This window comes from Lolium perenne, chromosome 5, assembly GCF_019359855.2.
Source record: "Lolium perenne isolate Kyuss_39 chromosome 5, Kyuss_2.0, whole genome shotgun sequence".
Lineage (NCBI taxonomy): Eukaryota > Viridiplantae > Streptophyta > Magnoliopsida > Poales > Poaceae > Lolium > Lolium perenne.
In genome coordinates, this window is record NC_067248.2 from 128,581,374 (window position 1) to 128,725,552 (window position 144,179).

The 144,179-nt window shown below is 43.3% G+C and overlaps 9 protein-coding genes across 11 annotated transcripts; 5 read left to right on the forward strand and 4 right to left on the reverse strand.

Moving 5' to 3' along the window:
* Window positions 1-27,813: 27,813 nt before the first annotated feature.
* On the forward strand, window positions 27,814-28,901 carry LOC127319709 (uncharacterized). Its single transcript, XM_051349675.2, has one exon. It carries the CDS (start codon window positions 27,866-27,868, stop codon window positions 28,379-28,381), a length of 516 nt encoding a protein of 171 aa, XP_051205635.1. The 5' UTR covers window positions 27,814-27,865; the 3' UTR covers window positions 28,382-28,901.
* A 2,608-nt stretch (window positions 28,902-31,509) lies between these two features.
* LOC139831591 (uncharacterized) lies at window positions 31,510-44,692 on the reverse strand. The gene is made up of 2 exons (XM_071820889.1): window positions 44,098-44,692; window positions 31,510-32,450 (listed from the first exon to the last, which is right to left on the reverse strand). The coding sequence occupies exons 1-2, from the start codon at window positions 44,690-44,692 to the stop codon at window positions 31,510-31,512; spliced, it is 1,536 nt and encodes a 511-aa protein (XP_071676990.1).
* A 115-nt stretch (window positions 44,693-44,807) lies between these two features.
* LOC127319715 (3-hydroxyisobutyryl-CoA hydrolase 1) lies at window positions 44,808-53,976 on the forward strand. Of its 2 annotated transcripts, none has more exons than XM_051349685.2 (14): window positions 44,808-45,014; window positions 46,176-46,256; window positions 46,372-46,440; window positions 48,694-48,757; window positions 48,933-49,012; window positions 49,090-49,173; window positions 49,716-49,800; window positions 50,304-50,389; window positions 50,475-50,611; window positions 51,315-51,375; window positions 51,463-51,561; window positions 52,955-53,056; window positions 53,130-53,171; window positions 53,303-53,976. In XM_051349685.2, exons 1-14 carry the CDS (start codon window positions 44,982-44,984, stop codon window positions 53,438-53,440), a joined length of 1,161 nt encoding a protein of 386 aa, XP_051205645.1. In that variant the 5' UTR covers window positions 44,808-44,981; the 3' UTR covers window positions 53,441-53,976. The 2 variants fall into 2 exon arrangements, with proteins under 2 accessions (XP_051205645.1, XP_051205646.1); XM_051349686.2 differs by having other exon boundaries at window positions 44,810-45,014; window positions 50,490-50,611.
* Window positions 53,977-55,228: 1,252 nt separating this feature from the next.
* On the reverse strand, window positions 55,229-58,141 carry LOC127319714 (uncharacterized). Its single transcript, XM_051349684.2, has 7 exons — window positions 57,878-58,141; window positions 57,707-57,777; window positions 57,270-57,378; window positions 56,757-56,839; window positions 56,443-56,601; window positions 55,653-55,754; window positions 55,229-55,545 (listed from the first exon to the last, which is right to left on the reverse strand). The coding sequence occupies exons 1-7, from the start codon at window positions 57,942-57,944 to the stop codon at window positions 55,387-55,389; spliced, it is 750 nt and encodes a 249-aa protein (XP_051205644.1). The 5' UTR covers window positions 57,945-58,141; the 3' UTR covers window positions 55,229-55,386.
* A 2,496-nt stretch (window positions 58,142-60,637) lies between these two features.
* On the forward strand, window positions 60,638-72,479 carry LOC127319725 (long chain acyl-CoA synthetase 6, peroxisomal). The gene is made up of 23 exons (XM_051349695.1): window positions 60,638-60,842; window positions 62,000-62,060; window positions 62,133-62,210; window positions 62,826-62,897; window positions 62,996-63,077; window positions 63,494-63,599; window positions 63,680-63,756; window positions 64,296-64,340; window positions 64,439-64,525; window positions 65,920-66,009; window positions 66,108-66,187; window positions 66,285-66,378; window positions 67,015-67,103; window positions 67,230-67,318; window positions 69,386-69,515; window positions 69,609-69,727; window positions 69,912-70,035; window positions 70,115-70,201; window positions 70,514-70,617; window positions 70,695-70,780; window positions 71,537-71,623; window positions 71,714-71,800; window positions 71,873-72,479. The coding sequence occupies exons 1-23, from the start codon at window positions 60,695-60,697 to the stop codon at window positions 71,966-71,968; spliced, it is 2,118 nt and encodes a 705-aa protein (XP_051205655.1). The 5' UTR covers window positions 60,638-60,694; the 3' UTR covers window positions 71,969-72,479.
* Window positions 72,480-91,823: 19,344 nt separating this feature from the next.
* On the forward strand, window positions 91,824-95,901 carry LOC127319729 (meiotic recombination protein DMC1 homolog B). Of its 2 annotated transcripts, none has more exons than XM_051349697.2 (15): window positions 91,824-91,909; window positions 91,990-92,110; window positions 92,911-93,002; window positions 93,164-93,235; window positions 93,343-93,381; window positions 93,569-93,626; window positions 93,708-93,753; window positions 94,201-94,246; window positions 94,341-94,402; window positions 94,506-94,572; window positions 94,656-94,748; window positions 94,832-94,900; window positions 95,010-95,088; window positions 95,179-95,345; window positions 95,564-95,901. In XM_051349697.2, exons 2-15 carry the CDS (start codon window positions 92,011-92,013, stop codon window positions 95,606-95,608), a joined length of 1,035 nt encoding a protein of 344 aa, XP_051205657.1. In that variant the 5' UTR covers window positions 91,824-91,909; window positions 91,990-92,010; the 3' UTR covers window positions 95,609-95,901. The 2 variants fall into 2 exon arrangements, with proteins under 2 accessions (XP_051205657.1, XP_051205658.1); XM_051349698.2 differs by having other exon boundaries at window positions 93,575-93,626.
* Window positions 95,902-96,398: 497 nt separating this feature from the next.
* LOC127319732 (uncharacterized) lies at window positions 96,399-97,364 on the reverse strand. Its single transcript, XM_051349702.1, has one exon. It carries the CDS (start codon window positions 97,015-97,017, stop codon window positions 96,607-96,609), a length of 411 nt encoding a protein of 136 aa, XP_051205662.1. The 5' UTR covers window positions 97,018-97,364; the 3' UTR covers window positions 96,399-96,606.
* A 4,121-nt stretch (window positions 97,365-101,485) lies between these two features.
* On the reverse strand, window positions 101,486-101,920 carry LOC127319731 (uncharacterized). The gene has a single exon (XM_051349699.2). It carries the CDS (start codon window positions 101,918-101,920, stop codon window positions 101,486-101,488), a length of 435 nt encoding a protein of 144 aa, XP_051205659.1.
* Window positions 101,921-103,139: 1,219 nt separating this feature from the next.
* LOC139831592 (protein FAR1-RELATED SEQUENCE 5-like) lies at window positions 103,140-105,601 on the forward strand. The gene is made up of 2 exons (XM_071820890.1): window positions 103,140-104,711; window positions 104,840-105,601. The coding sequence occupies exons 1-2, from the start codon at window positions 103,140-103,142 to the stop codon at window positions 105,599-105,601; spliced, it is 2,334 nt and encodes a 777-aa protein (XP_071676991.1).
* The last annotated feature ends 38,578 nt before the right edge of the window (window positions 105,602-144,179 follow it).

Here is a 144,179-nt window from a genome sequence, read left to right on the forward strand (position 1 = left end):
ATTCCACCTTACATAGAAAACCTTATTATGTGACCAACAAATACAAGTTATGATCCACTAGCATAAAAAACCAAGTCACATGAGATTATCATTCCATGTCCCTATTCTTAATTAAAACCTATATGATCCACTAGTGCCACCTAAGTATAAACCCTAACTTGTTAATTGAACTAATACCATTGATCACCACTCCTATATACCATACCCTTAAGATCAACCTCAACCATTAAACCCTAGTAGAACCATAATGATAAACCCTAGTATCAACTTTGTGTAGCAAATCACATCACATGCTCCTATCCAACTAAACCTTACTTAGGAAATGATAAACCACTTAGCTTAGAAACTATTAGAGATTATTTGGTAAAGCAAATGTGAAGTCATAGTAAACCCTAACTCATAGCAACACCTTGATAACCATCCTTTGATATGATGCTTAGGAGAAACCATAGTGATAAACCTACTAATACTTGCTACATGTAGGTCACTTCTACTTAAGCACCAACCAGCCCTATTAGTAAACCTTAATAGCACTTAGCTCCTATTTAAAGTAGTTTATATTCTTATTTTAACCTGTTCTTCAAAAGTTATTCTTTTGAAGTATAGTATAAGTAATCATCAACCATGATCTGTAGCACTTAAAATTGACAACTGTTCTTTACATACTATTCCACCACTACTTTTTATGTGTATGATTATTATGATGTCTTATATCACTTGGATATGATGTTAATATAACCAAACCCTAATAAGAACTGTGTTTGAGAACCATTCTAAAAGTGCAACCAACCCTAAAGAAATCTTTACAACTCATACATATTAAATCATTGAGGTTAGGTTACGCTCGGGACGATTGCATCTCATACTATGCATTATAGCATCTTTGCCAGTTCTTTAAACATTGTCCTTACCGGACGATGATGGTATTTCAGAATTTGGAGTTATCACGTATCGAAGCTTTTGCCTGCATAATCTTGCAGTCAAGAAAGGCAAGTTCATCGCTTGCTCATGTCATTTGATTATTTTTATCAAACTATATGCAAAGTACTATACTTATCACTCATGCATTGAAAAGCAAAGTATTATTTTACAATTATGAATATGACTATGTGGTGGGCAATGGAACCATGGTATGTGTTGATATGGTGGAGGTTCCATTGCATGGGTTATATCACCCTAGGATTAATTACCAATGCCGTCCAGTGATTCTAGCGCCGTACATATCGCGTTGACCATAAGATCTATAATGGCTCTGGGGAAGTCAGCTGTATCTTTTCCCTTCTGCACGCCAACGGATTGGTAGAGACGGTGGGGTGTTGGAGGCACTGCCCAATAGGTTGGGATATCCTTTTAAATCCCCATCCATTAGTGATGTTAATCTCTACCATCTATGAGGGATTGTCCGGAGTACACCATGAGTAAAGCCGTATTATCGGGGGAAGTCTACTGGAGGTGTATGGTTGGACAAAAGGGTGGGTTTGCAGGGTCGCGGAGAAGGCAGTGATTGGCTTGGACCTTACACCTGGCCCCACACCAAGGAAGTGTGGACGGGAACGATCACCCGGTTGGTATCAAGGATAAGTTCTCTTATGGGAAAAGTAACGCACCTCTGCAGAGGATACTGAATTGTGACTGTCACTCCCTGTTCCGGGAAGGGAACTGCGAACGCGGCAGGAAAGGAACTCCACGAAGTTCTGGTCAACCTGTGAAGACTGACGGGCATAGTTTTCAGAATAAAATAAACCTTTTGAAGAAATGTTTATGAAAACTTGCATTGGCCTATGACTTTCTGGTCTATGGCTGTAGCTAGTGCATGATACACATATTTCCTAATATGAACTTGCTGAGTACGCTCGTACTCATTCTATCTCGTTTGAACCCCCTTCTTAGAGCAAGGCACCGAAGGAGAAACTACCGTGGAACTCGAAGACAAAGGAGTCAACTGCAACAAGGTGAAGAAGCAATCAAAGAAGCCAATGGAGTCAACTACTGTATCAGCTAGAGTGGAACTTAGACTAGTAATAGAAGGGAACATTTCCCTAATCCTAGCACCTAAGTAGCTAGTTGTCTATAGCAAGCCAAGTAGCTCTTTAGCTTGAGTTAGCAATAAGTTAGTCTACGAGTCGTTCTTCTGGAGCTTTATTTGAACTTTTACCTCACTGTAAAGTAGGAGGTTGTGTTGATCTTATGTAAACAGTTCGTGTGTACTTCTATAGACATACCTTGGACTCGCATATATTTCTGTTGTACCACTCTGAGAGATGTAATATGAGTGGAACTGTGTTTCACTTGTGTTATGTCAACGACTTGTGTACTACACCATGCAGTGGTACGCTGGGTCATCACACCATAGCATGCGAATATTTACATCATATGAACAAATGTGTTCGTGAAAGTTCTTTTATTGCTCAGTTGTTAACTGAATTGCTTGAGGACAAGCAATAAGCTAAGCTTGGGGGGAGTTGATACGTCCAAAACGTATCTACTTTCCCGAACACTTTTGCTATTGTTTTGCCTCTAATTTGTGTATTTTGGATGCAACTAACACGGACTAACGCTGTTTTCAGTAGAACTGTTCTGGTGTCTCGTTTTTGTGCAGAAATCCAACTTTCAGGAAAATCCTCGGAATTTATACAGAAGGCCCTATTTTCCCAGAATACTTACGGAGCCAGAAGGGCAAGTCAGGTGGAGGCCCGAGGGCCCCACACCCTAGGGCGACGCGGCCAAGGAGGGGGGCGCGCGGCCCTAGCGTGTGGCCCCCTCGGCTGGCCTCCGATGCCCTCCTTCGGACTACTTATCGCTTTCGACCTAAAAACGCACGGAGAGAAGTCGAAGTCGCCAGAAACCCTCCAGAACGCCGCCACATCGCGAAACTCCGTCTCGGGAGCCAGAAGTCTCCGTTCTGGCACTCCGCCGGGACGGGGAATTGGAGGAGATCATCGCCACCATCACCACCGACGCCTCTCCATCGACCAGCCATGTTTCCCCCATCCATGTGTGAGCAATTCCCCCGCTGTAGGCTGAAGGGGATGGTAGGGATTGGATGAGATTGGTCATGTAATAGTATAAGATTGTTAGGGCATAGTGCCTAGTGTCCGTAATTGGTACTTTGATGATATTGTTGCACCTTGTTATGCTTAATGCTTGTCACTAGGGCCCGAGTGCCATGATCTCAGATCTGAACATGTTATTACTTCATCATGATATTCATTGTTTATGGTCTTACACAAGTTGTATACACATGTCATTTGTCCGGAACCAATGGCCCCGAAGTGACAGAAATCGGGACAACCGGAGGGGATGGTAGTGATGTGAGGATCACATGTGTTCACGGAGTGTTAATGCTTTGCTCCGGTACTCTATTAAAAGGAGTACCTTAATATCCAGTAGATTCCCTTGAGGCCCGGCTGCCACCGGCTGGTAGGACAAAAGATGTTGTGCAAGTTTCTCATTGCGAGCACGTACGACTATAATTGGAACACATGCCTATTGATTGCTTTGTACTTAGACACCATTTTATTATTATCTGCAAATGCCCTGCTTGATTGTTACATGAGTTTCTCTCATCCATGCAACGCCCGTTATCCGTCCCCGTGCCTACAGTATTTTAATCCTGCTGTTTACTATAATCACTACTGCTGTCTCTGTTACTCTACTGCTGTTATTTTACTACTGCTACTGCTATAAAACTGTTACTACACTCTGTCACCAACAACCTTCACGTGTTCCTTGACTCCTACTGGTTCGATAACCTTGGTTTCTTACTGAGGGAAAACTTGCTACTGTATGCATCACACCTTCCACTTGGGGTTCCCAACGGGCGTGTGCTTTACGCGTATCAAACCCCAAGAGGAAGGTGTGATGCATACAGTAGCAAGTTTTCCCTCAGTAAGAAACCAAGGTTATCGAACCAGTAGGAGTCAAGGAACACGTGAAGGTTGTTGGTGACGGAGTGTAGTGCGGCGCAACACCAGGGATTCCGGCGCCAACGTGGAACCTGCACAACACAATCAAAGAACTTTGCCCCAATGTAACAGTGAGGTTGTCAATCTCACCGGCTTGCTATAAACAAAGGATTAACCGTATAGTGTGGAAGATGATGTTTGTTTGCGAAGAATAGTAAAGAACAAGTATTGCAGTAGATTGTATTTCAGATGTAAAAATGGACCGGGGTCCACAGTTCACTAGTGGTGCCTCTCCCATAAGATAAATAGCATGTTGGGTGAACGAATTACAGTTGGGCAATTGACAAATAAAGAAGGCATAACAATGCACATACATATATCATGATGAGTACTATGAGATTTAATCAGGGCATTACGACAAAGTACATAGATCGCTATCCAGCATGCATCTATGCCTAAAAAGTCCACTTTCAGGTTATCATCCGAACCCCTTCCGGGATTAAGTTGTAAACAACAGACAATTGCATTAAGTATGGTGCGTAATGTAATCAACACAAATATCCTTAGACAAAGCATCGATGTTTTATCCCTAGTAGCAACAGCACATCCACAACCTTAGAACTTTCTGTCACTGTCCCAGATTCAATGGAGGCATGAACCCACTATCGAGCATAAATACTCCCTCTTGGAGTTACAAGTATCAACTTGGCCAGAGCCTCTACTATCAACGGAGAGCATGCAAGAACATAAACAACATATATGATAGATTGATAATCAACTTGACATAGTATTCAATATTCATCGGATCCCAACAAACACAACATGTAGCATTACAAATAGATGATCTTGATCATGATAGGCAGCTCACAAGATCTAACATGATACCACAATGAGGAGAAGACAACCATCTAGCTACTGCTATGGACCCATAGTCCAGGGGTGAACTACTCACACATCGATCCGGAGGCGATCATGGCGATGAAGAGCCCTCCGGGAGATGATTCCCCTCTCCGGCAGGGTGTCGGAGGCGATCTCCTGAATCCCCCGAGATGGGATTGGCGGCGGCGGCGTCTCTGGAAGGTTTTCCGTATCGTGGCTCTCGGTACAGAGGGTTTCGCGACGAAGGCTTTAAGTAGGCGTCGGATGAGTCACGGGGGCCCCTCACGCTAGGGCCGTGCGGGCCCCCCCCTAGGCCGCGCCGCCCTAGTGTGGCGACGCCCCGTGGCCCCACTTCGTTTTTCCCTCGGTCTTCTGGAAGCTTCGTGGAAAAATAAGACCCTGGGCGTTGATTTTGTCCAATTCCGAGAATATTTCCTTTGTAGGATTTCTGAAACCAAAAACAGCAGAAAACAGCAACTGGCTCTTCGGCATCTCATCAATAGGTTAGTGCCGGAAAATGCATAATAATGACATATAATGTGTATAAAACATGTGAGTATCATCATAAAAGTAGCATGGAACATAAGAAATTATGGATACGTTTGAGACGTATCAAGCATCCCCAAGCTTAGTTCCTACTCGCCCTCGAGTAGGTAAACGATAACAAAGATAATTTCCGAAGTGACATGCTATCATAATCTTGATCAATACTATTGTAAAGCACATGAGATGAATGCCGCGATTCGAGGCAATGATGAAGACAATGAGTAAACAACTGAATCATATAGCAAAGACTTTTCATGAATAATACTTTCAAGACAAGCATCAATAAGACTTGCATAAGAGTTACTCATAAAGCAATAAATTCTTAGTAGAAAGCTTTTAAACAACACAAAGGAAGATATAAGTTTCAGCGGTTGCTTTCAACTTCAACATATATATCTCATGGATAATTGTCAACACAAAGTAATATAACAAGTGCAATAGGTAAACATGTAAGAATCAATGCACACAGTTGACACAAGTGTTTGCTTCTAAGATAGAAAGAATAGGTAAACTGACTCAACATAAAGTGAAAGAAAGGCCCTTCGCAGAGGAAAACATGGATTACTATTTTTGTGCTAGAGCTTTTATTTTGAAAACATAGAAACAATTTTTTCAACGGTAGTAATAAATCATATGTGTTATGTATAAGACATCCTATAAGTTGCAAGCCTCATGCATGGTATATCAATAGTGCTCGCACCTTGTCCTAATTAGCTTGGATTAACACGGATTATCATTGCATAGCATATGTTTCAACCAAGTGTCACAGAGGGGTACTTCTATGCCGCCTGTACATAGGTCTAAGGAGAAAGTTCGCATTGGATTTCTCGCTTTTGATTATTCTCAACTTAGACATCCATACCGGGACAACATAGACAACAGATAATGGACTCCTCTTTAATGCATAAGCATTTAACAACAGATAAAATTCTCATAAGAGATTGAGGATTTGTGTCCAAACTGAAACTTCCACCATGATTCATGGCTTTAGTTAGCGGCCCAATGTTCTTCTCTAACAATATGCATACTCAAACCATTTGATCATGAAAATCACCCTTACTTCAGACAAGACGAATATGCATAGCAACTCACATGATATTCAACAAAGGTAAAAGTTGATGGCGTCCCCAGAAACATGGTTACCGCTCAACAAGCAACTTATTAAGAAATAAGACACATAAGTACATATTCTTCACCACAATAGTTTTTAAGGCTATTTTCCCATGAGCTATGTATTGCAAAGGCAAAGAATAGAAGTTTAAAGGTAGCACTCAAGTAATTTACTTTGGAATGGCAGAGAAATACCATGTGGTAGGTAGGTATGGTGGACACAAATGGCATAGTTTTTGGCTCAAGGATTTGGATGCACGAGAAGAATCCCTCTCAATACAAGGCTAGGCTAGCAAGGCTGTTTGAAGCAAACTCAAGTATAAAATGGTGCAGAAAGACTCACATATGAACATATTGTAAGCATTATAAGACTTTACATCGTTTCCTTGTTGTTCAAACACCTTAACCAGAAAATATCTAGACTCTAGAGACCAATCATGCAAACCAAATTTTAACAAGCTCTATTGAGTTCTTCATTAATAGGTGCAAAGTACATGATGCAAGAGCTTAAACATGATCTATATGAGCACAACAATTGCCAAGTATCAAATTATTCAAGACATTATACCAATTACCACATGAAGCATTTTCCGTTTCCAACCATATATCAATGAACGAAGTAGTTCAACCTTCGCAATGAACATTAAGAATAAGCTAAGAACACATGTGTTCATATGCAACAGCGGAGCGTGTCTCTCTCCCACACAAAGAATGCTAGGATCCGATTTTATTCAAACAAAAACAAAAATAAAAATAAACAGATGCTCCAAGTAAAGCACATAAGATGTGACTGAATAAAAATATAGTTTCACTAGAGGTGACCTGATAAGTTGTCGATGAAGAAGGGGATGCCTTGGGCATCCCCAAGCTTAGATGCTTGAGTCTTCTTAAAATATGCAGGGATGGACCACGGGGGCATCCCCAAGCTTAGACTTTTCACTCTTCTTGATCATAGTATATCATCCTCCTCTCTTGACCCTTGAAAACTTCCTCCACACCAAACTCGAAACGAACTCATTAGAGGGTTAGTGCATAATTGAAAATTCATGTATTCAGAGGTGACATAATCATTCTTAACACTTCTGGACATTGCACAAAGCTACTGAAAATCAATGGAACAAAGAAATCCATCAAACATAGCAAAACACGCAATGCGAAATAAAAGGCAAAATCTGTCAAAACAGAACAGTCCGTAAAGACGAATTTTTCTGGGGCACTTAACTTGCTCAGATGAAAATTCTCAAATTGAATGAAAGTTGCGTACATATCTGTGGATCACGCACATAAATTGGCAGATTTTTCTGAGTTACCTACAAAGAATTCTATTCAAATTCGTGACAGCAAGAAATCTGTTTCTGCGCAGTAATCCAAATCTAGTATTGGCTTTACTATCAAAGACTTTACCTGGCACAGCAAAGCAATAAAATAAAGATAAGGAGAGGTTGCTACAGTAGTAACAACTTCCAAGACTCAAATATAAAACAAAGTGCAGAAGTAAAATAATGGGTTGTCTCCCATAAGCGCTTTTCTTTAACGCCTTTCAGCTAGGCGCAGAAAGTGTGAATCAAGTATTATCAAGAGATGAAGCATCGACATCATAATTTGTTCTAATAATAGAATCATAAGGTAACTTCATTTTTTTCTAGGGAAGTGTTCCATACCTTTCTTGAGAGGAAATTGATATTTAATATTACCTTCCTTCATATCAATGGTAGCACCAACAGTTCGAAGAAAAGGTCTTCCCAATATAATGGGACAAGATGCATTGCATTCAATATCCAAGACAACAAAATCAACGGGGACAAGGTTATTGTTAACCATAATACGAACAATATCAATCCTCCCCAAAGGTTTCTTTATAGCATTATCAGCAAGATTAACATCCAAATAACAATTTTTCAATGGTGGCAAGTCAAGCATATCATAGATTTTCTTACGCATAACAGAAATACTTGCACCAAGATCACATAAAGCATTACAATCAAAATCATTGACCCTCATCTTAATGATGGGCTCCCAACCATCTTCTAACTTCCTAGGAATAGAAGTTTCAAGTTTCAGTTTATCTTCTCTAGCTTTTATGAGAGCATTTGTGATATGTTTTGTAAAGGCCAAATTTATAGCACTAGCATTGGGACTTTTAGCAAGTTTTTGTAAGAACTTTATAACTTCAGAGATGTGGCAATCATCAAAATCTAAACCATTATGATCTACAGCAATGGGATCATTGTCCCCAATATTTTGAAAAATTTCAGCAGTTTTATCACAAATAGTTTGAGCAGTTTTAGCAGTTTCAGGTAATTTTGCACGCTTTGCACTAGGAGTAGAAAACATTGCCAACACCAATTATTTTACCATTGATAGTAGAAGGTTTAGCAACATGTGAAGCATTATCATTACTAGTGGTGGTAATAGTCCAAACTTTAGCTACATTATTCTCTTTAGCAAGTTTTTCGTTTTCTTCTCTTTCCCACCTAGCATGCAATTCAGCCATCAATCTAATATTTTCATTAATTCGAACTTGGATGGCGTTTGCTGTAGTAACAATCTTATTAGCATTATCCTTATTAGGCATAACTTTCAACTTTAAAAGATCAACATCAGAGGCAAGTCTATCAACCTTAGAAGCAAGAATATCAATTTTATCAAGCTTTTCCTCAACAGATTTGTTAAAAGCAGTTTGTGTACTAATAAATTCTTTAAGAATGGTTTCAATACCAGGGGGTACACTCCTATTATTGTTGTAAGAATTCCCATAAGAATTACCATAACCATTACTATTAGCAAAAGGATATGGCCTATAGTTGTTACCCAAATTATTCCTATAAGCATTGTTGTTGAAATTGTTACTTTTAATGAAGTTCACATCAACATGTTCTTCTTGGGCAACCAATGAAGCTAAAGAAACATTATTAGGATCAACATTAGATCTACCATTCACAAGCATAGACATAATAGCATCAATCTTATCATTCAAGGAAGAGGTTTCTTCAACAGAATTTACCTTCTTACCTTGTGGAGCCCTTTCAGTGTGCCATTCAGAGTAATTTATCATCATATTATCAAGAAGCTTTGTCGCCGCCCCCAAAGTGATGGACATAAAGGTACCTCCAGCAGCTGAATCCAATAGGTTCCGCGAAGAAAAATTCAATCCTGCATAGAAGGTTTCGATGATCATCCAAGTAGTTAGTCCATGGGTTGGGCAATTCTTTACCAAAGTTTTCATTCTTTCCCATGCTTGAGCAACATGTTCATTATCTAATTGCTTAAAATTCATTATGCTACTTCTCAAAGATATAATTTTAGCAGGATGATAATATCTACCAATAAAAGCATCTTTACATTTAGTCCATGAATCAATACTATTCTTAGGCAAAGATAGCAACCAATCTTTAGCTCTTCCTCTTAAGGAGAAAGGAAACAATTTCAATTTTATAATATCACCATCTACATCCTTATACTTTTGCATTTCACAAAGTTCAACAAAATTATTAAGATGGGCAGCAGCATCATCAGAACTAACACCAGAAAATTGCTCTCTCATAACAAGATTTAGTAAAGCAGGTTTAATTTCAAAGAATTCTGCTGCAGTAGCAGGTGGAGCAATAGGTGTGCATAGGAAATCATTATTATTTGTGCTAGTGAAGTCACACAACTTAGTATTCTCAGCAGTTCCCATTTTAGCAATAGTAAATAAAGTAAACTAAATAAAGTAAATGCAAGTAACTATTTTTTTTTGTGTTTTTAATATGGAGAACAAGACAGTAAATAAAGTAAAACTAGCAACTAATTTTTTGTGTTTTCGATATAAGAGCAAACAAAGCAGTATATAAAGTAAAGTAAAGCAAGACAAAAACAAAGTAAAGAGATTGGAAGTGGAGACTCCCCTTGCAGCGTGTCTTGATCTCCCCGGCAACGGCGTCAGAAAAAGAGCTTGATGCGTGCAGTTAACACACGTCCGTTGGGAACCCCAAGAGGAAGGTGTGATGCATACAGTAGCAAGTTTTCCCTCAGTAAGAAACCAAGGTTATCGAACCAGTAGGAGTCAAGGAACACGTGAAGGTTGTTGGTGACGGAGTGTAGTGCGGCGCAACACCAGGGATTCCGGCGCCAACGTGGAACCTGCACAACACAATCAAAGTACTTTGCCCCAACGTAACAGTGAGGTTGTCAATCTCACCGGCTTGCTGTAAACAAAGGATTAACCGTATAGTGTGGAAGATGATGTTTGTTTGCGAAGAACAGTAAAGAACAATTGCAGTAGATTGTATTTCAGATGTAAAGAATGGACCGGGGTCCACAGTTCACTAGTGGTGTCTCTCCCATAAGATAAATAGCATGTTGGGTGAACGAATTACAGTTGGGCAATTGACAAATAAAGAAGGCATAACAATGCACATACATATATCATGATGAGTACTATGAGATTTAATCAGGGCATTATGACAAAGTACATAGACCGCTATCCAGCATGCATCTATGCCTAAAAAGTCCACTTTCAGGTTATCATCCGAACCTCTTCCGGTATTAAGTTGTAAACAACAGACAATTGCATTAAGTATGGTGCGTAATGTAATCAACACAAATATCCTTAGACAAAGCATCGATGTTTTATACCTAGTGGCAACAGCACATCCATAACCTTAGAACTTTCTGTCACTATCCCAGATTCAATGGAGGCATGAACCCAGTATCGAGCATAAATACTCCCTCTTGGAGTTACAAGTATCAACTTGGCCAGAGCCTCTACTAGCAACGGAGAGCATGCAAGAACATAAACAACATGTATGATAGATTGATAATCAACTTGACATAGTATTCAATATTCATCGGATCCCAACAAACACAACATGTAGCATTACAAATAGATGATCTTGATCATGATAGGCAGCTCACAAGATCTAACATGATAGCACAATGAGGAGAAGACAACCATCTAGCTACTGCTATGGACCCATAGTCCAGGGGTGAACTACTCACACATCGATCCGGAGGCGATCATGGCGATGAAGAGCCCTTCGGGAGATGATTCCCCTCTCCGGTAGGGTGCCGGAGGCGATCTCCTGAATCCCCCGAGATGGGATTGGCGGCGGCGTCTCTGGAAGGTTTTCCGTATCGTGGCTCTCGGTACAGAGGGTTTCGCGACGAAGGCTTTAAGTAGGCGGAAGGGCGGAGTCGGAGGAGTCACGGGGGCCCCACACGCTAGGGCCGCGCGGGCCCCCCTAGGCCACGCCGCCCTAGTGTGGCGGCGCCCCGTGGCCCCACTTCGTTTTTCCCTCGGTCTTCTGGAAGCTTCGTGGAAAAATAAGACCATGGGCATTGATTTCGTCCAATTCCGAGAATATTTCCTTTGTAGGATTTCTGAAACCAAAAACAGCAGAAAACAGCAACTGGCTCTTCGGCATCTCGTCAATAGGTTAGTGCCGGAAAATGCATAATAATGACATATAATGTGTATAAAACATGTGAGTATCATCATAAAAGTAGCATGGAACATAAGAAATTATGGATACGTTTGAGACGTATCAGATTCCAGAACACCGAAGGGGAGACGAAGATGGGCCAGGGGGGCCCCACACAACAGGGCCGCGCGGGCTCCACCCTGGCCGTGCCGGCCTATGGGGAGGGAGCCCTGGCGCCCTTCCGACTCCGTCTCTTCGCCAATAAGAGCCCTTTCGACCTAAAAACGCGATACCAATTGACGAAACTCCAGAAAGACTCCAGGGGCGCCGCCGCCATCGCGAAACTCCATTTCGGGGGACAGAATCTCTGTTTCGGCACGCCGCCGGGACGGGGAAGTGCCCCCGGAAGCCATCTCCATCGACGCCACCGCCTCCATCATGCTCCGTGAGTAGTTCCCCCATGGACTACGGGTTCTAGCTGTAGCTAGTTGGTACTCTCTCCCCCATGTACTTCAATACAATGATCTCATGAGCTGCCTTACATGATTGAGATTCATCTGATGTAATCGGTGTTGTGTTTGTTGGGATCCGATGGATTATTACATTATGATTAGTCTATCTATAAAGTTTGTGAAGTTATTGTTGCTGCAATCTTGTTGTGTTTAATGCTTGTCACTAGGGCCCGAGTGGCATGATCTTAGATTTAAGCTCTATACTTATTGCTTAGATTGTATCTACAAGTTGTTTGCACATGTTTATGTCCGGAACCCGAGGCCCCAGAGTGACAAAGAATCGGGATAAGCTGGAGGGGAAGGCTTAGATATGAGGATCACATGTTTTCACGGAGTGTTAATGCTTTGCTCCGGTGCTCTATTAAAAGGAGTACCTTAATTTCCAGTAGATTCCCTAGAGGCCCGGCTGCCACCGGCTGGTAGGACAAAAGATGTTATGCAAGTTTCTCATTGCGAGCACGTATGACTATATATGGAAAACATGCCTACATGATTAATAATCTTGATGTTCTGTCTTAATGCTATTTCAATCCTATCAATTGCCCAACTGTAATTTGTTCACCCAACACTTGTTATTGGAGAGTTACCACTAGTGTAGATAGCTGGGAACCCCGGTCCATCTCTCATCATCATATACTCGGTCCTATATGTCATTGGAAGTAGTATCAACTATTTTCTGGTGCCATTGCTCTCATATTACTGCTACTGTTGTTGTGTTACTGTTACTACTGCTCTCATATTACTGTTGCTTTCACATCACCCCTGTTACTAGTGCTTTTCCAGGTGCAGCTGAATTGACAACTCAGTTGTTAAGTCTTATAAGTATTCTTTACCTCCCCTTGTGTCGAATCAATAAATTTGGGTTTTACTTCCCTCGAAGACTGTTACGATCCCCTATACTTGTGGGTTATCAGTGTGATGCATACAGTAGCAAGTTTTCCCTCAGTAAGAAACCAAGGTTATCGAACCAGTAGGAGTCAAGGAACACGTGAAGGTTGTTGGTGACGGAGTGTAGTGCGGCGCAACACCAGGGATTCCGGCGCCAACGTGGAACCTGCACAACACAATCAAAGTACTTTGCCCCAATGTAACAGTGAGGTTGTCAATCTCACCGGCTTGCTGAAAACAAAGGATTAACCGTATAGTGTGGAAGATGATGTTTGTTTGCGAAGAACAGTAAAGAACAAGTATTGCAGTAGATTGTATTTCAGATGTAAAGAATGGACCGGGGTCCACAGTTCACTAGTGGTGTCTCTCCCATAAGATAAATAGCATGTTGGGTGAACAAATTACAGTTTGGCAATTGACAAATAGAGAGGGCATAACAATGCACATACATGTCACGATGACTACTATGAGATTTAAGCAGGGCATTACGACAAAGTACATAGACCGCTATCCAGCATGCATCTATGCCTAAAAAGTCCACTTTCAGGTTATCATCCGAACCCCTTCCAGTATTAAGTTGCAAACAACAGACAATTGCATTAAGTATGGTGCGTAATGTAATCAACACAAATATCCTTAGACAAAGCATTGATGTTTTATCCCTAGTGGCAACAGCACATCCACAACCTTAGAACTTTCTGTCACTATCCCAGATTCAATGGAGGCATGAACCCACTATCGAGCATAAATACTCCCTTTTGGAGTCACAAGTATCAACTTGGCCAGAGCCTCTACTAGCAACGGAGAGCATGCAAGAACATAAACAACATATATGATAGATTGATAATCAACTTGACATAGTATTCCATATTCATCGGATCCCAACAAACACAACATGTAGCATTACAAATAGATGATCTTGATCATGATAGGCAGCTCACAAGATCTAACATGATAGCACAATGAGGAGAAGACAACCATCTAGCTACTGCTATGGACCCATAGTCCAGGGGTGAACTACTCACACATCAATCCGGAGGGGATCATGGCGATGAAGAGCCCTCCGGGAGATGATTCCCCTCTCCGGCAGGGTGTCGGAGGCGATCTCCTGAATCCCCCGAGATGGGATTGGCGGCGGCTGCGTCTCTAGAAGGTTTTCCGTGTCGTGGCTCTCGGTACAGGGGGTTTCGCGACGAAGACTTTAAGTAGGCGGAAGGGTAGGGTTGGAGGCGGCGTGAGGGGCCCACGCCATAGGGCGGCGCGGGCCCCCCTCTGGCCGCGCGACCCTATGGTGGCGGCGCCTCGTCGCCCCACTTCGTAACCCTTTCGTTCTTCTGGAAGCTTCGTGGAAATATAAGACCCTGGGCGTTGATTTCGTCCAATTCCGAAAATATTTCCTTTGTAGGATTTCTGAAACCAAAAACTGTAGAAAACATCAACTGGTTCTTCGGCATCTCGTCAATAGGTTAGTGCTGGAAAATGCATAATAATGACATAAAGTGTGTATAAAACATGTGAGTATCATCATAAAAGTAGCATGGAACATAAGAAATTATGGATACGTTTGAGACGTATCAGTTTGCGTCTCCGCGGTCGCGCCGAGTGTTCGCCGAAAAAGACGTAGGACCCGCCCGTCAGTAGCAAGGAGGCCGATATTATTCCCGCCAGTGACCATTCCCCGTGCGAAATATCAAACTAGACCGGCGCGAGCAGTCCAGAAACGATGTACGTCCTCGCCGCCGCAGCCACCACCATGGATGCCGAGCAAACCCTCGCACCTGTCGCCGCCCCACACTCCCCCGTAGCCACGACCATAGCCACAATGGAGGCTGCAGCTCCGGCGGACGCAAAGCGGGCCGCCACCGGCGGCCAGGAGGCAAAGCCGAAGGCGGCAAAGAAGGTGCTCTCCAAGGAGGAGAAATGCGTCGAGGCCACGAAGCGTCGCGGCTGGCGCAAGAACTTGAAGGACAAGACTGTTGCGGCCGCCAACCAGCAGGCGTGGCAGATGCAGATGAAAGCCGGCGTCGCGCAAGTATCCCTCCATCCGACCATAGCGGAGGGCTACATGCTCGTCAAGCGAGAGGGGATTGCCGGCGTCGCTCCTCCGGCCTCGTCGGTGAGCTCGGTAAGTTCGCAGCTGCGTCCTGGAACTCCCGCTCCCTAGCAGGGCCACCCGGTGTCGCGGTTCGGCTCCGGCGTGACGCCGGTGCAGTTCAACGGCGCGCCGCTACAGTTCAACGGGGCGCTGGTTCCCGACCTCAACCGGACGCCTAGAAGCGGTGACTCATGCCCGGGCGCGACACACAAGACGTGCCAGCTGCCGGAGGAGAGGATGCCGGAGCCCCGTAACCTGTTCGACGATATGACAGCGCCTGCCCCAACGATGGACGACCCGGTACGTGAGCTCTCTCAATGTGTGCGATTGTCGTGTATCATCCGTCTGCCGTGCGGTCATTCGTAGGACTATTGGAAGGACCGCCATGATACAGGCATCTAGGCCATGATCTTTGGCGGCGGCTTCGTTGGCGACGATCGGGTCGGGACATGCCCGCTGCATGAATGGCACCGACGCAAGATGCGGAGGACATCGCTAACACGCACGGCTGTTCGGCATCCAGGGCACTGAAACGCAGCCAATACCCGTGTGCGTTGACGACTTTGACGACGCGCCAACAGAGCCTGTCCTCGCCACGGATTCTGGCCTGCGCCGAAAATGCGTCGCCCCGCTGGAGCCAGCCTCAGACGCAAACGGACCCGCACGACCATTTCCGCGTCCGCCAGGTGACGCAAACAGACGCCCGCGGACAATTTAGATGCTCGAAATTCGTCGCGCCCCCGGTGGAGATGCCCTAATGTACCACGAGCACGCATAGCCTGTAGGACGCGCTTGGCCTGGCGCGGTGGTGCAGTAACTGTCCGTACGCAAGTTCGTCGGCTCCGGTGGAGGCGCATCGGAATGCTGGCCGTCACAGGACAGGCAATGTCTGCCCAGAGCGCAGCGTGGACAGCGGCATCAATTAGCGCCGGCAGACGGTGAGCTAGCCAGGCTCGCTTGAAGATGACTCTGTGCCCGTCCGTACGATCCCACGTCGCATCACGCGTGCTCCAGCGTGCATCGGTAAAACGGCGCCGATCCCTGACGCATCATTCTTCCACCCGAGGGCCCATCTGGAATTCAACTAGACCTAAATAACGCGACCGATCGTACGCAGCGCACGAGTTCGAGCGTGCAGCAGTGCTTTGCATCTAACTCAGCCATGCATGCAGTTGGAGATGCAGTCATCACACGCGGTGGCAGCAACGAGCTAGAAGCCGTATCGTGCATTCGCGCAACAGCAAAGAAATTATACGCATCTCGTGTCGTCCGTCCAATGTAGTAAGGGCATCTCCAGCAGTCCGTTTGCGTCGCGCGACGGACGCTCGACAGACCGTTTTTGTTCGCGCGTTCGTTTGCATTTAAGGGTGGCTCCAGCGGGTCGACGCATTTTCGCGTTTGCAATCAATTTATGAAGTTTCCAAACAACAAAATAAGAAAATCAACAAAGTCATAGTTATTACATTTAAAAGTCGAAAGTCGACATGAAAATAAGATAGTATTTCTCTAGGCATGATCTTCATGGCAAACCAATATCCATTGATGCTCAATCAGATCCGTTTGCAGCTGTTTGGAGATGTTCTCGGCAGTGACTTCTACATTCCTACGTAGATAGTCCTGCCAAGATGAAGCTCCAGGAAGTGACGCAACCAGCTTACCTTGGAAATCCCATTGGCTCTCATTGCGGCCATCAGGACGATCGTTCTCAACGACCATGTTGTGCATAATCACGCAGCATGTCATCATCTCATGCATGGTCTTTAGCGACCATGTTCTTGCCGGGTGACGGATAATTGCCCACCGAGTTTGGAGCACACCAAATCCGCGCTCCACATCTTTCCTGCAAGCCTCTTGCATCTTGGCAAACCTCCTCGTCTTCTCGGAGTTCGGATTACGGACAGTCTTCACTAATGTGGCCCAGTCAGGGTAGATGCCATCAACAAGATAATATGGCTTGTCATATGCATTTTCATTGATCTCATAGCTCACCCGGGGAGCTTTGCCTTGCATGAGCCGGTTGAAAACCGGTGATCGGTGCAACACATTGATGTCATTGTTGGAACCGGCCATGCCAAAGAATGAATGCCAAATCCATAAATCTTGAGATATGACATTCAACAATGATAGTTCTTCCCTCCTCATGCCCGCTGTACGCACCCTGCCATCCAAATGGACAGTTTTTCCACTGCCAGTGCATGCAATCTATGTTGCCAATCATTCCTGGGAAGCCTCTAGACTCGTTGATAGACAGGAGGCGCCTTGTATCCTCAACAGTTGGCTCCCTACAGTAATACTCTCCGAACACGGCAATCACGGCTCGGCAAAACCTGTACATGGCCTCAAGACAGGTGCTCTCACCCATTCAAAGATACTCATCGAATATATCCACAGCCATTCCATATGAGAGCATGCGAATAGCCGCGGAGCATTTTTGGTAGCAGGTGAAGCCTAACGCACATGTTGCATCGCGCCTACATTGGAAGTAGGGGTCGTAGTTTCTGACGCCCCGTAGAATGACCAAGAACAGGTCCCTTGACATCCTATATCGGCGCCGGAACATTTTTTCCGGGAAGATCGGATCGGTGAGGTGGAAGTAGTCCTTGTGGAGGCGGGTCTGCCCTTCCACTCTGTTGCGCGGCAGGTTTTTGGAGCGCCCCTTCACAGAGCCCCGGTGTTGCGGCCCCGGGTTAGAGGTGAACTCGTGGATCATGGAGGCCGCAGTTGTTGCCAAAGTCTGCGTCGACTGATCGGACTCCTCGTCGGAAGAGGAGTCGACGACCTCCGCGCGGAACTTGTCCAACATCTGCCACATGTCCATCTGCGTGGGTACAAACTGCGGATCAATGACCGCGCACGATAGCGCCGAAAACACGAGTAAGAAACCTACCGACGCAATTGACCGAACAGGTCGTGGGCGGCGCGGAAGGGCGGCGCAACCGGGAGCGTTTCGCCCGAAAACAGCCGGCAGGTACGCGGCGGAGCATGCTCCTGCTCTCCCGCGTGGCAAGAACGGAGCCGACGGCGACTACTGCGGCGCTGCGGTCGGACGGCGGCGGGTGGAGTTTGGGTGGTGGCGTCGCACTAGGGCAGGAAAGTAGGGGAACAAGAAGCAAATCGAAGCGGTCGATTTCGCTGTCCCTGACATGCGGGATCGGGTAAGAAATGAAGGACGCTCCAAGCGACCGCCGAGCGCCCGCGGAGACGCAAACCTGGCGCATATTTGGGCCAGGTTTGCGTTTTCACGGACGGCCCGGTCACTTTGAGTCGCCCCGCTGGAGCAGGCCCCAGACGCATTTCCGATCACGGCGGAAGAAAACGGTCGCTCAACGTTCGTTTGCGTCGCGTCGCTGGAGATACCCTAATATAGTTGTTGCACTCAAAATTCAAAAGTCAAAGTATACAATAGTACGCCTGACACGAGGTTGTTGTAAATTTGAAGAAGGGAAGCCCTCCATAGATTCTCTCCACGCTTGCCTTTTGACGGGTTTGACCACCGTGGCATCATCAGTGAAAAGGTCGATGACATTTGTACAATTGTACTCCTAGTACCCACTACGCATCCATATGGCAAAGGCATCTTCGTCGGCGACTATCTGAGGCGATTTTGATAAAAATAATCTAAAAATGAAAGAAAAATATAGATTGACCCTCTAGTTAAATTATTTCACCGGACTAATCTTTTTGTGTGGCACCCTCTCCATCGGCGGCACACCTCACTGTGCGGCAGCCATATGAGCGGCGCCACACATCCATGCCGACATGGCGTGATCGACGCTGCGCGCCGTTGACCAGCCGACGTGGCAGGGATGTGTGGCGCCGCTCGCATGAGCGCCACACATATGTGCGCCGTTCCGAAGGGCGTCACACATCCACTTATGTGTGGCGCACGAGCCGCCCCCAGCCCGACCCAACCCTTCCTCTCTCTCTCTTTGTTTCCCGTGAAGAACAGGGCGCCGGCGGTTTATCCTCTCCCCCCTTCTCCCCCCCAAATCCACCACTAAATCCTCAAATCTGGCCGGCCATTTCGTTCCCCATCTATTCCTGAAGGTATTCTCCCTCGATCCTCTTCGTTTCATCCACTAATTTCATTGGTTTTGTTACATTTGCACATGAACCCTAGATGTGAAATTCTTGATGTTGTTGTTTATTTTTTGTGGATTTGGAATTGCTTTAGACATGGAACAGTAGATATGAAGCCCTACATGTGATTGTTTTTTATTTAAATAACTTGTGTATGTGTAATGTATGTGTGATGGCTTATTTGGATATGAATTCTCATGAACCCTAGATTTGGATATGAATTGTAATGTATGTGTGATGGCTTATTTGGATATGAATTCTCATGTATGTGTGATGTGTATGTGATAGAAATGCTAGATATATTCTCATGTATGTGTTACTCATATTTGTTTGTGGAACCAAAATTTATAACATTTATGGTTACAAATAATGGTAGTTCTTATTGTGTGTATTTGTGTAAACATGTAGGATAGTGTGGCTCATTGATCATGAGTATGACAAAGATCACCGGGCATATCATATGACGGAAAAGGGAAAGGTACTAATATTTTTTTTGTTAACACCTCTTGTTTTATTCCATTGGATATGGCATAATATTATGTGTCTGGATGTGCTTGTAGGTTCTTCATCCCTTGAAGATTCGTTACCACGGTACAATAAGTGACATGTTGTATGACGAGCGGTACATGGAGTTCATCCAGTCTACCGGTCTTCTCCCGTTCATCACGCTTGTAAGCCGGGGGCGCCGAACATGAACGACGCGGCACTCACCGCTCTTGTCGACCGGTGGAGGCCGGAGACGCACACCTTCTAATTGAGGGCCGGCGAGATGACCCCTACTCTTCAGGATGTTTCCATGATCCTTGGTCTTCCTATTCAGGGCGAGCCACTGTGTATGAACACAGCTTCTGATAGGTGGTGCCAGCAGATGGAGGCGCTTATTGGCATGGCTCCTCCGGAGCCAGGAGATAAAAAGGATAGAGCTCGCGCCGGCGCAAATTTTCTTTGGACCAGGACTAACTTTGGTACATGCCCTGAAGGGGCCAACCGTGACACTATCAAGACATACACCCGAGTGTACTTGTGGTATATGCTTTCGAGGACTCACTTTGCTGATAGTGGTGGGAAGGTTGCCCATTGGTGTTGGCTCAAGGCGCTTACTGTGTTGGAGGACCAGTGGAGTTGGGGAAGCGCGGCACTTGCCTATTTCTACCGACAGGTGATAATTTGCTATCTTTACTATTCTTCTATAGTAGTCTGATAGATAAAGTACTAACCAAATGTCATATGTATGCAGTTGGACGAAGGTTATCGCAAGATTGGGAGCGGCGGTATTGGTCGATGCTTGCTCCTACTTTCCGTATAGAGCTGGGACCGCCTATCAGTTGGGCGGCCCAAGAGACTCAACCGGAGGCCTTGGGGGAGCCCACTTGGGCATACTTGTGGGACAATGTCTCGGGGATGACGAATGTACACGCAGTACACTGAGGAGTTGGACACTGTTACCTCTGAGCAGGTAACCTTTCTGAAGCCATCACTCTTTTGCTATCCTATTTTATAAATTTCATTGAATTTTGAAATATTTGTATGCTGCAGATGAATTGGGAGCCATATGGTAGCTTTTAGCGTATTGGAGCAGCGATGACTGACCTCAACCCCAATTGCACGGAGGAGTCAGATTTCTGGCGTATGCGTTGTTGATATGAATCTGGCAGTTTGCAACCATGCCAAGGCAATTCTATGATTTTTATACACAAGTCAATGTGTGGCGCCCTTGCCATGGGCGCCACACTTCACAGTGTGGCGCCGATATCATGGACGCCACACAATACAACATTTTGGCTGGAGACCTACTGTAAGCAAGTTCGCCAGGGACTTATCCATTTCGGCGAGGCTGCTCATGTGGTGCCCTTCCGCACTTCGCAGTGTGGCGCCCATGGGAAGGGCGCCACCGGAGCAGCCTCGCTGAAACGGCTAAGGACCAGAAATTTTGGCACGTGGATAGTTTGAGTTCTATATTTTGACTGTGTGGCGCCCTTCCCATCGGCACCACACTTTCAATGTGTGGCGCCCATGGGAACGGCGCCACACGTCCTGCCACGTCGGCTGGTCAACGGCGCGCAGCGTCGACCGCGCCACGTCGGCATGGACGTGTGGCACCGATTACATGTGCACCACACAGTGAGGTAGCGCCGATGGGAAGGGCGCCAGAAAAAAGGGTTAGTTGGGTGAAATAGTTCGGCCAGATGGTCAGTATGTGCTTTTCTTTCACTTTTAGGTTATTTTTGTCAAAATCGCCCTATCTAAGCACATAGTGGGCGCGTTTGGTTGCCTAGGCCGATTTCCTACATCCTGACGCAGCAGCGGGAAGGAAACTCACCTTGTTCTCACCCATGGACACGCCAGACGCACTGCCGAACTCCTGGTGGGTGCTCCTGCCCTCGTCGGGGAAGAGGCCGCGGGGAAGGCCGGTGCCGTCTGTCATGTGGTCGTCGGTGCGGCGCAGGTCAGGCGACGAGTTCAAGTCGACGGGGAAGCGAAAGGCGCCGCTGCCCCTCGGCGCAGAATCCGGCGAGAATGACGCGTTGGGATTGAAGGTCATGGTGTTGTCCGCGTACTCGGGGGAGTAGCGGGCGCGGCCGTCCATCTGCGACAGCCGCATCTGCGAGAGCGACGGCACCTCCACGTAATACCCTGCGTAGTACCCCGACGACGACGGTGAGCTCGAGAAGTTGCGGCTAGCGGGATGCTGGCGCCATTCGGGCTGGCCGCCGCCCGAGCTAAGGCACGCTTCCGCAGCGGATGCCGCTTTCGCTGCGTCGAAGCGGCGACATGGCGCCTTTTGCGGTCGGCCGTCGCAAAGGAGAATTTGATCCTCCCACTCCTCCTGCGACATGTTCGTCGGCTTCTCCTTCAGCGTCACTGTGCGCGGCTTCGGCGGTGCCTTCGTTGGAGCCTTCACTGCCTTCGCCAGAGCCTTTCTCTTCGGCGGCATGGCGGTGGCGAGGGTTTTTCGGGTTGGGCTGGATGGGAGATGGAGCGGCGGGCGGAAGAAATGAGCGGTGGAGGAGGCGGGATTTTGGTGGAAAAGATGTTTAATTTTGGGATGTGTGGCTGACAGAAGCTCCCACGCCCCAAAAAATCGGCTCGCGAGACACCGGCGCCACCCGATTCCCACCCTTCGTCAAGGGGCCAGCACGGGGTTGCCAGCGCTTTTATTGGGCTCGAAAAAGCACCGACGCTATTTGGAGTGCGTTGGTGTGAGTCCATTTTCACTGCCGACCTCTAAAACGCTATCAGGACCGCTTATAGACACCAACGCATTCACCCATGCATCAAACATGCACCACGAAAGAAAAATGAGACCATGAAATGCTCCGTACTTCAGATGAGATGGAGTAAAGTCACAAGATCGATCCAAGAAGTCCCAAACCTTCGGCGCATTACTCTTTAAGACTGCATGCAAGCTTAATTTGTGAGCTCGACGTAGTAGTATACTCTTATAGGACAGGGAAACTCAAAGTGTAGCCCTACCTACACATTTCCTGCTTTTTACAAAATTTGAATTCAACATATAAAGTTTCAAAAAAAAATTGAATGTAGTTAATGATGTACTCTACCTCTGTGTAAAATTTCAGGATGAAATATGTTATATTAGAGGCTACATGAAAATGATAAATTCTGAGAAATGTTGGGACGCGGATTTTGCCAGGACCTTATGGCGCCCGGCCCTTATCCCGCACCGTCTAATCCATCAGAGTGCATCAAGATTGGTGACTCGTTTTCGCAAAAAAGACCCTAGCTTTTATCAGATTCATATCAGGAAGTTCTTTTTGTTTATAAAGTTCTTCGCAAATTCCAAGGATCCATTGTTGCCATATAAGTTCTTCCAAATTTGACATGAATATCTAACAAATTGGAGTGTGTATCCATAGATTCATGTGTAAGTAGTATTTATTTGGACATAAAAAGTTCCATGGAAAATTTTAAGAAACCTTTGGATACATTGATTTCAACCACAGATCTTCATAAGAAATTGGATTTGGGCATAAATATCTACCACAGTCAAATATGTATCTTTGAAAAAATCTTCAAAAGATCCATGAGAAATAGCCACTGGATCCTGGAAATTCGACAAAATATCCTAACAAGATCCTAATAAAGAAAAAGAAGAAGAAAATAAAATAAAAACCGATCCAATCGTCGGCGTCCACCCACGGCTTTCCGACGAGGCGGCGGCTAGTTGGCTGGAGCTCCCACCTGGGACAACCGGGGAGTGCGACGAGCCAACGGCTCCCTCACCGAAGCGGCGCAGCGAGGCCGTGCACCAGGAAGGGTGCAACGGGACGACCGGGGAGGCGGCCACAGGGCGATGAGGCGGCGTCTCCCGCGCCGAAGATCCCGCGCGAGGGTCGACGTCGAGGCGGCGCGTCGCCGGCGCGAGGGACGGCTATGAGGCGAAGGCGACCGTGGCAGCTGAACATGCTCAATTTAGGGTTGGGCTAGGGTTTGAACCCAATTTGGGACATAAATACTGAGATCTTTCAGGACCACATCTTAATTATAAAAAGTGCAGGGTTCTTTTTGCAAAATAGCGAGCGCGAATCTCCAACTGCTTCAAACGGGCAGGAGATGGTGTTTGCACAGCCCAAAATACTGAGTCTTTCGTATTGCTTTTTTTTCGCAGTAATAGAGTAATCATTGTCTACCTATGGAATTTTAGTTTTTAATTTTTTTAACTATGAAATACTGTTTTTGATTTTTTTTTAAACGAGCTCCATATAGCCTGAGCTACAAAGTGCCACACTCGATTGAAAGTGGCCGATACATCTGTCATGCTTGCCTTGCGTGCATGACGGTGAATAAGATTATTTATCCTGGTCGCTTTACCCTTTAAGACTATTTACATCTTAGTTTTGTCTTTTCATACTATTCACACTCTAGTTTTATTTTTTAAATCTCTAAGTGTAGGTCACTAGGTCTAACTAGAAGCTGCGATTTTTAGGAAAGCAAATTTAGTGCACATGAGCACTACTGCTCCCGAGTGTTCAAAATATTTAAAATTCGTACTTGTACGTTTCAAAATACGTCAAATTTATTTCGTGAATACATACACATGTTCGGAATACTTGTGCGAAATTTCAGTTGAAACTGCATTGTATTTCGAGCTATAGAAAAAAAATGTGGCTTTATAGAGGTAGATATTTCTCAGAAATTGTCTTTTTGTATAGCACAAAATACAACATACTTTTCTCCAAAAAAAATTACCGTACCTTCGGAATATTTATATGTATGTGGGTTTTTTATTTTAAAATTTTCAGAATCCAAGAAATATGATTTTAAAAAAAATCAGGAGCACTTGTGCTCATGTGCCGAAGGCATTTTTCGGATTTTAGGGGTTACATACATAACACATATGTTTGTTGTCAGTTTTCTAAAAATATTTGAACATATTTTGTCTGTTCAAAGAAAATTGATCTCATAGATCCTATATAAAGTTAGGGAAAATTTGTTATAGAACACCGTTATTTTTTGGTCTTTGCCAAAATACACCGTTGGTTACCGAAAGCTTCTGCTTAGATCCCTTCAGTTGAATGTGAACTAACCATAGTGGGGCAAAAAAAACCGTCATATGTATACGTGCAGACTACCTAGGCCAAAATTTGAATTAAAGAAAAAACCTGTTCAAAACCTGAGGCATCCTAAGCAAAAAGATCAAACTTTCCGTTTTGGATCATACAATGTGTTATGGCAAATGTGCCTCAAAATTGTAATGGTACTGAGCAAAGACAAATTCCGACGGTGTATTTTGGCAAAGACCAAAAAATAACGGTGTCCTACAACAAATTTTTCCTTAAATCAAATATAGGGAAATGATGTTGCTCGGAGTATTTTTAGGGAAACTTCATAAAGAACCGTCACACACAAGTGTCAGGAACAACGAAATCATACTTTATGGTTGGGTTGGGTTTGATTTAAGAGAAATTCTCTCTCAGAACAACTAATCGAGTAACATGGACACTAAATGTGTATACTACCATCAAAATTATCATCAACTCTCATTCTGAGATTCGAACACAATGGAAGTATCATCGCTATGGTCCCTCGAGGAGAAAGCATGCAGATAAGTAACCCTGCCAATGGATTTATAACCAAACTGAAACTTTTGCACAGATCACACACAAAATCATTGTACCATCATCATTTATACTCAGAATTATAATCAGCCCAGAGCTGGCTGCTCACACCACAAACAACAACGAACACACACGCAAATCATCACCATCATCATTTACGCTCACATTATTACAATCAGACACCGCCACAGACAGAGACAAGTGTTTACCTGGGTGATGGTAGAACACCACCATGTGTGTGATTCCCTTCGCGAGCCAGGGCATGCTCTTGGAGGGACCCCGGACGGAATTGACGAACGCTTGACGCTTGGCCTCCTATCGCGGGTGCTTGAGGGCAACGGAGGAGCAAAACAACGCGGCGACATGGCACAACTTGTCGGTGGCGGAAGGACTACGCCGAGGTGGCGCATATGGCGGAGGGCAGCGAGGACATGTGGAGGATGTGCATAAGGCCGGGGAGGGCCGGGGGCGTGCCGAGCAGCGAGGACCTCGCGCCATCGGGCGAGCAAAGCAATGACATGGACGTGTTGGTCACGAGAATCTCGCGGCTCGGGCAGAGCGTCACCACATGGTCTAGCACCGGTGCAAGCACGTCAAGCGCCACTGGGATCCAGTGCTGGCGCATAAAAAAGAGACCTTTGGCCTCGCTAGCACAAACCGAGGGGCGAGAGGAGGATAAATTCATGCAGGAGCAAGGCGGCGGTGGGGAGTGAGATGAATATTCTTATGGAAAGAGGGAGGGGAAGGGAGGGAAGAGGAGGGGTGGCGGCGAAGCGAAGGAGATGAAGATGCTGGCTGTTGGGGACACTGTGCGAGGAGAAGAGAGGGAGATGAATGAGTTGGACGAGACGCGACACTGAGCGAAGCATGCGGGATCTAGAGCATTTTCGAAAACACATAAATTTCATGACCATGACCGAATAAATTATTTTTCCGGACTTGATAAAGATGAATGGGGGAGTTTTTTTTTGCGAAACACGGTATATATCGCTCACATGTCATCTGCCTCGGGTAGCTCCATGTTGTCGGTACTCCCGCATGGAGGTGCGCACCGCTGTGCGTGTCGAGTCCTACGCTAATTTGTTTTTTTTTTTGAGGGTAGAGTCCTACGCTAATGTATATATGGGATGAACCACTCACAGAAAGCCGTGCACAAACGGATTATCCACTACCAGTTTCCGCCACTATGGACCAGCATATCGACACTCGCCTATTGGCCCAATAGAAATATACGGGCTATGTTCAAGCGAGCCATATTGGTGGGTAGCGTAACATTTTACGGATTTCCTATACACCGACCAGGTCGGCGCGTACCGCGCGCCGCACACCCCCCGCGCGGTACGGGCCGGCCCAGTTCGGGTGTTGGGCCAGTTGGCCGTTTTTTTCTGAGTCATTTTTCTGTTCTGTTTTTTTTATTTGTGTTTCTTTTTTTTTCTGTTTTTTTTTCTGTTTCTTTTTTTCGTTTTTAATATTTAATTTTTTAAATTTACATATATATTTTAATGTAAAATGTTCTAACTAAAAAATTTCGAGAAAATTTTAAATTCGAAAATTGTTCAAGTATAAAATTGTTCACATGCGAAAATTGTTCAAGTATAAAAATTGTACAAATTCGAAAATTGTTCAAGTATAAAAATTGTTCAAATTCGAAAATTGTTCATATATAAAAAATAATATTTTTTTGAAAAATATTTGTTCCAATTTAAAATTTGTTCCAATTTAAAAATTATTCCAACTTAAAATTTGTTCCAATTTGAAAATTGTTCCAATCTGAAAAATGTTCAAATTTTGAAAATATTTAAATTTCTGAAAAAACTAAAATAATTTTAAAAAATCGCGTCTAAAAAGAACCAGCTTTTAAAAAACGTAAAAAGAAAAATTAAACAGAAAAAACGAAAAAGCAAAAAAAAAAACAAGAGTTGGAATTTATTGGGCCGGCCCAACAACCCGCCTTGGGGGGTGTGCGGCGCTGGTCCGCGCCGACCTGGTCGGCGTACAGCACCCCCTAACATTTTAGGCCTCCCTCCTTGTATTGTACACTATAGCCTTGCAAAAAAGGACATATATGGGCCTGTTCTCTCCCTCGCTCATACTCTGGACCATCCCATGGAGGCCCTGTGTCATTCAGGCCGAGAGTTTGTTTCGCCTTGTTTTTTCCCGTTCATGTCACGAGGGAACCACGAGGAGAAGACGACAGCAGTCCGAGTGCCAGTCCCACGCAGTAATGCGCTGGAAACCGAAACTGATTCCAACTTTAGCTTGCGTCTGGCCATATATCACCAACAATATGCGCTGTCCTGTTCACGAATCGGCCCTGAGTCCAGCAATCCACCCATCGTCCTCTCGGTGCACGAGAGAGAGAGAGAGTACAATGGACACGCCCCGGCCGGACCACTTGCGCGGCGCGGACGACGTCGCCCCATGGGTCACCGGCAGCCAGATAGCCCGGGACCTCATGGCGCGCCGGCACGAGCCGTTCAACGCGCCGCGCCAGGACGATGAGGACGGCAACCCTTTCGCGCTGCTGAGGGAGCTCCTCGACCGGATGCGTGCAGCAGAAGCGCAAGCCGGCGACGCGTCGGGCGCCGTCGCCGTGAACGGTGCCACCCGAGAAGCAGCGTACGTCGTCGACGACGCGTACAGGAACGGCGGGTTCGGCGCCGTCCCGGCGTCGGGCGACGCGATCGCGGGCCTGCAGGAGACGAGCGCCGGCGAGGCGAGGGAGCGAGCTTGCGCGGTGTGCATGCAAGATTTCGAGGAAGGGGGGGACAGGCTCAGGAGGCTGCCGTGCTCCCACTCGTTCCATGAGCGCTGCATCTTCGACTGGCTCCGGGTCAGCCGTGTCTGCCCGTTCTGCCGCCACCGGCTGCCCATGGAACGGGAGTAGAGGCATCCATGGTAAGATCAGCGATGAGCGAGTAGTTTCTGCCGGAATTGCGAGAAACGTTGGCTGAAGTGCTACTGTTTCTCAATTTGCCCCTTTATTTTCTGAACCTGGTTAATATAATAATGTCATGTACTGCTAAAAATATATTCCTTCCATTTTTGCAAAATTGTACATGGACGACTTTTGTTCCTGCCTATTTCAGACCATGGAGTATTCTTATGGGCACCTGCATATATTGATCTGGATGGGATCCCCACAGAGCCATACCTTTGAGTCGCTGACACATGAGGCCCATGAGTGCGAGGCGGGAAGCCGCGATATTCAAACAAGCTGTTGTCGGTTGTGGAAAAGATGTAACATGCAAAACACCGATATATCGTGCAAATAAGTTTGCCTATTACTATGTCCTGATCCGAAAATCCAACAAGCAACCGATGGCTAGGATTAGCTGATTAGGGTTCCCCTCAATCTTTTCACTATAATTTCTCTTTTGATCTATTTTTACCAATCCGTTATACGCAACAAGAAGAAAATACAGCAAAGTGATGGGAAGTTAAGTATTGCGAGGAAAACGTCAACCAATTATTTTGTCAACATTTTGTACTGCGACGGATTTCAAGTTGCAGTATTCTTTCGTACTGAGCTTTTCCAAGAAGTTAAACTGAACCCGCACCATTTTCTGAAGTATGTTGATGTGTGGGTTTACATGGGTTGAATCTTGTTTGTTAAAGAGACGAACAAAGTGCAAATAAATGGTTTTGCTAATTTTTAGTCGATGACAATTTGATTATCAATTGATTACTATGGAAATTGCATTGTAATTTGTACTAGTCATTAGCTGCAACCTAAGTTTCTACTAAGATTTTTCTAATTGCACATGTTGCAACTGAGAAAAATATCTTGATCCATTGGATCGTTACGTGATTCGTGTTGGATGCAACTGAATAAAAGAAACCAAATCGTTGGATTGACTGTGATTCGTGTCAATCATGAGTTAGCACATACAGTAGGTTGCAATTTGCAAGTGAGAATTAATAGCATTGCCTTTGATAAAGGGAATATATTAATATCAAAAGATACCAATTACACCCAGCCTCTGCAACAACGCCACACCCTAATGGCAGTACGGATGCACACAGCCAAAAAAAGAAAAGAAAACTAAAAAATAAAAGTCCCGCTACAGCATTCTAGACCTAGCAACAGCAATACAACCACCACCGTGACAACACCTGAAGTACAGACTCTCCAAAAGCGACGCCTCCAAGAAGGAAACAGTGCACCAGCGCCGTCGTCGCCCGACCAAAGGTCTTAGGATTTCTCCCTGAAGATAGTCCCCACTCTCAAAACAATGCCTCCAACAAGAACATTGCCATGCACAACCAGTTAAGGTCAGACCTTGGGTTTTCACCCTGAGAGGTAAGACTCCGAACTTTCCCCTGTGTTGCCGCCCCCACATGCATACCACTGCTGCAAGCCCGGAACGCCAAGCAGATCCCTCAGCATCACGTTGACTCGAACCTCCTTTAGTCAGTTCACCAATCCGGCCTTCATGATATTCCTTCTTCTGACTTCACCATGGACCAAAAAGTCACCAGATGTCAACACAGAATATAGCTTCGCTGCGCTCCCTCCGGAACCAAACGGTCGGAATAAAAACATGGGTGCGCGCGACCAAACTGCAAGCAAAATATGCACTGTTCCATTCGCCAGCGGAGCTTTTCGGAACTCATCTCTCTAGCCAGATCAAAGCAAACTGACCTCCGGTAGATCCTCATCTTCGCTTGCGAGAAACTCGAGGACCGCCACCAAAAACAAAGCAAGACCAGCAGCCCCCACGCCGCCAGTCCCTCCTGCCGGATCACCAGGGAAGAAGACGGCGGCGCGGATCATGCGTACCACCGCTGAACCGTCACCGGGGGCGGAGGCCGCCACCGCTCCACCGAATCCTCCATGGCTACCGACGGAGAGCATCAGGCCCCGGCCAAATAGCCGTGCCGCCCGGCTTCCTCCACCGGCGCTTCATCACCTCCCATGGAACGCCATCGTGGAAACCCTCTCCTCCCCCTCGTCGTTCGACGGAAGGGGCGCCACCACCGCCGCCGTGGCCGAGGCCGGGGCCGTGGCTGTGGCCGGGGCCAAGGCCAAGGCCGGGGCCGGGGCCGAGGCCGGCAGCAGCGGCGGCTGAGGTGCGGCGATCCGGGGGCGGCTGCTCGGAGCGGGGCGGGTAGATCCTCCGCCGCCGCCCGGGAGGGGGGCGGGAGAGGAGGAGGCGGCGGCTAGGTAGAGGAGGAGGCGGCTAGGTTGGGGAGGGGTCCTAATAGCATTGCCTAGCTGAGAATTAAGTTCTATTACTAAGAATTAAGTTCTAGAGTCTAGCTGTTGGGTGGTCAACTGGTCAACCTCATCTATACTGCTTAAGGTGCAGTTGCAACCTGATCCCTGTCCGTGTTCGTGGTCCTGGCGAGATATTGCTCGTCACACCAGCTCGTCGGCGTCGTCGTTCTCCTCATGTCTCCTTCCGGCCTTCCGCTTAGTCTCTCTATTCATCCATGTCAGCATGTGTTTCTTCTTTCGTTTTACTCGAACCTTCCCCGATCCTTGACGCTCCACACATTTTTTTCGCGAAAACGCAAAAGTCTTGCGTTTCGATGCATTGATAGATAAAGAAGAGTTTATGTACAAGTCCGAGGATGGACACACCATGCAGTACAACTCGACCCAAGAAAAAGGAAAAAACCTAGACTAGGGGAGTAACTGGCGCACACCCTGGGCTCCCGCGTCCGCCCAAAGCCGCGCGTCGGCGGCGATGTTTCCAAATCCACCATGTCGTGAGCATGATAACCGACGAAATGCCCTTGCGCAGCTGGCGAGGGGCGGTCCGCACCACCAGCGACCACCACTCCGCGAAGTCACCCTCATCCGTGGGTGGGCCTGAGGTGGATCGGATCCACGACAGGACCTCAAACCACACCGTCCTAGAGAAGGAACAACCTGTAAGGAGGTGCCTCATGGTTTCAGCAGACTGATCACATAATGGGCATCTCGGCGCATGTGGCAGCCCCCGCCGTGCCAGTCTCTCACCCGTCTAACACCTGTCGAGGCAGGCCAAGCAGATAAAGAACTTCACCCTAGGTGGCGCCAGTTGAGCTTCCAAGACCTTGAGATGATTGCCCCTGGAAAAGGGTGTCATAACAGGATCCAGCTGAATACTGACCATCCGTCGTCCACCGCCAAACCAACCTGTCCGGATCCCACGATAGTTGAGTGTCCCTGAGTCGGCCCCACAACTGGACGTACTGCCACATTGCCAGGGCGCTCGGTGCACCTGCAATATCGGGAATCCAGGTGCGTTCAACCAGCGCTTCACGGACTATGCGCACCTTCCGCCGGCGCTTTGGAACCAAAGCGTATACCTCCGGCGCCATCACCTTGATGGACCTGCCATCCAGCCATCTGTCCTCCCAGAAGAGGGCGGATTCCCCGTTGCCGACTACCATGTAGGTAGAGGCTGCAAAGACATCCAGCTCCGTCTTCGAGAAATGCATGTCCAACCCGCGCCAAGGTCGCAGGTGGTCGGTGTGCAACCTCCAGATCCAACGCACCCTGAGGCTGATGGCCGTGCGTGCGAGATCTGGAATCCCCAGCCCCCCTAGCCGCAGCGGCCTACACACCCTCGCCCAGTTGACGTGACAATGTCCGCCATTGGCGTCAGCCCTACCAGCCCATAGAAATCCTCGCAAGATTTTGTTGACCTGCTTGAGTGCTTTCTTATCAAGACTCAGCACCATCAGCTGGTGCAACGGTATCGCTTCGAGAACCGAGCGGATTAGCGCCAAGCGTCCTGCCCGAGGCATCATCGATGCCCGCCAGGTAGGTAGCTTGTCGGCTAGACGGTCTAAGAGTGGCTGGAATGCTGCAGTCGTCAGCCTCCTGATAGACAGCGGGATGCCGAGGTATCTCACCGGGAACGGCGCTAGCTGGCACTCCATGAGTTCAGCAGCGCCCGCGTCCTCAGCCTCGGAACAGGCGATGGGGGAAACCGAGCACTTGGCGAAGTTGGTGCGCAGCCCTGATGCATGGCCGAAGAGCTCCAGGATCTCACGAGCTCCAGGATCCCACGTACAGCGCGTAGATCCGTCTCATCGGCGTGGCAGAAAATCACTACATCATCCGCATAGAGCGACACCGTCGTCGCTAAGTCCCGTCGAGCTAAGCGCCGTAGCACCCCAAGCTCGATTGCCTTAGCCAGCAGCCTATTCAGCGTGTTCATCATCAAAACAAACAGCGCTGGCGACAGGGGGTCTCCCTGTCTCAGGCCCCTCCGATGCCAAATCGGGGGGCCTGGCTCGCCATTGAGCATCACCCTGGTACTCGCAGTGGAGAGGAGGATGGACACCAGTTCGCGGAACCTCGGTGAAAGGACACGGATGTCGCCTAGAGGGGGGTGAATAGGCGGTTTAAAACTTTTACGAGATGGGCTTAACAAATGCGGAATAAAACTAGCGTTTACTTTGTCAAGCCCAAAGCCTATATACTATGGTTCACCTATGTGCACCAACAACTTATTCTAAGCAAAGGTTCACCTATGTGCACCAACAACTTAAGCTAAGCAATACAAGCAAGTATGTGATAGCAAGATATATATAACTTCAAGCACGATGGCTATCACAAGGTAAAGTGCATAAGTAAAGAGCTCGGGTATAGAGATAACCGAGGCACGCGGGAGACGATGATTTATCCCGGAGTTCACACTCTTGCGAGTGCTAATCTCCGGTGGAGAGGTGCGGTTGCTTAGTGCTCCCGAACGCCACAAGAGGCTCACCTTGAGGTGTGGTTGCTCGATGCACACCAACGCCACAAAGGCCTCACCCCAAGATGCGGTACTCACACCACACACCGAACGCCACGAAGGCGCCTCACCTAAATCTCCGGTGACCCTCGCCACAAAGGCCTAGGTCACGGTTCCACTAAGGAATTTCCTTCGAGGCGGAAATCGGGCCTTACACAAAGATTGGGGCACACATCCACAACTTAATTGGAGGCTCCCAACAAACCGCCACAAAGGCCTAGAATCCGTCTAGGGTTCCAAGAACCCAAGAGTAACAACTTTCTTGCTTTCACCTCCACGAATCACCGTGGAGAACTCAAACCGATGCACCAAATGCAATGGCAAGAACACCACAAAGATGCTCAAGTCCTTCTCTCTCAAATTCCAACAAAGCTACAAAAGCTATTGGGGGAATAAGAGAGGAAGAACAAAGGAATTCACAAAGAACACCAAGATCAAGATCTAGAGAGTTCCACTCACAAAGAGATGGATTTGATTGGTAGAAATGTAGATCTAGATCTCCTCTCTCTTTTCCCTCAAATGGGGGCAAGAATCATGGAGGGATTGAGAGATAGTGCAAGCTTCTCTAGTTCAACAATGGAGGAGAGAGAGAGAGTGAGAGAAGCACCAGCCCAAGGAGGAAGAAGGGGGGTATTTATACCCCCAAGAAAATCGAGCCGTTGGGCAAAACCAGGGCCGGATAATCCGGCCTAAGTAAGGGCCGGATAATCCCCCCCCCCCCCGATAATCCGGCCACAGGGACAAAACCTGGTCAAAATCCGGCCAAAAGTCCGGCCTCACATCAGACTTGCTTTTCTTCAGGTCCTTAGCCATTTTTCGAGGGGCCGGATATTTCCGAAATGTCCGGCCCGGATAATCCGGCCCTGGGACAAAACCGGGACAATATCCGGGCAAATGTCCGGCCCCTATACTGAGCAGCAATTCCTCAGGTCCTTAGCCGATTTCGAGGATCCGGCCCGGATAATCCGGCCCGGATATTTCCGAAATATCCGGCCTAAGCAAACTGCAGAAACACCAAAACTAAAACGGGCATAACTTTTGCATCCGGACTCCGATTTCGATGATCTTGGGCTCGTTGAAATCACAACAACGAGCTCTACAACAATATGCATAGAAACATCATAGTCCAACAAAGGAGGATAGAAACAAATGATGAAAGGTTTGACCTATCTCAAAAAGACATACCGGTAAAACCTCCAATCTTGAAAATGCAACAAGTTGCCCATGGAAAAACCATTCTCAATGAACTAGAGATTGTCATGAGAATAAGCACAAGCTCTAAATCATCACATGGATAAGATTCAAATAACAACCAAGAAACATGATGAACCAAACTCGAAAACGCAACAAGTGATCTATGCGAAATCCGTTTTCGATGAACTAGAGCTTGTCATGAGAATAAGCACAAGCTCTAAAACATCACATGGATAAGGTCCAAATAACAACCAAGAAAGATGATGCAAGGATGCAAAGGTTTGAGCTCTCTCCGAACGATACGATCGAGTTACTCACTCGAGAGCCCTCTTGATAGTACGGCAACTAAACTATAAACCGGTCTCCAACTACACTATGAGACCGGTGAGAAAGAAACCCTATCAAGAGCAAACCTTATACTTGCGCATTCCACTTGAGCTCGATGACGACGATCTTGACCTCAACAAGATGGAACGCCTTTCTTGCTTGTGCTTGCTTGATGAAGTCTTGTGGATTGCTCCCCCATAATCCACCATGGGAGAGCTTCTTCTTTGGCGCATCTTCACATAACCATGACCAACATGTGGATGTGGATTGCTCCCCCATAATCCACCATGGGAGAGCTTCCTCTTCGGCGCATCTTCACATATCCATGATCACCATATGGATGGCAAGACTCAAGCAAAGGATCTCTTCGAGATGGCTCATCTTGAACTTGCACTTCATTCTTCATTCTTCATCATATTGATGTCTTGAAGTAACTTGAGGGCTCACTTCATCTTCATCTTCAAGACATACTTGACACTTGATATCCTTCATCAATTTCTTCTTATTGCAACCTTGAAGCCAACAAATGGTTCAAGAATTGCCTATGGACAACTCCTACAAATATAACTCAATGCAAACATTAGTCCATATGGATTGTCATTAATTACCAAAACCACACATGGGGGCTCCATGCACTTTCAATCTCCCCCATTTTGGTAATTGATGACAATCTCTTTGAGAGGGTTTATATAAGGAATTTAAGTAACAAATAAGTTGAATATATAGAGCAAACTCCCCCATAATATATGCATGTGTGAATGATCTTGACTTTCATTGCATATATTGGCATTCAAAGCCTAGTTGAGTTTCCTCTAAATATTCAACTATGCAAAGCAACAAGATGCAATGCAATAAAGGCACATGCTTAAGAACAAAGCAAAGACATAACCAAATTCCCTTAAACCCTCCAAACTTCTCCCCCATTGGCACCAATTGCCGAAATGGGTGAAAAATTTAGAAGGCCAATATAGTGAGAGTTCCTCCATAGCGTGTGCATTTCTCATAATTTGAGTGGAATCAAATGCACATATCCAATGACGAATATTCGGAAGGAATCACACTATAGATAGGATCAAAGATTGCAAAAAGATAACAAAGTCAAGAAGCTTCAACAAATGAAGCAAGCAACCAAATGAACCACAAGGAAGATACCAAAAGAAAGATAGATATTATGATAAGATCAAGAAGATTGCTCTAAATAATATGAGGAAGCTCCCCAAGGTTTGTGCACAAAACTAGACAATTTGCATTGGAGTATAAAGTGCACAAACATGGAATCATCACTCCCATAATATCATTCAAAAACAAAAGATACCAAGTGAATCAAACTCTAATGATCACCACAAGATAGTGTTCTAAATCAAATGAGGAAGCTCCCCAAGGTACATGCATAAAATAAAATGTTGCATTTGAATACAATATGCATAACATGGAATCCTCACTTCCTCATTTAAAACACAAACATTTGTAATAGATCATAGATAGAAAAGTAAGCTAAACACTTGCAACAAACAAATAGTTGAGCAACAAGTAAGAGGCACCATAATAAAAAGGCTCAACCAAGAGGATATGTGAAAGGCATGATAAAGCATATTATAAGACTATTACAAGGATGAGCAAAAAGCATCATCATAGTCTTCAATGAATTATATTGCTTAGCAGGACCAATCAACACGCAATAAATAAATAAGATATCAAAAGGAGATGTATCATCTCTTATGTGTATAAGTTTCTCTAAGTGGGCAATATCACAAAGATATTTATCCACAAAGAAACATGCACACATAAAATAGATACGCAAGAAAAATAGTATGATATCCAAGACGAAGTCATGCAATATACCAATAAGAATTTTTGCTTAATAGCATGGCCAAAGGCTCAATTTTATCTTATTGTACATTCATGAACTTCAACCACAAACAACTAAAATACATCACAAATATCAACAAGGGATAGAAGATAGTTGGGATGCATTGAGAAAGGCAACAAGTATCACAAACGAGGATATAAAAAAAATAACTCAATTTGCACTTTCATCGATATTGCACATGTGAGAGGCTTGAGGAATTGATATGCAATAAAATTGCTAGATAGGCATAGATGGGATGGGTGAATCATGATCATGATTTTATATACTTCCCAACATATGTGCTCATCTCAAACTACTCACATTCGCAATAAAGAGGTTTCGTTAAGATTTTAGCAATAAGCACAACATTTGCAAATCAAGAGATTCATGCCAAGATGCAACCACATGGTTGGATGCTAGAAAAATATGCATGAGAAGCTACTTGTTACCGAGATAGCATTGGTGAGGATGTAGTAGATATGTGTTCGTTGACCATCCTAGCTTGCCTCAAGTTACCATTGAGTCACCACTTCTCCCCAAGAGTGAGACAAGCATCCAATGCATATCCATTGTACCTAACACAAAGGTAAGTACAAAAAGGTCCCCAAACTAATTGGGTTCAAAGTAGTTAGACACACTACAACATATAGGACAAACTCCACAATACTATGTGCATATAGATATGAAATTGAATTTCATGCACATCTTAGCCAAATTAGGATTTGATGGAGTTTACCCTATATATTGGATCAAAGAAAGTAACACATGCCATAAGATAGACATATATTGAAGATGCATGCACAATACTTTCAAGAACCAAAGGAAGATACAATTTGGACAAAACACCAAATAAACCAAGAGACAATGGTTGTCTAAATTATATCAAAGAATCAAATCAACACAAGATTGACTTCAAAGACTTATCTCATTATAAGAAGCTAATTAAACCTAAACACAAAGGAATGAGATAACCAACTCCCAAGAGAGCAAGGTTCCAACAAATAAACCAAACCCTCGAAACTTTTTATGATGGCACAAAGTACCCAAAAAAAATTATGTCTCCCAAAACCAAATTTTTGATAATGATCAAGAGAAGTTTAAGCATTATAACAAATATAGGAGAGCTCCCCCAAGATTAGTGCATTATCTAGGATTTTGCATATGAATACAAAATGCACAAAACTAGGATCATCACGCTACCTATATTCTAAGAAAGTTTGAATAGACAAATTAGATCCATAAGATGCAAGGAAGACACATGGGAGTAAAAGCACAACACATTCATGGCAATAAATAATGCAATTTAAACACAAGAGCCAATGTATATATGATCAATAAATATCTACCTCATAATTTATTACCACTTGTCCTAGGACAAGAGGTATTAGGAAATATTTCCCGGTGGTAGTTGGTAAGTATACATAAGATCATATTTACACCAAATAAAGCATATGGTAAAAGATAAGAGTTAACCATCATGCAAAGAGAGTTTCTTGATAGCTTCAATTAGTCATACCAACATGCAAAGCAATTAATAGTATTCATACCAACATGCAAAGCAATTAGTAGCATTCATACCAACATGAAAAGCAATTAATAGCATGACTTGAAGCACATGGTTTTCCAAAAAATGTATTGAGGGACACATTGTGAAAAACCATGCCAAGAAAAACTTTCACAAATAAGATCCACAAAGATATTAGCAATGAAGCCATTTAAGCAAATTGAAGCTTGTTTGAGAAAACATGTCACATATGAGAGATAATTTACAATATCAATTCTATGTGACACAACCTCAAATGTTCACATTTCCTAGGCTTGTAATATTCACAAAGCTTATTACTCCCCCATAATGTGATAAAGAATATATTTTCACAAGAGGCAAATAAGATCCAACTAGAGATATTAATGGACATTGGAATTTGAATTTCTCATGAAGATGACATACCACATAGAGACTAGATAATCTTGCAATATCAATTCTAAGTGATATTCCTCATGTACACACATTGTTAGGATCATGAAATTCCAAAAGGAATATCACTCCCCCAAAACGGGATAGTCCATTAATCTCTCATAAGAGCCATATAAGATACAACAAGATGCAAAGAGGCTCCAACACAAACACAAGTACACGGTGTGCAACCCAACATACATAGACTTGATTTCTCAAGAAAAGCAAGTAGGAAGCACAACATATACAAACATATGCTAGGAACAAAACTAACACATGCAAAGGGGCGAGTAACATTCAATATAAGTGAGTTGAGAACATGTTACCGCAAGGAGGAACATTGAATATATGATAGAAGCAAGATAACCAAAAGACTTGGCTTGAGATAATATAAATGATGAAGATCCCTTAATTCTTCATGATGTAGCCAAGTCTCCAATGTCCTCCAACAAGCACCTATTGATCAAATTTTGGATTGTTGGTCCCCAACTAAGTTGGGTCCTAAGAGGTTAGTCACAATAGGCTTGGCAGCCCAAATGGTTCTTTTCTTGACACCACTTTGAGCACCAACATATTTGGCAAACACATTGCCACCCTCATCCTTACGAAGAGAATAAACATCATAAATGGTAATAGAGTTGGATGAGGTACCAATAGTGCACAAGGAGGAGATGTGGCCCTTCTCACGGCATATGTTGCAAGTTCTTTTCTTCTCCTTCTTCTCACTAGGTTTCTCCACAATGGGAGCATTGGCTTGTTTCTTCTTGGGAAGTGGCATTTCTTCAACTTGAGGTTGAATATGAGTTTGAGCTTGAGGCCGCTTCCCTTTTTGCTTCTTCTTCAAAGGGCAAGATCTAACATGGTGCCCTTCAATATTGCACTTGAAGCAAACAATCTTGGCCGAGTCTTTGACTTGTACTTGGACCTTCTTGTTGTTGTTGTTCTTGGACTTGTTCTTGTTGTTGGATTTGAATCCAAGTCCACTCTTGTCATTGGGGGATTGTTGCATACTCAACATCGTGTCAAGTTTGCATTTCCCTTCATGACCCTTTACCAAGTCATTCTTCAAAGAAGTGACTTGGGCCTTGAGCTCTTTGATTTCCTCTACATGGTTAGTAACAACACAAGTACTAGAGGAAGTAGAATCTTCATTGTTAGAGCAACAAGGCAAGGAAGATAATTCATCACAAGATTTAGCAATATTATGAGTGGATGAATTACTAGGACTAGCACATGGCAATATAGCATTTTGAGTAGTAGTGCTAGTATCCACATGCGGCTCACAAGGTGTTTCCTTTGATATGATAGCCTCATGAGCTAACTTTAGCCTATCATGAGAGGCTAGAAGATCCTCATGGGAGCTAGAAAGCTTTCCATGATTTTCTTCCAATTTCCCATAATTGCTAGTTAGCAAATCAAGTTGAGCCCTTAGCTCAACATTCTCCTTCAAGGTAGATGCTTCACAAGAAGTAGAGTTAGTAGCACAAGCATCATTATCAATAGCAATAGGAGAAGGCAAGTTGGCATGCACTTTTAGATAAGAAGCTTTAAGTTGCTCATGCGACTCGGTGAGTTTGGTGAGCGCACTCTCAATGACCCTTGAGCCCTTTTTGAGTTGCTCAAAATCCTCAAGGAGTTTAGCATTAACAAACACAAGCTTATCATTTTTTAGCTTTAGTTCATTTGCCATCTCAAGAGCTCTATCATGGTTTTCCTTTTCTCTAGACAATTCTAGAGCAAAGGTCTCCTCAAGAGCTTCCTTGATGGTTTGTTCTTCTTCAAGTTCATTCTTTAATGATGCTACATCATCGGCATACTCTCGTTCAAGAGCACCCTTTTTATCAATGGTGTTCTCATGCATCCAAATAAGTTTTTGGCTCTCAATAGCGGTAGTCAAGATTTCAAAGAAGTGAGAGCTAGCAATTTTATCTTTGTAAAGAACCTTGAATACACTCTTACCCTTATCGCGTAGAGAGACAACCCAATCCTCTTCTTCATATTCATCCTCATCCTTATCACCACGAGAAATATTAGGTTCCATGGTAGGAGATACCGTGGAACCCTTGGCCATAAGGCATATATGAGGACCGTGAGATAAAGATGAGGAGTTACTTGAGGCTCCTTTCAAGATCTTTTCTTGACCAATAGAATCTTTGGTTTCCTTTACATTGTTAGCCACACAACAACTAGAGGAAATAGAAGCATTTTTATCATGGCCACAAGACAAATCAAGCATATCATCATGAGATTTATTCAAGCAACTTACACATGATATGCAAGGACTATCAACACAAGCATGTAAATCATTTCTAGTGCTAGATGTGTTTAAGTCCAAAGATGAAGCATTGCAATGAGATAGAGATGAAGAATCATTAATAGTAAGCTCAATATCAACATTGCAATTTTCATCACCACTCACCATATCATTACCTTGTGTCTTACCACACTTTGGTGAAGTGGATGAAGATGAGAACTCATCACGGCCGGAAGTGGAAGCAAAACAATCATCCTCAATGATATTGGACACATCATATTTATCTTGAAGCTTTGTCCATAATTCATGAGCGCTCCCAAAAGGCATGATTGAAGAAGTAACTACATTGCTCACAACAATGGAAAACACATGAGAAGCAAGAGCATCGAGGAAAGAGTTTTTCTCCTCCTCAAGAGATAAATTTTGAGGATCCTTAGGAGAAGAAGAACCCATGTCAAGAAATCGCTCCATGTCCGGGGACATACGCCGCAAAATATTAAGCACATAAATTTTCCATAGATCATAATTTGTGCCATCAAATATAAACAAGTTATTGTGCGCTAATCCCCTAACCGACATCTTTACTCTCAAGGCGGTGAAGCCTAAGAATGAGAGATCTGGCTCTGATACCAATTGAAAGGACACGGATGTCGCCTAGAGGGGGGGGGGGTGAATAGGCGGTTTAAAACTTTTACGAGATGGGCTTAACAAATGCGGAATAAAACTAGCGTTTACTTTGTCAAGCCCAAAGCCTATATACTATGGTTCACCTATGTGCACCAACAACTTATTCTAAGCAAAGGTTCACCTATGTGCACCAACAACTTAAGCTAAGCAATACAAGCAAGTATGTGATAGCAAGATATATATAACTTCAAGCACGATGGCTATCACAAGGTAAAGTGCATAAGTAAAGAGCTCAGGTATAGAGATAACCGAGGCACGCGGGAGACGATGATTTATCCCGGAGTTCACACTCTTGCGAGTGCTAATCTCCGGTGGAGAGGTGCGGTTGCTTAGTGCTCCCGAACGCCACAAGAGGCTCACCTTGAGGTGTGGTTGCTCGATGCACACCAACGCCACAAAGGCCTCACCCCAAGATGCGGTACTCACACCACACACCGAACGCCACGAAGGCGCCTCACCTAAATCTCCGGTGACCCTCGCCACAAAGGCCTAGGTCACGGTTCCACTAAGGGATTTCCTTCGAGGCGGAAACCGGGCCTTACACAAAGATTGGGGCACACATCCACAACTTAATTGGAGGCTCCCAACAAACCGCCACAAAGGCCTAGAATCCGTCTAGGGTTCCAAGAACCCAAGAGTAACAACTTTCTTGCTTTCACCTCCACGAATCACCGTGGAGAACTCAAACCGATGCACCAAATGAATGGCAAGAACACCACAAAGATGCTCAAGTCCTTATCTCTCAAATTCCAACAAAGCTACAAAAGCTATTGGGGGAATAAGAGAGGAAGAACAAAGGAATTCACAAAGAACACCAAGATCAAGATCTAGAGATTTCCACTCACAAAGAGATGGATTTGATTGGTAGAAATGTAGATCTAGATCTCCTCTCTCTTTTCCCTCAAATGGGGGCAAGAATCATGGAGGGATTGAGAGATAGTGAAAGCTTCTCTAGTTCAACAATGGAGGAGAGAGAGAGTGAGAGAAGCACCAGCCCAAGGAGGAAGAAGGGGGGTATTTATACCCCCCAAGAAAATCGAGCCGTTGGGCAAAACCAGGGCCGGATAATCCGGCCTAAGTAAGGGCCGGATAATCCGCCCCCCCCCCCCCCCGGATAATCCGGCCACAGGGACAAAACCTGGTCAAAATCCGGCCAAAAGTCCGGCCTCACATCAGACTTGCTTTTCTTCAGGTCCTTAGCCATTTTTCGAGGGGCCGGATATTTCCGAAATGTCCGGCCCGGATAATCCGGCCCTGGGACAAAACCGGGGCAATATCCGGGAAAATGTCCGGCCCCTATACTGAGCAGCAATTCCTCAGGTCCTTAGCCGATTTCGAGGGGGCCGGATATTTCCGAAATATCCGGCCCGGATATTTCCGAAATATCCGGCCTAAGCAAACTGCGGAAACACCAAAACTAAAACGGGCATAACTTTTGCATCCGGACTCCGATTTCGATGATCTTGGGCTCGTTGAAATCACAACAACGAGCTCTACAACAATATGCATATAAACATCATAGTCCAGCAAAGGAGGATAGAAACAAATGATGAAAGGTTTGACCTATCTCAAAAAGACATACCGGTAAAACCTCCAATCTTGAAAATGCAACAAGTTGCCCATGGAAAAACCATTCTAAATGAACTAGAGATTGTCATGAGAATAAGCACAAGCTCTAAATCATCACATGGATAAGATTCAAATAACAACCAAGAAAGATGATGAACCAAACTCGAAAACGCAACAAGTGATCTATGCGAAATCCGTTTTCGATGAACTAGAGCTTGTCATGAGAATAAGCACAAGTTCTAAAACATCACATGGATAAGGTCCAAATAACAACCAAGAAAGATGATGCAAGGATGCAAATGTTTGAGCTCTCTCCGAACGATACGATCGAGTTACTCACTCGAGAACCCTCTTGATAGTACGGCAACTAAACTATAAACCGGTCTCCAACTACACTATGAAACCGGTGAGAAAGAAACCCTATCAAGAGCAAACCTTATACTTGCGCATTCCACTTGAGCTCGATGACGACGATCTTGACCTCAACAAGATGGAACGCCTTTCTTGCGTGTGCTTGCTTGATGAAGTCTTGTGGATTGCTCCCCCATAATCCACCATGGGAGAGCTTCTTCTTTGGCGCATCTTCACATAACCATGACCAACATGTGGATGTGGATTGCTCCCCCATAATTCATCATGGGAGAGCTTCTTCTTCGGCGCATCTTCACATATCCATGATCACCATATGGATGGCAAGACTCAAGCAAAGGATCTCTTCGAGATGGCTCATCTTGAACTTGCACTTCATTCTTCATTCTTCATCATATTGATGTCTTGAAGTAACTTGAGGGCTCACTTCATCTTCATATTCAAAACATACTTGACACTTGATATCCTTCATCAATTTCTTCTTATTGCAACCTTGAAGCCAACAAATGGTTCAAGAATTGCCTATGGACAACTCCTACAAATATAACTCAATGCAAACATTAGTTCATAGGGATTGTCATTAATTACCAAAACCACACATGGGGGCTCCATGCACTTTCACTCGGCCCAAATCCTAACTTGCGGAGAATCTCCAAAAGGAAACCCCAAGAGACGGAGTCAAAGGCGCGGGCAATGTCCAACTTGAGCATCACCCGCGGCTCCTTCTCCCGGTGCAAGAACCTAGCTGTCTGCTGGACCAACATAAAGTTGTCGTGGATACAACGCTTGCGAATGAACGCGCATTGGTTACGATCCACCAGCAACTCCATCCTAGGGGCCAGACGAGTGGCGAGCGCCTTCGCCACCAGCTTGGCAAAGATATGGATCAGGCTGATTGGACGGTAGTCGCCGAGGGCATCCACATCCGGGCGCTTAGGCAGCAGGATCAGCAAGGCCTGGTTAAGACCTTGGAACCCGCGCCCACACAACGTGAACAGCTTGTCGAAGGCTGCCATGAAGTCACCCTTAACCACTCCCCAGCACTTCTGAAGGAATTCAGCCGTGAACCCGTCAGGCCCCGGCGCCTTGCCCACCGGCAGTCGCCGAATCGCCTCCCAGATCTCGTCCTCCGTGAACACCGCCTCAAGCTCTGAGAGGTCCTCAGAGTGGGTATCCAGGAAGTCCAAGTCCAGTGAATGTTGCCTATCCACCGAGGTGCCGAGCAGGCCCTCGAAGTGTGTGAAAGCGGCTTCAGCCATGGCTGCCTGGTCAGAAATGACCGCACCTCCCACCTATAGGCTGTGGATCACATTCTTCTGGCGACGGTATACCGCATGTTGATGCAAGAAGGCCGTATTGAACGCTCCACACATAGGGCGACGGTATGACGCTCCACACATAGGGACGAGGAACAAAGCGAAGCCCGGTTTACCCACCAATCAGTGAGTTGGCAACCCAGCGTCGGTGTGATCCCTTTCCTGGCCAACTAGACTGACTTCACAGCTCCAGGCGCGCTTCGATCCGCTAGGAACACCAGCAACCGACGAGATGGCCTCGCCGGTGAGCGCCGACTCCCATCAGGTTCGCCGCTCCTCCTCCCCCGATTTCTCTGCCCGCCCGGTCTCAATCCGTTCGGTTCCACATGGATCACACGGTTCCACTCCCGTCCTCTGACTCGTCCGTGCTCGGTCGGGTAGCTTAGCTTCGTAATTCGTTTCCAATTTTCTATAGATGTGATTCTTTCAGTGTCTTCCCGCTACTATATGCGGTAGCTCGTAGCTGCACTTCGGTTGATTATAGTAGGACCAAAAGTTGAAAACGACCCTCGAGTCGTCTCTCCCAGGCGATGCCTAGATCGTGCCGCCCGGGCCCCTCTTTCTTCCACTCGTCCTCCCTCGCCACAGCCTGAGGAGGCCCCCGAGCGAAGCCCGGCCAACAGGTTCCTTTCTCTGTAGGCTTCGGTGGAGGAGGCTCGGACCACGCGTGGAGCGGCATAGCCGCCACGGCGAGGTCTTTCTTGTTGGTCGTTTCTTCGGGAAAATTTGAGTCGCTGAAGAGTGATACGATGACCCTGTTTCTGTGGGTAGCCATGGTGGTCAGGTGTGCAGTGTACTCTCACGACGGTTGTGTTCTATTGCGGTCAGCGAGGGTGTCTATACCGGTGTTCGGCAAGTTTGCAGCTAATAAACTGACCAAGTCTCTTCTTGAAAATGACAAGTCTTTTGTCTCGCTTCAAAAACAAAACAAAAAAGTTCGGTTGATTCCATTAGGTATTGTGTGATGTATGTCTAGTTTGTACAAGTTAACACAGGAATTAATTGTTGATTAGCTATATGGACTAAAATTTGTGCGGGGAGACTATAAACACGCTATTTTGAGTTATGATTGTTCCCTATCCCATATTTAGCTCGAAAATTCAAGGGATATTGTTTTTCTAGCCCAGTCAAGGAAATGTTTTGTCAGGACGAAGAGCTCAAATGTGGTCATAGTCACCAAATAGTGTAGCATCCTTGGGCGGGTTTGGTTCTGTTTCTGTGTCTACTTTGATTGGTCTATACTTGCGTGATATTTGCGGGAAACTATGGTGTGTTGTGTTCCTTACAATAATTCATCCCATTGTCAAATGCAGGACATGTACCCTTTTCCTTGATGATGTCTTGCACTGAACGGTTCATCTGTTAAGTATGTCTGATTGATTTCACCAGAAAATAATGAGCCGTTTTTCCGCACTCTTCTTGCCAGGTACTGGTGGAAGCAAATGGCTCTACACGGACATTGATCTTGAACAGGCCAAGGCAGTTGAATGCCCTCTCCTCTGCAATGGTATGTCTGCAAGCAAGATTTAATGAGAATTTTACTGCTACTAGATCATATGGCAATAGCAGCCACACGTGTGTTCAGAAAGGTTGAGGTGATATCTTTTGCATTCATCTTCTAGGTTACAGAACTCATGAAGTGTTTCACTTCTTACGAGGAAGACAATGCAGTTAAACTGTTGATTGTGAAGGTAATGGATAGCACTCAGTGTTTATTATCATTTAATATTTGTTTGAGTTCTTAAATATAGCCTGCGTTTCTTGTTTTTTTCGGGTGGTTACACTTCGAATATTTGCGTGCTGTCTATAAACATGTAGCTAGAAAAATAAATTACTCAGTAACATAGCAGTAACTGTGAGCATCAGTTACCAAATCATTTTTTCCCAAAATCAAGAAGTAAGTAACAATTTGCTGTACTTAGTCGGCTTTAGAGCACTCCTTGCCGGTGGCAGTACTAGACCCACATCCTTGTGATGTCAATCCAGTCAAACTCCTTGTAATTGTAACATTGCATGAAGTTTTTCATATGAATGTCAAAAGAATTAGAAGTGTCTTAAAGAAGTTGTGCTATCAATCCACTTGAACTCTTTGTAATTGTAATATTTGTATGAAACTTTTTTATGGATGCCAACCTGTGTGTAGAGCTGTCACTACTCGCTGATTTGAAATGTTTAACTCTGCTAAAACAATTATGGTGCTCCTGATGGTTGTTTGCGGCGCCTTGCACTCATTTTTCCATTCGCACTCCTTGCTGACTTGAAGCATGAATTATTGGCTTGTAACGATTTCACATTTAGTACTCCGTCCGTCCAACAAGGATGTCTATCATGTCTAGATACATCCAAATTTAGACAAAGTTAGAGCATCTCCAGCCGCGTCCCCCAAAGCGTCCCCCAAAGGGATTTGGGGCGCGCCGGACCAAAAATCCGTTCCAGCCGCGTCCCCCAAAGCTCATTTTTGTCCGGCGCGCCCCGATATGGTGTCCAGCGCCCCGAGCCCGTCCCCGTCCCACAGGGGACGCTCCGGGGACGCCGGACAAAACGAAAAGCGAGGCGGGGAGTGGCGGGGCCGACCCGTCAGCGGCACAATAAATTTTAACCTAACCGTCGCCTACCTCGCGACGGAAGTTATTGGCGCGCAGCGACGGTGCAGTTCCCGCAGAGGCGCATCGACGCGTCCCGTCGCGCCTAGCTCTGCGTGCCGGCGTTAATGAGCGCCACCGCTCCTCCGCCTCCCTCCGGCCTATAAAAGGGGCGTCTCTCATCGTCCCTCTCACACACAAACCCTAGCGCTTCTCTCCCAAACCCTAGCCGCCACCATCTCAACAAGACTCGACACTATGTCTGGTAGAGGCGGAGGCCGACCTCGCGGCCCCGGCCGTGGTCGTGGTCGTGGTCGTGGCCGCGGCATAGCTGAACGCTCGCCGTCGCCTCCCACGCCGTCGTCTTCATCGTCGGAGATGGACGTGGAGCCGGACGTGCTGTTCGAGTTCGTCCTCGTCCTCAAGGGCGATCCACGCGGCATCCAGAGGCTGCCGGACTCCTTCGCCGAGTACGTCGGCGCCGTACGCCCGCGCACGATGCATCTGCGGGAGGCTTCGTGCGGCTACTACCGGTGGATCGTCGACGCGATCTACGACGCGCGCGGCAAGATGTACCTCAACATCGGCTAGGAGAAGTTCGCGCGCCACCACAGCCTCGAAGCCGGCTTCATCCTCCTGTTATCCTACTTCGGCAACAGGGACATGAGCGTCAAGGTCTTCGACGAGAGGCGCTGCCGCCGGGACTACCACGGCGACAGCACCGACGAGGAGGACGACTGAGTGTTGTTTCTTCGCAGCGAATACGTGCACGGAGGATTCTGCCTGTTCGCCTCATCGGTAGAACCAACAAGGGCACCATCCTCCCGCTGGATTTTCCAGTTTGGGTGACTGGGTGTGCCCTCGAGTGTTCTTTCTTAGCAGCGAACACATGAAACCTTCGATGCACGACCTAGTTAGGTTTAGTTTATTTGCAATATTTTATATTTGTGTCCACCACGGTTCCAACTATGTATTAGTTTGTGGAAACCACGTACCCAATTATGTATTAGTTTGTGGAAATTGAAATAAAAATGCCAAAAAAAAATATTTTAAATGTTTGGGGGAGGCGTTTGGGGGACGCGGCTGGGGAGCGACGTCCCCCAAACGCGGCACGAACAAAACACGTCCCCCAAACGCTCAATCCGGCGCGGTTTGGGGGACGCTTTGGGGGACGCGACTGGAGATGCTCTTAAGGCATCCTTTATTGGGCGGAGGGAGATAGTACTCGGGATGTTCATTATTTGTTGTTGCTATTGGTATTTGTGCTCATTATTTTTTCTGCAATCCTTTTGTTAGCTCTCTAAGATTGATATAGTTTCCGATATCCATGTTTCACATGGGATTTAATCTTCACTTGTTCAGGGGAATGGAAGGGCATTTTGTGCTGGAGGTGATGTCGTTGAAGTTGCCCAGTCTATAAATAAGGGTACTTTCTGCTAAAGCTTGCGTCAGTGATATCAAAGTATTTCAAGATGATTACTTTGACATTTATCACCTGTATTTATCCAACACAAATTCAAACCGATAGCATGTAGCATATATATGTATTCATCGTTACTCCTGATATTTGATTAACTTTACTGCATGTTCTCTGAAATCAGGTGGCTGGAAATATGGTGCTGATTTTTTCCGTACTGAATATTTGTTAAACTATATCATTGCAACTTATAGAAAACCACAGGTGAGCTGCATCCTTTGAAATTCATTGTCCATGTAATCATTCTTGTAACTACTAAATGCTACAACATTCAATCGTAGGTTTCTCTGCTTACTGGAATCGTCATGGGCGGGGGTGCTGGTCTTTCTATACACGGAAGGTTTCGGGTTGCCACAGAGAACACGGTATATTCTATGGATCATACTCAAATTGATTTTTTTTTGCTTCGCTCGTTGCTTATATAGTTACATCTTTTAGTTGGGGATGTAGTTGGAGTGCACAAATATGTTAAAATGTCACGAGGCAGCTTAAGATCTGCTTGTTTGGGGTTCTCGCACATGCTGTGGACTCAACTGTGTAATGACGGCATATTGTGTTATTTGAGTTCACTCTCTCATTTCTTTTTATGAGGGTATTATATGCATGTACACTCATATGCATGTACTGTTGCTGGTATTGCACCACAATGCCTACATGTCAGATATTAAATTCTGAAGATTGTATTACATGTTGGCCTGCAGTAAGTACTTAATCAGAACTATTAATTCATGATGAAGAGCTCGATCTTTAATCATCTAATCAACTTGCCATTATGTGGGCTCTGTCTATGCTCGTACTAGTTTTATACTTAGGAGTATGTGATATTTTTCTTGGTGTATTTTATGGATAACAAGGAAGCTTCCATGTACCAAAAATGCCTGTTCATCTATTTTGAATACTTATGCAGGTTTTTGCAATGCCAGATACATTATTGGGACTCTTTCCAGACACAGGGGCTTCTTATTTTCTTTCTAGACTACCTGGGTTCTATGGTGACTTTTTTCTCACACTACTGTTATTCAAATGATTTTTTCACGCATAGCTGTACCAGTTTGCTCTGCAAAAACAATGTATGCTTATGTACTGTTGCATTGATTTTCCTTTACCTTGCTGAGTAATTTCATAGGTTGCACTTAAAATAACTATGTTGAGCGGCGCTATATCCACATCCATGGACAGTTATGCATCCCTGAACTCTCTAACAATTTTCAGCGAACCATGTGCTTATTTTGTTTTGAACAATGGTGTTTATTATGCAATTGACCTGTAAAATCCCAATTATGAAAGACGTATGCTTCAGGTAGTAATGGGAGTATTATCAGTTTATCAAGTGGAAAAATAAATTTAAATCTTTATGATACATGATTGTGGAAATATATGTAGCCAAAGTTCTGAATGCCTGTTCAATGTTAGGGATTGATGCCCTATTTAGTTGGTTGCAGAACTATCTTGGGAGACAACTTTTCACTAAATTGTCAATGACGTCTTTATCCAGGAGAATATGTTGGTCTTACTGGTGCAAGATTGGATGGTACGGAAATGGTTGCATGTGGCCTAGCAACTCATTTTGTCCATTTGAATGTAGGTTGGCTGATGATTTAAATTTAATGTCAGTTGACCTACATCTTTTCAGTTATGTGTGCCAGCATTACACTATAATTCCTAGTACATTTTTTTCCAGAGGATGTCGTTGCTTGAAGAATCACTTAAAAGGGTGGACACTTCTGATCCGTTTTCTATATGTGGAATTATCGATCAATTTTCACATCAGCCATCCCTGAAAGGAAGTAGTGCTCTGAATAGGTGAGAGGCAAGTGTACTTTATACTATTGATGAGGTAAAGAGAAACTGTTTTACTCCTGCTCTTTCCTGTGCATACATGAGATGTCCCCGACTTATTTTGGAAATATTCCATGAAAAGTCTCACACAAATTTCTGTGTTATCTTACTCGTATTGTCTGGCTGATTGGTCAAAACATATGAGATAGCTGCTTCTATCTCTAGCAGCTCTATGGCTTTGCAATCTGTTGGCTTGTATGTCCATGATGTTCCTTAACATCCCGTTCCAATCAAGGTTTTTGAGTCGCCAAGCCAAGTCGAGTCGCCAACCCTGCTACTCGGCGATTAGTCGACAAAAGTCGCTAAATAGTCGTGAGTCGCCCTGATTTTTTGAGAAAATGACTTGACAATTAATCGGCAACTATACAAAGACTCAAAAACCTTGGTTCCAATTGATGTAAGATAACGTTGCATGAATAACCCAGATAGATCGTTTAAGCTTTGCTTCTGTTATTGTTTTTTTTAATTTGGTCCTAAAGCCCGTAGTAGATACCAGCCGAAGTCCATGTTTGTGTGCAATTAAAAGCCATATATAGTCCACGGAATCATCTGATTTCTCAGATTGACTATTTTTGCAATGAGCTGCATGATCCATTGATGCTCCGACCAATTATGTCCTGATTCATCTTTGTTATTTCCTTTCTTTTTTTCCTTTTTGTGCTCCAAGGCTGGAAATCGTCAACAAATGCTTCTCCAAAAGAACAGTGGAAGAAATCATATCCGCTCTTGTGAGTTTCCATGGAGTTAGTTGTGGGCTTGTGGCTTTTCTGGGATTATCTGTTTTGTCCTGCTAAATTTGGTACCTATCATGTCAGGAACAAGAAGTTCCAAGTCTGGCTGATGAGTGGGTTACTGTCGCAGTTCAATCATTGCGGAAGGCTTCTCCCACTAGTCTGAAAATCTCTCTCGCATCGGTATCTTTCAAGCACTTCCTAAACATTATCCTTGTAATGCAAATCGGTTGTTTAATTGTTTTGGCATGCTATGCTATTCGCTAGTAATAAATGCTTGTTTAGATCATTTGACCCTTGAATAGTTCCGTATATACTGAATATCTCTACTGCTGTTAGGACTATCGATGTAGTTATTTTAGTCTCATGGACCAATTATGAGTTTAGGCATTTGAGCTTCAAAAGTCTACTTGAAATTGTGTGGGGTCGCACCATCTGTGTAGTATATATGTGGTTCTCTGCAATCTGCACAACTATCTTTATATAGCAACTAGATGGTGGGTAACTCAAATGCGGCAGCGTATTACATGTGAAACCCATATTGCATGCTGCAATTCCAAATTTTGAAAAAATACTGCTTTCTTGGATGATACAAAAATACAAGAGATAACTGAAGAGTATTTGATACGATTCACCACTCTTTTTTGCACACGGCACAAATGGTCATATTTTTGTTAAATTTTGCAGGTTAACAAGATATGACATAGCTTCATCCAAGAATTTTTTACATTTTTTCGCTCTAAATATTCAGTATTGGTTGTGCATAAACTGTTTTTGTACTCCGTATATGGGTTTTGAGAGTGGATTTTGTACACCCACGCATAGGTGTGGGTTTTTTGTAACTATACTCAACACCAATATTATTTTTTGGTGTTATGGCATTGTGTGTCAAAATTTCAAGTGTGGCCAGCTTACCCTTAACTGGGTCTATTCTTATCCCTCCTTCCATCTGCTTTGTCACCTACCCCATCTCCACTTCCTTGTCTTGCATTCGTTCCTGTTAAAACAAACTCTTGCCAACTTATTGACAGTAACCATCAGCTGGTGCCTGTTTCTCAGGTAGTGTCTGGACAGACTGTTACAGATATTCCCATCCACATAGACTTTGTCAACCTTATGATCTTGGATATTAATGTTCGAGTTGGTTGGAGTTTTTTTTTTTTTTTTTTGCGGGTGAGTTGATTGGAGTTAGATCGAAGGGTTTCACAGTGATGAAAATATTGCCATCTTCTAGCCTGTTCCAGTGACAATCTCTGGGTATTAGGTCTCGTCGGTCTGTCTCGGACCAGTACAATGGTGGAGGTTTCAACCCAATCGCAAGCAGAATCGGGATGTCAAACCATCAGCTATCACTATCATTCCATATTATGAATCATTAGCTATGGGCATGGAAAAGTAATTGGGTTGCACCAAACACGGAAACACCAGTACCGAAAGTCTTAGTTTACATTAGAATTCATGAGTTAGGAGGAACTTCTTTGATGTCTTACTTTAGAAATGAAGAAAGTTTTCTGTCTTATCACGCAGATTACAAGCTAACTGATGTATTACTTATTTTATCTGCTTGTGATTTCAGATAAGAGAAGGGAGACTGCAAACTGTCGGCCAATGCTTGCGTCAAGAATACAGAATGATTTGCCATGTGATACGTGGTGACTTCAGCAGAGACGGCTTTGAGGTAACGTCAACATCTTCAGCAGTGGTCTTGTTCATTCGAGATCAATACATCTAAAATCATGTTACAATTGCAGGGAGGCAGGGCTATACTGATAGATAAAGATCGAAACCCAAAGGTCATGCTACTTCATATTTACACTCAAACTCAGTAAATTCATTACACCTTATTTCATCTGGGAACTGGATCTTTTTTTTTGTTTTTATTATACCTTGAATTGAACCGTGTTGGTGTTTCTGTTAACTGCAGTGGATGCCACCAAGTCTTGGTCAAGTGCACGATGGGGTCGTTAAAAAGTATTTCTCCAAGGTTGATGATCCACTTTGGAAAGATTTGAGCCTGCCCGCTAGACTTTCCCACGGAAGAAGAATTGTTCCCAGGCTTTGATTGAAGTGATGAAGTCTCGTGTGGATGTGGAGGCTTCAGATGCAAGGTGCACAGTTGTCGGAGTAAACATGTATCCATGGAGATAGCTGATGAAATAAATCAAAGGAAAATGCTTGAAATCGGGCGACCGATTGGAGGCAGGCGATCGGTCGCCGCGACGCAGCGCGCAACCTTCTTTTCCCGAGCGGTCGCTAGCCTCGGCCGACCCGCGCCTGATACCTTTCTCGTGTCTGTCCTGTTGTCTTTCTCCCGCATGTCCCTGATGCCTTTCTCTCGCACGTCGGCATGTTTCCTGCACACCTAGGCCTAGTCTATCACCTAGAGTCATACACAGCCTGAGAGGTGGCGTGTGAACTAGTATTACTTTGTCTCGTGTGAACATAATCACCTCACAAGTTAATTGCGAGGCTCATTTAGTAGATCACGTTTAATATGTTTTCTTGCACGGTAGTATGGTTAAGAATATATTTTTATTGTACATGGCGAGATCTAGCTGCCATGGACCATGTTATAAATAAAATGTTTTCTTAATTTTATTAATAGTGCATACGTGCATTATAATTGTAACATACTAACAAAAAATTTGTTGTGAAGGCAGACGTGAGATGTCGTAACATTTTATAGGCTTTTAGTACAAGTTGTGTTTTTCTCATATTTTTTGATGTTCCATAATTGATTTTAAATGTAACGAACTCGCACAAATTTTATTGAGAGATCACACATGAGATGTTGTAAAGGTTTTCTTGCGTTTTTTACAAGTTTGTGTTTCTTACGACTTTTATGTTGTATATATGTGCTTGTAAATTGTAATAAACTTGTATGACTTTTGTTACAAATGTTGTATTTTTGGATATTTCAATAATGTTTACTTACTTTTCAAATTTTTTAAACACATGCTTTTGTTGTAATCATTTATTTTTTGTTGTTGTAATAGTTTTTGATTTTTGTCACAAATGAACATTTAGAAAATATGTCGCATAACATATTTTTTTGTTGTATTCCTTTTAAATGTTGTGAAATTTTTTTAATACGATTGCCACATCTTTTCTGGAAAAAATGTTAGGACAATATGTTGTAATAGTCTACTCATTTTGAAGGGGAGGAGAATTTTTATTGGAAATATAAGCCACCATATTTTGGTGGGAGCCACCCGTGTGATCAAGAGAGAGCTGCCTCCATCCACCGTAAAAGTGACATGGCTCAGCCCCATGTGCACACAGGACGATGGAGATCCCTGGCCAACAGTAGCACTCCCTCGACGCATGCAGTGCGGCAGCGCGCTGAAAGCGACGTGACAACGAGCCTGACACAGCGCTGTAGCAGAAAGGGACGCCGGGATGACCATGCGATGCAAATCGGACGAACGCGGGAGCAACCGATTTCTGACCCGCACATCGGGCGACCGACGCCTAGCACGCGCCTTTACACGTTATGTACACCCAAGATCTTACAAAATGTAAAAGCAATGCTTGTACAAGAACACAGTATTTCCCTTTTTTTCTCATCAGAGAGCATCCAGAGAAACTAGGTTCATGGTGCAGCAGTAAAAATCCTCGCAGTTTTGAGTATTCTCATGTTGTAAATATATCTTTCTTATTTCCGGATCAGAACTAAGAAGGGTTAGCAAAGCTTTAGCCTAGAGCCATAAAATGTTACGTAAGAGTACATATAAGATTGACGAATGATGCTATCTATTTTGGAATCGGATGAATAATGTCAAAAAATGTTGTTACACCACCAGTAAGCTGACGGTAAGATGTAAGCGATGTCAGCAACACGCAAAAGAGGTACTTGACTGAAGTGCTTTAATGCCTTGTCATGTTTTAAGTTATAAGTTGAAACATGGTGGTAATTTACATTTGTGTACATATCCTAAAGAAAAGCCAAAGAGGCAAGTTTGCCTTCTTGATGGAGCATTGGCCAAGGAATCGGAAGGCTTCTGGTCCTCACGCATCCATATGTGACCCGTTCTTCTTTGCTCTCAGGAACCCGACCAATGTGATACTGGGAGCAACACCTGTGCCGGAACGCTTCTTGATAGTCGTTGTCTTCCAGGGCTTTCCATCTTTTACAGTGGCCGTGGTAATGGATGTCACATTATAGAACTGCGGATAAAGACCTCGTTATTAAACCGGGGAACCTTGCCCAAGATTTTCCCATTTCATAAGGAAAATTGATGAGTCTCGTAACACAGCTTGCGATAAATATTTACCTCACACACACCGTGTAGAAGCAACCTCTGAAACGGATCCTGGACACTGAGCACAAGCACATCTTTATCAACAGTATCTTCAATGAAGGCCCTGACTCGTTCCTGGAAAAGTGAAACACAGAGTTTGCAATCTTAAACAATCATTGAATAATACAAATATGGACAAGTATATACTTCTTAAACAACGTCTATAATTGCTGCAACACTTGAAGCCAACAAGGTATCAAACAGTATATACAACTAATGAGCAGTTTGTGGACTCCACACAGAAGATCCACAACGGATTGAGCACTTCCTATATTTTTTTTTTTTTTGCTTATCAACCCTATGTAGGATCAAACTAATGAAGAGAAGCATGTTTCTTGTTTTATACAAGAAATAATGCTAAAACTGCTATAAGTGTTGTCAGTATATATCCATTACTCATACACCAAGCCCATCAACACTATATAGCTTGAACTTATCAATATATCACTAGAATTAAATAAGTCGAAGTAAGTACACGTTGCATGAATTAATCTTTATTAATGAACTCAACAGTTCGATAAACAATTATCAGATTGAGTTTCTTTCAGTTTGTATGCTTCATTTGATCTACATGTACTCAGACTTCTGAAACTACAAACAATATAGTTGCGGTTAAATGACTTATCTACAGTGTGCTAGATAGCATACACTTTGAGCGAATCAGATAGTCATCATTTATTTTATATTCTAAGCATTTTGACAACAGAACTTAAAGCATAACTGACTAGGTTTAAAGAAAGTAGAAACAGAAGATAAGTCATACTTCATATATTTCAAGCAGTTCAGGTAGGAAGTTTCTCTTCATAGCATCTCTTGTTTGGCAATCTATACGACGCCAGGCATTCAGCACAATTAACTCATCTTCATTCAAACGATTCTTCTGTTTGTCTGATGGTTGTTTCATGCGTTGCATCAATCTTACCTACAAATAAAAAACTTACAGGGTATCAAGGATCTAGAAACAATTGCATATATAGTGTCAGTAAAATAAGCACATTCTATTACTCTCTGCCATTTGTACATTTGGGTTTAATATAGTGCAGATTAATGATAGACAAGCACATGTCCCCAACATACCTCAACGTCCATGTCAATGCTCCTGAAGGCATCCCACTCACCAGCACCTGTCCTGCAAAATGCTGACAGGGGCGCTTCCTCGCCTGCATGCAGAGAACATATCAGTATAAAAAAAACAGCTGACATGTTCCAACATAAGAAATACATAGAAATAATGTGTCTGATGCCGCTAAAAATGGCAGCACAATTATTAAAACGAGATACTTCGTATAAGCACTTCAAGGAAACATGACATAAAGGAAACAGCATGGCACAGAGCAGTCAGATGGTGACGAATGCATACAAGTTCAGTCAATGCCGTAATACTGCCAACAAAAGTTAAGAAGTGAGCATGTGGTGAAGAGAAGATGATTTCCTAGCGCTGACATAATAATCCAAAGTGCCCAAGCCTAACTCACGTAGGTTTAAATGGAAAAAACTAGAGCACTCAGTGGCCATTTACTTAGAACAGCACACATTCTTTGGCCTGGTTGCAAAATGGTGATAACAAACTTGAGCAGCATTAGAGCTCACCAAATGGAGGAGGGGCAAAGAGGCCTTTGATTTCTTCAACATGAAGCCGAGGGACGAGCTCAATCAGCAGGCGGTCATTCAGCCATCTGCGAGATCTCCGGTTACTGACCTGTGTAACAATGCAAAACCATCAATGTGTGGAGAATTAATAAACAAGCTAACATTCTTCATCTTGATCGTAGATAGTCGCATCCAACCACATACACATGTATCATGTCACGTAAAAGGATAAATTTTTGTTCCCAATTGAGCCTTTCCCCTTACAAGACCAATATGGTGAGTTCGCGTTAATTCTAATTGCGTCTCACAAGAATCCCACGAGGGAGCATTGTTCTACATGTCATTTTTCTCAACCTAGAAGAGCCAGAACTCGCCCGCTATCTGCCATAACGAGAACAATCGAACAAAGTAACATTATCTACGGACAGGCTCCTCACCCTGGTTGCCATGTCCTCGAGGGTTTCAATCTTCTTCTCAATCATCTGCCCACGCGCCTTGCCGGACCCGCCTGCGTCAGCAACACATAAATTCCAGGAAAAGAAAAACGCCGCATTAGGCAACAAACTCTGGACAAAACTAGCGCCGAGATCCAGCGAATTTGAGACAACCTTTGGCGGAATCGAAGAGGGACTCGTAGAACTCCTCCTCCCTCCGCAGCAGATCCGCGCTCGCCATGGCTGGATCCTCCGCGCAAAAGCTTCTCGCGCGCCCTCGCCGGTGCTCCGCCGCGGCGATCGAGGGTTCGTGGCGGGGCGGGGCGGGGATGGTATGCGCTTTTTTGTTCCGGTTGCGGCTGTGGCCCTCCGGAGTTCGGTTCTAGGGTTAAAAGTTGGGGGAATCGTGTGCTCCTGATTCGTCTTCCTGGGAAGGGAGACGGGATTGGGCGAGTAGCGTTAACGCGCGCGTGGGTTGCTGGATGAAAGTGGGACCGTTCATGTGTCGGGCCCGCTTGTAAGTTGCGGTGGCGTGCTTGGGATATGGTTCGATTTGGGACGGGCACGGAAGGGAGGAGGGGATATGCGGGTGGGCGCTACGGAATCTCGAGGTGGTTGGTTTGCAATCTTCCTCGCATTTTTGGCCGTCTTTCAAATTTCATGCTCATTGTTTTGAAAAATGAATTTGTTGTGGAATCTCTGTGACCATATTAGCTCAGTAAATTTTTTTTGAGAGAACGCGTGGGCTTTATTAATCATCGAAACATAGAGTCGGTACAAATTGTCTCCCGAATACACTCCGGAGGCACACCACGCCACACAGACTTACAAATTAGCTCAGACAATCGAGCTAAAAAGTGTGCAGCAAAGTTTTACACACGATTAACAAACATAACCTTACAATTATTAAAACTAGCACACAGTTTCTTGAGAAGGCTAGCCCGGTTTACTCGAAGTACCGGCCATTATATGGTTGTTTCAGGCAATCACGGGGCGGACATAGGGCATAATTCTGCTTGGGGGCAAGGTTTTGAAGTGGGAGCATTTCATTTGAATATTCAAGAAAATTCACATTCTACTCGTAAGGATACTAAATTATTTTAATAATTTTCACTCAGCCTTAAGGGGGTATGCCCTTGTTGATTCTCGCCCGAGTAATGCTATGGTGGCTTCAACTAACCGACACAAATGGTATGCCCTCCGTCCAACGAATAAAAAGGTATGTGAAACGTATGCTAAGGCACAAAAACTAAGCGCATTTGTGACCAAACGCTTAGCTTTGGGCCTAAACATCCCATTAAGCAATGAGCAGACAAAAGCAGGTGCACACCAACCCGTCCTTTCTAGACGCGATCTGAATCAGAGAGGTGGTGCCATCCATTGCATCTCTCCACTGCCACCACTCACCTATCTCCCGCTGCTTGTGAAGCCCCTCCCGTGCCGCCACCCACCTCTTCCCTCCAGGCGGTCGTGACCTTGTCCTCTTCCTCTATGTAGAAACTCGTTTGCCTCGTCTCCTCTCTCTACCCAAATCGAGGTGGGCCATGAAGATTCTACTTATACCCAATGATGGAACATTTTAAAAGTATGTTCAGCCGGGATGGTAGTCTTAAGAAAGGGAAATTTAATGCATGTAGTTTTCAAGATCATCTCGCTAATCGAAAGATGAAGGATAGCGAATTCCTCTAGCAGCTGGCTCATTCCACTCGTCCCCTCTCCATATAGATCAAGGTCAATGTACTATGTTACTAGGGGACCAGAGAGGATATGTGAGGGCAAGTGAGAGAGGCTACCTACATGTTGCTGGCTATGACCTGGGAAGATAATAGATGGATTGGTAGAAGTGCCTACATGACACTAGGTTTTCTTGATGGGCCTCTTGTTGAGCCAGAAATAAGAGTGGGGGGATTTTACTATTTCTTGCTTATAGATGCCTAGACTGTTTTCATTGTTTCCTCTCTGAGAGTCCGTAGAACGTCCGCATGATTCTGTACGGAACGCTTAAGCGGCAATTCCTCTGAGCGAGGCCTAATCGCTCGTTTACCGTTTTTTTTTGGAACCTTGCCTATGTCAGGTAAGTTTGTGTCACCTACACAAGCGGTACCAACAAATATATATGGTTGTTTCACGGATACGTTCTATCCATAAAAGGATGTCGAAGAGCTGATTATTTATTATACAGTAAAGTAAATTTAGACAAACTTACACAATCCTTCATAGTCAGAGGTACTAATAAGAAATGTTTGTAGACAGGCATGAACGGTGTTGGTTTGGGCACCAGGACAACAACCACAATTGCCGTATGAGCAACAAAGATGAGATTCATGACACTTCAGCCTTTGAAGCTCTATAAATTCCTAACAGGTACTCCTTCGAACCATCACATACTTAGGAAAAACCTATAAAGTATAAACTGTACAGGAAAGAAGAAAAAATGATACGAATGTAAAACTGCTCACTCGGACACCTTGAAAAAGTAAAAGATGGTGGTGGACTCCTCGTGGCAACTTGTATTCACAGTTCCACACGTCGAATCTTCCAAAAGGTACCCAACGAAGCTCGACGTCGACACTCACACCACCGCTGCAGGACTCTACACCCGAACCGGCGGATGCTTCCACTCCAAAGTCCCAACCATTCTGTTGGGCGGGCACGGCCAGACTCGGGCGCCGTGCCGTGCCGTGCCATGCCACGCCGCCGGCCGACGCCGACGCCGACGCGCGCACGCAACCGAACAACCCTATCCGCGCCGCTCCAAATCGCGCCGGAGATATCTATGCGTCCGTCCCATCACTCACTCCAAATCGACCACCACGATCTCGGCCCGCTCGCTTCGCGTCAGGCCACGCGATTATTAAAGTCCAATAAACTTTTTCCCCGTTTGTCGCCGCCCCCACCTTGCCAGCACCCAACGCTATCGACGGAGACTGGCGTAGCGTAGCGCAGCAGAGCAGAGCACTGCAGCAGCGTCCCATCCAACGGAAGCCAGCCATGTCACGGCAACAGGAGGAGGAGCGATCCCCGGCACCAATGGACGCCGCGCGGCGCCGCCTCCGCGTCGTCTCCGGCCACTTCCAGCCGCACGCGGACGCCACCGGCGGCCTCGACGCCAATCCCACCGCCGGCGAGTACGCCCACGGTAACGTCTCTCCTCTCCTCTCCTCTCCTCTCCTCTCCCCTCCCCCCGCTGCTTTTTGACCTGGATATCCCGGCTGAACCTTCCGAGTGATGCTCCACGATTCGGATTTCGCGTTCGATTCGTCAATACTACAGTACTAGTAACGCTTTAACGGGGATAACGATGGGCGTGGCCGGAATCAGTCTGTGATTGGCTAGCGAATCTGGGGCAGGCCTTCGCTCGCTTTTCCTTTGTTTGTTTATTTATACGGATTCCACTTTACTGGAAAAGCGATATAGTGGAAGAGAGTGTTTGTTTCCGCACCGGATTGGGGATTTTGCTTTTCTACAGTCCCTAGTTTGACTTTTTCAGTGTGTCGGCACCAAGGGTTGGGACGGAATACCCCGACAGTCCGACCATATGCAGTAGTCTGAATCTTGAATATCTAATCGGGATACTTTTTCCTGTAATGCTCAAGTGAGGAAGCATGTAGCACCGGTCTGTGGCTTAAGCTGGGTTCACGCCAGCTCCAAAAAGCAACCGAATAAATAAATTGGTTAAATTTCCTTTCTACTTTTTGGCCTGTCGGTGATTACTGGGAACAGCCTATATGCCCCCTTTTCTGTATTGTGATGTGATTGATGCCTTCGTCGAGGTTTCCAAGGACCCCCACTCGACTTGGACTTTTTTTTTTTGTTTCACAAGTTCTACTGACACAATGTAGTTCCTGAGACAGTTCCACGTTTCATTTCAGCCTAATCGGTCTAAATTCGTATCCATATGCTTCTTCTGAAATATGGACACGCAGTCTTTTGTTACTAAATTTCTGTACCCATTTTGACCCTAAGATCCTAACAGCGTTTGTCATATTTGATGGCCAGTTGCTAAGCATATGGGTTCTCATTTGCAGCTGTGTATATATATTTTTAGTTTAAATGACATGTACTTGTGGGCAGCAATGCACATGTTTTTCTTTTCCCGAGAAATAGTTAGCTGGAAACAAACCATCACTGATGTTTCTTCAGCGCTCAGTCTATGGATTCACGATATCACCTGTACATGCCTGAGTCCACTTAGCATTTTCCCTGGAGACACCTAGTGCAGAACTTTTTAGTTTGAGAAATAGCTTATCAAAAATAAAACTATTATCCTAAATTCAACGTGCATACTTTCTTCAGCGCAGGGGTACGGGGTTGTTCTTCCTGAGAAGTTGCAAACTGGAAAGTGGAACGTGTACCGGTAGGTTATTTATATGTTATAAGCTGCATTTCTGTTATACTGTTGCTCACAGTTGCTGTTCCGATCTTGCAGATCTTCTCGGTCACCTCTGCGTCTAGTTAATAGGTTTCCTGCTACTCCAGACATTGGAACGCTGCATGAAAATTTTGTGTAAGAATGCTCACAATCTCTTGAACATGTGAACTTGATGAAATATTTAAGTTACTGCTGATGTTCGCAAACTCTCGTTTTGAGTTATGAGTAAATAAACGTGGTCAATATCATGCTGCAATAGCCTTTCAGATTATTTTGGAATTATTTATATTGAAGTATGTTAGAAAGATACAATTTTCTAGAGAATGTAAAGAGTAAAGCCAAATAATATCATTCTTTGTTTCCTTAGAAAGCTCTCATTAGTTTTTTTCCCTTTAAGCTGCAGCAAAGCCTAGCTAAAGACAGAATAACTTCTGCAAATAAAACTGTTTTAATTATTGTTTTAGAGAAAGCCTTGGTGCTGGAAAGTGCATCTTTGTTAAACATGGGTTAAAATTTTCAGAGTGAGTTATTAATCTTTCATCTGAGGGTACATTGGGTCATGAATAGTATCTAATTGTATATTAAGAGCTGAAATGCTTGAATGCAGAAGTTTGATCTGCTGATATTATGAATGCTGGTAAATTTATGTCTTTTGTACACAATATGCTTGAGGAGAAAACAGTTACTCAAACATCATTACTGTAACCCACATTTCCCTCACCACTTTATATGCTATCCCAAATTATGCAGGTATGCAGTTGAGACTTTCACGGATTGTAGATATCTGGGTACAAGAGTGTCCACTGATGGAACAGTTGGAGAGTAAGGATTGATTATTTGACGTGTTCCTTATCATTTCCTCTGTTGCCCTTTTTATTCTTGACTTGTTTGATTCTCCTAAATGACATATAACAATGCAGCTACAAATGGATGACATATGGAGAAGCTAGTACGAGCAGGACTGCAATAGGTTCTGGTCTTATCTATCATGGAATACCAGAAGTGAGTCATCCATAATCTCAAAGAGCACCTATTCTTTTGTTTTTAACTACTCCATCCGTTCCGAAATAGAAGGCGTATGAATTTAGTGAGAAGTCAACTTTTTCTAAGTTTGACCTAGTTTATAGAAATAATATATAAACATTTACAGTACCAAATCAATATCAATAGATCCGACATGAAATATATTTCCATAGTGTATTTATTCGATATTCAGATGTTGATATTTTCTTCTCTATTGTTGGTCAAACTTGATACCTTTGACTTTTGACTAAATTATACGTCTTATATTCGGAAGAGGGAGTAGTAACTAGCAGATAGTCAGATACCTTGTCAGATATTGCTATCTTGATATAGTACCTCTAGTATCCTAGGATATTTATTTGTACTTACTTCAAATATATTTTTATCTGAATCAGGGTGCACGCATTGGTCTGTATTTTATAAACAGACCTGAGTGGATCATAGTTGATCATGCTTGTGCTGCATATTCATATGTATCTGTGCCACTGTATGATACTCTAGGTATGTTACTATCAGCACATGATCCATGCTCTATTTTTCAATCATCTAGTAACATTGTTTATGCAATGTACTTTCTGCAGGTCCAGATGCAGTTCAGTTCATTGTGAACCATGCAACAGTAGAAGCTATTTTCTGTGTTCCTCAGACACTAAGCACTGTGAGCTTTAATCCCTTATCACAACCTTCAGTGATGAGTTGTTTCTAAAATCTATAAATTTGCAGTCTTCATGCTGTTGATCATACCAGTCGTACATTCCTAACTAGCAAGGCTGGCAACTGGCTACTTATTTCCAGAAATTGATGTATACTTCTAGCTGTTAATCTCATCCTGCTAAGGCCTTAATTTACGAGGGCTTTACGATGTAATGGCAGCTACTTATGTTGTGGACTGACTCACGTATATATATGGTGCATATTGGGCCCGTATCTTGAAATAGACTTTACTGTTTACTTGGTACTTTATGTTGTAGACTGACTTACATATTCAGATGAATAATGTGGTGGATATTGGGCCCATATCTCGAAATAGACTTTACTGTTTACTTGGATTCTGTTCCAAAATTTTCTTGTTTGGAATACTATGTCAGTTTATAGGCATATGTCAGCATTCAACTTTGCATTGCATCATAGTGCACTGAGAAAGAAATATATTTAATTTCCAACCAATCATTTTAGTTATATTTCTCTTGATTGCAGCTGCTAAGCTTCGTAACTCAAATGCCATGTGTTCGCCTTATAGTGGTAAGTTTTGACTCCATTTGCAACTAATTTATGAAATGTGCCCGTGATGATTTTGTGAGATCTTCTCTTCTGTATTTTTACCAACTTGTATTTTATAGGTAGTTGGTGGAGATGATGTGAATACGCCACCTTCAACTGAAACTACTGGAGTGAAAATTATAACTTACTCCAGGCTACAGAGCGAGGTGAGCGTCATAAACAATGTACACCGTATCATCTTTATGGTGAACTGTTAATGATACATAAGATGTTATGTATACAAGTCATTTCTCATAGGCTGCGTGTGGCATAGTTTTCATTTTCAAGTTTCATTGTCCACCTACTTCTAACTTCTGAGGGCATATAGTGCAAAATTTACCTGACAGTTTCTGAGATATGAACTGGTGGGCTGCACTCTATCATGTATGGTGCATTGATTAGCTCCTAAGACCATTTCCAAGATTTATCGCATACACAACACGTTGATGTGACAACTAGCTACTGCTTATGTTAGAACATGTGTTGTGACATGCTTAGCTTGGCATGTGAATGGTATATGTTGAAGTAATTCCTTCTTTTTTGTATGAAAATTGGTCTTATCTAGCATGCAAAATTCCTGTATCCAGTTGGGACTTGGGACTAAACTGTGTTTGTGTGATGTGTCATGTGTGTATGACTGTACGTGTATACAAATACAACATGTATTATTCCCATTTTTGTGCAATACACTTAAGAGATTGGAGACATATAGTGTTGTGACCTTGTATCACAGTGGGATAATAACTGTGCTAAAGATAGTTAGAAAGCATGGCTGCAAGTGATTTGGTAGACAGGTTCAGATGAGAGCATATTTGGGACAGAATATATGAGTCTTCTTGCTTTCCTAAACATAGATCCATGTCATCCCTTGACCTTTCCGGAAACAATATGGACTTCTAACTTATTAGATTCCTTTAATCCTGGTTTGCCTAAATAAAAGACCCCCCTCATCTCTCCTACTTTCTTGCTGCTACATGTCCTTGGTCAGCAGGTTTCCATGTCGTACATCCATGACCAGTGCTTTGGAACAATGTACTAACGTCTGCAACATATAACAATAAATGGTAGAACTGCCACATAGATTGATCTTTTTTTTTCTCGATGTCGTTAGAGTACAAAGCCTCAGCCAAACAAAAAGAAGAAGTGTAAAAAAACTGTACAGGGCCAGCCCACACTAGCCGAGCCTCTTTAAGTCAAGGGGGCGAGCGTGGAGACTGGAGGGGCAGACGACTAAGAGCTTTGGCACCTGCAAGCAACCACAACTTGGCTTCATCAAGAATGGAATGGACAAGCTCAAGAATGGAATGCCATGAGCACTCTTTTGTTAATCATATGTGGGCTCAGTGCTTCTGATAGTCATATGCATTCTGGATATATTGCCTTTATTTTTGTGTGTATTGACTTCATGCATGTGGGTATCCAACTGTTTTCATGCATTGCCTTTAGAACTTTGTTTTAATCTACTCCGTAGAATAATTGGTACTAGCACATCTAGTTTTCTGTTCATTCCTATTTATTGTGCTCCTCTTTTTTCTGAAGTCCTTTTGTTATATTAACTCAGGGAAAGATGAGTTCTCAAACTTACCGTCCTCCAAGACCTGAAGATGTCGCCACCATCTGCTACACTAGTGGCACTACTGGCACACCGAAGGTATATCATTCGATGTTCTTATCATTCTTTTGCTTCACCACATAACTCTTCTACTTCTAGTTTCAAACATGTGATGTTGGTTGCCAATCTTTTCACAGGGAGCTGTTCTTTCTCATCAGAACTTAATCGCAAATGTAGCAGGATCGAGCCTGGGTATTAAGTTTTACCCCTCCGATGTGTGAGGACTTGACATGCCTTTTTTATATAGCCTATTCAATGTACATAAACTCTTTATTTTGATTTTTTATGATAGTAACGTTGATATATCTCCTCAGGTATATCTCATATCTACCTTTAGCTCACATCTATGAGAGGGCCAATCAAATTGCACTGCTTCACTATGGTGTTGCCATTGGATTTTACCAAGGGGTATGCAGATAGTAATAAAAAATTATTTAGGATGAGAGTTTACAGTACTTTGCATTTATTGTTGGAGTAACTATGTATCTACAGAACATATCTTTTAACCGAACTACGGCGATGTACAGTATCCAGAAAAGTAACTGATGAAGTGATAATATGTGCTCTTGTATATGTTACACATCTTATGCAGTAGTTCACACCTGAGTTGCTTCTCGTCTGGATAACTTCTTATGAAAGCTATTGGCCATTCAAAGTTTAGTTGAAGGACAAAGGTGCATCGTATGCAAGATCATTCATCACCAAGAGTCCAAGATAGTATTTAAACCATCCAATTATAGTATTTGTCATGGTAGTAGGATAGTAGGATGGACCCATTTTGTTGACTCATGGTACATTGTTCAGTACACCTCTATCTTGCTCATCGTAACCATTTGCCCACCACTGTGCTGCTACCCCATTGTTGAATTCCCTTCTGCACAGATCCTTTTTTTATGTAGATTTGTAGGAACCAAAGTCCTTTGTTCACCATTTATCAAATGACCAAATACATGTCGTACTTTACTTCATGCACAATCGTCTTTTAATTTAACTTCAATTTCCCCAGTCATCTTCTTTTCATGAGTATATTACCGTTGTTTCCAGGATAATTTGAAGCTGATGGATGATTTGGCTGCTCTGAGACCAACCGTATTCGCAAGTGTCCCCCGGCTATATAACAGAATTTATTCTGCGTAATACAACTATACCAGTAATTAGACATTTTCATGTTCATTTTGCGTATTGCTAGCCATATCTCTCGTGAGGTTATCATTTCTTCATATTGGATACGCTTAACTGGCTCATTGCTTCCTTCATAGAATTACAAATGCTGTGAAGGAGTCTGGTGGGTTGAAGGAAAGATTATTTCGTACAGCATACAATGCCAAGAGGCAAGCAATTATTAATGGTAAGCACAACATGAAGTTCACTTAAATCTGGTGCCCCATTCTTTTTTTTGTTTTGTTTAGAAACCAATCAACAGAGTGAACATAATAATCATTGTTCACTAGTGAAGCATTAAATCAATACATGGAGGTGAACAGGAATTACACTATTCCTCATGGGCTATGCATAAATTGGCAGTTCTACATCGTCTATTCTATAGGAGAGTTGTCATTGGTGCACCAATTAGTTGCTACATAATTTACTGTATACAGCCATTTATGTTGACCATGATACAATTTACTTCTTAGGTTGATCGATTTATATAAAGCTGTCGTCTGATAAGTTCAAAAGTCATGTGCAACAAAGAATACAACCCATATTTTTTTTGTGAAACAATGGATCTGCAAAAGGTCGCAACAGATTTTATTGAGGAAAGGTTCAGTTTGCGCCCCCTCAACTATTGGCAAAGTAACACCCCCAGCCCCCCAGACTAAGCAGTTTCGATCTGATGTGGCTCTCCCATGGGTAGGTTGTTTTTGACACAAATTGTGGTGACAAGACAACAACGAAGAATTATAATTCTAGAAAATGTGAAACCAAAAAAGAAACAAATTAAAAGAAGAAATGCATGGAACGTTGGTATTGTCCCTGTTTTTGTTTTATGTGCAATCTTTTAAGGTGATGTGGTGGTGACTATAGGATGCATGGCACCATGTAGACCAAAACTGAGTTGAAATGGTCTTTGAGAAGTAATTTGTCCTGTTTTGATAGTTAAGGCCATGAGGCCATGTAATAGTTGAGAGACATTGATTGGACATTTTCATTTTGTTAGGTATCTTTAACTTGAGCTTCTACAAAGCTGTGGTTCTATTTCTGAAATAGATCACATAATGTTGAGTTGTTAACATGTTGGCCCATCACCTATCATTCATAATGGATCCATTTCTCATTGTGGTTTTGTGGTGGTAGCTGTTTTTTCTTAATTAAGGTGCAAATGGATATTTTCTTGCATCTAGTACATATGCGGTGGAATGTGAGATAACTTTTGACCATTTTCTTTCTGTAGCAGATATAGAAATAAGCATAACACATCATACTATCACAGTACAAGTGCACAACAAGCATAAACTGAATTTTAGACTTCAGTTAAACTGACTGTAGAAGGGCGGGCCTGGTGCAGCGGTAGAGCCTCACCGCCTGTGACCGAGAGGTCCCAGGTTCGAGTCGCGGTCTCCTCACATTGCACTTCGTGAGGGTAAGGCTTGCCACTAACACCTTCCCCAGACCCCGCACAGTGCGGGAGCTCTCAGCACTGGGTACGTCCTTTTTTTTTATATATAAAATCTGACATTATTCCTATGGAAGGGGCTTGTACAAAAAAAAATTTGCTATTACAAGCTACAACTTTCTTTTCATCTCTGTCCAAATTACTGCCTAGGTAACTTAGGTGTGACCAGGGTTCTGTTTTCCTTCAGAAACAGAAACAGTAACAGAAGATGGTCACTGTTGGTAAGGCAAAAACAAGCCGGTCTTGCAGTAGCTTTAGCTAGCTCAGAATACTGGGCTTGCTTTCTTGTTTTTTTCCATTCACTTATTTTAGTAATGACTTTTGCTTTCTAGAAGTACCCTAAATACCCTGATAGTCTGTTTTTCTTTGGAAAACTGAATGTTAGATGACGATATGTGGTAAACGTGTTTAACCTAGAGAGTAGAAAATAGAAATATCAAAGGTGCAAGTGAACGTCCAAATGGTATTGAACTTTTCGGGCAGGTCACTCTTAATAAGATAAAAGGGTTGATATGTGTCGCACTGGAAATATGAAGCTTATGCAGTGTCTTCATGGTTTCCTATCAAATAGCAAGTAGTCATAAATTCCAAGTTGAAAACATAAATAGTTCTCCTCTTTACTTGTTGAGTTAGCTCAATTCCTCTTTACCTATCAAATAACAAGTAGTCATAAATTCCATTACAAGATGCAAATTTCACCATTATTTTAAGTACATCACATTTTTAATTTATGTTCTGTCATTTGATCCATTTTTTTATCCCTTGCATATATGAGGAGATTCACCTACTATATTTTTTTAGGAAGAAATCCATCACCAATGTGGGATAAGTTGGTATTTAACAAAATAAAAGCTAGGCTTGGTGGACGAGTGAGGCTTATGACTTCAGGCGCATCTCCATTGTCCGCAGATGTAATGGAATTCCTAAGAATGTAAGATGATTTCTTGTGCTCTGCCTTGGTGCATGATGATTATTGAGAACTTTGTGTTGTTAACAAGTAAACATTGTTTCAACTTTCTTATAGATGCTTCGGTGGTGATGTTCTTGAAGGATATGGAATGACAGAGACATCTTGTGTCATCACTACAATGGATTTTGGTGACAAGTTAATTGGCCACGTTGGATCACCAAACCCCTCTTGTGGTAAGCTTTGTGTTTGGATTTTGAAGGATACACTTGTTAAAATCTGTGTTTAGGTTGGCAGTAATGTCTCATGAAGTCACATTTTTATATTTTTAGTGCGTAGAGAATCCACCGTAGTATTGGCAGTAATGTTAGGCATTGTCCTCTCATTCTTACATAACGCAAGTATTGTTTTGATTTTCAGAGGTTAAACTTGTGGATGTCCCAGAAATGAATTACACTTCTGAGGATCAACCATATCCTCGTGGAGAAATCTGTGTTAGAGGGCCTTCCATATTCTGTGGTTACTATAAAGACGAAGTCCAAACGTAATTTGCTATCCTCTTGCTCCTATTGAACTTTCAAATCTATTAAGTGACCTATAATAAATGCATTTGAAATCTGCAGAAGAGATGTCATTGATGATGATGGTTGGCTGCACACTGGAGACATAGGTTTGTGGCTACCTGGAGGGCGTCTGAAAATTATTGACAGGTAAAACCCCAAAACTGGATGATATTCTATTGCAATTTCCTTTTGGAGTTAGCTGGCAATTATGTGCCTCTTGCTTTCATTATTTGGTGCTCTTATATTATGGAACGTAGGGAATATTAAGTACTGTAATGAATGGAAGATTTTGAGAATCTCACAGCTCTCAGTTCGATATTATTTATTTTGATAATCACCCATTAACTTTCTGCACATTTCCCTAGATTATCTAAGTTAATATGTTCCGCTAGACTTAATTTGGTCTTGACCAGTTCTCTTCTTCAACTACTAACTGTTGTTCATTTTTCTGGCTTCCAGAAAAAAGAACATTTTCAAGTTAGCTCAAGGAGAATACATTGCTCCAGAGAAGATTGAGAATGTTTATGCTAAGTGCAAGTTCATTGCCCAATGTTTTGTTTATGGTAAGTATTCATGATTTTATTTTAGCTGTAGCTATCAATCATGGCCATGTGTTTTCTGATTCTTGATTTGGGTGCAGGTGATAGTTTCAACTCTTTTCTAGTTGCCATTGTAGCAGTTGAACCTGACGTTTTGAAGGCTTGGGCTGCATCACAAGGAATCCAGGTATATAATTTATCTTTCATTTCCCAGGGCTTATTAAACCAAATAGCAAGGGAAACTCATTGGTTCTACTCAAATTCAACTTAGGCTCTTTGATTGTAGGATTTCCATAGGAATTTTGATGGATTTTGAGTATTCAAGATTGTTTGTCTCCAATTACATAGGAAAACCAATATGAGCTCAAACCTCGTTTTATTTTTCCTTTTAAAAGTCCGATAGGACCATCTCTCTATATCTCTCCACTCGGTTTTCGTTCCTCCAAAATTCATGTCTATTCCATGTGAATGTGGGCTAATATGGCGACTATATGTGTACCAACCTCTTTTTTTTTTACTGACAGCTAATAGACATATTATTTCCACAAAAACTGCAAGTGCATATAGTATCCCTGCATGTACACCTGTTTTTTTTCTTAAGTTTTTTTGCTGGCTGGTGCAACTGTGCAACTGGATACCATAATGGAGTAGAAAACTAGGTTGCATAGTTAGAGTGGCCACATTGCTGCCTCATTATGTATTTTTTCAGGAAAACATAGAAAATGAGATGCGCCACTTCCATTTTGCCGTTCTTTTGATTAACTTTGCGCTATTCTACAAGACTTGATCTTCGTTCATGGTTTATTTCATGCTTAAAACGGTGCTGAGAAACACACCTGGATCATACTTGCGTTGTCATTTTATATATCCTCCAATGCATTTACTTGCATACAATCCAGTCATGACATGTTATGTCCTAATATAAAATTTGTCTAACCTCTAGAACGAGGATTTAAGACAGCTTTGTGCTGATCCGAGAGCAAAAGCTGCTGTCCTGGCTGATATGGATTCTATTGGAAAGGAGGCACAGGTTTCTCTCTTCACTTCTAACTTTTACATATTTCCTCCGTAAGTAATCTCTTATGGATATCATTCCTTAATAAATCTATTAATCTACCAGCTAAGAGGTTTTGAATTTGCCAAAGCTGTTAGTCTTGTTCCTGAACCATTCACAGTGGAAAATGGTCTCCTCACCCCCACGTTCAAGGTAGGCTAATTCTGTTACAGGAGATAATTAAAGGAAAGGTAATCTCTGTCTGAACTATATATTCTTTTGCAGGTCAAAAGACCACAAGCTAAGGCTTACTTCGCAAAAGAACTTGCAGATATGTATGCGCAACTGCGTGAGGCCGAATCAGCTAGACAGAAGCTGTAATTACTCACTAGACGTCCAGAATTAAATTTCAACCAAAGAAAGAACTGCTACACACAAAATAAGTGGATTTTTTGTACCAGCACAGCAAGCACTTGTGGTAGTAACTCTTGAACCGTTCGCTCCATGAGCAGGAATAACTTCCACCAGTCAACAGTCAGGAGTGGTGCTGGGTGTGGTTATCCTTATAAAGGGATAAACTGAAGGCCCCAAAATAAACATTTGTTCATTACTTTTATATAGAATACAGTACATGTCTTCCTGATGTTGCAGAGGTAAAAAGAAGGCGAAGACACCTTATACCTGTAATTTTGTCAAGAACACTCTGTAACAATCATGTTCAATGGTCATGTACTATATATGTATATTTACGGCAAAAGTTTAGCCAAATATATCTACCTCAGTTCATTAGGACTGTATACGATTGTTACTCTGTTAGGACGGTCCGGAAGCTCGACTATACATGTAAAAGGTTATACCTTATGCAAGTTTTAAAAAAGTTGTTTCTTATGCATATGTAGCTTTAATGTTAACTCAGGCTTTTATTTGTGTGTTTTATCCTGGTCGTTTTGTTTTTGGTCACGACCTTGTGAGAGAGGTAGGAAGGAGCAGACCAAGGCAGAGCGCTTTTGGCGGTGCATGGACATGGAAAAAGATATATTGTGGGGAAGAAAGAGATGTCCGAGGCGGCTTAGATGCAGGTTACTGCAGGTGAGGATGATGTATCGCAAGGTATATCGAGCTGAATCCCATTCAAATAGGCCAACTCTAGCGTTGGAGCATCTCTTCATATCATAGTATAAAACTTGGCTGATCTGTGAACTTTTTAAACGGTATCCAGAATCTATGTGCGAGATCCTCAGATTCATAGTTTTTTTTTCAACTTTTTTATAGCACCCTATACACAAGTTAACGGTTGGTGGGAGGCCCTTTCGCCGTAGAACGTGCCATAATCTGGCCAACTTCTGGCGTGCTCTCTGGAGTCTTACCCTCTGCACCACTCTCTCCTTGGCTGAGGCGAGTGCCGGAGGCTGCCTGAGGACTAGGGAGCGGGGGGGCGGAGGGCTGCAACGCTTTTCCACTATTGCAACATTATCGCACTATTTTTTATAGGAAGTACTAAAAACCGTGCAAACATATTCGCGACATTCTGAACACCCATATGCAACAAAAAAAGGTGGGTACACAAATCTTCTTTGGTCCTAGCAAAATCTAAGAGAGAGTAAAAAAAACTTATGCAACATGGGAGGCCAATGTTTGCAGCACCTTGCGCTAGCATGTGTAAAATTGAAGCAACATTTGTAGCAACACCAACAAATTGTGGCAACATCTAGTTTGTGTGTTGGCAGCAAAACAAACACGAGTTTATAACATTATAACACATATTCAACATAAAACTCTATGGAGAAAATAGCAGTCATGCAGAACCCTTGCAGCGTCTCGCTTGTGTGTTCACAAAACAAGGCATACACGTTTGTAACATTTTGAGTGCACGTATGGTGGCCCCGATCTTGCCGATTTGCCATCGTCGACCTCAAATCCGGTTTGCTATAGCCCCTTTGGCGCTAGATCCGGTGACCTCGGGCCCATTCCCATTGTTCCATCATCTCTTTGGTCCCGACATCTCTTGTCCTGGCATGACCAGCAGTTTTCAATCTGAAGCTCCAACAAGATCATCGTTGTGCTTGCGCCTTGGGGGCTTCCATGGAGGACAAGGATATCAACTAGAGGACGGCAGAAGAGCGGCAGTGGATCAACGTTGGGGTGTTAGTGGACAATAGTGTTGAAGGCAGAAGCAACACTGGAGGAGTCGTGCAAGGGAGCATGGCTATGTGAAGCATTAACGTGTGGGGCGAGCAATCGTTGCGCGTGATTGGTCGCTCGGGCCAAACAATTTTACTTTTGAATACGTTAGGATTTGATACCGGATTGGGTTAGCAAATTATAGAGCAACCATAAAACACAACTTAATGCTACATGTTACCATTTCTTAGAAAACCACTAACCAAAAAACATTTTAGGATTGGTACTTGAGAAAAATGGAAGATAGTTAGAGCATCTCCAGCCCCCATAGGCCACCCAAACTGCCTATGGGGGCGTCGGACGAGAAAATCTCACCCAACCGCCCCACATAACATAGTTCCATCCAATGTGGCCTAGTTTCCTATCTAGCACCCCCAGTCCGCACGCCACACACCCAACCCATAGGGGGGCGAACGGGGGCGTCAGATGGAGCTGAAAAACTAGTGGGTCAGCTCTATCGGCAAAACAGAGGAAAATTTTCACTTCTTTCCCAACATCCCACATTTTCACCGCCCGCCGCCACCACGTCTGCCATTTCCCTCTCACGCCGCGTAGCTTTGCCTCCGCACCGTGATGCCATCGAAGAAGTTCATCGCCCCCCCGTTTGACGGACGCACCTCCAAACAAGCCGAGGCAACAAAAGCAGCGCCCGCCCGACATGAACAATGCCGAGTGGGCAGAGGGATGCTGTGGTGACCCGGCATACCACTGCATGGTGTAGTATGCAAGTTTGATATAACACCAATGAAACACCGTTCCACTAGTATTATATCGCTCAGAGTGGTACAACAGAAACATATGCGGGTCCAAGGTATGTCTATAGAATTACAACATCGACTCTGTTACATAAGATCATCACAGCCTCCTACTTTACAATGAGGTAAAACTGCAAATAAACTCCGGAAGAATGACTCGTAGTCTAATCTTATCACGAACTCTATTTGTAGAGTATTTAACTAGCTACAGAGGCTAAGAATAGATTCTAGCTAAATAGGAGCTAGGTTTAGAAAGCTAGTTCCCTTCTATGGCTAAACTAGGTTTTCTTCTTGATGGATGTGGTATCTGATTCCTCTGACAGGGTCCTGTATCTTGAAGTAGTTGTTGACTCCTCGGTCTTCGAGTTGCACTGTAGATCCTCCTTCGATGCCTCCATATCTAAGCAGGGGATTTAAGAGTGGGATGAGTACGAGCGTACTCAACAAGTTCATTATAGGAAAGAGGTGTTTAATGCACTAGCTACGGCATTAGACCAGAAAGTCTAATACCAATGCAGGTTTTCATAATCGTTTCTTCAAAGGGTTGCTTTTATTCAGAAGAACTATGTCCGTCAGCCTTCACCGGTTTACTAGAACTTCATGGAGCTCCTTTCCGGCCGCGTTCGCAGTTCCATATCCCGGAACAGGGAGTGACAGGTCACGGTTCTTTACACTCTGCAGAGGTGTGTTGCTTTACCCATAAGAGATCTTAACCTTGGTGCCAACCGAGTCATGTTCTCGTCCACACTTCCTATGGTGTGAGGCCCGGTATAAGGTCTAGCCAATCATGTTCCTCCGCTACCTCGAACACCCACCCGTTGTTGCATGCGCCGACCCTGGGTCCACGTCGGTCCCATTATTCCTGTAGATTTCAAGGTGGACCCCGACCACGACGACAGTGCTGGGCTCTACCATACACTCCTACGCCGGTAGCTGCAACCCATCATAGACCGCAATACCGTGGGGACTTAAGGCTTCCCCAGCCTACCGCTTGTTCTTCGAGTGACAAGTGTCTACGGACTATGCCGTGGGGACTTAAGGCTTCCCCAGCCTACCGCTTGCCACCGACAGATACAAGTGTCTACGGTAAAGCGCATCCGCTGATGAACGAGAGGTGGAAACACTTTTGACTACTCCGTCCCACTCCGGATCTTATGGTTAACACGGGTATTACGGCACAAGAATCACTGGCGACATTTGTTGTTTAATCCTAGATGGATATAAACCCGTGCAATGGAACCTCCACCATATCAACACAATCCATGGTTCCATTGCCCACCACATAGTCATATTCATAGTTATGAAAGTAGTGGTTTTGGTTTTTATGCAATAGTGATAACCATAGTACTTTGCAAGTAATTTGATAGAAATAATCAAATGACATGAGCAAGTGATGAACTTGCCTTTCTTGACTGCAAGATTATGCAGGCAAGGTCTTCGGTGCGCAATAACTCCAAATTCTGAAATAGCATCATCGTCCGGTAAGGACAATGTTTAAAAGATTGGCAAGGATGCAGTAATGCATAAGTATGAGATGCAATCGCTCTAAGCGTGACCTAACCCCGATGATTTAGGATTAGTGAGTTGAAATGATTTGTTTAGAGTGTGTTGCACTTTTAGAGTGATTCACAAACAAGGTTCTTATTCAGGTTGGTTGCTTGGTATCATAAACAGGTGCTGCAATATATCATAACAATAATACTAATAGCACATAACAATAACATTTGGTATAATACTAACATGTAATGAATAATGGTTGGTTTTAGCACTATATGGCATGGTTAATGATTAATTATCATATACTTCAAAAGAATAACTTTTGAAGAACATGTTCTTTGATAAAGAATAAGTATGATAATTAGGTTGGGTTTCTATGGTTGACTATGGTTTCAGGTAGTTGCTAGAGTAAATATTCGATGGATCCTAACAAAGTTGGATTCATCACACCTAGGGCTTGTAAGGTTAGGATGAGCCTAGGTATCCTAAGCAATTCATTATACAGGGTTGTTGTCAAGGTTGGTTTATCTTGCTAGAGATAACTGGCTAGGGTTTATAGGTCCTTATAAGCAGGGTTGATGATGATTCTTTAATTACTTCAGAAGAATAACTTTTGAAGAACATACTTCTTAAATAATAAGAAGTATCTCAATTAGGGTTGAGGTGGTTTAGGTTTTACTATTGGTTCTATTTAGTAAGGAAATATTGGCTCCTAAATAGGATGATGGGTAAGTATCCAACATTAATAGGGTTTAGTGAAATATGGTTATGGAATGCTCATGATTGCTCCTAAGGTTCATCACATTGGTGTGATGATAAATATGGATATTTAAAGTTGTTGCCTCTAAGTATAGGAACTAGGGTTGGTCCTATATGATCATCTAGGTTGGATAGGTATGCCTACATGGACTACCAAATTATTGATAATAGGGCTCCTACAATTTTATGTGGCATGGCAAGTATGTAATTGCTATTATGGTTCTATGTATGAAAATTAGAACACCATGATTACATGTGAGGATCTAGGGTTTAGGTTTTAGAAGTAAATTAGGTTTCAAATGAATTATTGGACCTAGGTTTTCTAATTGGATTAGGGTTTTAGGACTACACATGAAATGATGAATTCCTGTTTTTCTACCATATGGAACTAGGGTTTTCTAATTACCCTATAATTCTTGGATTAATAACTTCATTATCAAGTTGAAGTTATTAATGAGTTTGAAATAAAAAATAATATTGGATTTGACATTTTATTATTTTTAATGAATTTAATAATTAAGGTAATTATTAATTAGGGTTTAAATCTCTCTAATAATGATTTAACAAATAATAAATAAAAAATTAGTTTAATGTTTTCTTTATTTATTTACTGGTTTTTATTTAATTTTGGAATTTTTTACTAATTATTGAATTTTAATTGAATTTAGAATTAAAATAAAAGGCTTAAATAACAAGTATTAAATAATTAAATTTTTATTAAAAATTAAAATTTCATTTTATATTTTTATTGGATAGGATTTATCTTTATAAGAATTTTGATATCTTATATTTATTTTTCTGAGCTATATTGGATTTTCTACAATTTATCAAAGTTTCAGTAATTATTGTATTTGAAATAAAACAAAGGAAATGCTAATTGTACCCGGCCAGACTACCCGCAGAGGCACTGACCTGTGGGCCAGAGGTCCACGTGGACTGCCACGCGAGCGGTGACTGGGCAATGTTGACCGGGCGTTTGACCTCAACGACGGCTAAACGACGGCGGACAAGACACGGCCGGCTGTTTCGGCGCCCAGGACGCGCGGCTAGTACTATTCGGACCCCCTCTACACGCTGAGTTGGATGGTGAGGTGTATCGCTCGAATCGACCACCGGAACATCGCCGGCGACTCCCATCTGCGGTGGCGGGCTCCGGCCAAGTGACGAAATAAAGCTAAGATGCATCACAGGAAGCGATTATGGGCTCAATCGATGCGTCTGCTCACCAGAAGGCTTCCGGGATGGTCGGCGCCCTCGATTGTGGTCGGAGACGACGGCAAGCTCCAGTTTCCCGGCGAACCCAGGCGAAAGGGAACGCCGAAATTTGTACTCCTCCAAGCTCCCCTGGATGCGTGCTTCCGCCCAGAGGCTCTACGAGTCGAGGTGCATCTGCTGGACCTAACCCTAGTTTCCGGGGTGGCTTGAATCGGCGGCTAGCCGGAGAATTCTCCGACAGTGAACCCGGTGTTTGAAGAAGAATGAGAGAGATTGAGGGCCTGAGAGAGATGGTGGTGAGTTGTCGAAGATCAAGCATTCAACGGCGCTCCTCCAGGTGGTTTTATAGCCCGCGGCGTGCTCTGTGACGATGGTACATCATCGGAGACGGCCGGGATACATGGCGATGTCGGCGAGCTTGGTTTGGGCACGAATCGTGGCGCGCGAGGGTAGTTTCGGACTCATAGGGATAAGATGGAGTCGATGGGATAGTCATCGCCGTCCAAAACGGTCCACAACGGCGGTGCGGAACGTGGCTCGCCGCGGTGTCGACCGGACAGAGGTGGACGACGACCTCGTCCCTCCTCCAAAATATCTTAGACGAAGGGGTACAGGCTGTGTTGGCTTCGGCTGCTGGACTGGGCCTGGGCTGCTTCTGGGCCTTCCTAGCTGGGCTGCTGCGGGCTGCAGACTGGGCTAGCAGGTAAGCTACTCCTCTCTCCATTTTCTGTTTTGTTTTCTATTTCTGTTTTTATTTTCTGGTTTACAATTCTGTTTTTGGTTTCTATTTGAATTCAGTTATTTTTGCAGGTTTGTCAATTGTTAATTTTATCAAGATTTAATATACTGACTATTATGTTGTTGTTCTACTTGAACAAGCATTTTATATGAGATTCTATTGCACACTTGTGATTTTTTATTCAAAATGTTAAATAGACATGAATTGATACTCTTATTTTGGTTTTCTTGTGAATTATATCTATTTGATATTATTAGAGTTGGGTATTTCTACTATGAGTGTGCTAGAAGTTATTAGTTGGGTTTGATCTCATAACTGAGGATTTAACTCTATGCATATAATTTTATGTGAGCACTTGCTTGTTAAGGTCTTGTAGTTTTTATTATAACCATTTCCCCAAAGGTAGTACTAGGGTTATAATGTTATTTACCTAATGGCATATGGTTTGGGATCTCAATTATGACCTAGGTTTATATTATGATCACCATAGTGATGCATAACTAGGGTTGAGATATACTTCTAATTTGTAGAGTTGAGGTGATATCATATTGCATTTGCTAGGGTTTAATCTCCCCTAACCAAGGTGATATGGTTACTTGCTTAATAGTTTCTGTTCTCCTTTAATTACTAAGGACTTGAGAATTGATTTTATCTTATACCAATTGACTTTTATTACTATCCTCAATTTATCATTGAAGTAACTAGAGTGGTTATGGTTCTTTTTATAGCTAACTTTGGTCATATGAATGGATGATTTCTCACCATTTAAGTATGGAGTTTTATTCTAAGGTTTTTCTTATGTTTCTTAGATGAAGAATAAGTGGAATGTATAAGTGATAGAATTCTACTTGTGATCACCAAGTTGTTCACAAGTTAAGGTTGGGATATAAGTCTAGAGTTTCTTACTAGTGATCTCCCTATAATTTCATGTGGAAATGGGATCTACTTATACTAGTAGGGTTTAACTTATCCTCACATATCTCCAAAGCATGATCATATATTATATATGATCATCTTGTTCTTAATATCTTTACTTCAAATTCTTAGGGTTTATTATCATTACACAATTTATAGTGATCAAGGTTGGACTTCCTAAGATATCTCTCCTTGAATGGGTTTCTCACTCTCAAGATCAAGTGTTGTCTTGATCAATTAAATATATACTTTCTTTTATAGTTTCTTGAATGGGCATGGTTATGGTTGTCTCAATTATCTTGAGTATAACACCATAGGTTGAGCTTTCTCATTTAAGAATGGTTATTCTAGGGTTTATGGTGTACTCCTAATATCTCCTTAGGTATCTAGGCTAAGGTTTCATCTGTCTAGCTTAATTGGGTTAGCCTCTTCCTCACCTTATCAATCCAGGGGTATGGTATTATTCCATGTGATATTAGGTTATCCCACCACTCCAAGATGAAATGGTTAATCTCCTAATACTTCAGTTCCAAGGTTGTCCTTTATTCTTAAATAGGTAAATCTAATATTGGTATGAGTGGTCTCTCTCTCATTTGGGAAGGACTTTAATTCCATCCTAAGATTAAGTTCTATAGAGAATGATGTGATCATCAATATCAATGTTTAACATAAATGGATTCTCTCTCTAGGGATTGTCTTGAATAATATCCTAGGGTTCTTTCTAAAGATGATGATTTGAATACTTGGATGTATATCCAAGGTTTAGCTCAAGGTTTGTTATTGCTTCTCTAATAATTAATAGAACTCTCACCTCTCTAGGTTTGATGTATATTAATATGGAATAGAGAAGGATATATGTTTCTTAGTTGGATCTCTTTGTCTTGTTTCCAAGATTAAAGTAGAATGAATACCATGAGGTTTCACATGTTGTGATCTTTAATAAGATCAAGTAGTTGATCCTTGATTCATATGTTCTTGTGTTGGTTTTAATTCCATTTGATCTAACCCCTTGGATCAAATCATCTCTACCCAAAACAAGGTTTTAGCAAAGTCACATTGAGGTTTATAGCGCTTGACTTGATGAGCTACTTCAATTCCACCAAGGTCAAGTGAAACTTCAGTTACTGTGACTGTTTTACTTTAAAGCGCGAAAATTCCCCAGATTTTCTATGCATGAATGCAATACACACATCTGTTTCCTCTATTTTTGTAACCCCATTACCTGGGATATTACAGTCTCTACCCCTTAAACTAAACTTCGTCCTCGAAGTTTGATCTCTCTCACGTTTCCGAAGTGTGGATCTGACTTGTGCAGACTACGACTTTTCTCGAACTCCGTAGTGATCTTACTAGATATAATTGAATATATCTCTTGTCCAGATTCTTCCTGGAATCCATTAGGGTTTGTCTCTGAACCATGGTTCTTTACTTCAATTCCATGATTTCTTTCAATATCATAATCTTGTTTCCTTTCCCATTGAAGGTTCAATGATTGGGACTTATTCTGAGGCTGCTAGTCTTAACTGATGACTAGTTTGATAACATTCTCCTAATTGGTAAATAGGTCCTTGTTTTCCCTTACTACCAAAACTGCCATAATGGTACTTGGTAAGGTACTTACTATGGAAATGGTCGTGATGGTTTATTTCCCTAAGAATGTATTAGACTCATTTAGTCCATCCAATCATGGTTTATAGTTGATACCTATAACTATTTTAGGTTATTTAGGTTCCATGAAAGGAATCTTTCAACTAGACTTTAGTTTTGGTATGGTCAATGTACTTCAGTCTTTGGCCTCCTTGAGTTGTATTTGGTCTATAGTATTTTCTTCATCCAACTTCTTTATGCTTGACTTGAGCTTTCGTACTTCTGAGTAAATACTACTCACTTTCTCAAGTTATAGTCCACTTCTTGCTTCCTCGAGGTATAAACCTTGTCTACTGGTCTGACATCCTTCTGAAAGTAGTGTTCAACAATCTTATGAAAATAAGATCGAACTTCCTCTCAGTTCAGACCTTCTGCTTCTATCTAGCTTAAAGTATTGAGTCATTTTACATCCAACTCAATCTTTACTCTACCCCTTAAAGTTTTCTTATGGTCTTTAACTCCTTTTCTTCCAACTATTGGATTTATGGTTAGAATATTGTTCTATGTCTAGCTTATGGTTTGTACTTCTTCTAAGGTCTTGCAAAGAATTTTGTGGTGTATCCACTCAGTTTGTGGACATCCAATGTGAATCCTTCGACTAAATGATTGTAGGTCATTGTTATTTGGCTAACAAAATTTTATACGTTTACAACTTCTTGGTACAGATAATCCAATTATGGACTACTTAATACCAATTGTAGCTATTTGCTATCTAAAAATGGATTCTATTATAGGTTCTTATCAACTAGACGAGACATCTTCTACTTTATCTCGCAGTATTGATCCTATACCAATTGTGGTCTTCTGATATCAACTATGGTGTTCTTATATCTGCTATGGTTTTATATATCATCTTCCTTCATTCAGGGTTTATTTTGCAAAAAAAAAAACCACTAGCTGACACTATGAATATAGTATCCTAAGTGATTTCCCATGCATTCCCTCTTCTATATTAACTATGGATCTGCTTGAGCTTCACCATAATTACCAGATTTCTCACCTTCATGCTTCTTATGTACTAAAGTACTCCTCTTTGGAGGTAAAGCATGAATTTTGATTGGTACTTCCTTCTGAATATTGTGGTTGCTTCCCACAACTTTACTCCTTTCTTCTAATGAACCTTCATCTTATCTTCAGAATCTTCAAAATTCGTCACTTCCTCACACGAATACTATTACCCTCTAGATCTATAGCATCAAGTAAGAACTTGATATTGCAACATGCATTTGCATATCAAAGTCGAACTTCATGTATGGATCTAGTCAAACAATGAAAATCCGATAAAATCCAAGAAGATTCAGCTTTGTGCTTATAATACACACCATCATAAGCCTGAATATGATAGTTGAGTAAGACGTCTCTAAACATCAGGCTGAGATGTGTAGTATGTAACACCACATAAGATAGGTTTATATCGTGATACTTAACACGAATATATGGGATTCTACTATTTGTCTTGACATTTACCTGAATTGCACAATTGCAATGAGATAAACTTGAAACAAAGTGGTCTAGGATAGTTAAAATTAACCTAATTTTCTTTGGAAGTACTAACTTAGCTTCCATTATGTTGAGGACTACTTCATATGGTATATCTAGATTCTAACATTGCTACTCTAAACACATAAATATGGAAATATAGCTCATATACTTCCATATGTTCTTACCACATAACTAGGGTTCTGATGTACTTGACACAGTTCCCATGGTTTTGGAACACAAATCTTGCACTATTATTGAACAACTGTTTTCTTATTGTTTTCCTCCTAATAATTTATGGTGTTCTAATCCTTCACATAATGATTCTCAGATGAATCTTATATGATTTGCAACTCTACCATGTAAGTAGACATATATTATTCCTATCACTCTTCCTTATTTCCCATGATTGACTCATCATGGTCTATACTAACTCATATCACTTGTTTTTATCACTAACTATTAGTTGTTTTACAAGTTTGGATAATTTACTTACTCATTACTTAACTTGTCTACATCTTCTATTAGGATATCTTAATTATCTTCATCACTTGATATTACTCCTATTACAGGTCTGGATAATTTTATTTAATCATAACATGTGTTGGTACACATCTTCCAATAGGATATCTTCCTTATGGTCGTATCCTCTCTTTGGACTACCATGTATTGTATACCAACTGTGATCTACTCATCTATTGTTTTAAAGTCTTGTTGATGTGCTACATGTTTTGGATTAGCTAACTAACTTCACTTAGGAAGGATAGGTAGAAAGGTTGACTCAAGTGTGTCAGGATTATTCTCAAGTGAATATCCGTCTCAAGTTATACGAATATTTGGTTTAACTAAGACAACTTCCTATAGACACTACCAATCCTATACGTCTCCTTTAAAGGGTTTTAATCCTAGGGTCAAAGCATTTGCTCTGATACCAACTGTGGTGACCCGGCATACCACTGCATGGTGTAGTATGCAAGTCTGATATAACACCAATGAAACACCGTTCCACTAGTATTATATCGCTCAGAGTGGTACAACAGAAACATATGCGGGTCCAAGGTATGTCTATAGAATTACAACATCGACTCTGTTACATAAGATCATCACAGCCTCCTACTTTACAATGAGGTAAAACTGCAAATAAACTCCGGAAGAACGACTCGTAGTCTAATCTTATCACGAACTCTATTTGTAGAGTATTTAACTAGCTACAGAGGCTAAGAATAGATTCTAGCTAAATAGGAGCTAGGTTTAGAAAGCTAGTTCCCTTCTATGGCTAAACTAGGTTTTCTTCTTGATGGATGTGGTATCTGATTCCTCTGACAGGGTCCTGTATCTTGAAGTAGTTGTTGACTCCTCGGTCTTCGAGTTGCACTGTAGATCCTCCTTCGATGCCTCCATATCTAAGCAGGGGATTTAAGAGTGGGATGAGTACGAGCGTACTCAACAAGTTCATTATAGGAAAGAGGTGTTTAATGCACTAGCTACGGCATTAGACCAGAAAGTCTAATACCAATGCAGGTTTTCATAATCGTTTCTTCAAAGGGTTGCTTTTATTCAGAAGAACTATGTCCGTCAGCCTTCACCGGTTTACTAGAACTTCATGGAGCTCCTTTCCGGCCGCGTTCGCGATTCCATATCCCGGAACGGGAGTGACAGTCACGGTTCTTTACACTCTGCAGAGGTGTGTTGCTTTACCCATAAGAGATCTTAACCTTGGTGCCAACCGAGTCATGTTCTCGTCCACACTTCCTATGGTGTGAGGCCCGGTATAAGGTCTAGCCAATCATGTTCCTCCGCTACCTCGAACACCCACCCGTTGTTGCATGCGCTGACCCTGGGTCCACGTCGGTCCCATTATTCCTGTAGATTTCAAGGTGGACCCCGACCACGACGACAGTGCTGGGCTCTACCATACACTCCTACGCCGGTAGCTGCAACCCATCATAGACCGCAATACCGTGGGGACTTAAGGCTTCCCCAGCCTACCGCTTGTTCTTCGAGTGACAAGTGTCTGCGGACTATGCCGTGGGGACTTAAGGCTTCCCCAGCCTACTGCTTGCCACCGACAGATACAAGTGTCTACGGTAAAGCGCATCCGTTGATGAACGAGAGGTGGAAACACTTTTGACTACTCCGTCCCACTCCGGATCTTATGGTTAACACGGGTATTACGGCACAAGAATCACTGGCGACATTTGTTGTTTAATCCTAGATGGATATAAACCCGTGCAATGGAACCTCCACCATATCAACACAATCCATGGTTCCATTGCCCACCACATAGTCATATTCATAGTTATGAAAGTAGTGGTTTTGGTTTTTATGCAATAGTGATAACCATAGTACTTTGCAAGTAATTTGATAGAAATAATCAAATGACATGAGCAAGTGATGAACTTGCCTTTCTTGACTGCAAGATTATGCAGGCAAGGTCTTCGGTGCGCAATAACTCCAAATTCTGAAATAGCATCATCGTCCGGTAAGGACAATGTTTAAAAGATTGGCAAGGATGCAGTAATGCATAAGTATGAGATGCAATCGCTCTAAGCGTGACCTAACCCCGATGATTTAGGATTAGTGAGTTGAAATGATTTGTTTAGAGTGTGTTGCACTTTTAGAGTGATTCACAAACAAGGTTCTTATTCAGGTTGGTTGCTTGGTATCATAAACGAGTCTTTAATATATAATAACAATAATACTAATAGCACATAACAATAACATTTGGTATAATACTAACATGTAATGAATAATGGTTGGTTTTAGCACTATATGGCATGGTTAATGATTAATTATCATATACTTCAAAAGAATAACTTTTGAAGAACATGTTCTTTGATAAAGAATAAGTATGATAATTAGGTTGGGTTTCTATGGTTGACTATGGTTTCAGGTAGTTGCTAGAGTAAATATTCGATGGATCCTAACAAAGTTGGATTCATCACACCTAGGGCTTGTAAGGTTAGGATGAGCCTAGGTATCCTAAGCAATTCATTATACAGGGTTGTTGTCAAGGTTGGTTTATCTTGCTAGAGATAACTGGCTAGGGTTTATAGGTCCTTATAAGCAGGGTTGATGATGATTCTTTAATTACTTCAGAAGAATAACTTTTGAAGAACATACTTCTTAAATAATAAGAAGTATCTCAATTAGGGTTGAGGTGGTTTAGGTTTTACTATTGGTTCTATTTAGTAAGGAAATATTGGCTCCTAAATAGGATGATGGATAAGTATCCAACATTAATAGGGTTTAGTGAAATATGGTTATGGAATGCTCATGATTGCTCCTAAGGTTCATCACATTGGTGTGATGATAAATATGGATATTTAAAGTTGTTGCCTCTAAGTATAGGAACTAGGGTTGGTCCTATATGATCATCTAGGTTGGATAGGTATGCCTACATGGACTACCAAATTATTGATAATAGGGCTCCTACAATTTTATGTGGCATGGCAAGTATGTAATTGCTATTATGGTTCTATGTATGAAAATTAGAACACCATGATTACATGTGAGGATCTAGGGTTTAGGTTTTAGAAGTAAATTAGGTTTCAAATGAATTATTGGACCTAGGTTTTCTAATTGGATTAGGGTTTTAGGACTACACATGAAATGATGAATTCCTGTTTTTCTACCATATGGAACTAGGGTTTTCTAATTATCCTATAATTCTTGGATTAATAACTTCATTATCAAGTTGAAGTCATTAATGAGTTTGAAATAAAAATAATATTGGATTTGACATTTTTTTTAATGAATTTAATAATTAAGGTAATTATTAATTAGGGTTTAAATCTCTCTAATAATGATTTAACAAATAATAAATAAAAAAATTAGTTTAATGTTTTCTTTATTTATTTACTGGTTTTTATTTAATTTTGGAATTTTTTTACTAATTATGGAATTTTAATTGAATTTAGAATTAAAATAAAAGGCTTAAATAACAAGTATTAAATAATTAAATTTTTATTAAAAATTAAAATTTCATTTTATATTTTTATTGGATAGGATTTATCTTTATAAGAATTTTGATATCTTATATTTATTTTTCTGAGCTATATTGGATTTTCTACAATTTATCAAAGTTTCAGTAATTATTGTATTTGAAATAAAACAAAGGAAATGCTAATTGTACCCGGCCAGACTACCCGCAGAGGCACTGACCTGTGGGCCAGAGGTCCACGTGGACTGCCACGCGAGCGGTGACTGGGCAATGTTGACCGGGCGTTTGACCTCAACGACGGCTAAACGACGGCGGGACAGCACACGGCGGCGCCGCCGGTTTCTGGCGCCCCAGGACGCGCGGCTAGTACTATTCGGACCCCCTCTACACGCTGAGTCGGATGGTGAGGTGTATCGCTCGAATCGACCACCGGAACATCGCCGGCGACCCCCATCTGCGGCGGCGGGCTCCGGCCAAGTGACGAAATAAAGCTAAGATGCATCACAGGAAGCGATTATGGGCTCAATCGATGCGTCTGCTCACCAGAAAGCTTCCGGGATGGTCGGCGCCCTCGATTGTGGTCGGAGACGACGGCAAGCTCCAGTTTCCCGGCGAACCCAGGCGAAAGGAAACACCGAAATTCGTACTCCTCCAAGCTCCTCTGGATGCGTGCTTCCGCCCAGAGGCTCTACGAGTCGAGGTGCATCTGCTGGACCTAACCCTAGTTTCCGGGGTGGCTTGAATCGGCGGCTAGCCGGAGAATTCTCCGACAGTGAACCCGGTGTTTGAAGAAGAATGAGAGAGATTGAGGGCCTGAGAGAGATGGTGGTGAGTTGTCGAAGATCAAGCATTCAACGGCGCTCCTCCAGGTGGTTTTATAGCCCGCGGCGTGCTCTGTGACGATGGTACATCATCGGAGACGGCCGGGATACATGGCGATGTCGGCGAGCTTGGTTTGGGCACGAATCGTGGCGCGCGAGGGTAGTTTCGGACTCGTAGGGATAAGATGGAGTCGATGGGCTAGTCATCGCCGTCCAAAACGGTCCACAACGGTGGCGCGGAACGTGGCTCGCCGCGGTGTCGACCGGACAGAGGTGGACGACGACCTCGTCCCTCCTCCAAAATATCTGAGACGAAGGGGTACGGGCTGTGTTGGCTTCGGCTGCTGGACTGGGCCTGGGCTGCTTCTGGGCCTTCCTAGCTGGGCTGCTGCGGGCTGCAGACTGGGCTAGCAGGTAAGCTACTCCTCTCTCCATTTTCTATTTTGTTTTCTATTTCTGTTTTTATTTTCTGGTTTACAATTCTGTTTTTGGTTTCTATTTGAATTCCATATTTGAATTCAGTTATTTTTGCAGGTTTCTCAATTGTTAATTTTATCAAGATTTAATATACTGACTATTATGTTGTTGTTCTACTTGAACAAGCATTTTATATGAGATTCTATTGCACACTTGTGATTTTTTATTCAAAATGTTAAATAGACATGAATTGATACTCTTATTTTGGTTTTCTTGTGAATTATATCTATTTGATATTATTAGAGTTGGGTATTTCTACTATGAGTGTGCTAGAAGTTATTAGTTGGGTTTGATCTCATAACTGAGGATTTAACTCTATGCATATAATTTTATGTGAGCACTTGCTTGTTAAGGTCTTGTAGTTTTTATTATAACCATTTCCCCAAAGGTAGTACTAGGGTTATAATGTTATTTACCTAATGGCATATGGTTTGGGATCTCAATTATGACCTAGGTTTATATTATGATCACCATAGTGATGCATAACTAGGGTTGAGATATACTTCTAATTTGTAGAGTTGAGGTGATATCATATTGCATTTGCTAGGGTTTAATCTCCCCTAACCAAGGTGATATGGTTACTTGCTTAATAGTTTCTGTTCTCCTTTAATTACTAAGGACTTGAGAATTGATTTTATCTTATACCAATTGACTTTTATTACTATCCTCAATTTATCATTGAAGTAACTAGAGTGGTTATGGTTCTTTTTATAGCTAACTTTGGTCATATGAATGGATGATTTCTCACCATTTAAGTATGGAGTTTTATTCTAAGGTTTTTCTTATGTTTCTTAGATGAAGAATAAGTGGAATGTATAAGTGATAGAATTCTACTTGTGATCACCAAGTTGTTCACAAGTTAAGGTTGGGATATAAGTCTAGAGTTTCTTACTAGTGATCTCCCTATAATTTCATGTGGAAATGGGATCTACTTATACTAGTAGGGTTTAACTTATCCTCACATATCTCCAAAGCATGATCATATATTATATATGATCATCTTGTTCTTAATATCTTTACTTCAAATTCTTAGGGTTTATTATCATTACACAATTTATAGTGATCAAGGTTGGACTTCCTAAGATATCTCTCCTTGAATGGGTTTCTCACTCTCAAGATCAAGTGTTGTCTTGATCAATTAAATATATACTTTCTTTTATAGTTTCTTGAATGGGCATGGTTATGGTTGTCTCAATTATCTTGAGTATAACACCATAGGTTGAGCTTTCTCATTTAAGAATGGTTATTCTAGGGTTTATGGTGTACTCCTAATATCTCCTTAGGTATCTAGGCTAAGGTTTCATCTGTCTAGCTTAATTGGGTTAGCCTCTTCCTCACCTTATCAATCCAGGGGTATGGTATTATTCCATGTGATATTAGGTTATCCCACCACTCCAAGATGAAATGGTTAATCTCCTAATACTTCAGTTCCAAGGTTGTCCTTTATTCTTAAATAGGTAAATCTAATATTGGTATGAGTGGTCTCTCTCTCATTTGGGAAGGACTTTAATTCCATCCTAAGATTAAGTTCTATAGAGAATGATGTGATCATCAATATCAATGTTTAACATAAATGGATTCTCTCTCTAGGGATTGTCTTGAATAATATCCTAGGGTTCTTTCTAAAGATGATGATTTGAATACTTGGATGTATATCCAAGGTTTAGCTCAAGGTTTGTTATTGCTTCTCTAATAATTAATAGAACTCTCACCTCTCTAGGTTTGATGTATATTAATATGGAATAGAGAAGGATATATGTTTCTTAGTTGGATCTCTTTGTCTTGTTTCCAAGATTAAAGTAGAATGAATACCATGAGGTTTCACATGTTGTGATCTTTAATAAGATCAAGTAGTTGATCCTTGATTCATATGTTCTTGTGTTGGTTTTAATTCCATTTGATCTAACCCCTTGGATCAAATCATCTCTACCCAAAACAAGGTTTTAGCAAAGTCACATTGAGGTTTATAGCGCTTGACTTGATGAGCTACTTCAATTCCACCAAGGTCAAGTGAAACTTCAGTTACTGTGACTGTTTTACTTTAAAGCGCGAAAATTCCCCAGATTTTCTATGCATGAATGCAATGCACACATCTGTTTCCTCTATTTTTGTAACCCCATTACCTGGGATATTACAGATGCTTTGTGCGAAGGACATGAAAGCCAAGTCGACGATTGAGAGGGTTGTCTGTCCAGCTCATGTTGTCTAGTCCTTCCCTTGGCATTTGGGGAGCCAAGGGAGTGTGTCATTACCGACACGAATGTCACCTTCCTCTCCATCGATGTTCACCGAGGGCCACGGGCATGCGACGCCAAGGTCGAGGTTCTCACCCTCGCCTGAGTATCCTGATAGCGACCCACTCAGCGGGTTCGATCCCAATCCCTTCTCAGCATCCATCGACAATCAGGCTCCTCGCCCCGCGCAACTCCAACCTCAACCTAGCCTACACTAGCTCGTCGGCCCTGCGACGCGAGCCTCTATCGTTTGGCCTCGCAGGGTCTCATCAGGTGCTCATTCAAGGAGCCAATTCTCAGTAGAAGTACGACGGTGGGAGCTAGGACGTATGCAGCGTGTTCGGCGGAATGATGCATGACAATTCCTTCATGCAAGACCTCATCCAAACTGGCTCGGCCACCATCGCCACGTTTACCCAGGATGACCAAGAGGAGGATGAAGTGGAGGAGCCGCCCCCACCCCCAGCTGGCGTGGCCGTCGGGAATAAGAAGGCCGTGAAGCCACGCATAAAGGGCAAAGGAAGCCGATGCCCCAAGTGGAAGTCCAAGGATGGTGCCTTCGACCCAAATACATCGACACCGGAGGCCTCAGAGGGACGCCCAATTGTTAACAAGAAGGCCAAGTTGGCAAGGGATGTGATGCCGAAATCAGAGAGGTTGCAACCATACATCGAGAAGTGCATCGCCAATGCCGCGTCAAATGCCATCTTGACGAAAAGTATGACACAAGGTGGATGTTGATGTTGGAGAAGCAAGACGTCAATATCGGGCTCCTCAACGGCAATGTTGCGGCGAAAAAGAGGAAGGCGAATTGTCTCTCATGACGGCCGACACGTCAACGATGGATGAAGAGGTGAAGGCGTGGCATAAGGAGCAACACAACATCATTTTGCAGAAATGAGAGCACCACCTACGACTTCTACACCGCTGGCGAGTTCTACACCACCGATGACTTCGTCTACCCCGAAGGCGCCTTCTACCCCATCGGAGGATGTATCTACAATTTGAGTTCCGTGGCTATGTAATATGTCGCCAAACTTGCGGCTATTTTATTTGTCGAGACATTGAACTTGCAACGAGTTGGGCGAGGCAGTGACACAAAATGGACGTTCAAATCATTTTATTTGTTGTGGGCCAAAAACACTGTTTTGGGGCAACATATAGGGGGCACGGATGGAAGCCGACGTCCTCCAATAGAACACCAAACATCGGCGCCCCCATATGGCCCATTCGAGGGCAATGCCGGGTGTCGTATTGAAAACTTAGAACTCATGGAAGGAACAAACAAGACTGTTCAGCTATCAGCATTTCATTTGCCCCCGGGATTACTTCCACACCATGGTCTCCATGAACACTTTTTTTTTGTTGAGGAAAACACCATTTCTTGATTGGCACGTCGCTGTGCCCCCCGTTCAAAATTTTGAAATTCGAACGAGCCGTACAAAGTTAACTAGCAGCAGCAGTGTTGGGCTGGATGTCACGGCCCACGAGCTCTACGCAGGTCGGCTTGGTCGAACCAGAAGGCCTTCAAATACTCCCCACCCCACAGGCTCACAGCCGCAGCGAGCGATCCCCCCACCGGCACCACCACCTCTCTCTCCCCAGTTCCGCCTCGCTTCCTTCTCCCCCAAGCCCTCCACGCGAAACCCGTCTCATCCAGGTCTCCCTCCGCCGCCTCCACTCGCCGTCCTCGGCTGCGCGTTCCGGTGCTCGTGCCTAACACCTTCTCCCCCGACGCAGGCGCGCGCGCGGCCGGGAAGGATGGCGCCGTCCAAGCAGTACGACGAGGGCGGGCAGCTCCAGCTCATGGAGGCCGACCGCGTCGAGGAGGAGGAGGAGTGCTTCGAGTCCATCGACAAGCGTACGTTCGCCGCCTCCCCTCTCCTCTCCAACCCCTCCCCGAATCCCGTCTCCGATGCTGCATTTACTTGCCTGTTCGCGCGCGTGCGTGCGTGCGTCGCGCGCTTGTGGTTGTACATGCTCAGCAATGCGCTCCGGTTGCTTCATCCTCTAACTTCGCGCGTCTAGATCGCGATTTCGTGCTGTTTCGAGGCGAATCTGACGCGGGCTTGGCCTCCGTACGTGCTTCGTTTTGCTGTGCGCAGCGCGTGGTTGTGCTGCGTCAGGCTTTCCCCCCAATTTCGTGCGCTCCGGGGCTAATCTAGCGCGCTGCGGTAGCCTAATTTTGTGCGGATTTGCTGACCTCCCGAATTTGTTTCTCTGCATCGGCTAGTTGGCAGTAGTAATCGGTGGATGGCGTCGTTTTTTCACATCGGGTTCGTCAGAATGTAGCCCCATTTCGAGCTGTTAAGCGTTTAATCCGACTTACTGGTCACTGATCTGTGGAACACTTTCGAATTTCGTAACTATAGCTAGTTCAATCGCGTGTGTTGTCTGTGGATATTGGAACTAATTATGGATTTGTTTCCGTGCACTTCGACGCGTTTGGTTTATGCCTGTGTTCCTCATCTGTTCCACAATTACTGATGCCTTGTCTACCGCGAGTTTTAGTAACCTTCAGCGCTGGTTTGGGTGTAATGCCTGCTTCTCCTTTGTTTCCGCGATCCAGTTAGCCCTCTTCATGCACTTTGTCCACTGCCATGAATTTGAATCCCGAGAGACCTTCCTAGTAAGGCTGCAACTAATCGCTCGTCCAAACAGTGATCACGCAGGGAATAAACGCAGGAGACGTGAAGAAGCTGCAGGATGCGGGGATCTACACTTGCAATGGCCTGATGATGCATACCAAGAAGGTCCCAATCTCGACAGCCTAAAATCTGCATGCCTCCTCCCTTAGATATTTTGGTTGCATACTGAAGTTGATTCCTGGTGCATGACACATGTTTTGCTTTCGGTTGTTCCATCTCTTCAACACATGGCTGATATTGTTTCTAAATATGTATTCATCTCGCAGAGCCTTACAGGGATCAAGGGCCTGTCTGAAGCAAAGGTTGATAAGATCTGTGAGGCTGCTGAAAAACTTCTGGTATGATTCAGTTATTCCGTTTGCATTGGATTCTGGTTCTGAAACGTCTGTGCCATCAGTTCTGTGTGATACAGTCTTCTGAAATCTGTATGCAATTTGGTTTCCAGACTCAGGGTTTCATGACAGGAAGTGATCTCCTTATCAAGGTAAGGAAGTAGGAGCTAAGCTACTGATGACGGATGAGCATACAGTTTAGGGCTGTTTTGTCAGTAGTGCTACTATGCTAAACCGACTGTAAATCATAGTTTGTTTCGTGAATGTGCTTGAGTGCTTTCATTACTGGACGTGTAGATGTGCTTTAGGCTGTTTGATTTACTTTTGATTATCTTGAAGCGGAAGTCTGTTGTTCGGATTACCACTGGGAGCCAAGCGCTTGATGAGCTGCTTGGAGGTAACATATGTCGTCCTTGGTTCTGTTCTGGTTATTTTGATGTTCTGCTCTAACCTGTTCACATATTTCCATAATTTGAAGGAGGGATTGAAACACTCTGTATCACAGAGGCATTTGGAGAATTCCGGTGAGTGATTCTTCCAGTTACCTTTTTTTCCTGAATTTTTTGTGCGGAGCACGTATTAGTTGTATCATTGAAATGTATGATGCGTGGCCATAGTCTGCAATAGATGTATCTAGTCCTAGCAGTTTTGTCAGTACATATTGGTAATAGTCTGACAAGCTTCTAGCGGTATTGATGGCAGTGCATACAGCAATTCCTAAGCATGCTTCATGTGCTTTTAACATTGTATACGTGTCACTTGTTACATGCCAAAATTCAAACATATCACTTCAATATTATTATCACTATTTTCGCGATGCAAGATTAATATCATGCAATATACACATGCTCTTATTAATTAATGTGGAACAGTTGTAATGCTGACTTCAGAGCCCATTTGTTACTCAATTTCTCAATTCAGTCCCAACTTTCTGACGTTGATCTCCATGTATTATTTACTTGGTCTTGCAGGTCAGGAAAGACCCAGTTGGCTCATACTCTTTGTGTCTCCACTCAGGTAAATTTCCTGCATTGGAGTATGTCTATGGAACCTTACTAGTATTACAATAGGAGCGATTTCTAACTTCCACTGTTTAACAAATGAACCACAGCTTCCACTCCACATGCATGGTGGGAATGGGAAGGTTGCCTACATTGACACTGAGGGAACATTGTATCCTTTAAATTTCCTGAGCAATAACTCTAGCTGATTTGCTCAGTGAATTTACTTACATTCCTGTATTTCTCCAAACTGTTTCCCTTAATGGAGTTTTCAGCCGCCCTGAGCGCATCGTGCCAATTGCTGAGAGATTTGGGATGGATGCCAATGCTGTTCTTGACAATGTATGGCTCGTGTTATCTCTTTTAATCCATTTAAGAACGAGTAGATCAAGACCTTTGTTTGATCCTGGTTGTTTCTGGTACAGATCATATATGCTCGCGCATACACCTATGAGCACCAGTACAACTTGCTCCTGGGCCTTGCTGCCAAGATGGCTGAAGAGCCTTTCAGGCTTCTGGTAGGCATAACCTTGCTGCAAATTTTATAAGTTGATACATCTGAACTGTGCTTATGTGTTTTTGTTTTACCTGGAAATGATAGATTGTGGATTCTGTGATTGCGCTATTCCGTGTTGATTTCAGTGGTAGGGGTGAACTTGCAGAGCGTCAGGTATTCTACTGTAACTAGCTAACTATGTCAAAAGATCAAGCAACTCATGAAATAATCGATAGCTTCCAGTTTATATACTTGCTTAACTGTATGTGCTCTGGAACTGCAGCAAAAACTGGCTCAGATGCTGTCCCGTCTTACAAAGATTGCTGAGGAGTTCAATGTTGCAGTGTACATCACCAACCAAGGTGTGTTATCCAATCTGATCTTGTCTGTTCCAAGAAAGAGTTCCTCTTAGATTCATGGATCTCAAACAATAAGTTCTGTTCTTGTTCCAGTGATCGCGGATCCAGGTGGTGGTATGTTCATAACTGACCCCAAAAAGCCGGCGGGAGGCCACGTGCTGGCGCATGCTGCCACCATCCGGTTGATGCTGCGGAAAGGCAAAGGCGAGCAGCGCGTCTGCAAGATCTTTGATGCCCCTAACCTTCCTGAGGGAGAAGCAATATCCTTTACTCTAAGCATGTTTACTGCTTGTGCTATTCATTGCTTTAACTATTACTCCATATATATAGTTGTTAAGCTCTTGATAAAAAATGCTTTGCTCAGACTTGCACATCATATATATAGTTTAATTCTAGCCGCTAACCTCCATGACTGAAAGGTTCACATAAGTTGGCAATGATCAGATGTCGAGAAGTTGTTTCCCTTGACCACCAACACGTTTTCCAGATCACAACAGGCGGGCTGATGGATGTGAAAGACTGAATGTTCATCCAGGGCGCTTCTCTGTCTTATCTGTTGATATGTCTGTTAGCAAAATCCACAGCATGTGTAGGCTTTGACAAAAGCTACTGCACAGTTACTCTGTTCTTGCCACTGCGGAGAAATTAGGAAAAACTATGTTGTTTATATACCTTCTGTTGGTTATTCTGTAAGCTCGCAAGGTCAAGCAATTGTAACGAGGACAAAGTTTTCTCCTGTTCTTTGCTTCTCTAAACAAAGGATATGAAAATCAAATAGGTTCTGTCTTATATGAAAATGAAATAGGTTCTGTCTTATATTTGCTTCTCTCAAGATTCTTGCATAGAAACTGCATCAATAGTCGTATGCTTTGTGTACTTATTACACTGCTTTATCTTCCATCATCTATGCCCATATGAGTAAAATTAGTTGCTGATTATCTTGCATGGAGCTCCAGTTTTCTTGATGTGGCTCTCCTGTACCAGGTGTACTTGTTTGTGAGGCCATAGTTTCAGCTATTTTTCTTGCATGGATGATTGCGCACAAAATTTCGTTGTCCAGGCATATTTCTTGTAGTGCCATAGTTATCTTTGAGAAATTTGTAAGGCCGTGGTTAAACCACTTCCAGTTCTTCATTGATTATGCTTTCGTCAGCCTGAACTCTGTAGAAGGCAAGATTTTTATTGCTGTCAAATATTTTTTTGTTAGTGACAAGAACAGTCATTCATCATGAACTTCCCAGTGTGCAATACAACCAGTGAGTGAGATGAGAGCATCAGGGCTCTACTGATAATGGTTACAAGAGTGGCAGGTGAAAAAGAAAACATGGCACTGGTACCACTTTTACATTGAGGAGTAGATAAACAATTTGCTGGGAAAACAGGAGCTAGTTTTGCATCATAGTTGCTCTAGGAACAGATCAAATTGTGACGCCCTGCTCCTGTCCTAGGTTTACATACATTGAGAAAGGGACAGTGCCGCCAAACACAAAAAGCTAACTGGAGCGTCGACGGTGGACGCCATCATGCAGTGGGCAGCGCCGCGTGGCGGCAGAGGGGGCAGACGCAGCTGACCCGGAGCCACTGCGAGATGCAGCAGTGATGGAAGCAGTGGTCGCACGGCATCTTGCTGACCATGTCCTCCGCCTCGAAGTCCTTGAGGCACACGGCGCACTCAGTCTGCAGCCTAGCGCCGGCCGCCGCCCAGGTTATCGCCTTCAACTCCTTGACGGCCTCGCGCGAGGCCGGGACTCTGGGACCCAGCCTGAACCGCTCCTCCTCCTCGTCTTCTTCTCTGCCTTGCTCGGAATAGTCAATCCAAGGCACACGGCGGCCAAGCGCCCAATCCAGTAAGCTGCGATGGAAATACTCTTCTTGGCTCTCTTCCACGACTTCCTCGTAGATAATTGTGGTCGACATCCTCTCTGGCTCCATCTACGACAGAAGGAGCAGGTATGGCTAGGAGAGGCGGCTAGGGGGCAAGATGCGGAGGCTGGAGCCACCAGATCTATAGATGGAACGGATCGGATGAGATTGGATTCCGAGTTGAATCGGACTCAATCCACCAGTCGACTCAATCCGTTTGCAGCGGTCGCGGCGATGGCGATCCAGGTGAACCTTGCCGGTGGATGGAAAAGCAACGGGTTGGGGCGGCGGCGCGACAGCGACAGCGCCAGACGAGGGATTCGTGTCTAGAGGAACGCTCCTCCCCTGGCTCGGCACTGGGTTCGTTGGGGAAAGAGTGGGGAAATTGAGATTTTGGGGAGCTGAAAGCGTGGTCCGAGCTTCTCAAATTAAAATCGAAGACGTCATCCCCGGCTCATTAGGGTATCTCTCCCAGGCCGAAAACCCTAGTGAGATGATCGGACCGTTCGCAGCGACTCAACCCGGAGCATATTTACGTCTGAAATGCGTCGTGCGGATGCTGCGCCAACGCGCCAAGTGACCGTTCGCATCTTCATTGGGCCCGCTTGACAGCGAGCCTGTATCGAGGGCATCGCTTCCGCGGCCATCGCTTCCGTGGTTAGCGCTTCCGCGTCCGTGCCATAGCCTTCGCCATCAATATCGCGGCTGTCTCTTCTGCGCGCGCACTGGCGGGCGGCTGCTGGGCTTCTGCGCCGCCTTCAATGACATCGTTTCCCGCGTGCGACCGACCTTAAAAGTCCACCGGTATCGTTCCTCCATCGCCCACAACTCCACTCCCGCCACCACCGCCGCAACACCATGGGGAAGAAGAAGAATAATTTCGAGGCGTCCGGCAGCGGCACCAAGAAGGAGGAGCGGTCGAACAGGGTGCCGCTGCCTGTCAGTGTGGGGAGGCTGATGCACATGAACTGGACGCCGTACGATGCCTGGGGGGACGTGCACATGTCTGGTGGCTCAGCTACCGCCGGGTGCCCGTCCCTCCCGTGCCTATGCGCGAGCCAGATAGGAGCGCCGAGATCCGTCGAAGGAGGCGGTACCTGCCGCCGGACCTCCACTCCGATCCCGCCTACGCCATCGAGTCTGACAGCTGGCGCACCTGGCTCTTGTCCGAGAGGGGTCGGAGGAGGAGGGCGGGGTTCATGGGCGACATGGACTTTCCCTTCGACCGTCCACCAGCGCCTCATCGTCGTGCGCAGCAGGCGCCGACACCTGCGCAGTACGAGGACGATGACGACGATGTCGACGACGACGACAAATACATCGAGGCGCTGACGTACCACAACGAGGAGGTGAAGGACGACAGCGACGACTACGTCGCGTGCATCTTCCAGGAATGGCAGCTGGCCATGGTGGAGGGCCGCAAGTTCGAGTACCCGGACAACATGACGGACGGCGAGGCCGCGAGGCTCGGCGTCCTCGTCTCGGAGAACGACCAACCTGTGCAGCCGCCGCTGCCCCGGTACGCCACCGGCATCATGCCACTGGGCCTGTCGGAGGATAAAGCCCTACGACTGGCGCTACAGGACTCGACCACGCCACAACCGCCACCTCCACATCCGCCTTACAACCCGTGGGGGCCCCCACATCAGCCCTGGGCTCTTCAACCTCCGCCACAGCCCTGGGCGCCTCCGCCACAGCCCTGGGCGCCCCCACCTCCGCCACAGCTACAAGACTGGGCTCCTCCACCTCCAGCACCGCCGGCGCGCCCGACGTACGTTCCGCCGGTTCCCAACTGGCCGTGGGTGGTACCGGAGCTCGTCGTGCTCGACAGCGATGAGGAGAAGTAGTAGGCGCATGCGTTTAGGGTTTTTTTCCATGTGTTCAACTATGTAAATTATGTTTTCATGTTATAAAAAATGGAAAATCAAGAAAAAAATGCGTCGTGCCACTGGAGCCACCCCCGACGCAAACGGACGCGCGGTCGATTTCGACCATTTCGGCCGACGCAAACGGATGCGCGCGGATATTTTCGGACGCTGAAATGCGTCGCCCCGTTGGAGATGCCCTTACGCTAAAACTACCACCGCGTGGCCCGAATTGTTTTCTCCTCCTCCTGGCCCAAATCGGCCTGCCACCCACCCACACGCCTCTCTCCTTTCCCTTCCGGAAATAGTCTTTCCCTACACCATATTGATATAACAACCACACGATACAACTACTAGGACATCAGCGCAATCACAAGTTCACAACTAAAAGAAAACATAAAAGAAAAAAAGAGAAAGAAAGTTGAAAAGGTCGGATCGATGAAAACGAATGTGTCCTGCAGCCGTTGCGTTCTCCGGAGTGTTCCCACCACGCTCCTAGCACTCCGAAATGTCGTATACCAAGCAACACCTTGAAGAAGAAATGTGACGATGACGACGACGCTGCTATCTGGACTGGTCGTAGGGTTTTCCCGATACACACATGGACAAGGGAGGAGGGCTTCACCCAACACCCTTCATGAAGGAAGGGTGTCACCCGTGAGCATCACCGCGTCGGTGTCGGCCAGCCCAACATAGATTTCTCCCGACCCTCGCAACCTCGCACTGGACGCTCCATTGTGCTCCACCAAACTCATCGCCCACCAATGTGTGCCACCACAGCTTTAGAACCACCATCGCAGCCTTACCACGGCCAACAGGACAAAAGACGATCTCGAAATCCAGGAGCAACGAGGTAGTGGCCACGCGGGAGGGAACCGCCTCCACCGCCAATGGCGGTACCCGTCCGGACATGCTGGCAAGGGGCACACCAGGCCCTACAGGCTCGACCGAGCACCCACCCACCTAGTCCATGCTTCTGAAGCCCCCGTCGGGATGCTGCTGGACGCGCGTCTCCAAAACTTAATTGGAGGTCCCAAGAACACCACTGATGATTGGATTCCTACGATCAACAACATGGTTGTTGCAATACTTGTAGTAGCAAATATTATTTATATAAGTTTAACCCTGAAAAGCTTTGCAAAAGGCAATAAACACAACCCCGCAATTACGTTGTCAGGCGCAACCACATTCACACCAAGCCGTGGTTTGAAAATAGCCTATACTATGAGTTGCTAACATGGACAATAATTTGAGAAAGTTTTAAGTAATCTAAGAGCAAAGTAAATAACAAATATAAACTAAAAGAAGAGAGTGTTGGCTAAGTGTGTTTGCCAAAATATCAGTCAAAGCTTGCACAATGGGAGAAGTAGCCAAGCATGGAAACTTGCCCGTTTAAAGCCAACAACCAGGCAGCACACTCATCACATGCAGATGAATGTGTTGTTACAACCACATCAATATATAGTTCGGCTGTATATAAACAGCCCAGCAGCTGTACTAGCAGCTCTTTAAGGTACACCCTCGATCGTGTGATAATGACTCTAGCTGCGGGGTATATGTGCCAAAGGGTCTCAATCTTGGTTCTCCATGTGTATATGTCCTAAACAAACCTAAAAGAATGAAAAAGTACATTGGTGCACCCTCGCGCGGAGAAATCTAGGGGGTAGACCCGCCGGGACACACATTCCGCTGTTTTGGGGGAGGAGAGGGAGAACGACCGCCGGAGCACCGGAACCCCACCAAATCTTGCATGTGGACCTATGATATGTGTGAAGGTGTGGTGCAAGGTGTAATGGTGCAAAAGTAGCTCCCCGGTGTGACCTTCCTCACATTTGGACGATAACACTTAGCAGATTTTCCGAAGCGCGTATTAATTGCTCCGAAACCCTGATATATGTGGGGGATGAACATGGAGAGTAATTTTGTATTGCACATTGTCTTAAGTAACACTAATAAATAGTCATCAAAAAGTAAAACTAATAAAAAAAAAATATAAGTATTAGATGAAATAAAATAGAAAGAAAAACAAATAAAATGAAGTATGGCACACGGTAAAAAAGGAGTCGCACGGCAAAGGCGGCTTTGCCGTGCACTTTGTCTGGCCTCACGGTAAAGGGAGGCCCACGGCAACGTCCCAGCCCTTTGCCGAGCACATTTTCTTGCCGTGCGGCGTTTATTGGCTTTGCCATCCTGGCTTCTTTGCCGTGCACGTTTGATGGACTTTGCCGTGCGAGGTGACGTTGCCGTGCGGCACTGGTGAGTTTGCCGTGCACTGTAACTTTGCCGTGCGCCACCCTGTAACTTTGTCGTGCGCATAGTCTTTATCGTGCGTGCCTCTTGCGGCGCACGGCAAAGAAGTCTTTGCCGTGCGGTGCCACACGGCAATGATAGGCCACACGACAGCGCCTGATTTTCCCGTAGTGAACGTATCCCAGATCGACGCACCATATGTACCAGTTTTACATTGAGGAGTAGATACACATTCAAACAGGAGCTAGTTTTACATCGTTCCTCTGAAGCGGATCAAATTATGGCGCTCTGCTCCTAGGTTTACATTGTGAAAGGGAGATCCTAATTCAGGGAGAGTGCCGCCAAACATCAAAAATAATAATCTGTTCTTGGTGAACCAACAGGTGACCCGGAGCCTCCATCTCCATCGACGGTGGACGCCATCATGCAGTGGGCAGCGCGTGGCGGCAGAGGGGGCAGACGCAGCTGACCCGGAGCCACTGCGAGATGCAGCCCTGATGGAAGCAGTGGTCGCACGGCATCTTGCTGACCATGTCCTCCGCCTCGAAGTCCTTGAGGCACACGGCGCATTCAGTCTGCAGCCTTGCACCGGCCACCGCCCAGGTTGTCTCCCTCAAATTGTCCTGGATGGCCTTGGGTGGTTTGAATGGCTCCTCCTCCGCCTGGTGGCTCTGACGCTGATCCTCATCTTCTCTGCGCCGCTCGACCATGCTGTCGAGCGCTTCGTCAAGCCAAGGCAGCCGGCCAAAAGTCCAATCCATTAAAGTGCGATGTATAAATTCCTGCCCGTTTCTTGGCTCCCGATCTTCCATGACCTCCTCATAGATGATTGTCGCCGGCATCCTCACTGCCTCCATCTGCGACAGCGGTAGCGCGTACGCGTACGAGAGAGACGGCTCGGGGGCTGGAGATGGAGGATCGAACAAGCTTGACTACGAGGACCAAACCTTGCCATATTTATAGATGGGTCGGATTGGATGTGGTGGGATTCCGAGTTCGACTAGGGGACGGAGTTTGATGTGATTTCTACGACTGTGGCATCAGATTCCTTTGCGTTACGAAACCAAACAAAACAAAATCGGTAGATTCCCATTACAACGCTGATATATCTGCAAGAGCTTGACTACACAGTGGTCAACCACTATTGGGTCTACCCGGTGGTCAGTTCGGACAGCCCATTAGAGGCAAAACGCGTTTTTTCTTTTTTCCCCAAAAGGAAATGACGGGACCATACAGCCCACGTTAAAACAACGGAGAAACGACCCACACCACTTTGTCTCGACGGAAGCAGCTATAGAAGAGGATCCTACCTAACCAGATCTGGGTTCTTCTTCCTCCCCTGTTTCTCCACCGCCGCCAGCAGCAACAGCAGGCAGCAGGAAGGGGAGGCAAACCCTAGAACCTCCATGAATTGATCCCCAGATCCTTCAGGAAGTAACACAGCAGGAGCTGCTTCATCTGGACAACGCCCAGAGAAGTAAGAAAGGTAAACAAAGGCAAAAACATGATTCAAATTCATCCTGTTCCATCCAGTCCTACCAGTTTTCATCTAGTAGTTCCATCCAGTTCTAGCAGTTCCATCCAGATCCACCATAGCCCAAAGTTACATACTGGATGGAACTCACATGTTACTCAAATGGAAAGTAACACATACTCATGCCTGAGTTGTTGTCTGTACCAAAGTCAGTAGAAGTCTTCAGGAAAGTAATCTACTTGACAATCTAGCCTTCAGGAAGTAATCTAGTTGATGACCTTTGAATTCTGTAGAAGCCATCAGGGAGTTGCAAGCTGAGAACCTGGTTGTGTTGATCTTGTAGACAGCAGGAAGTATTCAACCAGTAAAACAAACATGGCGCTCTTGGAACACTGATGTAGGCATGAATGATATCTCCATGAGAAAAGAAAGAAAATTAGGGTGTAAGAACCATAAAACAGTACTTGTATAAAGCTAACAGTAGCTGATGCTTGTTAATCAAACAATGTGAAGAAGTAATTTGCCCTTTGCTGTTTTATTTTGATGCCAAACATGGGTGAAGTAACAAAAAAATGTTTTAACTTGTTTCTTCATTGCAGGCAATGGATTGGTTTAACCTGCATGGTATTGACCTGAACCATCCGCCTGGCTATGATGACTTCATTGAACCAGATGGAACTGAAGCACCAATCCAAGGCACATCAGTAGATGGTACTGGTGCTAATTCTGGATTCATGTCAGTAGATGATACTACTGATGGTGCTCCGACTGGTCAAACACTGTCTAGTGAAGAAAGTGGCAGTGATGGTGAGGTGCAGTCAACGCCAGAAGGATTTGCACCACGTAAACCATACCTAGGGATGAAATTTGATACGTGGGAGGCTGCTAAAGTGCACTACAACAGGTATGCCGAACATGTTGGTTTCTCTATGAAGATGAGTTCTTCCAGAAATTCAGTATTGGACAAGCAGAAGGACAAGTACTTGTTTGTGTGCAACAAGTCTGGAACTAATTCAGAGAAGGAAGAGACTGAGGCAGTGAAGTTGAGGAACAGAGCAATCACGATACGGACTAACTGTCAAGCAAAAATGCGTGTAAAAAGGAAGGGTTCAATATGGGAAGTAACACAGTTCATTGAAGAGCACACTCATGAAACTATCAAGAAGCTTGGTTTGAAGAAGTATTTACGATCACACAAGAAAATACCAAAAGAAGAAAAGAAGTTCATTGATCTGTTAGACAGTGTGAACCTCTCAGCAGGAAGAATAATGGATATCATGTCTGAGCTTTATGGAACAGGAAAATCAGTTCCTTATGACACGAAGACAATCAGTAACTACATGGCAAGTATAGATGAGAAGCAAAATGTGAAAGACATACCAGAGCTTCTTAGTTACTTTGAGGAACTGAAGAAAGAAGATCCAAATTTCTTCTACAAATACAAACTTGATAGTGAGGACAGGATTGAAAATATATTTTGGGTCGATGGACCCACTAGAGAAGTTTACAAGAATTACAATGACTGCATATCCTTTGACACTACATACATGACAAACGCTTATAAGATGCCGTGTGCACCCATTATTGGAATTAACAGATATGGGCAGACAATCCAGTTGGGATGTGGCTTCTTGAGGAATGAGAAGATAAGTAACTTTGTCTGGTTGTTTGAGCAGTTCCTGGATGCTATGGATGGTTTACACCCTCTGAATATCATCACTGACCAGGATGCTGCTATTACTACTGCCATCCAGGAAATGTTTCCTAACTCGTGCCATAGGAACTGTCGGTGGCATATAATGCAAAATGCACAAGGATCCCCTCTCGGCCCTTTCATGGCGAAGCATGAGGAACTACGAAGGGAGTTCAATGAAATTGTTGACTATAGCCTGACACCTGTCGAGTTTGAGAACCGATGGGGAGAGATGATTGAGAGGCATGGTGTATCGGACAACACAGACCTTGCTTACATATATGAAATTAGAGCTAAATTTGTCCCAGCTTATTTTATGGATAGGTTCTTCCCTTTCCTACAAACTACTGCTCGCAGTGAAGGATTCAATGCAGTTCTGAAGAGATATGTTGACCCAAATGCAAGCCTGCTACGTTTCTTCAAACAATACATGAAGTTACAAGAGAGGATAGATATTACTGAAGATTCACATGAATTATGGGTGAGGACAAAACTCTAAAAACATGGTGTGACTTTCCAATGGAGGAGCAAGTACTATCCATTTACACACTTCCCATATTCAGGCGATTTCAACTTGAGTTGAAGAAATTTACATCCTACAACATACAGCAAATTAATCCTTCATTGTTTGAGGTTTCTCCAATCAGAAATGCAGTGTTTGGTTATGGAGCAAGGAATTACAGGATAACTGCAAATCTGGAGCAAGACGAATACAGTTGTGAATGCTGCAAATTTACTAGAGATGGGTTGATTTGTTGCCATATAATAAAGGTTATGTCTGCTGTTGGTAAAGTAGAAGTAATGCCAGAACGTTACATTCTACCTAGGTGGTCAATTCCGCCTCCCGACATACGTATTCCTCAGACTGAACCCCAGCAGATGCCAGCGGGCAAATTGTCTAGGAAGGAAATGAGGTTACTTCGCTATGGTAACCTCACTAAAGATTTCGCAAAACTAGCAGTTAATGCATGTGCTTCGGAAAAAACAGATGAAGTGGCTAGGAAACATATGCGTGCAACGGAAGCTGAATTTGCAGCAATGAAGAAACAAGCGGCAGATGCATTGAAGAGAAAAAAGAAGCAGAAGGAAACAGTTCCTCCATGTGCAGAACATGCTGAAACTACAGAAAATCCTAGCAGCTCAACTGTTGGTGCTGAACATAATATGCATGTAAACAAGAAAGCTAGGGATCCACCTTTGACAGTAACAAAAGGGAGGCCAGAGGAGAAGAGGAAGAAGAGTGGACTACATCTTAAACCTGCAAAACCAACAAAATGTACAATTTGTGGGTCAAGCTTGCATAATCCAAAAGATTGTCCATCTAAGATTGCAATGAAAGAGAAGACACCAATTATTCAGCTTTTCCAATGATGAGGAAGTAAAAAATTGTGTCAGCACATGAGAAGTAGAAACAAAAGTTGGACAGAAAAATTTCTTGTACTGCTTGAGCCATATGGATTGAAGATGCAGGGTGTTTAGATTAGTGGTGTTTACTTGTGTTTCATTTTCTAGTATTGAGTTTACTGAAAACTACTTTGTGTTTCCCAAGTGAAAGATATATATGTTGGTTTGCAATGTATGACCAGAAGCATAACACTCGGTGAACCGTGTTGTCTTGCATAAATAGAAGACACAAAAATGATTTGGAAAAAAACATTACATGAATTACCATTTTGTAAAACTTGTCATTTTTTGGCTTTGAACTTGTTTCGCCATGAAATCTTGTTCTCCCACCAGTCAAGCCACTTGAAGCTGTATAGCATCCTGTATAGTGGCATTTCCTTCTGGTCGAAATGACCCAACTTTCTTCCATCCCATAACTCAATGCATTTCAACATTGAGTACCCACAATCACAACTAACGTGTGTTACAACAAAAAGGAAATGCAAAAACAGTGTTAGTTTTTGAAGTTTTGCTAGAATGCAAATGTCTGAAAAAATGTAGACAAAAAAGAGAGAAAATATGGGGTAACTTATGTTGTAAGTTGTTTAGGAGATGGTATGTAAATCGTTTCGTAGTTTTGAATTGATACATTTGACTGCTTGTAGTTTCTGGCCCAGAGAGTCTTAACAGAATCAATTATGATTGCACTATCTTTCTTGAGCTTCTTGTCCCCAAGATTCCTCAAGGAATCAAAAATTTCGAACCTCTCAGCCTTGAGATTAAGGTTGATTAGGTAGTAGTGTCCACAAAAGTACTTTGGATCGTCGATAGTAGATAAGTTCTGTAGTACAGGAAACATGACCTGCATATGTAACTCTGTCAACACAGTTGGAAGTTAAAAAGAAAACAGCTATGTGGAGGGAAAAAAGTAGTTTATGTAACCTGCTCTTTGTGGTCAAGACGGTTATTCTCTGTGAATGAAAACACCTCTTAATGTCCTTGCCGGTGAACGCATGGTCTCGCAATTTGTTCTAGTCAGCAAGAATAGCAAGAAAATAGATCAGGATTTGAAGTAGCCTAAAATGATATTATTATGATCTTTTAAAAAAAGTTAACATGTTATCATGTACATAATAAAATTTAACAGAGTTACTTCTCAAAATTTAAAACAGATGTGTAACTTCGAAAAACATAGGTATACAGGTTAGTTACAGACAAAACCTAGTTACATTTAACAGAGTTACTTCTCAAAATTTAACAAAGTTACATTTGATGAGAGGTATACAGGTTAGCTACAGACAAAACCTAGTTACAATTGGCTTTGAGTTACTAAACATGGATATTAAAAAGGTGAGGGGGTTCTTATATGTAACACTTACAACTATGATGAGAGGCATCACACATTTTTTCCGTGCTTCCAATTCTTTAGAGAGAACATGTAATCCAACCTCCATAGTCGAATTACTTATCCAACCTTCAGGTTGGACTGAATCAGCAAAATCCGGGACATGAACAAAATATGTTCCATAATCAACTATCAGATGACCCTTCAGATGTGTCTTCTGTTTCGATCCATGCATACATATTCGGTTGTACATGTCAATTGATTCCTTTGTAATAGTTTCTTCAGTTTTTTTGCCATGCTGAACATATGGAGATAGCTGCATCTCTGCTGGCTTTATTACTCTTTTCTTGTGAGCCTGAGGAATAGGAGTTTTACTGGATGTTCCCTCTGAAGTTACATGTTCAGAAGTTACTTTCTGCTTTGCAGTGTCCTCAAGTGAAGTAACATTCAAAGTGCAGCTGCTTGTTGGGAAATACTTTTCACCCACCATGGCTGCAAGCATTTCATAATCTTCAGCTGGTCCATAGAACTCATCCTCATTGCTTGAAGTAATCACAGGAAGCCCAGTGACAAGCTCTTCTTTACCTTTATCATTTTCTTTGTTTGGACTATCAAACCCCAGATCAAATGATCCTGCTTCCCCGGGAAGCCGTAAACTTTGTCTATCCTTGTATGCAGTGATGTGAAAATCAAGCTTCTTTGTTGTCGTGTCATCAAGTAGGCCGAATGTTTTCTTCCCTTGTATGCTAGTCGCCACTTCAAACTTTCCATGGCTACCAGGAGTAGTAGTGTCGTTGTTGTTATTTCCAGTGTGAGGACTGTATCTTCCTTCTTCTACATTGGCGTTTTCTCTGGAAATAAACATTGGGTTCAGACATGACTTTGATCTGGTAACTGGAATGACATCAGTATTGGTAGAACTTGTTGCCTTCAATGGAGACATTGATCTGGTTACAGACCTCCTAGCAATGGTGGTTGGGCTTCCCTTCTGCAGAATAGGTGTAATCAAAGGTAATGTTGTAGTTTCATTTTCTTGGGCAGTATGCAAATCCTTGATAGGATGAACATGTGGTATGCACTGTTGATTAAGATTGACCACTGCGTCGGCTGCCCAAGACACTGATTTCTTTGTAAGAGATGCCTCTTCAGGATGAACAGCAGATGCAACAGATCCTTCGAGAGGGGCATCAGTCAACTTGGCTTGAATGGTTCTCGCATCAGACATGTCTATAGCTGGACAGTAAGTTGTTACTTTCCTGATGGCATGCACAGATGACCAGTCCTCGGTTTGCTTCAAGCATCCTCTTCCTGGTAATGCAAGTGTTCGTGACTCATCTGTAGTTGGATGTGCACTCACTTCACATCCAATAAGATCATTACTTGACTGTGAATCAGAAGCATACAATCTCAAGTTTTCCAGAGCAGATATGGCAACCTTTTCTTCCACTTGCAACTCATTGCCGTGAGATTCTTGTGCGCAATCCCCAACTGGTGTCCCTCTGGTTTCCTGAGGAAGAATCACATATCTTGCCTTGTTAGATGGTTCTGCATCGGAGTTCACATCGGCAGACTTCCTCTTCTTGTTTCCATTGGGTTCGCTTGGCCTTGGCAGCTTCGTAGTTGTGACATTAGTTGCACCAACACTGTCTTGATGCTGTTGTGGAACACAAACTACTTCTGGTGCTATCATCTGTTCGGGTACTGCATCGGAGTTCACATTGGCAGCCTTGATCTTCTTCTTTTGTTTGAGTTTGCTTGGCCTTGGCAGCTTACAAGTTGTGTCATTCGCTGTTCAAGCTATGTTGTCATCCAGTAGTTGTGGTGCAGGCAAAACAACTTCTGGTGCTTTTTTCAGTTCTTTGAGTACATGTGACTGAACCACCTTGCAAGGCAACTCATCATTTCTTCCTAAGTCATCTGATTGACGCTTCTGCTGCACAACTCGATTGCAATTCTTCCTCTTCCTGGGAACACTGACAAAATCATCATAATCACTGCCATATGCATTCTCCTTGCTTCCTTCGCCTTCACTTTCGCTTTCAAACCCAGACAAGTTGACTTGGTAATCAGAATCTGAACCATCATTTTCCTCTCCTGAAAATTGCTGTCGAGTCTTGTTCTCAGTTGGACCTCTTGAAGATGGTGTAGATCTGGTTGAAGATTTCTTCTGTTTTTTAGCAGTATTAATGGTTGAAACTTTCATCGAGAACTTTGCAATTGCTACATCAATTTCGCTATACATCTCTTGTGCAGCTTCCCTATACCTTGAGATTTCCTATTTTCAGAAGACAATATACATAGTTAGAATACAAGGATGTAGGGAAACATGGTAAGAAACAGTTTAAAAAGTAGGAAAAATGCTTGTGATGTGGTTGAGCTTACTTCTTCTCCGCAATCTGAGGGCGCATTTGCCTTAACGAAGTTCTCAATCATAATGGGTGTGCTTAGCATCAACACACCAGTGGTCCTGAAACATTTCTTCAGCTGAGGAAGGAAACATGGAAAATTAGTTAAAAATGAACAGGATAAAATAAGAAGTAAAAATGCATGAAATCTTCGAAGTAACTTACAGGTAATCTTCCAAAAGACCCGTCATCATTCAAGTCTTGTTCGATAGCTTGAGTTGCCGATTTGTTATCCCAGGCACATATTCTTGGACCATCCTGACTGACATTGACATCTTCAGTATCCAGTGAGTCAATGTAAAGAATCTGCATGTCAAAAAGAAGCAGATGAAAAAATAGAAACATAAAAAAATAGAAAGAGATGTAACATATAATTCAAAGATACAAGTTGATAGTACAGAAGTTAAATATGCTCACCTCCAAAAATGCCATGCAAGCTTTGAATGGATTTTTAACTCCCTTTGCCTTCGCTGTCTCAATGAGGACAGTGATCACAAATCGACACCAGTTGAGGTCTTTTATCTTCGATGGATCCATTATAGCTGGATAGCACTTGGGACAAACTCTAATACCAGTAGTTGGAGCTAGCACAGAGCAGACAACATACATCACCCATGTCATAAAGTACAAATCATCGCCTTTTACCATCGCCTTCAGCTTAGTCTCGACATCTGTCAACTTTGGTTGCTTGCCATTGCCGAAACCAAGGGTATTCATAACAAATGAAGTAGCTTCAGAATCCACTGTGTATAGAGCGGGATATTTTCCCAATGGTAAACCAAGAACATTTTTGACAACTTCATCTGTTATTGGAATGCTTCCTCTGCCAGGAAAATCAAGAGAGCATGACTCATGGTTGAAGTTGCCCATCAAGTAGTTGGAGAGATCTGGGTGCAACTTTGAACATTTTATGCCCAGGAAACTGCCAAACCCATTGGCTGAAATAATTTGATGATGACTTGCATTTTGACTCTTGTATAGTTTAACAACTTTCATTGGGGATGCTCTGTTAAAAAACAGTTGCTGCATAAAGCACCAGCATGTCAAATACCAGTACATACAAAACAAACCTGCAGACAGGAAGAAAGTTACATCAAACCAGCATGTTTACCTTTTTTCTCCTTTTTTCCTGGAAGTTGTTTTTCAACATCTTTGGGTACACTATGAACCTCTGAAGGTAATTGTTTTTCAACATCTGGAACATCTCTGGAGTCCTCTTTTTTGTGCTTGTACTGCAACCTTTTTCTTAGATTCTTAAATTTTGGGTGACCAGACCTTGGTGTTTTAACATTCTTCTGCATGACATGAACAGATTTTGGATTACTGGATGAAAACCTTAAACACAAAACAGTACCTAATAAAAAAAGCACAAGAATAAATAACTTACAGAAGGCGTCATAATGATCTCGATTGTTAGCACATTAATGGAGCGAAAATAAGCAACTACCTGACAAAAGGCAAAGTAACATTCAACAAAATAACATTCATGAAGTGAATCTGTAACAAAGAAAAGTAAGTTCACTGAATTATCAAATTCTCAAATCAAATTGAGTTTACTTTTCATGCAACTTTATAAAACACACAGAGTTACTTCAAAAAAGGAGTAGGCAACATAGTTACTTCTGGACAAAAATCCTAACAACACCACCTAAGAAATTAATGCCGAATCTACAAAAGTAACTTATAATGTTATGTACATCTACTGAAACACACATGCCTATGATACAGTTCTACTTCTCCCACAATGAAAAACATTGAGTTACTTGCCAGAAGCACAAATAACAATGAGTTACTTCTACAATCAAAACATCTTTATGTTACTTGTAATAATTAAAAAACAGTTAGTTACTTCTAACTAACTTTACAAAAGCATGTATAGAACATAAGTTAACCCTGCAGCGACACCAAATACTTCTGCATTGCATAATTACTTCTACATTTTCATAGTTCAAGTCAGATGGATTATTAAACATTGCTGAGTACAATGCGGCAGGTTAAAACATGGATGCTGAAAACACACCAAAACTTGAACTCAACCATGGATTACCTTGTGAACCTGAACACACTTCCTGGACGAACTTGGAAGGAAGTCAAATCATAGGCTGGAGGTGAACTTGGAGGTGAACTTGACGCCCACGAGGACTGCAGTGCGAGGTTGATCGAAGATGAAATCCCTACAAAAACGATGAAGATGGCCAGGGTCACAAATTCGTGAACACAAAAGCGAGAGGGGTCGTCCCGGATGAATATAGGTTGCGCCTCACCAATCTACGCCCGAAAATACGAGCGAATCATGGCCGGCGACGACTACTGCGGTTTGAGAAATGAAATCAAGTGGAGAATATGGCAAGAAATGGCAAATCGAAACTCACCCGCTTCGATACGGAGGGTCGAAGTTGTAGAGGAACCTCTGCCTCTTCACGCTTCACCGGAACCCGCAGCGAAATCGTCGCCGGCGACGAGGTTGGTGTGAGGAAGACGGCCATGAAATTCCTCACCCTTCAAGCCACCGGAACTACCAAATCCACCCTCCCCCGCTTCGATACGTAGATTCGGAGATGTAGAGAACCATCTCTCAGCCGGAAACCACAGGGAATCGCCCGCCGGCGACGAGGTTGGTGCGAGGAAGACGGCCACGAAATTCCTCTCCCTTCAAGCCACCGGAACTACCAAATCCACCCACCCCTCTTCGATACGTCGATTGGAGATGCAGAGAACCACCTCTCAGCCGGAAAACCACAGCGAATCGCCCGCCGGCGACGAGGTTACAGCGAGCAGCTAAGGGGAGCGAATGGAGATTTCGTTTCTCTCTCCGCCATTCTCTCTCTTCGGGCGAGCAAATTCGAATCGACGCGTGCCGCAAACGACGCGCAGGTGTCTCCGTGGCCGTGGGTCCCCACCACGTGAGCAGGAGGGAGATGGAACCGACGCGAGCCGTCCTATCAGAATCGCGCGGCCGCGGCGCGTGAGCACGCTGTAAGACACACAGTGGTCTGCCAAGAGTTAGATTTCTCGTATCTGTAAACCCATTTCACTGATGGCCCCGTTTACACTCTCCGATCCAAACATGTCCTCAGTTCCAAACGTACCAGTCCCTGCGCTCTATCCTCTCGTTCCGCCGTCCACGACGAGGGCTGAGAGTTGAGAGCGACGCGGCGGTAGGGACATCCGGATCGACCAACAATTTTTTTCTTTCAAATTCAGGTTATCAGCTAATATATTGTGGTGACCCAGCATACCACTGCATGTTGTAGTATGCAAGTCTGACATAACACCAATGAAACATCGTTCCACTAGTATTACATCGCTCAGAGTGGTACAATAGAAACATATGCGGGTCCAAGGCATGTCTATAGAATTACATACAGACTCTGTTACAGAAGATCAGCACAGCCTCCTACTTTACAATGAGGTAAAACTACAAATAAACTCCAGAAGAACGACTTGTAGTCTAATCCTATCACGAACTCTATTTGTAGAGTATTTAACTAGCTATAGAGGCTATGAATAGATTCTAGCTAAATAGGATCTAAGTTTAGGAAGCTAGTTCGATTCTATTGCTAATCTAGGTTGTCTCCTTGTTGGATGTGGTGTTTGACTCCTCTGACAGGTTCATGTCCCTTGAAGTAGTTGTTGACTCCTCAGTCTTCGAGTTGCACTGTAGATCCTCCTTCGATGCCTCCGTATCTAAGCAGGGGATTTAAGAGTGGGATGAGTACGGGCGTACTCAACAACTTCATTATAGGAAAGAGGTGTTTAATGCACTAGCTACGATATTAGACCAGAAAGTCTAATACCAATGCAGGTTTTCATAACCATTTTTTCAAAAGGTTGTGATACGTCCAATTTGCATCACTATTTTGTATCGTAATTTGCTGTTATTCATTGATATATTTCATATTTGGACATAATACTTATGTTATTTCATCTATTTTGCATGTTTCATGATTATTGGAGGATCGAGCATCGGAGCCAGGATTCTGCTGGAAAAAGCACCGTCAGAACGCAATATTTCGGAAGATCAACTGTTGAAGGAAATTATACCAAAAATCCTATTTTTCCAGATGACGAAGGAAGCCAGAAGGGGGAGCCGAGGGGACCCGAGGTGGGCCCACACCATGGGCCGGCGCGGCCCAAGGCCTGGCCGCGCTGCCCAGTGAGGAGGGGGGCCCACAGCCCCTCTTGCCTCCTTTTCTTTGCGAAATCCTTCGTCCCGAAGACCTAAGCTCCAGAGGGTACCTCACGAAGAGTTACAGCCGCCTCTGCGGGGCGGAGAACACCAGAGAGAAAAGAGCTCTCCGGCGGGCTGAGATCCGCCGGGGAAATTCCCTCCGGGAGGGGGAAATCGACGCCATCGCCACCGTTATCGAGCTGGACATCATCTCCATCACCATCATCATCATCTCCACCATCATCACCGCCGTCTCCACCGCTGGACATCGTCACCGCCGTAGCAATTTGGGTTTGATCTTGATTGTTTGATAGGGGAAACTCTCCCGGTATTGATTTCTACTTGTTATTGATGCTATTGAGTGAAACCGTTGAACCAAGGTTTATGTTCAGATTGTTATTTGTCATCATATCACCTCTGATCATGTTCCATATGATGTCTCGTGAGTAGTTCGTTTAGTTCTTGAGGACATGGGTGAAGTCTAAATGTTAGTAGTGAAGTATGGTTGAGTAATATTCAATGTTATGATATTTAAGTTGTGGTGTTATTCTTCTAGTGGTGTCGTGTGAACGTCGACTACACGAGACTTCACCTTTATGGGCCTAGGGGAATGCATCTTGTACTCGTTTGCCAATTGCGGGGTTGCCGGAGTGACAGAAACCTAAGCCCCCGCTGGTATATCGATGCAGGAGGGATAGCAGGATCTCAGAGTTTAAGGCTGTGGTTAGATTTATTCTTAATTACTTTCTTGTAGTTGCGGATGCTTGCAAGGGGTATAATCACAAGTATGTATTAGTCCTAGGAAGGGCGGTACATTAGCACAGGTTCACCCACACAACACTTATCAAAACAATGAAGATTAATTAGCCGTATGTAGCGAAAGCACTAGACTAAAATCCCGTGTGTCCTCGAGAACGTTTGGTCATTATAAGTAAACAAACTGGCTTGTCCTTTGTGCTAAAAAGGATTGGGCCACTCGCTGCAATTGTTACTCTCGCACTTTACTTACTCGTACTTTATTCATCTGTTACATCAAAACCCCCTGAATACTTGTCTGTGAGCATTTACAGTGAATCCTTCATCGAAACTGCTTGTCAACACCTTCTGCTCCTCGTTGGGATTGACATTCTTACTTATCGAAGATACTACGATACACCCCCTATACTTGTGGGTCATCAAGACTATTTTCTGGCGCCGTTGCCGGGGAGTGAAGCGCTATTGGTAAGTGGAATTGGTAAGGGAAACTTCTACTGTTTGTGCTGATTTTATTTCTGCTCTTGCCATAATTCATTATGGAGAGATCTCCTTTTGAATGTTTATTTGGGAAATCTGCTACTACTGCAAAGGTAGTGGATGAGGCGCCAGGTAAGGAAGAGATACCATACAAAATACCTATGAAAATTATTGAACGCGTAGTGGGTAACCGTTATACAGGGGATGGAACTGTCCACCCTGGAGATCATTTACTGTTCTTACATGAATTATGCGGTTTATTCAAGTGTGCAGGTATTGCTATGGATGAAGTGGGGAAGAAACTATTCTCTATATCGCTGTCTGGTAAAGCGGCGCATTGGTATAAATTACTGGATAATGGGGATTCTCTTGAATGGAATGATATTGTGCCCCAGTTTTATTCTAAGTTCTATCCTCCAAGTGAAATTCACAAGGATCGGAATCGCATATATAATTTTTGGCCTCATGATGGAGAGAGTATTGCCCAAGCTTGGGGGAGATTGAAGTCTTTAATGCTCAAATGCCCCATTCATGAGCTTCCTGGTAATATTATTATTGATAATTTCTATGCAAGACTTTCTTTTGAAGACAAGACCTTGCTGGATACTTCTTGTTCTGGATCATTCACGCCCAACAAGGAAGAGTTTAAAAGGGACCTTCTTAATCGGATCCAGGAAAATACTGAAGGATGGGAGAACGACAAAGATAGAGAATCAGGTATAAATTATGATTATAAATGCATTGAAGCTTTTATGGATACTGATAAATTTCGTAATATGAGTGCTACTTATGGTCTTGATTCTCAAGTTGCTGCAAATCTTTATAAAGCTTTTGCCTCTCATTATGAATTGCCTAAGAAGAATTTTGATAAGTATCATGAACCGTATAAAGATAAAATTGATTCATCTATTAATAAATGCGTTGTAGTTGAAACTGTTGATAATGTTATTCCTGAAGCTTATATTGAAAAAACTCCTTTCCCTGCTAAAATGAAGGAGTTCTCTGTTATAAATAGTGCGGTTCATAAAAGTGAAAAGAAACCTTTAGAACCAGAAGAACAAATAAAAGTTGAACCTGCTGTTGCAATAGTTAAAGATCTTGTGACTGCAAATTTGGAGGATGGTCATATTATTTTCTGTGAAGATGCTTCTAATATTGTTTCACATCCTAATAAACCCAAGCAAGCTAGTGTTCCTATGCTATCTGTTAGAATTGGTGATCATTGCTATTATGGTTTATGTGATATTGGTGCAAGTATTAGTGCTATTCCTTATGAGCTTTACGCGGAGATTATGCACGAAATTGGTTCTTGTGAACTTGAAGATATTGATGTGGTTATTCAGCTGGCTAATAGAGAAACTATTTCTCCAATTGGTATTGTTCGAGATGTGGAAGTTCTATGTGGTAAGATTAAATATCCTACTGACTTTTTGGTACTTGGTTCTGCTGCTAGTGAATATTGTCCTATCATTTTTGGTAGACCTTTTCTAAATACTTGTGGAGCTATTATAGATTGCAAGAAAGAGAAAATTTTGACTAAATTTGCTGGTGAATCTTATGAGTTTAACTTCTCTAAATTTACCAAAACTCCTTATAAAGCTGATTTGCCTAATAATGATTTTAAAATGGAACAGTGTGCATCTATTGTTCTTGTTCCTAATAATCCTTTGCAGCAACATTTGGAGAATAGCGAGAGTGAAGTTTTTAGGAAAGAAAGAGATGAGCTTGAGGAAATTTTTCTTCGCCAGCCTATTCTTAAGCATGATTTACCGGTGGAAGATCTGGGTACGACACCGCCACCAAAGGAAGATCCTGTCTTTGATTTAAAACCTTTGCCTGATAATCTTAAATATGCTCATATTGATGATAAGAAAATATATCCTGTTATTATTAGTTCTAAGCTTACAGAGTTTGAAGAAGAAAGGTTATTGGAAATATTGAAGAAACACCGAGGAGCTATTGGCTACACTCTTGATGACTTGAAGGGGATTTCTCCCTCTATTTGCCAACACGCCATTAATATGGAAGATGATGCAAAGCCTGTTGTTGAACCTCAGCGTCGTCTAATTCCTAAGATGAAGGATGTGGTAAGAAATGAGGTATTACGACTTCTTGAAGCTGGTATTATATATCCTATTGCTGATAGCAGATGGGTTAGTCCTGTGCATTGTGTTCCTAAGAAAGGAGGAATGACTGTTGTGCCTAATGATAATGATGAGCTCATACCTCAAAGAGTAGTTGTAGGGTATAGAATGTGCATTGATTATCGAAAAGTTAATAAGGTTACTAAAAAAGATCATTACCCTTTGCCTTTTATTGATCAAATGTTAGAAAGGTTATCTAAAAATACTCATTTTTGCTTTCTTGATGGTTATTCTGGGTTTTCACAAATTGCTGTTAAAACTAAGGATCAAGAGAAAACCACTTTCACTTGTCCCTATGGAACTTATGCTTATAGGCGTATGCCTTTTGGTTTATGTAATGCTCCTGCTACTTTTCAAAGATGCATGTCTGCTATTTTTCATGGCTTTTGCGAGAGTATTGTAGAGGTATTCATGGATGATTTTTCTGTCTATGGGAATTCTTTTGATAATTGCTTGCGGAACCTTGATAAAGTTTTGCAGAGATGTGAAGAAACTAACCTTGTTCTTAATTGGGAGAAATGCCACTTTATGGTTAATGAAGGAATTGTATTGGGACATAAAATTTCCGAGAGAGGTATTGAAGTTGACAGAGCTAAAGTTGAAGCAATTGAGAAGATGCCCTATCCTAGGGATGTTAAAGGTATTCGTAGTGTTCTTGGTCATGCTGGGTTTTATAGGAGGTTTATTAAAGATTTCTCCAAGATTTCAAAGCCTCTTACTAATTTTCTTCAAAAAGATGTACCTTTTGTTTTTGATGATGATTGTAAGGAAGCTTTTGAAACTCTAAAGAAAGCCTTAACAACTGCTCCTATAGTTGAACCCCCTGATTGGAATTTACCATTTGAAATTATGTGTGATGCTAGTGATTTTGTTGTAGGCGCTGTTCTTGGACAGCGAGTAAATAAGAAATTGAATGTTATTCATTATGCTAGTAAAACTCTTGATGCTGCTCAAAGAAATTATGCTACTACTGAAAAAGAATTGTTAGCTGTAGTCTTTGCTTGTGATAAGTTTAGATCTTATATTGTTGATTCGAAAGTTACTATTCATACTGATCATGCTGCAATCAGATACCTTATGCAAAAGAAAGATGCTAAGCCAAGGCTTATTAGATGGGTACTTCTGTTGCAAGAATTTGATTTACATATTGTAGATAGGAAAGGTGCTGATAATCCTGTTGCTGATAATTTGTCTAGATTGGAAAATATTGCTTATGATCCTGTTCCTGTTAATGATAGTTTTCCAAATGAACAATTGGCTGCAATAAAGGTGAGCTCGCGAGACAGTCCTTGGTATGCTGATTATGCTAACTTTATTGTCTCCAAGTATTTGCCTCCAACCTTTTCAGCTCAGCAAAGGAGGAAATTCTTTTATGACTTGAGGCATTATTTCTGGGATGACCCACACTTATATAAAGAAGGAGTGGATGGTATTCTGCGAAGATGTGTTCCCGAATATGAACAACAAGAGATATTGAGTAAATGTCATGGTAGTGCTTATGGAGGACATCACGTCGGAGAAAGAACCGCGCAAAAGGTTCTACAATCAGGTTTTTATTGGCCGACTCTCTTCAAAGATGCAAGAAAGTTTATTTTATCTTGTGATGAATGCCAAAGGGTTGGTAATATCTCTAGACGCAATGAAATGCCTATGAATTATACTCTTGTTATTGAACCGTTCGATTGTTGGGGATTTGACTTCATGGGACCTTTTCCCTCTTCAGAAGGTAACACTCATATACTTGTTGCTGTTGATTATGTTACTAAATGGGTGGAAGCCATACCTACAAAAAGTGCCGATGGTGAGACCTCTTTAAGAATGCTTTTAGATATTATTTTTCCTAGATTTGGAGTTCCTAGATATATTATGACTGATGGAGGTTCTCATTTTATTCATGGTGGTTTTAGAAAAACTCTTGCTAAATATGGTATTAATCATAGAATTGCTTCCGCTTATCATCCTCAAACTAGTGGGCAAGTAGAATTATCAAATAGAGAGATTAAATCTATCTTGCAAAAGACTGTTAATAAAACTAGAAAGAATTGGGCTAGTAAATTGAAGGATGCACTATGGGCTTATAGAACTGCTTATAAAAATCCCATGGGAATGTCACCTTATAAAATGGTTTATGGGAAAGCTTGTCATTTACCTTTAGAACTAGAGCACAAAGCTTATTGGGCTGTTAGAGAATTCAATAAAGATCCTAAACTTGCCGGTAATAAGAGGTTGTTGCAATTAAGTTCTCTAGATGAATGGAGAAGTGAAGCCTATGAAAATGCTAAACTCTTTAAAGAGAAAGTTAAGAAATGGCATGATAGAAGGATTATCAAAAGAGAATTTAATATTGGGGATAAAGTCCTATTGTATCGGTCTCGTCTCAGATTCTTTGCAGGGAAATTACTCTCGAAATGGGAAGGACCATATGTTGTTGAGGAGGTGTATCGTTCAGGAGCAATTAAAATTAGCTCTCTCCAAGGCAATGCCACGCAAGTGGTGAATGGACAAAGACTCAAGCATTATATCTCAGGTGATTCTTATAATGTTGATGTTGATATTATTCGAGTGGAAACACCGGAGGCTTTCATCAAAGGACAAATCGACAGTCCGCCAGAACTCGACTTTGAATAGGTAACAGTACTGGTAATGAAAAGTTCGCGATTTACTTTCCGAACAATGTTTTTGCTGTTTTTGGAAAATATGAAAAATTACGAGATCGAAACGGAGTGGAGGAGACGCACGAGGGCGTGCCGCCATAGGCCAGCGCGGGCCCCAGCTAGGCCGCACCGCCCTATGTGCTGGCCGCCTCGTCGCCCCTTTCCGACTCTGGTTCGACCTGGTACTTTCCTTTTGTCGTGAAATTTTTTGCTATATAATCCCCCGAACCCCTGGAGGTCCGTATATCGTTTTCTCGACGTGTTTTGTTTCGAGCTGTTTCTGCCAGGATTTGCTTCGGATCTAGAGCCATCATGTCTTCGTCGGAAACTCCGAAGGACAGCTCCTGCAAGGATGTTGACAACTTGTACATGGAGGAGCTGAGGATGCACCCCAAGGATTTGACGCTCGTCGAGGGAGAACTGCAGATCAAGGATGTCCAGGGTCCTAAGGGAGAAGGAAGCTTGGAAGATAGGGTGGAGAAGCTAGAATAAGAGGTCTTCAAATACAAGAAGATGGCTGAGCGTGAGGTGGATATCTTCCACAAGATTGTGTCTTAACTCATTGCTGAGCACGAGAAGGAAACTGCAAAGCTATGGGGCGACATCCTCTCACTTCACGACACCACCAACAAACTCCAAGCTCAACTCTATGACGTTCAGAATCAGAACTGTGAGTATGAAAACATGTTTAAATACATAAGCCATGCTGCTAGTTTCAGGATTCCCGAGACCAAGATGTCGTTTCTTGATGGAGAGCCTCTTCCTTGGAAGTCTGATGATGGGAATTCATCACCATCATCGCCGAAGGAGTAATTCATCATCGGTATTGGCATCCCCTTGGTTTGTTCCAAGCTTGGGGGAGTGCCGCGGTATCACATTATCACTACCTTTTACCTTTTACTGTCAAATAGTGTCATATCATGAGTAGGGAAGTTATCATATAAGATGGGTTGCAGTTTGGAAGTATCTCTCCTTTAGTTGGTTGTCTATGTATCCCTTGGTGTGAGTTATCGTTATGGAGTATTAATGAGAAGTCTTATCATTTATATGTTGCACATCTTATTTTAGTTTGCAATCTCTGTTATATGATTGATCTTGATTTTAGTATCGGTATCACTTTGGGAGCATTAAATAAATCTATTTGGTTTTGGCAAACTTAGCATTGGTCAATAGCAACAACACTTTGAGGTTTAAGTAGAAAAGAGAAATACATGTAGTTGTTTCATTGTCTTTCTTTCTTGTTAGCTCATAGCTTATTATTCTGAAGATAAAACTGTTTGTGCTTACAAGGAAGATGCATGATTGTTTCTATCACATGTATATTTGTTTGTTTCCTTCAACTCTTATGCTTGCTAATTAACCTTGCTAGCCAAAGACCTGTACTGAGAGGGAATACTTCTCGTGCATCCAAACCTTAACCCAAACCTATGTCATTTGTGTCCACCATATCTACCTACTACATGGTATTTCCTGCCATTCCAAGTAAATACTTCATGTGCTACCTTTAAACAATTCAAAATTTACTATCTCTTATTTGTGTCAATGTTTTATAGCTCATGAGGAAGTATGTGGTGTTTTATCTTTCAATCTTGTTGGGCAACTTTCACCAATGGACTAGTGGCTTCATCCGCTTATCCAATAATTTTGCAAAAAGAGCTGGCAATGGGATTCCCAGTCCCGAATTAATTAAACTAAATAGACACTCCTCCATGGTATGTGATTGATGGACGGCACCCAAAGGATTCGGTTAGCCATGGCTTGTGTAAGCAAAGGTTGGGGGGAGTGTCATCATAATAAAACTAAAATAAAAAGACACTCCTTCATGGTATGAGATTGTTATGTGCACCCGAGGATTCGGTTAGCCATGGTTTGTGAAAGAAAGGTTGGAAGGAGTGCCACACAAAAATAAAATGGGAGCCGCTCTTTGAAGGTTGTCTGGCAAGGGGGTTAGAGTACCCGCTACCAGTCATTGACAACAACAAACACCTCTCAAAATGTTACTTTCATTCTCTTTATATGATTTCAAACTGAAAAAGCTCTAGCACATGATTTAATCCCTGCTTCCCTCTGCGAAGGGCCTGTCTTTTACTTTATGTTGAGTCAGTAAACCTATTTCCCTCCATCTCAAGCAAGCATTCGAGTAGTTGTAATCAAACCATTATATTGTGATTTGTTCCATCATGTCTTTTATTCTTCCTTGTTCAGTACAAGTTTTATCTGAATGAATATAGCTTTGCAAGTTATCAATGATCATGAGGAGACTATTATGATTGAGTATGCAAGTTGTGCCATATAAACTTTAAACATGAGAGCGCTGCTCAATGAGATAAGTATAATTGTTAATTGTTCTCTGACCAAGAACGAAGTTTGCCATCACCAACTATGATTTCTTATGCACCTTTATTTGTGATTACCTTATACTTGTTTCAAGTTGAGTTATATGAGGAAGTTGTTTACTAGAATGTCTTGTGTGAATGAATATGATGCTTCTTGTCCGTATTCTATTTATCGACTCTTCACTCCATAAACATGTGGTCCTGTTTACCGAGTTCAGTTTCGCTTGGGGACAAGCGAAGTCTAAGCTTGGGGGAGTTGATACGTCCAATTTGCATCACTATTTTGTATCGTAATTTGCTGTTATTCATTGATATATTTCATATTTGGACATAATACTTATGTTATTTCATCTATTTTGCATGTTTCATGATTATTGGAGGATCGAGCATCGGAGCCAGGATTCTGCTGGAAAAAGCACCGTCAGAACGCAATATTTCGGAAGATTAACTTTTGAAGGAAATTATACCAAAAATCCTATTTTTCCAGATGACGAAGGAAGCCAGAAGGGGGAGCCGAGGGGACCCGAGGTGGGCCCACACCATGGGCCGGCGCGGCCCAAGGCCTGGCCGCGCCGCCCAGTGAGGAGGGGGCCCACAGCCCCTCTCGCCTCCTTTTCTTCGCGAAATCCTTCGTCCCGAAGACCTAAGCTCCAGAGGGTACCTCATGAAGAGTTACAGCCGCCTCTGCGGGGCGGAGAACACCAGAGAGAAAAGAGCTCTCCGGCGGGCTGAGATCCGCCGGGGAAATTCCCTCCGGGAGGGGGAAATCGACGCCATCGCCACCGTTATCGAGCTGGACATCATCTCCATCACCATCATCATCATCTCCACCATCATCACCGCCGTCTCCACCGCTGGACATCGTCACCGCCGTAGCAATTTGGGTTTGATCTTGATTGTTTGATAGGGGAAACTCTCCCGGTATTGATTTCTACTTGTTATTGATGCTATTGAGTGAAACCGTTGAACCAAGGTTTATGTTCAGATTGTTATTTGTCATCATATCACCTCTGATCATGTTTCATATGATGTCTCGTGAGTAGTTCGTTTAGTTCTTGAGGACATGGGTGAAGTCTAAATGTTAGTAGTGAAGTATGGTTGAGTAATATTCAATGTTATGATATTTAAGTTGTGGTGTTATTCTTCTAGTGGTGTCGTGTGAACGTCGACTACACGACACTTCACCTTTATGGGCCTAGGGGAATGCATCTTGTACTCGTTTGCCAATTGCGGGGTTGCCGGAGTGACAGAAACCTAAGCCCCCGTTGGTATATCGATGCAGGAGGGATAGCAGGATCTCAGAGTTTAAGGCTGTGGTTAGATTTATTCTTAATTACTTTCTTGTAGTTGCGGATGCTTGCAAGGGGTATAATCACAAGTATGTATTAGTCCTAGGAAGGGCGGTACATTAGCACAGGTTCACACACACAACACTTATCAAAACAATGAAGATTAATTAGCCGTATGTAGCGAAAGCACTAGACTAAAATCCCGTGTGTCCTCGAGAACGTTTGGTCATTATAAGTAAACAAACCGGCTTGTCCTTTGTGCTAAAAAGGATTGGGCCACTCGCTGCAATTGTTACTCTCGCACTTTACTTACTCGTACTTTATTCATCTGTTACATCAAAACCCCCTGAATACTTGTCTGTGAGTATTTACAGTGAATCCTTCATCGAAACTGCTTGTCAACACCTTCTGCTCCTCGTTGGGATCAACATTCTTACTTATCGAAGATACTACGATACACCCCCTATACTTGTGGGTCATCAGGTTGCTTTTAATCAGAAGAACTATGTCCGTCAGCCTTCACCGGTTTACTAGAACTTCATGGAGTTCCTTTCCGGCAGCGTTCACAGTTCCAAACCCGGAACAGGCAGTGACAGGTCAGGATTCATTACACTCTGCAGAGGTGTGTTGCTTTACCCATAAGAGATCTTAACCTTGGTGCCAACTGGGGCGACCCGTCCACACTTCCTTTGGTGTGAGGCCCGGTATAAGGTCTTAGCCAATCATATTCCTCCGCTACCTCGCACACCCACCCTTTGTTGCAATCCCCGACCCTGGATCCTCACCGGTGTACTTATACCAATTAAGGATGCCCCCCGACCACGACGACAGTTCTGGGCTAACTACCATAAACTCCTTCGTCGGTAGATGCAACCCATCATAGACCGCATTACCGTGGGGAATTAGAGGGGGATCCCCACCCACCGGTTGTTCTCGCAAGATACAACTACTACGGTAAGCGCATCCGTTGATGTACGAGAGGTGGAAATACAATTGACTACTCCGTCCCACTCCAGATCTTATGGTTAACACGAGTTTTTACGGCACAAAAATCACTGGACGACATTTGTTGTTTAATCCTAGATGGATATAAACCCATTGCAATGGAACCTCCACCATATCAACACATACCATGGTTCCATTGCCCACCACATAGTCATATTCATAGTTATGAAAATAGTACTTTTGCTTTTCATGCAAGAGTGATAAGTATAGTACTTTGCAAGTAATTTGGTAAAAGTACTCAAATGACACGAGCAAGCGATGAACTTGCCTTTCTTGACTGCAAGATTATGCAGGCAAGGTCTTCGGTATGCAATAACTCCAAATTTTGAAATAACATCATCGTCCGGTAAGGTCGATGTTTAAAAGATTGGCAAAGATGCGCAATAATGCATAAGTATGAGATGCAATCGCTCTAAGCGTGACCTTACCCCGATGATTTAGGATTAGTGAGTTGTAATGATTAGTTCAGGGTGTGTTGCACTTTTAGAGTGATTTACAAACAAGGTTCTTATTAGGGTTTTGTTGTCTTAGAATCATAAAGAAGTGGTAAAATGCATGATAACAATCAGATACACCAAGAGATAGTAGTTGTATAATGAGTAAAGAGCAGTTGTCAATTTTAAGTACTATGGTGCATGGTTGATGATTACTTGTGATATACTTCAAAAGAATAACTTTTTACTTAGGAAACAATAGGTTCTATGGTTTATCATGGTTCTTAATTGAGTTTCCTAATCGAGTATTATATGGATCTCACTAATGTGGAATTGAGTTTCTAGTCCTATAATGGGTGTCTAGTTTGGGTTAAACCAGGGTAGATTAAGCATTTGAATATAATTGGTTGCTACCCTGGTTGTTCATGTTTTACTAGTGATAGCTAACTAGGGTTTATAGGTTCTATTAGGCAGGGTTGATGGCTACTCCCTATTTTCTTCAAAAGAATAACTTTTGAAGAACATACTTCTTAAGTAATAAGAAGTTATATTAATTAGAGTTGAGGTGTTCTAGGTTTTACTATTGGATCCACTTAGATAGCTAGGGCATTGGTGCTATTAGGATTCATCACCAAGGTGTGATGCTCAATATGGTTAGTTAAAGATGGTGACCTTGGTGATAGGAACTAAGGCTAGTCTTATTTGATCATCTAGATTCTATTAGGTTGAACACATGGAATACCATTTTATTAGTGATAGGGTCTCTATTATTTTATGAGGACATGAGATGTATTTATTTGTTTCTATGGATCTATGAGTCAAAAGGAAATACATGATCACATGTAATAACCCGGGGTTTAGGTTCAAAGGTGATTAGGGTGCACACATAAAATAAAGGAACTAGGATTCCTATAGGATTTAGGGTTTTAGGGTTCCACATAAAATTATGAGGTTATAATTTTATTCATAATGGAACTAGGGTTTCCTAATTGTGATGCAACTCTTAAGGTAATCATTTTATTATGGAATTGAAGTTGTTAATAACTTTGAATTGAAAATAATATTGGACTATGGCATTTTATTATTTTTAAAGAAATAATAATTAAGATAATTATTAATCAGGGTTTAAATCCCTCTAATAAGGATTTAATAAGTTAATGGTAAAAGACAATTAGTTTTAGTGTATTCTTTATTTACCTAATGGTTTTTATTTAATTTAGAAAGTTTTCTTAATTATTGAATTTTAATTGAATTAGAATTAAAAGAAAAGGCTTAATTAATAAGTATTAAACAATTAATTTTTTATTAAAATTAAAATTTTCATATTATATTTTTATTGGATAGAGTTTATTTTTATAAGACTTTTGATATCTCATTTATATTTTTCTGAGTTAAAATTAATTTTATAAATTCATGTAAAGTTTCAGATATTTTCTGGAATTGAAATTAAATAGAATTTACTAGGTGTACCCGGGTGAAGTCTAACCTAGTCGCGGACAGGTGGGACCCTGAGACGTTGGCTGCCAGGTGAGACGCTGACCAGGTCAAATCGACCAGGGGTCCCACGGGACAAGTCTCCCCACCGGCGATTAAACACCGGCGAGTTGACCGTCGACACTGGTGGCGCTCTAGGGCATGCGGGACTCTGAGAAGGACGGCAATCGGACCCCACAACACGCAGAGCCGAAATATAGCGGCGCCCCCACGGAATGACCGCCGGAGTTACTCCGGCGAACATGTCTGCGGCGGCGAGCTCCGGCGAGGTACTCGGAATAACGCCACAGTTGATGATTAAGCATGGATTTGAGCTCTAAAGATGCGTATTCCCACCCTGAGTCTTCCTGCGTGGTCGATGAGGACGGGGGTTGACGCAGACGACCATGATTTCGCCGATTCCGTCGATGACCGGAGAAAGGGAACGGCTAAATTGGCCTAGCTCCGTCCTCCCCTTGATGCTGGGCTTCTACCAGATGTTCGGCACGTCGAGGCGCACCTCCTCGACCACTGAACGGATGCTGGGGCGACTCCAGTCGTCAACTCCTTGCTCGACACCGGCCACCAGTAATTGAAGATGGCAAGAGATACAGAGAGATTGAGAGTGATTGGGAGGGCGTAGACGAACAAGTGCAACACGGCAGTCCTCCTGGTGGCTTTATAGGGCATGAGATGGTCCACCATGGCGGCACGACTGCGGTGGCCGGTTGAGGATGCACGGCGATGTCAGCAGGTTTTGGGGGCGTGAATCTTGGCGCACCGACTAGCAGAAGATGCCACTGGAGTTCTCCTCGGTTCTGGAATGGTCATTGGCGTTCGGGGTCGAGCTTATCGGCGACAGGGATGTGGAGATGGTCGGCGTCGCCGTGTCGAGCATGCCAGAGAGGAGGAAGACGATGGATGTCCGCGTGTCTTTGTCGATGAAGAGGTACTTGGGCCGATTCTGGGCTGATTTGGCTGGGGTGTGGTGATGGTGTTGGGCTTCATTGCTGGGTTGTACTGGCCAGGTAAGTCCATTCTATTTTCTCTTTTCTTATTTTCTTATTTTATTTCTTGTTTTGAATTATGTTTTGAATTCATATTTGAATTCAATTATGCTTTCAGATGTTTCTACTTATTTTTAATTAGGACTTAACAATAATGATCATTGTATTATTTCATTGTCCAAGACAAATGTGTAATGCATGATTTTATTTGTATCCTTGTGAGTTCTATTTAAATTTCAATTTAGCCATGAATTTATGTGTTCTTTGAAATTCCTTTTTCCTCCTTGCAATACAACTCTCTTTTGAATTATTTAAAGTGGATAATTTCTACTCAAAGCATTTTAAAGATTATTATGATGCCTTGGTTTCTTATTTGAGAGTTTGTTTTACTTGCATGTTATTCTATGGAATCACCTATTTATTATAATCTTGTAAATTCTCTTATAACCCCTTTTAAAGGTTAACACTATTATTATCTTCGAAAATGTCTAGAGTAAATATTGTTCCCATAATGGCTTGGTCTTGGTTACAAAGGTAAGTGGTTGATCACCACACATGGTTTTCAGTAGAGGGTTTAGCACTAGGTTATTCTTAAGTTCCATAATTAAGTATAAAATTTAATGAGATTGCAATTATAGGGTTCTAATTCTATTCACCTAATGGCACATGGTTTGGAACTAAATTGTGAACTAGGTTTATAGTTGTGATCACCCTAGTGATACACCAACAAGAATTTAGGTATGGTTTAGGTTTACTAATAGTTCCCCTATAATTTTATGTGCTGGAGAATATCTGCTTAACCCACTAGGGTTTAACTGATAATTATATATCTCCAAAGTTTGATCATGGATTAGACATGATAAACTTGTTTTTAAGGTCTCTACCTCAGGTTCTTAGGGTTTATGATCATTACTTAATTTATAATGATCAAGGTTTGTCTTCCTAAGGTATCTATCATGAAATGGGTTCTCACTTCCATGATTAAGCATTGTCTTGATTAACTAGGGTATATCACTTCTATTTCTAGGATGGACATATCTATGGTTGCCTCATTAGTTTATATCCCGGGAAAATGCCTGAGATAATTACTTAGAGTTCTTCTCAAGGTATGATGATATAATCATCTTGATGATTGGGTAGTTATCTCCCTAAAGTTCAAGTGTTGCCTCAACTACTTGAGTGTAACACCATAGCTTGAGCTCTCTCTCATAGGAATGGTTTATTCTAGGGTTTATGATGTACTCCTAATATTTCCTTAGGTATCTAGGCTAAGATTCCATGTGTCTAACTTAATTGGATTAGTCTTTACTTTACTTCATCAATTCAGGGATATGGTAATATTCCATTTGATATTAGATCATCCCACCACTCCAAGATGAAATGGTTTAGGCTCTAATACTTTAGTTCAAGAATTTTCCTTGATTCTTAAATAGGTAAAGCTAATATTGGTATGAATGGTCTCTCTTATTTGGGAACGACTTCAATGCTAACCTAAGGTTAGGCTCCATAGAGAATGATGTGATCATCAATATCTATGTTTAACATAACTGGTTTCTCTCTCTAGGAAATGTATTAAATAGTAACCTAGAGTTCTTCTTAAAGATGATGATCTGAACACATGGATGTATATCCAAGGTTTAGCTCAAGGTTTGTCATTGCTTCTCTAATAAATTGTATATAACTCTCACCTCTCAAGGTTTGATGTATAATAATTTGGAACATAGGAGAATATATACTTCTAGGGTTGATCTCCTTGTCATGATTCCAAGATTTAAGTGGAATCAATACCATGAGGTTCATGGCATGATCATGGATTGTTTAAGACATGGAAAAGAATAAGTCAAGAAGGGTTTCTCCATTTTATTACTACACTATTTATAGTTGAATACATGTTCATATGGTATGGAAAGGATTAACATATGATGATCTTTTATAAGATCAAGCAATTGATCCTTGATTAATATGTTATTGTGTTAGTTTTTAGTTCCATTTGATCTACCCCCTTAGATCAAATCATCTCTACCCAAAACAAGGTTTTGATAAAGGTCACATTGAGGTTTATAGCACTTGACTTGATGAGCTACTTCAATTCCACCAAGGTCAAGTGAAACTTCAGTTACTGTAACTGTTTTACTTTAAAGCGCGAAAATTCCCCGGATTTTATATGCATGAATGCAATGCACGCTTCTGTTTCCTCTATTTTTTGTAACCCCAAATCCTGGGATATTACATATATTAGCTGTTTGCTCGCCTTAGGGCATCTCCAATGGGGCGACGCATTTTGGACGCCTAAAAATGGTCGCGAGCGTCCGTTTGCGTTGCCCCGCGGACATATTTTGTCCGCGCGTCCGTTTGCGTCTGGGTGTGCTTGTTGGAGATATGCCCAAGAGGCAATAATAAAAGTGGTTATTATATATCTTTATGTTTATGATAAATGTTTATATACCATGCTATAATTGTATTAACCGAAACATTGATACATGTGTGATATGTAAACAACAATGAGTCCCTAGTAAGCCTCTTAACTAGCTTGTTGATTAATAGATGATTAGTTTCATAATCATGAACATTGGATGTTATTAATAACAAGGTTATATCATTATATGAATGATGTAATGGACACACCCAATTAAGCGTAGCATAAGATCACGTCATTAAGTTATTTGCTATAAGCTTTCGATACATAGTTACCCAGTCCTTTCGACCATGAGATCATATAAATCACTTATACCGGAAAGGTACTTTGATTACATCAAACGCCACTGCGTAAATGGGTGGTTATAAAGGTGGGATTAAGTATCCGGAAAGTATGAGTTGAGACATATGGATCAACAGTGGGATTTGTCCATCCCGATGACGGATAGATATACTCTAGGCCCTCTCGGTGGAATGTCGTCTAATGTCTTGCAAGCATATGAATAAGTTCATAAGAGACCACATACCACGGTACGAGTAAAGAGTACTTGTCAGGAGACGAGGTTGAACAAGGTATAGAGTGATACCGATGACCAAACCTCGGACAAGTAAAATATCGCGTGACAAAGGGAATTGGTATCGTATGTGAATGGTTCATTCGATCACTAAGTCATCGTTGAATATGTGGGAGCCATTATGGATCTCCAGATCCCGCTATTGGTTATTGGTTGGAGAGAGTTCTCACCCATGACCACATAGTTCACGAACCGTAGGGTGACACACTTAAGGTTTGATGTTGTAATAGTAGAACTTGAATATGGAATGTAGTTCAAAGTATTGTTCGAAGTCTCGGATGGGATCCCGGACATCACGAGGAGTTCCGGAATGGTCCGGAGAATAAGATTCATATATAGGAAGTCATTTTATAAGTTTTAAAATGATCCGGTGAATTTATGGAAGGTTCTAGAAGGTTTTAGAAAAGTCTGGAAGAATTCACTTTGGAAGGCGGAGTCCCGGTGGGACTCCACCACCCATGGCCAGCCAACCCTAGAAGGGGGAGTCCAAGGTGGACTCCACCAAGGGGGCCGGCCACCCCCCTCATGGAAGGGTGGGAATCCCACTTGAGGTGGGAGTCCCACCTTGGGTAGGTTTCCCTACACATGGAAGGTTTTGGGTTGGGGTCTTATTCGAAGACTTGTAGTCCAACACTTGGGGGTTCCACCTATATAATGAGGAGCAAGGGGAGGGGGCCGGCCACACCAAAGCTATTGTGGCCGCACCCCCTCATAGTGGCCTGCCACCTCCCCCTCTCCCAAACCCTAGCCGCCACCCTCTCCTCCCGCTCTCCCGCAACACTTAGCGAAGCTCCGCCGGAGATCTCCATCACCACCGCCACCACGCCGTCGTGCTGCCGGATTCAAGGAGGAGCTACTACTTCCGCTGCCCGCCGGAACGGGGAGAAGGACGTCGTCTTCATCAACACCGGACGTGTGACCGAGTACGGAGGTGCTGCCCGATTGTGGCACCGTCAAGATCTTCTACGCGCTTTTGCAAGCGGCAAGTGATCGTCTACCGCAGCAACAAGAGCCTCATCTTGTAGGCTTTGGAAATCTTCAAGGGTGAGTCTCGATCATCCCCTCGTTGCTCCCGTCTTCTAGATTGCATCTTGGCTTGGATTGCGTTCTCGCGGTAGGAAATTTTTTGTTTTCTATGCAACGAATCCCTACAGTGCTCCCACCGGGGCGGCCCATTTTTAGATTTGCAACATATTTGAAAGCTTAAGAAGTACTACATTTAAAAGCATAAAAACTATACAAAGTAGTTCTAGAAGCCTAGACTACTTGCTGCCTGACGGGCCGGCCCCGTCGTTGCGTCGCTCCCTCGCATGCTTCTCCGCCGCCTACCGTGCGGCCGCTAGCGCTCGGTGCAACGCCGCGTCATCTAGCAAGCACTGCCGCAGCCTCGTGTTGGCGGCGTCGTCCTTGAGCATCTCGAAGGACTCGACTATAGCCCTCTGCTGCGCCGCCCTCTACTCCTGGGTAGGCGCATCAGGGTCATCGAAAGACCATGATATGTCGGAGTCGGAGTCCTCTGCGGCTGCGGCGGCCGTCACCCTGCGCTGTTCCAGCTTGGCATCGACCGCCGCATGGGCCGCCCCCTCCTCCTGTGCTTCCTCCTCCGAGAGCGCCAGGGCCTCGGCATCCCTGACAGGGTCGAGGAGGTCGTCGGTGCTGTCGTCGTCGTCAAATTCCTCGTCGGAGCTCGAGGCCGGGGGAGGTGGAGTGGGAGGTGGAGGTGGAGGTGGAGGCGCGGCAGCCTGGCCGCGGCCGGCGCTGCTCATGGTGGCTCCGGTGGTGTCGTCGTGGCGAACGAGCAGATGCCATGGGATGGCTTAAGTTGGGGCCGAATGGGCGCTAGAAGATTCGGGGGAGGGTTTGCGACTAGATGGGATGAACTTCCGGATGCTTTCCTCAAGAACACAACAGAAGGCCGGTATGCAAGAAGAGAGACAAGAGGAAGAACTCTTTACTAGATCGCTTGCTTCATTGATCTCAACATGATTACAGGTGCTTGGATACAAGTTCTAGTCTAATCTCCTCTGTGGACATGCGCCCGTATGAGGCAGTGCCCCCTCTCCTTATATAGGGGAGAGGGTGGCTTACAGAACAAGAAACCCTAATGGCATCTTTGACTGGACAAACTACTTTACAAAGATACTTTAATCATAGATGACGCCGGAGTCTTCTTTAATCAGGGACGCTGACATCCTCCGGCTTCTTTCAACGTCATCTCTCTCTTTGGCGCCAGGGCTCTGATTAAAGCCGCTTTGCTTAGCTCATCCTTGTCTTCTTGCTCTGAAGAGAATCTTTGACCAGTCCCGCCGACAGGCCCTTCTCTCCGGTATCTTCTTTACCGGGTTCCGGTATACCCCCCTTGGGGATACCGGCTTAGCTTCACTTAGCCCAAACTCTTACCTTTGTGTTCCGGTTAGAATATTAAACCGGTATCTCGATGGCTCAAACCATCCGGTTTGGCATGCCTTTGGCATACCGGGGGTCATCCCCCCAACATTAGTCCCCGAAGCTGGTATAGTCTGGCGGATTCTATCCTACAGACCATGCCAGGTTTTTATCTTTTTAGGATACCGGTTTAATCTCTCCGGCTTTGAACTTGGATCCGGCATCTTTTCCCTTATTTGTCTTTTCTCTCTTTGCAAGGCATCCCCCGGCATCTCTTTTCTCCGGTATCATTCGCATTTACTCTTTCCTCGGCGAAGTCGAGAATATCTCGGGCCCCGCGCCTGTCAGTGACATGCGCACTGTTAACTGGCACGCCAGTGTCAGTTGTCACTTCGCTTCGACTCCCGCGCGTTCATTAAATGCACCACTGCGGATCCCACTAGCCACTTCGGATCTGTGTGTGCCTCCGTGTGGCTTCTTATTTTTTCGCGTGTACTTCCTCCCCACGTGGCGGCCCGTGGTGCGAACCGTCGCGGCCCGCGAAGCGAACCGCCGCGGCCCGGCGGTTTTCGGCCCACCTTCTCTCTTCTTTATAAGGAGAACTGCCCCTTCTTCTTCCTCTTCTTGCATTCCCCAACCTTCGCGCATAGTACTCCTCGCCTTCTGCGCCTTCGCCGCTCTTCGTCCGCCGTCGTTCACTTGAGCTCTGTCGCCCGGCGAACTCACGCCGCGTTTCCGCCGGACCTCGCCGTGCGGAAATCTTCCGCATCACCTCCGTCGTGACCGCGGCATTCTTGCTTCTCCGCGCCCGTTCCCGCTTCGCCGTCGACGGTGTACGTCGGCGACCGTAGGCCCGCTCCTTCGCCGGTGAAAGTCCTCTCCAGCGACCGCACCGCCTCAGGTTAGTACCAATCTCACTTTGCTTGCGCTTTGCTCGTTTTCTAGATCTTGGGTCGACAGTGTTCTTATTTCCCCTTTTTCTTTGATTTTCTTCTTACTCGTAGATCTTCGCGCGGGGTTCAACTGTGGGATTTCTGTTTTTTCACCCCTAGAACAATGTCCAGTGAGGAATCTTCCTCTGCCTCTTCTTCTGCTTCCTCTTCCGGTAGCCGGAGTAGGCAAGCTTCCAGTAGATCTACGGCCTCAGATCCGATGGATACCGATTCTGGCAGCCAGCAGGAATCCGGTAGCCATCAAGAATCCGGTAGCTCTAGCCAAGCTTCCGGCGCCGAGCCTTCCCCTATCACCCGCGGAGCCTGGATGGGCTCCAATGTTACCGAATTCGAGATCGACTGGCTTTACCGGTCTCGGAGGATTCCGGAAGGAGTATCTTGCCGGCTTCCCGGTGACGAGATCGTACCGGTGCTCCAGCCCGGTGAACACGTTGTTTTTCTTGCTCATTTTGAGCGTGGCTTCGGCCTTCCTGCCTCGCCTTTTTTCCGGGAGTTCTTAGATTTCTATGAACTCCAACCTCATCACCTTCCTGGCAATGCCATCTTTTACCTTTCCTGCTATGCCACCTTCATGGAGGCCTACATCGGCATTCGTCCCACTCGTGAGACATTTGCCCGCTTCTTTTCTCTGCGGATTAATTCCGTTCAGGGCAAGGAAATTCCTAAGCCCAAGCCGCCTGTGGAGTGCGGGTCCTGCATCGTTGGCTCCCGCCAGGGGAGCCCTTTCTTTAAGTTCACCGGCCTCGAGTCCTGTCGCGTGATGACCCACAAGTATAGGGGATCGCAACAGTCTTCGAGGGAAGTAAAACCCAATTTATTGATTCGACACAAGGGGAGACAAAGAATACTTGAAAGCCTTAACAGCGGAGTTGTCAATTCAGCTGCACCTGGAAACAGACTAGCTCGCAAGAGTTTATCAGTAGTAATAGTTTTATGGTAGTAGCAGTAGTGAAATAACAGCAGCAGAGTAACAAAGACAGCAGTAGTGATTTTAGTAAACAGCAGGATTAAAATACTGTAGGCACGGGGACGGATGAACGGGCGTTGCATGGATGAGAGAAACTCATGTAACAATCATAGCAGGGCATTTGCAGATAATAATAAAACGGTGTCCAAGTACAAAGCAATCAATAGGCATGTGTTCCAATTATAGTCGTACGTGCTCGCAATGAGAAACTTGCACAACATCTTTTGTCCTACCAGCCGGTGGCAGCCGGGCCTCAAGGGAAACTACTAGATATTAAGGTACTCCTTTTAATAGAGTACCGGAGCAAAGCATTAACACTCCGTGAACACATGTGATCCTCACATCACTACCATCCCCTCCGGTTGTCCTGATTCTTGTCACTTCGGGGCCATTGGTTCCGGACAGCGACATGTGTATACAACTTGCACGTAAGATCATAAAACAATGAATATCATGATGAAACAATAACATGTTCAGATCTGAGATCATGGCACTCGGGCCCTAGTGACAAGCATTAAGCATAGCAAGTTGCAACAATATCATCAAAGTACCAATTACGGACACTAGGCACTATGCCCTAACAATCTTATGCTATTACATGACCAATCTCATCCAATCCCTACCATCCCCTTCGGCCTACAGCGGGGGAATTACTCACACATGGATGGGGGAAACATGGCTGGTTGATGTAGAGGCGTTGGCGGTGATGATGGCGATGATCTCCTCCAATTCCCCGTCCGGCGAGTGCCGGAAACGGAGACTTCTGGCTCCCGCGACGGAGTTTCGCGATATGGCGGCGTTCTGGAGGCTTTCTGGCGACTTCGACTTCTCCCCGTGCGTTTTTAGGTCGAAGGCAATTTATAGTCCGAAGGAGGGCGTCGGAGGCCGGCCGAGGGGGCCACACCATAGGGCCGCGCGGGCCCCCCTAGGCCGCGCCGCCTTATGGTGTGGGGCCCTCGGGCCTCCACCTTACTTGTCCTTCTGGCTCCATCAGTATTCTGGGAAAATAGGGCCTTCTGCATAAATTCCGAGGATTTTCCCGAAAGTTGGATTTCTGCACAAAAACGAGACACCAGAACAGTTCTGCTGAAAACAGCGTTAGTCCGTGTTAGTTGTATCCAAAATACACAAATTAGAGGCAAAACAATAGCAAAAGTGTTCGGGAAAGTAGATACGTTTTGGACGTATCAACTCCCCCCAAGCTTAGCTTATTGCTTGTCCTCAAGCAATTCAGTTAACAACTGAGCGATAAAAGAACTTTCACGAACACATTTGCTCATATGATGTATATATTCTCATGCTATGGCTAATACTTAAGCAGTTCATAATGAGATATATGCAAATAGGATCATCTAACAGCTATGTCAATCATGGAGAGGTACCAACAATTAATAATAAGCATCATGAATCATGTATATAAGCAGGATTGCAATGTTCATAAGAGAGTATGATAAAGTGGTATCTCGCTTGCCCGTATTTGATCGGCAAAACATAAATGCCCAGGCACCTCTGGAGTTCATAGAAAGACTAGAAGTAGTGATTGTCAAAGATAAAAGCATCAAAGTTATACCACAATCAATCATATTTTGAGACAAGCATATTATACTAAGAATGACAGTTGTGCTCTCAAGATAGTGCTCAAAGAAATAATGGAGACACAACATAGAAGTAAAAGATTGACCCTTCGCAGAGGGAAGCGAGGGGATTAACATGCGCTAGAGCTTTTCATTTTTGAAATCAGGAGTAAAATCATTTTGAGAGGTGTTTGTCGTTGTCAACGAATGGTAATGGGTACACTAACTACCTTGCCAACCGGACTTCCAAGAGCGGCTCCCATGAATTATTTGCATGTTTATGTGGCACTCCTTCCAACCTTTCTTACACAAACCATGGCTAACCGAATCCTCGGGTGCCTGCCAACAATCTCATACCATGAAGGAGTGCCTTTTTATTTTAGTTTTATTATGATGATGACACTCCCCCCAACCTTTGCTTACACAAGCCATGGCTAACCGAATCCTTCGGGTGCCGTCCAACAATCACAAACCATGGAGGAGTGTCTATTTAGGTTAATTAATTTGGGACTGGGAATCCCGTTGCCAGCTCTTTTTGCAAAATTATTGGATAAGCGGATGTGCCACTAGTCCATATGAGAGTCCGTCAAAAGTAAATGACAAGGTTGAAAGCTAAACACCACATACTTCCTCATGAGCTATGAAACATAAACACAAATTGAGAAGCATTTTGAAGGTTTTAAAGGTAGCGCATGAGAATTTACCTGGAATGGTTTGAAATGCCATGCATAGGTATTTATGGTGGACACTTTGGAACAACTTGGTTTTCAGGTGTTTGGAAGCACGAGCAGCGTTCCCGCTCAGTACAAGTGAAGGCTAGCAATAGACTAGGGAGCGACAAATCAAGAGAGCAGTAACTGTCATAATCATGCTTGCGGCAAAATAAATTAACGGAGGCATAAAAAATGATACAAGAACTCTGAAGCAATATAGATCATCGAGGCTTAATTGACTTTTTGTTCAGTCATATGCATGCGTGAGCATGTGCCAAGTCGATATAAATGAATTATTCAGAGGAGGATACCACAATGCCATACTTACTTATGAATAAAACAATGCAAGCAAACATCCATGACATGCTACTCATATTAATAAATTGGAGCTTAACATGAGAGATCATGAACTACTAGACTTCTTAAATGACATATACCTCACATGAACCAACCAAGCATGCTCACATGGATGAGTATATGTACAAAAATGAAAACAAATAGAGTTCATACCAGCCTCTCACCACAATCCAATTGTCGTAGATCGTCATTATTGCCTTTCACTTGTGTAGCTTGGATAATATGAAATGAAAACCACGCTCCAGCCACCGAAGACCATTGAACTCATAAAGAACTTTACAAAACCAAAGAAGAACAGCAAATATTTTTGGTGTTTTCGAATTTGAGAACAAGAACAAAAGGAAACAAACAAACAAAGCAAAATCTTTTTTGGGTTTTCTTATAGCAAACTAGCAATAGCAAATAAAGCGAAACAAATGCAAGAAACCAAAGCAAACAAATGGTGAAGAGAAACAGCAAAAATATTTTTGGTCTTTTTGTGTTTTAGGAAAGAAACAAAGCAAGAACAAGAAAATGAAAACTAAAAGAAACACAGAAAAGCGAGATGGCAGAAATCTGCCAAAACCTGACAGCAGTACAGAAATCGATTTTTACAAAAATCTTACGTTGCTCAGCTCGAAAAGTGTTCAACTAATGAAAGTTAGATAACAACCTGGGGAACCTGCACAAAAATTGGCAGCTCAAAATAACGTTCTGGCTGTGCGCACGAATTTTTCTAGTAACAGTCCAGAATCTGTTTTCAGGCAGCACTTCCCCAAATATCATCTCCCTCTCATTAGAAAACCACTCAAAGAGACTAAACAAGTATGTATAAGTATCCAGCAACCATAATATGCAAAGAATGAGTGATGCCGGTATACCTCCCCCCAAGCTTAGGCTTTTGGCCTAAGTGGAGCTCAATCCCATCGAGACCATGAGGTAGTATCTCCGTAGTACGACGAAGATGGATCATATTCCGGGCATGTGCTAGAAGAAGCACCCGGATACGTGACGGTGTAGTCGTGGGAGGCCTCAGCGTCCTCGGAGTCATGCTGCTGGTGGAAGTATTGTATCTTCATATGTTCATCCACCTCCTCCTTAGTGCACGACCATGATTGCCTGTCAATACTGAACAAACCTGGTTGGGGAAGAGGGATTTCCTTCTCATCCCCGTCAGCAAACAACATTCTATAGACCATATTATCTAAAGTAGAATCAGCGGTAACAAAATGATGACTCTTCATAGCAGCAATATCGAGTCTCCTAGGGGTCAATGGCACATCATTAGGATCAAGAGGAAGTCTTAAATATGTTAAAACGCGCAGTGCAATAGTTCCTCCAAAAATAGGCCCCCTATTAGACAGGCGGCGAGCAATAAGAGAACCAAGGTGATAAGATGTCCGACCAGTAAGTGCAACATTCAAGAAAGCAAGATGGTAACTAGAAATATTGCTAGTGTTCTCCCTACCAAGAATGCTAGTAGCAATGTAATATGCAAAATACTTAATGGCGGGGAGTTGAATGTTCCTTATCTTGCCACGCTGAATGGTGCGACAATCATCATCGGTGATCCCTCGATAGAGCTCCAACAAGTCCTGGGGGTTGTCATCAATCCTCCTTGCTGTACCTACAGGGGCAATGTCCAATGCACGACAAAAATCTTCCAATTCCATAGTAACAGGATTACCATAGATCTTGAATGCAACTGTCGGCTCGTATTGCGTGTTGTTGAACCTGAAGCTCTCGACGAAAATTTTGGCGAGCATATAGTATTGCTCCCTTTCGTCTTCCACGTAGGTGGTTAAGCCCGCCCTATTGACAAGGGTGAAGAAATCATCCAATATCCCTGCATTTCTCAGAAAATCATAGCATGGAAAAGATGAAGCATTAGGAGCCCCGTTGTCCTCTTCGGGCGCGAAGCTAGGCGCGATGATATCCTCATTGTACGATCGCCTAAGCCGGGTGGCGGCCCTAGAAGGCCTCCCGGTGCTGGTTGTTCCTCTCTTGAACAATTCTCCAAAGTTGAACTTCTTCATCTTTCTTTTCTGAAATTTTTCAACAAACATTATAAAATTTGATTTGGCGATATATAATTGAGGGAAACTACCATAGGAACTTGCTAGAGTACTAATCATGCATCAAAACTAGTTTCTACCACTTAGAACAAGCATGCAAGCTCACTAAACATGTTACCTACAGCAGCAAAATATTCAAGATATACTCAACCAAACAAAATTCTACTTGGATAGGTGGAGGAGTCACATACCGGAGAGCAAATGTGCCAAATTTCAGACAGAAATCTGGGCTGAGCAAAGAGATCGAAAAATCCTGAGCTCTTGAGCAAAAACGCGAGTGAGAGGAACCTGGTTCGAGTTTTTTCGGGAGAGAGAAGATGCTGGGAGAAAGAGATGAAATAGTGGGGCAAAGAGGGGCCCACACCACAGGGTGGCGCGCCCACCTCCTTGGCCGCGCCGGCTGGTGGTGTGGCACCCTGTGGTGCCCCACAGGTCATCCTCTGGTGCTCCCAGGTGCCTCGTCGAAAAATAGGACCAACGGTATAATTTTTGTGAATTTTTGAAAACTTTGAAAAATGCACATTTCTGGGTATTAAGTTTATTATTACTGGCCAGGAAAAATTTTGAAATCTCCAATTAACTAAGGAACTTTGCAAATTAAAAGTGCTACAGCAACTAGAGCAAGTGGAGGAAGAAAGAGATGTTGTTTACCTCCTCTATGCATATAAAAAGTATTTGTTAACAAGGTCGATCAAGTCTTGCCACCAAATAAATTTTACATAGCATAAGAAGAAATAAACCTCAAATCAATCATGTTACCTTGAATTGTATTGATATGGATCCAATCACGAGAGTTTGATATTCTTCTTTAGGCTCATATATAGGACAATCAATAGTTCCCACTTTGATAGTTCTCACATTAGAAATAGTATTAACTCCACACGCTTTCTCAATCCTCTTGGGAAAATAAACGGTATGCTCCCTATCATCAACATTGAAAGTAACCTTTCCTTTATTGCAATCAATAACAGCCCCTGCGGTGTTAAGAAAAGGTCGCCCAAGAATAATAGACATATTATCATCTTCAGGCATTTCCAACACAACAAAATCAGTTAATATCAAGCAGTTATTAGTAACTTGAACAGGAACATCCTCACATATACCAACAGGAATAGCAGTAGATTTATCAGCCATTTGCAAAGATATATCAGTAGGTATCAACTTATCTAAGTAAAGTCTCTTATAAAGAGAAAAAGGCATAACACTAACACCGGCTCCCAAGTCACATAGAGCAGTTTTAACATAATTATTCTTAATAGAACAAGGAATAGTAGGTATACCTGGATCGCCCAACTTCTTTGGAACTTTGCCATTGAAAGAGTAATTAGCAAGCATAGTGGAAATTTCCTCATTGGGGATTTTCCTTTTGTTAGTAACAATATCTTTCATATACTTTGAATAAGGAGGCAATTTAATAGCATCAGTCAAAGGGATTTGCAAGAATAAAGGTTTCATCCAATCACAAAATTTATTATAGTGTTCTTCTTCCTTTGATTTTAGTTTCTTAGCAGGAAAAGGCATTTGCTTTTGAACCCAAGGTTCTCTTTCATTACCATGTTTCTCAGCAATAAAATCTTCTTTAGTGTACGTTTTATTTTTAGCATGCTTTTCAGGTTCTTTTTCAACATCTTCTTTATCAGAAGCATCATTCTTATCATTATCTTTATCATGTTCATTACCACTTTCAGTTTCAGCATCAGAAATAGAAATGCTATTAGGATCATTAACAGGTTCAGTGGATTCTACAACATTCTTATGTTTCTTTTTCTTTTTCTTAGATGGAGCACTAGTTTTAGTTCGTTGAGAATCTTGTTCAACTCTTTTGGGATGTCCCTCAGGATATAAAGGATCCTGAGTAGAAACACCGCCTCTAGTTGTTACTTCATAAGCATGTTTTTCTTTAGAATTATTCCCCAACAAGTCATTTTCCACTTTAGTGAGTTGATCAATTTGAGTTTGAACCATATGAAAATGTTTAACAAGCATCTTAACATCATTGGAGGTTCTCTCTACAATATCATGCAATTCACTAATAGCTCGAGAATTTTCCATTAAATGATTCTCTACTCTCATATTAAAATTTTCTTGCTTAACAATATAATTATCAAACTCATCTAAGCATTGTGCAGGAGGTTTCGAATACGGAATATCTTCCCTAGTAAAGCGTTGAAGGGAGTTTACCTCAATCATGGATGAAGGGGGAATTATCTCACATATATCTTCTATGGGAGGAAGATTCTTCACATCTTCAGATTTAATACCTTTCTCCTTGAGAGACTTCTTGGCTTCCCTCATATCTTCATCATTCAATTTAATTAAACCCCTCTTCTTTAATATTGGCGTTGGAGTTGGTTCAGGCGTAGTCCAATCATCATGATTCCGGCCTATTTTAGCCAATAATTCTTCAGCGTCGTCTGGAGTTCTTTTCCTGAAAACACAACCAGCACAACTATCCAGGTATGCCCTAGACTCAATGGTTAGTCCACTATAAAATATATCAAGTAAATCATGCTTTTCCAAATCATGATCAGGCCGAGCTCTAATAAGAGAGCAAAATCTCGCCCAAGCCTCAGGCAATTTCTCTCCATCTTCCTGGTCAAAATTATAGATTCTCTGCAAAGCAATATGTTGAGCACTAGCAGGAAAGTATTTACGGAAGAAAACATCAAGCAATTCTTTTGGACTTTTAATAGAATTAGGTGGCAAACTATTATACCAAGTTTTAGCGTCATCCTTTAATGAGAATGGAAAGATTTTAGCAACAAAGTAAGTACGCTTCTTAACATCATCAGAAAATAAGCTACTCAGAGTAGATAGCTCAATCATGTGTTCAACAACACTTTCTTTTTCAGTACCACAAAAGGGTGTTTTCTCAACAATAGCTATATGAGATAAATCAAGAGAAAAATCATAATCTTTATCCTTAATGTTTATAGGAGATGTGGCAAACTTAGGATCAGGAGACAGTTTATATCTAACAGCATGTTCTGCAAGCAACTTTTTAATTTTTCTTGCATCAGTAGTAGCATTGCATTTTTCAATAAAATCATCATCAAGTTTCACATAATCTTCATCAAGATCATCACTAGAGTATTCAACAAACTCAGGTGAATTAACAGGTGTAACAGCATTTTCATTAGGAGTTTCAGTATTTTCAATTTGTCTAGACCTAGCAATTGTAGCATCTAGAAAAGACCCCAATGAACCACTATCATCAAGCACAGCAGAAATATTATCAATATTATGAGAGTTTTCAGATTCAGCAGAAGTACCCGCATGTGAAGCATGTGGCGGTGAAACAAGTTTATCAATCACAGATGGTGAATCAAGAGCAGCAGAGGTACTCAGAGTTGTACCTTTTCTTGTAGTGGATGGTAATATGGCGACCTTAGTATCGCGAGGTTTACCCGTGATGGAGAATTTGCAGCGAACAATATCAATCCAAGTGAACTTCCAAATAAAGCTATGTTCCCCGGCAACGGCGCCAGAAAATAGTCTTGATGACCCACAAGTATAGGGGATCGCAACAGTCTTCGAGGGAAGTAAAACCCAATTTATTGATTCGACACAAGGGGAGACAAAAAATACTTGAAAGCCTTAACAGCGGAGTTGTCAATTCAGCTGCACCTGGAAACAGACTAGCTCGCAAGAGTTTATCAGTAGTAACAGTTTTATGGCAGTAGCAGTAGTGAAATAACAGCAGCAGAGTAACAAAGACAGCAGTAGTGATTTTAGTAAACAGCAGGATTAAAATACTGTAGGCACGGGGACGGATGAACGGGTGATGGCGTGTATTTCACACGTTCGTTGGGCAACCCCAAGAGGAAGGTATGATGCGCACAGCAGCAAGTTTTCCCTCAGAAAGAAACCAAGGTTTATCGAACCAGGAGGAGCCAAGAAGCACGTTGAAGGTTGATGGCGGCGGGATGTAGTGCGGCGCAACACCAGAGATTCCGGCGCCAACGTGGAACCTGCACAACACAACCAAAGTACTTTGCCCCAACGAAACAGTGAGGTTGTCAATCTCACCGGCTTGCTGTAACAAAGGATTAACCGTATTGTGTGGAAGATGATTGTTTGCAGAAAACAGTAGAACACGTATTGCAAGAGATTGTATTTCAGTAAAGAGAATTGGACCGGGGTCCACAGTTCACTAGAGGTGTCTCTCCCATAAGACGAACAGCATGTTGGGTGAACAAATTACAGTTGGGCAATTGACAAATAAAGAGAGCATGACCATGCACATACATATCATGATGAGTATAGTGAGATTTAATTGGGCATTACGACAAAGTACATAGACCGTCATCCAACTGCATCTATGCCTAAAAAGTCCACCTTCAGGTTATCATCCGAACCCCCTCCAGTATTAAGTTGCTAACAACAGACAATTGCATTAAGTATTGCGCGTAATGTAACTAGTGACTACATCCTTGAACATAGCACTAATGTTTTATCCCTAGTGGCAACAGCACATCCATAACCTTAGTGGTTCTTGTCACTCCTCCAGATTCACAGAGGCATGAACCCACTATCGAGCATAAATACTCCCTCTTGGAGTTACTAGCATCAACTTGGCCAGAGCATCTACTAATAACGGAGAGCATGCAAGATCATAAACAACACATAAGCATAGCTTTGATAATCAACATAACAAGTATTCTCTATTCATCGGATCCCAACAAACGCAACATATAGAATTACAGATAGATGATCTTGATCATGTTAGGCAGCTCACAAGATCCGACAATGATAGCACAATGGGGAGAAGACAACCATCTAGCTACTGCTATGGACCCATAGTCCAGGGGTAGACTACTCACACATCACACCGGAGGCGACCATGGCGGCGTAGAGTCCTCCGGGAGATGATTCCCCTCTCCGGCAGGGTGCCGGAGGCGATCTCCTGGATCCCCCGAGATGGGATCGGCGGCGGCGGCGTCTCTGGAAGGTTTTCCGTATCGTGGTTCTTGGTACTGGGGTTTTCGTCACGGAGACTTTTTATAGGAGAAAGGGCAGGTCAAGAGGCGGCACGGGGGCCCCACACCACAGGGCCGCGCGGCCAAGGGGGGGGCCG

Bases quoted from the DNA above. Each gene is read 5' to 3' on its own strand.
- LOC127319709 (XM_051349675.2), top strand. From the start codon at position 27,866: ATGGACACGCCCCGGCCGGACCACTTGCGCGGCGCGGACGACGTCGCC.
- LOC139831591 (XM_071820889.1), bottom strand. From the start codon at position 44,692: ATGGCTGAAGCCGCTTTCACACACTTCGAGGGCCTGCTCGGCACCTCG. The intron at 32,451-44,097 runs GTTTCCTTTTGG...GCCATGCATCAG, and splicing joins CTTTGACTCCGTCTCTTGGG to GGCTGCGCACCAACTTCGCC.
- LOC127319715 (XM_051349685.2), top strand. From the start codon at position 44,982: ATGGCCTCGCCGGTGAGCGCCGACTCCCATCAG. The intron at 46,441-48,693 runs GTAATGGATAGC...TCACTTGTTCAG, and splicing joins TTAAACTGTTGATTGTGAAG to GGGAATGGAAGGGCATTTTG. The intron at 49,013-49,089 runs GTGAGCTGCATC...ATTCAATCGTAG, and splicing joins CAACTTATAGAAAACCACAG to GTTTCTCTGCTTACTGGAAT.
- LOC127319714 (XM_051349684.2), bottom strand. From the start codon at position 57,944: ATGGCGAGCGCGGATCTGCTGCGGAGGGAGGAGGAGTTCTACGAGTCC. The intron at 56,840-57,269 runs GTGAGCTCTAAT...CTCTGCATGCAG, and splicing joins CTTTGCCCCTCCTCCATTTG to GCGAGGAAGCGCCCCTGTCA. The intron at 55,755-56,442 runs GTATGACTTATC...TCACTTTTCCAG, and splicing joins AACTGCTTGAAATATATGAA to GAACGAGTCAGGGCCTTCAT.
- LOC127319725 (XM_051349695.1), top strand. From the start codon at position 60,695: ATGTCACGGCAACAGGAGGAGGAGCGATCCCCGGCACCAATGGACGCC. The intron at 63,078-63,493 runs GTGAGTCATCCA...TATCTGAATCAG, and splicing joins TCTATCATGGAATACCAGAA to GGTGCACGCATTGGTCTGTA. The intron at 64,341-64,438 runs GTAAGTTTTGAC...TGTATTTTATAG, and splicing joins CATGTGTTCGCCTTATAGTG to GTAGTTGGTGGAGATGATGT.
- LOC127319729 (XM_051349697.2), top strand. From the start codon at position 92,011: ATGGCGCCGTCCAAGCAGTACGACGAGGGCGGGCAGCTCCAGCTCATG. The intron at 93,754-94,200 runs GTGAGTGATTCT...TTGGTCTTGCAG, and splicing joins GAGGCATTTGGAGAATTCCG to GTCAGGAAAGACCCAGTTGG. The intron at 95,089-95,178 runs GTGTGTTATCCA...TTCTTGTTCCAG, and splicing joins AGTGTACATCACCAACCAAG to TGATCGCGGATCCAGGTGGT.
- LOC127319732 (XM_051349702.1), bottom strand. From the start codon at position 97,017: ATGGAGCCAGAGAGGATGTCGACCACAATTATCTACGAGGAAGTCGTG.
- LOC127319731 (XM_051349699.2), bottom strand. From the start codon at position 101,920: ATGGAGGCAGTGAGGATGCCGGCGACAATCATCTATGAGGAGGTCATG.
- LOC139831592 (XM_071820890.1), top strand. From the start codon at position 103,140: ATGGATTGGTTTAACCTGCATGGTATTGACCTGAACCATCCGCCTGGC. The intron at 104,712-104,839 runs GTGAGGACAAAA...TACAACATACAG, and splicing joins AAGATTCACATGAATTATGG to CAAATTAATCCTTCATTGTT.